The 143547-nt window shown below is 44.4% G+C and overlaps 6 protein-coding genes and 1 long non-coding RNA gene across 10 annotated transcripts in view; 4 read left to right on the plus strand and 3 right to left on the minus strand.

The window, feature by feature from the left end:
- Positions 1 to 8736: 8736 nt before the first annotated feature.
- Positions 8737 to 52176, plus strand: LOC120052045 (C3 and PZP-like alpha-2-macroglobulin domain-containing protein 8). The gene is made up of 42 exons (XM_038998908.1): positions 8737 to 8750; positions 9559 to 9710; positions 10538 to 10560; positions 11055 to 11220; positions 11427 to 11479; positions 12026 to 12043; positions 12699 to 12753; positions 12854 to 12967; positions 15210 to 15294; positions 15416 to 15524; positions 15657 to 15884; positions 16029 to 16199; positions 16567 to 16695; positions 18360 to 18535; positions 18753 to 18948; positions 20510 to 20659; positions 20765 to 20926; positions 21018 to 21160; positions 21392 to 21454; positions 22255 to 22486; positions 23274 to 23427; positions 24180 to 24319; positions 24450 to 24501; positions 24657 to 24955; positions 26333 to 26558; positions 26914 to 27090; positions 27306 to 27387; positions 33697 to 33853; positions 34008 to 34082; positions 35608 to 35773; positions 35935 to 36021; positions 36148 to 36284; positions 36505 to 36660; positions 39843 to 39905; positions 44248 to 44501; positions 44717 to 44804; positions 46811 to 46885; positions 46998 to 47103; positions 47322 to 47432; positions 48205 to 48417; positions 49473 to 49547; positions 51962 to 52176. Exons 1-42 carry the CDS (start codon positions 8737 to 8739, stop codon positions 52174 to 52176), a joined length of 5547 nt encoding a protein of 1848 aa, XP_038854836.1.
- A 2935-nt stretch (positions 52177 to 55111) lies between these two features.
- On the plus strand, positions 55112 to 59221 carry odf3l2b (outer dense fiber of sperm tails 3-like 2b). Its single transcript, XM_038998686.1, has 4 exons — positions 55112 to 55160; positions 57568 to 57678; positions 58219 to 58335; positions 58737 to 59221. Exons 1-4 carry the CDS (start codon positions 55112 to 55114, stop codon positions 59219 to 59221), a joined length of 762 nt encoding a protein of 253 aa, XP_038854614.1.
- Positions 59222 to 59404: 183 nt separating this feature from the next.
- On the minus strand, positions 59405 to 61219 carry cks2 (CDC28 protein kinase regulatory subunit 2). The gene is made up of 3 exons (XM_038998687.1): positions 61002 to 61219; positions 60422 to 60549; positions 59405 to 60008 (listed from the first exon to the last, which is right to left on the minus strand). Exons 1-3 carry the CDS (start codon positions 61058 to 61060, stop codon positions 59965 to 59967), a joined length of 231 nt encoding a protein of 76 aa, XP_038854615.1. The 5' UTR covers positions 61061 to 61219; the 3' UTR covers positions 59405 to 59964.
- An 898-nt stretch (positions 61220 to 62117) lies between these two features.
- On the minus strand, positions 62118 to 65050 carry LOC120051801. The gene is made up of 6 exons (XR_005477324.1): positions 64888 to 65050; positions 64076 to 64136; positions 63089 to 63133; positions 62940 to 63001; positions 62786 to 62818; positions 62118 to 62488 (listed from the first exon to the last, which is right to left on the minus strand). It is a non-coding gene; the product is annotated as an uncharacterized LOC120051801 (long non-coding RNA).
- A 12912-nt stretch (positions 65051 to 77962) lies between these two features.
- shc2 (SHC (Src homology 2 domain containing) transforming protein 2) lies at positions 77963 to 107104 on the plus strand. Of its 4 annotated transcripts, XM_038999364.1 has the most exons (15): positions 77963 to 78117; positions 82104 to 82203; positions 85941 to 86195; positions 95120 to 95190; positions 97204 to 97264; positions 97352 to 97471; positions 100107 to 100160; positions 100349 to 100400; positions 100618 to 100744; positions 101910 to 102087; positions 102492 to 102585; positions 103928 to 104098; positions 104281 to 104579; positions 105150 to 105318; positions 105536 to 107104. In XM_038999364.1, the coding sequence occupies exons 3-15, from the start codon at positions 85965 to 85967 to the stop codon at positions 105556 to 105558; spliced, it is 1650 nt and encodes a 549-aa protein (XP_038855292.1). In that variant the 5' UTR covers positions 77963 to 78117; positions 82104 to 82203; positions 85941 to 85964; the 3' UTR covers positions 105559 to 107104. The 4 variants fall into 4 exon arrangements, with proteins under 4 accessions (XP_038855292.1, XP_038855289.1, XP_038855291.1 ...); XM_038999361.1 differs by lacking the exon at positions 82104 to 82203 and having other exon boundaries at positions 85415 to 86195; XM_038999363.1 differs by lacking the exon at positions 82104 to 82203.
- Positions 107105 to 110238: 3134 nt separating this feature from the next.
- Positions 110239 to 120816, minus strand: ankrd24 (ankyrin repeat domain 24). The gene is made up of 16 exons (XM_038998909.1): positions 120730 to 120816; positions 120300 to 120366; positions 119688 to 119758; positions 119428 to 119534; positions 118752 to 118800; positions 117408 to 117494; positions 117177 to 117245; positions 116782 to 116895; positions 116518 to 116650; positions 115865 to 116043; positions 113944 to 114107; positions 113260 to 113488; positions 112681 to 112903; positions 111232 to 111542; positions 110725 to 110958; positions 110239 to 110436 (listed from the first exon to the last, which is right to left on the minus strand). Exons 1-16 carry the CDS (start codon positions 120814 to 120816, stop codon positions 110239 to 110241), a joined length of 2322 nt encoding a protein of 773 aa, XP_038854837.1.
- A 20448-nt stretch (positions 120817 to 141264) lies between these two features.
- The window catches only part of shdb (Src homology 2 domain containing transforming protein D, b), an 18343-nt gene continuing 16060 nt past the window's right edge, over positions 141265 to 143547 (plus strand). The window contains exons 1-2 of the mRNA XM_038998688.1: positions 141265 to 141450; positions 142360 to 142741. Coding sequence (XP_038854616.1) covers positions 142406 to 142741 — 336 coding nt within the window. The 5' untranslated portion in view covers positions 141265 to 141450; positions 142360 to 142405. The remainder of the gene's footprint in view (positions 141451 to 142359; positions 142742 to 143547) is intronic.

Consider the following 143547-nt stretch of genomic DNA (forward strand, 5'->3'; position numbering starts at 1 on the left):
ATACAGGTGTGTGAACAGGTGATCAGAATTCAGGTGATTGGGATCTGGAGAGTAGGCTGAGTTCAGGGGATCTATGTGTTTGAGAGTGTGAGCTGGAAAGTGAGCTGCGTTCAGGGGATCTAAGTGTTTGAGAGTGTGAGTTGGAAGCAGACGTTACATAAGGCTGTAACGTAACAAAATGTGGAAAAAGTCAAGGGGTATAAATACTTTCCGAATGCACTGTATGTATGTGAATGGTGTGTATGGACAGTTAAGACAGCATGTGTATAGAAAAGTTGTGTATAGCAGTAGTTATATAGGATGATCCATGACTAGAATACGGTATATAGATATAAAGTGGGTAAAACAGTAAACATTATTAAAGGGAACAGTGTTCAATGACTCCATAGGAATTAATTTAATTCTACAGTATTTCAATTACAGTGGGGCAAAAAAGTATTTAGTCAGCCACCAATTGTGCAAGTTCTCCCACTTAAAAAGATGAGAGAGGCCTGTAATTTTCATCATAGGTACACTTCAACTATGACAGACAAAATGAGGAAAAAAATCCAGAAAATCACATTGTAGGATTTTTTATGAATTTATTTGCAAATTATGGTGGAAAATAAGTATTTAGTCAATAACAAAAGTTTATCTCAATACTTTGTTATATACCCTTTGTTGGCAATGACAGAGGTCAAACGTTTTCTGTAAGTCTTCACAAGGTTTTCACACACTGTTGCTGGTATTTTGGCCCATTCCTCCATGCAGATCTCCTCTAGAGCAGTGATGTTTTGGGGCTGTTGCTGGGCAACACGGACTTTCAACTCCCTCCAAAGATTTTCTATGGGGTTGAGATCTGGAGACTGGCTAGCCCACTCCAGGACCTTGAAATGCTTCTTACGAAGCCACTCCTTCGTTGCCCGGGCGGTGTGTTTGGGATTATTGTCATGCTGAAAGACCCAGCCACGTTTCATCTTCAATGCCCTTGCTGATGGAAGGAGGTTTTCACTCAAAATCTCACGATACATGGCCCCATTCATTCTTTCCTTTACACGGATCAGTCGTCCTGGTCCCTTTGCAGAAAAACAGCCCCAAAGCATGATGTTTCCACCCCCATGCTTCACAGTAGGTATGGTGTTCTTTGGATGCAACTCAGCATTCTTTGTCCTCCAAACACAACGAGTTGAGTTTTTACCAAAAAGTTCTATTTTGGTTTCATCTGACCATATGACATTCTCCCAATCTTCTTCTGGATCATCCAAATGCTCTCTAGCAAACTTCAGACGGGCCTGGACATGTACTGGCTTAAGCAGGGGGACACGTCTGGCACTGCAGGATTTGAGTCCCTGGCGGCGTAGTGTGTTACTGATGGTAGGCTTTGTTACTTTGGTCCCAGCTCTCTGCAGGTCATTCACTAGGTCCCCCCGTGTGGTTCTGGGATTTTTGCTCACCGTTCTTGTGATCATTTTGACCCCACGGGGTGAGATCTTGCGTGGAGCCCCAGATCGAGGGAGATTATCAGTGGTCTTGTATGTCTTCCATTTCCTAATAATTGCTCCCACAGGTGATTTCTTCAAACCAAGCTGCTTACCTATTGCAGATTCAGTCTTCCCAGCCTGGTGCAGGTCTACAATTTTGTTTCTAGTGTCCTTTGACAGCTCTTTGGTCTTGGCCATAGTGGAGTTTGGAGTGTGACTGTTTGAGGTTGACTTTTATACTGATAACAAGTTCAAACAGGTGCCATTAATACAGGTAACGAGTGGAGGACAGAGGAGCCTCTTAAAGAAGAAGTTACAGGTCTGTGAGAGCCAGAAATCTTGCTTGTTTGTAGGTGACCAAATACTTATTTTCCACCATAATTTGCAAATAAATTCATAAAAAATCCTACAATGTGATTTTCTGGATTTTTTTTTCTCATTTTGTCTGTCATAGTTGAAGTGTACCTATGATGAAAATTACAGGCCTCTCTCATCTTTTTAAGTGGGAGAACTTGCACAATTGGTGGCTGACTAAATACTTTTTTGCCCCACTGTAAATGTTTCAAGGACAAAATTACATGTATATAAGTTTTTTTGTTGTTGCCGTGGGACAGTAACATTAGTACTTTTACTTTAAGGTAAATGTTTTAATGTATTTTTTTATGTTATGTTTACCTAACATAATATAATTTAAGATTGTATTATGGTGTCTGTAATAGAATAAACATGGCAAAAACAAATGTAGACATTAAAAATGACTTTGCTTATAAAATATTTTTTACGCTGGGGAAGTGCTGTGATGGAGCTGTGTTGGCTTCAAAATAGAGCCCCCTGTCAGTCATCTAGTGTATATATAAAATCATTGGGTGTGGGAGAGCCATTGACTTTACACTACCACTCAGAGGGGGCTACGTAGTGTAGATGTCACCCACAGTACTTCCGGAGGTACAGTGCATTCGGAAAGTGTTCAGACCCCTTGACTTTTCCACATTTTGTTACATTACAGGCGTATTCTAAAATGTATTAAATCGTTTTTTTCCTCATCAATCTACACACAATACCCCATAATGACAAAGCAAAAACAGGTTTTTAGACATTTAAGCAAATGTATTTAAATATATTTTTAATGAAATTTCATATAACCTGAAATTTGACATTTACATAAGTATTCAGATCCTTTACTCAGTACTTTGTTGAAGCACATTTGGCAGTGATTACAACCTCAAATCTTCTTGGGTATGACTACAATCTTAGCAAATCAAATTGTATTTGTCACCTTACAGTGAATTGCTTACTTACAAGCCCTTAGCCAACAATGCAGTTTTAAGAAAATACCCCAAAAAATATAATCAAAAAAAGGTAAGAGATAAGAATAACAAATTATTAAAGAGCAGCAGTAAATAACAATAGCGGGGCTATATACAGGGGGTACCGGTACAGAGTCAATGTGTGGGGGCACCGGTGTCGAGGTAATTGGAGGTAGGGATGCAAATAGTCTGGGTAGCCATTTGATTAGCTGTTCAGGAGTCTTATGGCTTGGGGGTAGAAGCTGTTCAGAAGCCTCTTGGACCGAGACTTGGCGCTCCTGTACCACTTGCCGTTTGGTAGCAGAGAGAACAGTCTATGACTAGGGTGGCTGGAGTCTTTGACAATTTTTAGGGCCTTCCTCTGACACCGCCTAGTATAGAGGTCCTGGATGGCAGGCAGCTTGGCCCCAGTGATGTACTGGGCCGTACGCACTACCCTCTGTAGTGCCTTGCGGTCGGAGGCCTAGCAGTTGCCATACCAGGCAGTGATGCAACCCGTGAGGATGCTCTCGATGGTGCAGCTGTAAAACCTTTTGAGGATCTGAGTACCCATGCCAAATCTTTTCATTCTCCTGAGGGGGAATAGGTTTTGTTGTGCCCTCTTCACGACTGTCTTGGTGTGCTTGGACCATGTTAGTTTGTTGGTGATGTGGACGCCAAGGAACTTGAAGCTCTCAACCTGTTCCACTACAGCCCTGTCGGTGAGAATGGGGGCGTGCTCGGTCCTCCTTTTTCTGTAGTCCACAATCATCTCCTTTGACCTTGATCACGTTGAGGGAGAGGTTGTTGTCCATCCACCACACGGTCAGGTCTCTGACCTCCCTATAGGCTATCTCATCGTTGTTGGTGATCAGGCCTACCACTGTTGTATCATCAGCAAACTTAATGATGGTGTTGGAGTCGTGCCTGGCCATGCAGTCATGAGTGAACAGGGAGTACAGAAGGGGACTGAGTGTAACTTTAGTCCGTTCCCTCGCCCCGACCCGGGTGCGAACCAGGGACCCTCTGCACACATCAACAACAGTCACCCACGAAGCATCGTTACCCATCGCTCCACAAAAGCCACGGCCCTTGCAGAGCAAGGGGAACCACTACTTCAAGGTCTCAAAGCGAGTGACGTCACCGATTGAAATGCTATTAGCGCGCACCACTGCAAACTAGCTAGCCATTTCACATCGGTTACATGAGCATGCATCCCTGAGGGGCCTCCGTGTTGAGGATCAGCGTGGCGGATGTGTTGTTACCTACCCTTACCACCTGGGGGCGGCCCATCAGGAAGTCCAGGATCCAGTTGCAGAGGGAAGTGTTTAGTCCCAGGGTCCTTAGCTTAGTGATGAGCTTTGAGGGCACTATGGTGTTGAATGCTGAGCTGTAGTCAATTAATAGCATTCTCACATAGGTGTTCCTTTTGTCCAGGTGTGAAAGGGCAGTGTGGAGTGCAATAGAGATTGCATTATCTGTGGATCTGTTGGGGGCGGTATGCAAATTTTAGTGGGTCTAGAGTTTCCGGGATGATGGTGTTGATGTGAGCCATGAACAGCCTTTCAAAGCATTTCAAGGCTACAGACGTGAGTGCTACGGGTGGTTAGTCATTTAGACAGGTTACCTTATGGTTCTTGGGCACAGGGATATGGTGATCTGCTTGAAACATGTTGGTATTACAGACTCAGACAGGGAGAGGTTGAAAATGTCAGTGAAGACACTTGCTAGTTGGTCAGTGCATGCTCGGAGTACACGTCCTGGTAATCTGTCTGGCCCTGCGACCTTGTGAATGTTGACCTGTTTTAAGGTCTTACTCACATCGGCTGCGGAGAGCGTGATCACACAGTCGTCCAGAACAGCTGATGCTCTCATGCATGTTTCAGTGTTACTTGCCTCGAAGCGAGCATAGAAGTTATTTAGCTCGCCTGGTAGGCTCGTGTTACTGGGCAGCTTTCGTCTGTGCTTCCCTTTGTAGTCTGTTATAGTGTGCAAGCCCTGCCACTTCCGACGAGCGTTGGAGCCGGTGTAGTACGATTTGATCTTAGTCTTGTATTGATGCTTTGCCTGTTTGATGATTTGTCAGAGGGCATAGCGGGATTTCTTATGAGCTTCCGTGTTAGAGTCCCGCTCCTTGAAAGTGGCAGCTCTACCCTTTAGCTCAGTGCAAATGTTGCCTGTAATCCATGGCTTCTGTTTGGGGTATGTATGTACAGTCACTATGGGGACAACGTCCTCAATGCACTTATTGATAAAGCCAGTGACTGATGTAGTGTACTCCTCAATGCCATCGGAAGATTCCCGGAACATATTCCAGTCTGTGCTAGTAAAACAGTCCTGTAGTTTAGCATCTGCTTCATCTGACCACTTTTTTATAGACTGAGTCACTGGTGCTTCCTGCTTTAAGTTTAGCATGTAAGCAGGAATCAGGAGGATAGAATTATGGTCAGATTTGCCAAATGGAGGGCAAGGGAGAGCTTTGTACGCGTCTCTGTGTGTGGAGTAAAGGTAGTGGAGAATTTTTTTTCTCCCTGGTTGCACATTTAACATGCTGATAGAAATGAGGTAAAACTGATTTAAGTTTCCCTGCATTAAAGTCCCCGGCCACTAGGAGCACCGCCTCTGGGTGAGCGTTTTCCTGTTTGCTTATGGGTGTATACAGCTCATTGAGTGTGGTTTTAGTGCCAGCATCGGTCTGTGGTGGTATGTAGACAGCTGTCACGTCCTGACCATAGTTCTTATGTGTTTTGCTTGTTTTAGTGTTGGTCAGGACGTGAGCTGGGTGGGCATTCTATGTTGTGTGTCTAGTTTGTCTGTTTCTGTGTTCGGCCTAATATGGTTCTCAATCAGAGGCAGCTGTCAATCGTTGTCCCTGATTGAGAATCATATATAGGTGGCTGGTTTTGTGTTGGTATTTTGTGGGTGGTTATTTCCTGTCTTTGTGTTTTGTCTGCACCAGAAAGGACTGTATCGGTTTGCCACATTTGTTATTTTGTTTTGTAAGTGTTCACGTTTATTTGTCGTAATTAAACATGTTGAGCACTGGCTACGCTGCGTGTTGGTCCGATCCCTGCTACATTCTCTCTTCTCGTGAGGAGAGGGAAGGCTGCCGTTACAGAACCACCCACCAAACTCGGACCAAGCAGCGTAGTAACGGGCAGCAGCGGCAGCAGCAGCAGCAGCGGGACCAGGAGAAATGGACATGGGAGGACGAGCTGGACGGAAAAGGACCCTGGGCAGAGCCAGAGGAATATCGCTGCCCCAAAGCAGAGCTGGAGGCAGCAAAAGCGGAGAAGCGGCCGTCAGAACCGCCCGTCTGTCCCGAGCCGTTAGAGCCGTCCGTCAGTCAGGAGCCGCTAGAGCCTTCCTTCTCGTGAAGAGAGGGAAGGCTGCCGTTACAACAGCTACGAAAAATACAGATGAAAACTCTCTAGGCGGATAGTGTGGTCTACAGTTTATCATGAGATACTCTACCTCAGGCGAACAAAACCTTGAGACTTCTTTAGATATAGTGCACCAGCTGTATGCATAGGCCCCCGCCCCGTGTCTTACCAAAGGCTGCTGTTCCATCCTGCCGGTAGAGTGTATAAACCGCCAGCTGTATGTTGTTAATGTCTTCGTTCAGCCACGACTTGGTGAAACATAACAAATTACAGTTTTTAATGTCCCGTTGGTAGGATATACGTGCTTTCAGTTCGTCCCATTTATTTTCCAGCGATTGAACGTTAGCTAGCAGGATGGAAGACAAAGGCAGATTAGCCACTCGTCGCCTGATCCTCACAAGGCACCCTGATCTTTTTCCGCAAAATCTCAGTTTTCTTCTCCAGCCAATGACGGGGATCTGGACCTGGTCGGGTGTCTGTAATATATCCCTCCCATCCGACTCATTGAAGAAAAACTCATTGTCTAATCTGAGGTGAGTAATCTCAGTTCTGATGTCCAGAAGCTCTTTTCGGTTTTAAGAGATTGTAGCAGCAACAATATGTACAAAAAAAGATACGAACAACGCGAAAAAACTAACAAAATACCATCCCCTCTGGCGCCATCACTGCCTCACACCTGTATTTAGGGAGTTTCTCCCATTCTTGTCTGCAGATCCTCTCAAGCTCTGTCAGGTTGCATGGGGAGCGTTGCTGCACAGCTATTTTCAGGTCTCTCCAGTGATGTTCGATCAGGTTCAAGTCTGGGCTCTGGCTGGGCCACTCAAGAACATTCAGAGACTTGTCCCGAAGCCACTCCTGTGTTGTCTTGGCTGTGTGCTTAGGGTCGTTGTCCTGTTGGAAGGTGAACCTTCGCCCCAGTCTGAGGACCTGAGCGCTCTGGAGCAGATTTTCATCAAGGATCCCTCTGTTCTTTGCTCCGTTCATCTTTCCCTCGATCCTGACTAGTCTCTCAGTCCCTGCTGCTGAAAAACATCCCCACAGCATGATGCTGCCACCACCATGCTTCACCGTAGGGATGGTGCCCGGTGTCTTCGAGACATGACGCTTGGTATTCAGGCCAAAGAGTTCAATCTTGGTTTCATCAGACCAGAGAATCTTGTTTCCCATGGTCTGAGAGTCTTTGGGTGCCTTTTGGCAACTCCAAGCGGGCTGTCATGTGCCTTTTTCTGAGGAGTGGCTATCGTCTGGCCACTCTAGCATAAAGGCCTGATTGGTGGAGTGCTGCAGAGATGGTTGTCCTTATGGAAGGTTCTCCCATCTCCACAGAGGGTCTCTGGAGCTCTGTCAGAGTGACCATCGGGTGCTTGGTCACCTCCCTGACCATTATTGCTTAGTTTGGCCGGACGGCCAGCTCTAGGAAGAGTCTTGGTGGTTCCAAACTTCTTCCATTTCAGAATGATGGAGGCCACTGTGTTCTTGGGGACCTTCAATGCTGCTGAAAGGTTTTGCTACCTTTGCTCAGATCTGTGCCATCAAAACAATCCTGTCTCGGAGCTCTACGGACAATTCCTTCAACCTCGTGGCTTGGTTTTTGCTCTGACATGCACTGTCAACTATGGGACCTTATATAGACAGGTGTGCACCTTTCCAAATCATGTCCAATCAATTTAATTTACCACAGGTGGACTCCAATCCAGTTGTAGAAACATCTCAAGGATGGTTAATGGAAACAGGATGCACCTGAGCTCAATTTTGAGTCTCATAGCAAAGGGTCTGAATTCTTATGTAAGGTATTTCTGTTTTTTATTTGTATTAAATTAGCAAACATTTCTAAAAACCTTTTTTTGTTTTGTCATTATGGGGTATTGTGTGTAGATTGATGAGGGAAACATTTATTAAGGCTGTAAACGTAACAAAATGTGGAAAAAGTCAAGGGGTCTGAATACTTTCCAAATGCACTGTACTGTGGGAGACATCTCTTAAATAGAGATTTGAATCTAGATCCGTCTCTTTACACTACACAAGTATCTCTCCTGGACCTAGTTTGTGCTGTCAAAGTGATGTAGTGTGAAGAGGCCCTAAGGATGCTATCTGTCGGGCTGCTGTCAACAGTATTCCAGAGACTAACTGTGGAGAAGTCTGCTGTGTTAATAATTTCAAAGGGTTACAAGCTGTGCTGCCAAATGCTCCAGAGTCGAGCCCAGCCCACCACACCATTGAGATCGCTATGGGACTAATACCAGCTTTACTAACAAAAGAACGTCAGTCCTCAAGCACTTGAGACTGAGCTCTTTGGAGGCATGCAGAAACCACTGTGACGTTCAATGCATCATTAAAATAAGCATGGTCCTCAGCACCTGACGCAAGCTTATCAAAAAGCTGGTTGAACTTGCTGCAGATCAAACGCTGAGAGTCAATTTTCTCCTATTATCTTTCTATTCCCAAAGCCCCATTTTCCAAGGGAATTTCTCATGACTCTGTGTGACTTAGATTGCCTCTGGCCCCCAAGCACTGTAATGTTAACCACCTGATCTGATACTAAGACATGTAATTGGGTTGGTGGATTCAATGCTCATTCTAATTTGGTTGATCTTGAGAAAGTTTAAAATGGGAGCTCCCAGGTCTGGAAAAAAAACTATCACACCTGAATGACACAGATTACTTTTTGATAATGTTATCACATTTTTGTTCATTTTAACTTGTGAAAAAAGTGAAATAAGCATGTAATAATGCACTAGTAATAGTCATGTAATAGTGTGATTAAAGTTCCATATGGAACCTTAGTATGCCTCCAAACTAAGGTCGGTGAACTTCTGGAACTCTTTAAAATGCAACTGCCAGTGAACCCCTTGCGCCGCTCTCATTTATGGTGGTCCTTTGCCAACCAGTGGCAAAAATGTAATTGAACTTTCAGAATGTTTATGTGCTTCTGCGGATGACCTTTGGCCTCCGACCCTTCTGACAGCCGTCTTCCCTCGACTAAATGTCAGAGTTGACTGTTTTTAATCTTGGTCATTATGTTTAAAAAACAACTAGGTTACATCAGAAGTGGTGCCAGACCACCCAACGAGAACACTAGAGCAGAGCTCTTTTGGCTGACAGGTACTGTGTCCCTGCTATCCTCGCAATTAAACCTGATCTCACTTTGCAAATCCCTTGAGGACTCTGTGTGTGCGTGTGTGTATATAGATACTGCCTTGTGTAACATCATAAACAGCCATATTTGGAGGCCAGGAGGAGGGTGAAGTTGGGGCCGCTGGTGTGTTGATATTGGGTGTTGCTGCTTGCTCGAAGCATACTGGAATAAGAATGATCTACCTATCAGAAAATGAAAAAAAAACAGCAAACACCAAATTTGTGAACCCCCGGCTGAAAGTTTCTATGATGCACTGTCTGTTGACCAACACCCCTCTCATTCCTGGACACTAGGGGTTACCTAATCGCTGCTCCTTCAGTGTTCCGCGCTGGTGTGGAGGAGGCCTTGAGTGTCACAATCTTCAACGCTGTGGAGGAGACGCACGTCCAAGTCCAGCTCTCTGTGAAGGGTGAGACAGTGGCGTACAGCCATGGCACAGTGCTAGGTGAGGACTCCCCCCCCACACACACACAAGCTAACATAGGAGCACACACCACCATTTCTTATACTGAGAGTGCACACACTTACAGGGGAACACACAGCATGAGGCTGATTGACCTGTCAGGTGGAGTGTATACTTCTGACCTCACAGGGCCCTTAACGGATGTCGCTTTTGTTAGGGGGTTTATTGTTAAGCCTGGCTTGTCTAACCAGGCTATTGTGTATCTATGTGGGATTTGTTTGACAGCAGTACAAATAGATGGGACTTCAGCACTTCATTGAAAGAGCCTGCAGCTGTATCTCCTGCAGAGAGTGCATCACTCCAGTTCCACTGGTTTTTCTTTACTCTGGCAATTGATTGATATCCTTGATTGGGTTGTCACTAGTTACGACAGTCATAAAGTCAAAATTGGCTTCATCGTAAAAATTCATGATTTTTCTTTTTTAGGGTTAGGCATAAGGTATGCAGTGTGGTTATGGTTTGGTTTAAAATCAGTTTTTATTTATAGAAATTTTAGAAATAGGCTGGGTTTAGCCATAATTATGACTCTGTGGCTGTGGTAACTAGTGACGACCCCTTGATTGGCCTGAAATTCAACAGAACTGTTTATTGTGATGTATCAAAGGTTTAACCAGGCAGTATATAACTAAGGTTCTTGATTACTGTAAACTGCAAGGATGGAAACCAGTATACATTGTGGCACTCAAGGCCCGGTGTTGACACAAGTTAATGTTCCTTGATCGAACCACACAATCACAAGAACTCAAATCATTTTGATCAGAATATTTTGCCTTGTTTTGTGTGATTTTATTCATTTTTTTCCATTTCAGACAAAGGCACAATCAAATTGAAGGTGAGAGCGACGTCATTGTGTCATTGTGTTTGTTAATTGTTTTTTATCTTTGTTGTGTAGTGTTGTGAATAAAAACATAATTGTTGTTTCAAGTGTGTAAAATGGTTGTGGCTCCAGCTGCACAGTAGTGAGATCCCAGTCAGTTTGTCCATATTCCACAGATGACATGCAAAACAACACTAACATAATTTGTATGTGAACATCTGCCTTTTTGCACATTCATTTGGAATAAGGTAATAGCCTCAAATATAATATGCAACAGCTGTTGACGTGCATGTAAGGGTCTGCAGGCCCCAAAGGCTGGAATGGATCAATCCAACATTCACGACTTGATTCCTCCACTCCCTCTAACCCCCACCCCTGTCTTTATCAAATATGGTCTCGTATTGTCCACTGTGGTTGCTAGGCACTTTAGCAAGGGCTTTGCCACTGGTCTGTGTGGTGTTGTGTTAGGCACCGCATCCTGAAGATATATGTGCCCTTCCTGGTTTCAGGTTCCTCGTGGTCTGAGAGGTCAGGCCCATCTGAAGGTGTGGGGGAATCGCCACATCACTGAGGGGGGATATATCTTCCACAACTACACCACTGTCACTGTGGACAGCAAGGGCACAGCCGTCTTCATCCAGACGGATAAGCCAGTCTACAAGCCCAAACACAAAGGTCTCAGCCTTCCAGGCCCTTCCAGTAGCAGCCATTGTCCCACTCATAAACCTCTACTGTAGATATATTTATTCATAGTGTGTTGTAAGAAGCCAGTCTTAATAGCAGCCCAGGAGAAAAGCTAATGACATGACATGGATTGTTTATTGCACTCTACATTAGAAATGCATTGAAATGGGTAATAATCTGTGCCTCTCTCAATCCAGTGCTCATCAACGTGTACTCTGTCACTCCGGATCTGAGGCCGGTCAATGACAAGGTAATGCACCCAGTCTCTCACATCAAAGCCAAGACATCACACCCACTTACAGGAAATGAATGGGATATGAAATATGAGAATCAGGTGTGTTGACCTAATGTTTATCAGTGGGCCTTGATTCCAAGCAGCTCCTTTGATGTGTTATGGCTTTAAATGAAGGGTGGCATCAAGCTAGTTTTCACACACCTATTTTTCCAACATTCTGTCAGAGAGTAGTGAAGTGGGGGAAACCTGGCCTGAGCCTGAATGCACACTAAATGTACAGTAACCTATTTACCGCCACAAAGCTTGCCATTCCTGCTAGAATTTTTAGAAATGTCTCCAAATATATAGTTGCCGCTGTGTAGACAGTGTGTTTATTGATGGCTGGAGCTATAAAGGTCTGCTGCTGGCAAAGGCTAACGCTCACACTCACAGATGGATGATTGTTGGAGAGGGGGGAGGAGGTGGAGATATTTTGCCATGTGGCTGTGCAGTTTGCAGTTTGTCTAATGTGTGTGCTGTCCTTGACAATTTTTTTTACTCTTCTTCTTCTCCTGGTTGCAGATTGAGGCCTACGTTTTGGTAAGTGGAGGGAGGGACCACCCGGACCTAGAGGGAGGGCCATGGGACACTGGGGGTTTAGTCTCCCAACCCCAGGCAGGAGATTACAGGGCAGGGAAGGGCTCACTTTGATAACAGGCCTGGGCTTTGAGCTCCAGCCTGGCACCTACATCTTGCCCAGCTAATGCTGCACACTTCCTCTCTCTCTCTCTGTCCCTCTCACATCCTCTTGTGCTCTGTCTGCGGTATCTTTTCAGGGCAAATATGCTGCTTTGTGTTAAGATGTCCGAGGGAGCTCTGGAAACAGGCTCAGCTCAGTGACTAAGAAACTGTGTAGTTGTTTGTGTTATTCTGTCACCTGCAGCCTGCAGTCCCTTGGCCCTCTTGGTCAGGGAAGTGTCTGTGCGAGTGGTTGCAATTAACTGATTGACAGCCGTTAGTGTTAGTCTTTCCCCTTGAGTCAGAGCCAGGTCAGTGTATGTAAGAAGTAGCTTACTGTAGGATTTCATCACGCAGGGGTTACCCCCAATATATTTATTAGCATAACCCTTACATAACTTTACTCATGAGTACTTATGTAAGTTCACAGCTTTCACGTAGGGAGAAACAGAGTAATGCATATTTTGATGAAAGTAGAATCTCTCGATCAACTGTGTATTCATACTCTGGGTTGCAGGACCCAAGAGGATCTCGGATGGTCCAGTGGAAAGGGCTTAAACCCCTCTGCTGTGGTGAGAAACTCCCTATGCTATCATTATCATCATCTACTGTGTAGTGACTGCTGTAGGTCATGTGGCGTTGATCTTTTTTGACCCCTGCTTCTCTCCTCAGGGGTCGTCAACATGAGTTTCCCTCTCTCAGACCAGCCCATGTTTGGAGAGTGGTTCATCTTTGTAGAGATGCAGGGGCACACCTACAACAAGTCCTTTGAAGTGCAGAAGTATGGTGAGTTGCTACTTGCTACCTGAAAGTGACCATTTATCAAATCAAACAACATTTTATTTGTCGCATGCGCCGAATACAACAGGTCTAGACTTTACCGTGAAATGCTTAATTACGAGCTCTTTCCCAACAATGCAGAGTTTAAAAGAAATAAAATGTAAAAAATTCCGCAAATAACAAGAAAAAAAAGGAAATAGTAATACAATAAAATAACAATAGCGAGGCTATATACAAGGAGTACCGGTACTGAGTCAATGTGCAGAGGTACGAGGTAGTTGAGGTAATATGTTAATGTAGGTAGGGCTAAAAGTGACTAGGCAATTAGGTAGCAGCAGCAACAGCGTGTGTGACTATATGTGAGTGTGTGTGTGTGTGGCGTCAATATGCATGTGTGTGTGTGTGTGTTTTGTGTGTGTGAGCGTATGTAGTGTGTGTGTGTTGGAGTGTCAGTGTAGTATGTGTGTGCATAGAGCCAGTGCAAGAATAGGGGGTCAATGCACATAGTCCGGGTAGCCATTTGATTAACTGTTGTGCCCTCTTCACGACTGTGTTGGTGTGTTTGAACCATGATAGGTCCTTAGTGATGTGGACACCGAGAAACTTGAAGCTCTCAACCCGCTCCACTACAGCCCTGTCGATGTGAATGGGGGCATGCTCGGCCCTTGGTTTCCTGTAGTCCACGATCATCTCCTTTGTCTTGCTGACGTTGAGGAAGAGGTTGTTGTCCTGGCACCACACTGCCAGGTCTCTGACCTCCTCCCTGTAGGCTGTCTCATTGTTGTCGGTGATTAGGCCAACCACCGTTGTGTCATTGGCAAACTTAATGATGGTGTTGGAGTTGTGCGCGACAACAAAGTCATGGGGAAACAGGGAGTACAGGAAGGGACTAAGTACGCACCCCTGAGGGGCCCCCGTGTTAAGGGTCAGCGTGGTGTATGTTGTTGCCTACCCTCGCCACCGGCCCGTCAGGAAGTCCAGGATCCAGTTGCAGAAGGTTTTTAATCCCAGGGTCTTTAATTTAGTGATGAGCTTGGAGGGAGCTATGGTGTTGAACACTGAGCTGTAGTCAATGAACAGCATTCTCACATAGGTGTTCCTTTTGTAGAGGTAGGAAAGTAGAGTGCAATAGAGATTGCGTCATCTGTGGGTCTGTTGGGGTGTTATGCGAATTGGAGTGGGTCCAAGGTGTCTTGGATGATGGTGTCGATCTGAGCCATGACCAGCCTTTTAAAGCATTTCATGGTTAGAGATGTGAGTGCTATGGGGCGATAGTCATTTAGACAGGTTACCTTAGTGTTCTTGGGCACAGGGACTATGGTGGTCTCCTTGAAACATGTAGGTATTACAGACTGGGTCAGGGGCAGGTTGAAAATGTCGGTGAAGACACTTGCCAGCTGGTCAGCGCATGTTCTGAGTACGCGTCTTGGTAATCCGTCTGCCGCCCTGCGGCCTTGTGAATGTTAACCTGTTTAAAGGTCTTAGTTACATCGGCTACGGAGAGCATGATCACACAGCCGTCCGGAACAGCTGGTGCTCTCAAGCATATTTCTGTTTTGCTTTCCTCGAAGTGAGCATAGAAGGTATACTACATGACCAAAAGTATGTGGACACCTGCTCATCGAAAATCTCATTCCAAAATCATGGGCATTAATATGGAGTTGGACCCCCTTTGCTGCTATAACAGCCTCAACTCTTCTGGGAAGGCTTTCCACTAGATGTTGGAACATTGCTGCGGGGACTTGGTTCCATTCAGCCACGATGCATTAGTGAGGTCGGGCACAGATTTTGGGCAGTTAGGCCTGGCTCGCAGTCAGCGGTCCAATTCCTCCCAAAGGTGTTCGATGGGGTTGAGGTCAGGGCTCTGTGCATGCGAGTCAAGTTCTTCCACACTGATCTCGACAAACCATTTCTGTACGGACCTTGCTCATGCTGAACAAGAAAGGGCCTTCCCCAAACTGCTACCACAAAGTTGGAAGCACAGAATTGTCTAGAATATCATTGTATGCTGCAGCGTTAAAAAGATTCCCCTTCACTGGAACTAAGGGGCCTAGCCCAAACCATGGACCAACTCCATACTAATGCCCAGGATTTTGGAATGAGATGTTCAACGAGCAGGTGTCCACATACTTCTGGTCATGTAGTGTACGTTCAAAGACCCTTCTGTTTGAGGTGGCATTTATAGGTTTGAACTGGGACTGTATAGCCATGTTGTGGACCCCTCTACCTCTTCCTCTACTCCACACAGTGATGCCCAAGTTTGAGCTGGTGATAGACCCTCCACGGTACATCCGGGACCTGAACACGTGTGAACAGGCCACCGTGATGGCCAGGTGAGTGACTAACTCACAGCATTCACCTCATCCTAATGTGATGCCCTAACACATACTGTTCTAGAGAGGCAAAGTAGCAGCTCTACTCCTGTTTGAACACAAATGACTTTTCTCTCTTTAGGTATACCTTTGGGAAGCCTGTGACCGGGAAGATGACACTGAACATGACTGTGAATGGAGTTGGGTACTACCGACATGAGGTGGGCCATCCTGTGGTCAAGACCATGGAGGTGAGTCAAACCAGCTGTAGTGTTGAAGAATCTAAAACAGGAAAATGGAATCACATTCAAATCTGCTGAGTTTTCCCTTTTTAGGATTAATTTAAGATATTTAAGTCTGTCTGTTTCATCCACTATTATTAGATCAAAGGCTCAGTGTCCTTCAGCCTGTGTGTCAAAGACATGATGCCCCTGGATGTGGCTGATCACTTCCGGGGCACGGTGAGCATGTGGGTGTCAGTGACCAGCGTGGACGGAGGGCGGCAGACCATGTTCGATGATTCCACCCCAGTTCACAAGCAGCGTATCGACATCAAATACTCAAAGGACACTCGTAAACAGTTCAAGCCTGGTCTGCCATACAAGGGAAAGGTAAGAGACAGCCAAAGGTATTCATACCACTGACTTCACATGGCCTCTATCAAGGGAAGCTGGACTGTACAAGACTTGGGTTCACTTATGTGTCTCCATGCGAGAGACCTGACTGTCTGTACACCCTGTCCTTCTGTCCACCAGGTAGAGGTAACCTATCCTGATGGTAGCCCAGCGGATGGGGTGCGGGTGCGTGTGAAGGCGGAGCTGACCCCTAAGGACAACGTGTACACCAGCGAGCTGACGTCCAGGGACGGCCAGGCAACATTCGAGATCCCCTCCATCCCCACTGCTGCCCAATACGTCTGGCTGGAGGTCAGTAGGCCTTGGAGATGGAGAGTTTGAGGGAGAGAGAGGTGTAAATGAACACGGTTAGGGCTTAGTTAGCTTCTCATAATTTTTTATTGATTTATTTAACCTTTATTTAACTAGGCAAGTCAGAGCTTTTCATAAAACCGAGCCAGCTAGCTAGAGAGTTGGTTATGATTTGCGAGAACAGAGAAATGTGAAATGAAATGTCCATTAAAATGTTTGTAAACGGGTGCTAGTCAACAAAGTTGAACAATTTATCAGATAAGCTTAGTGGGCTGAGGCTGTTAGGCGCTATCAGGATTTTGCTTGATGTCATAGTCTAGAGAGTGGAGTGTATTGCTGGGTTAAATCCTGTGGTGTTGTGCCCCAGACCAAGGTGACAGCTATAGATGGCCGTCCGGCTGGAGACCAGTACCTCCCCAGCTACCTGTCCATCAGCAGCTGGTACTCCCCCAGCAAGTGTCACATCCAGATCCAGAGCCTCAGTGCTCCTCTGAAGGTAGGCACTCCCCTCACTCTACTATCATTACTTTACTATCCACTTTACTCCACTTTACTATCATTACTTTATTATCCACTTTACTTTACTAGCATTACTTTACTATCCACTTTACTCCACTTTACTATCGTTACTTTACTATCCACTTTACTCCACTTTACTATCATTACTTTACTATCGTTACTTTACTCCACTTTACTCCACTCTACTATCATTACTTTACTATCGTTACTTTACTCCACTTTACTATCATTACTTTACTATCGTTACTTTACTCCACTTTACTCCACTCTACTATCATTACTGTACTATTCACTTGAATCCACTCTACTATCATTACATTACTATCGTTACTTTACTCCACTTTACTATCATTACTTTACTATCGTTACTTTACTCCACTTTACTCCACTCTACTATCATTACTGTACTATCCACTTGAATCCACTCTACTATCATTACATTACTATCCACTCTACTATCATTACGTTACTATCCACTCTGCTGTCATTACGTTACTATCTACTTTACTAGCATTACTTTACTATCCACTGCATTACATTACTATCCACTTTACTCCACTTTACTATCAATACTTTACTATCCACTTTACTATCCACTTTACTATCATTACTTTACCATCTACTTTACTCCACTTTACTATCATTACTTTACTATCTACTTTACTCCACTTTACTATCATTACTTTACTATCTACTTTACTCCACTTTACTATCATTACTTTACTATCTACTTTACTCCACTTTACTATCATTACTTTACTATCTACTTTACTCCACTTTACTATCATTACTTTACTATCTACTTTACTCCACTTTACTATCATTACTTTACTATCCACTTCACTCCACTTTACTATCATTACTTTACTATCCACTTTACTCCACTTTACTATCATCACTTTACCATCTACTTTACTCCACTTTACTATCATTACTTTACTATCCACTTTACTCCATTTTACTATCATTACTTTACTATCCACTTTACTCCACTTTACTATCCACTTTACTCCATTTTACTATCATTACTTTACTATCTACTTTACTCCATTTTACTATCATTACTTTACTCCACTTTACTATCATTACTTTACTATCTACTTTATTCCACTTTACTATCATTACTTTACTATCATTACTTTACTCCACTTTACTATCATTACTTTACTATCCACTTTACTCCACTTTACCGTCATTACTTTACTATCTACTTTACTCCACTTTACTATCATTACTTTACTATCATTACTTTACTCCACTTTACTATCATTACTTTACTATCATTACTTTACTCCACTTTACTATCATTACTTTACTATCATTACTTTACTCCACTTTACTATCATTACTTTACTATCCACTTTACTCCACTTTACCGTCATTACTTTACTATCTACTTTACTCCACTTTACTATCATTACTTTACTCCACTTTACTATCATTACTTTACTATTTACTTTACTACACTTTACTAAACTTTACTAGCATTACACATAATCAGGGCTCCAACACCACCATTGAAACATGGGACACATATCATATATGGATTGTATGTTAAGAGTAATAACAGAGTACTACTTATACTATTATAATCATTATGATGTACATATATTAAAGGTTTATTCTGAATGTTGTGTTTAGATCGGTGAGGAAGCTGAGGTCACTCTGAAGTCCACCTGTCCCTGTAACTTCACCCTCCACTATGAGATTGCCTCCAGAGGGAACATCATCCAGTCTGGCCAGCAGCAGTCCAACGCTACAGCCCAAAGAAGCAAGAGGGCAGCGGTCACCTTCGACAAGAACGTCCACACAACCCAGCAGCCCAGTGGCTCTGGTCAGTACTAGAGTCCCAGATGAGAAGTCTATTTTGTTCCATAATGAAGAGCGGAGTATTTTGACTAATTGACACAATGTTTGTACCAAATGTTCCAATACATTCTGCTAAGAATACATAGAGGATAGTTTGTCTAACTCTGTAGATATATGGCTCTGAATCCCCCCTCGGTCTCTTCTCTCCCTCTTCTTCCCCTCTTTCTCTTCCCACGCCCCTCCAGATCCGGCGGCCTCCTCCCCACAGGACGAGACAGACAGCTGTATGTTGGTGCTGCATTTCCCCGTGACCCACGCCATGGCGCCCCTCAGCCGCCTCCTGGTCTACTACGTGAGGGAGAATGGAGAGGGCGTCACTGACAGTCTACAGATCCCTGTACAGCCCAGCTTTGAGAACCAGGTACCGTAACAATACCTCCATCTCTCTCTGAGTCCTTGCATCCCTCACTGTGCACTGTACATAGTCCTCCCTGTTACACACAGTCCTCCCTGTTACACACAGTCCTGCCTGTACACACAGTCCTGCCTGTACACACAGTCCTGCCTGTACACACAGTCCTGCCTGTACACACAGTCCTGTCTGTACACACAGTCCTCCCTGTACACACAGTCCTCCCTGTACACACAGTCCTGCCTGTACACACAGTCCTGCCTGTACACACAGTCCTGCCTGTACATAGTCCTCCCTGTACATAGTCCTGCCTGTACATAGTCCTGCCTGTACACACAGTCCTGCCTGTACACACAGTCCTGCCTGTACACACAGTCCTGCCTGTACACACAGTCCTGCCTGTACACACAGTCCTGCCTGTACACACAGTCCTGCCTGTACACATAGTCCTCCCTGTACATAGTCCTGCCTGTACATAGTCCTGCCTGTACACACAGTCCTGCCTGTACACACAGTCCTGCCTGTACACACAGTCCTGCCTGTACACACAGTCCTGCCTGTACACACAGTCTTGCCTGTACACACAGTCCTGCCTGTACATAGTCCTCCCTGTACACACAGTCCTCCCTCTACACACAGTCCTCCCTCTACACACAGTCCTCCCTGTACACACAGTCCTACCTGTACACCCAGTCTCTGTCAGAATGATAGGTCGGTCTATCATGGTTGCCAGTCTGCCTAACCCTAACCCCAACTCATGCCAGGCAACAAAGGAGTTGGCTAAACAGATACACACAGGCAACCAGACCACGTTCACTTTGGGATGACAGAGACGTTGCCCACTGTTCTTGTGCGGGTTTCCAGTTGACTTGAGTACCATAGTTGACTGAAGTCCCATGCTATACTACAGTGGGATCCCCAGTGCCAGTGAGTCCCTGTAAACAACCAGCTGTGTTGGACCATGAGCTCCCCAGTAGCTGGCTGCATTAGGTGGGGTGTGTTAAGTCCTTCCCTGGAGTTTTTACTGTAACATGGTATGCAATCAGTGAGGTAGGGGGAGGTGTGTGTGTGGCTACCTGCATAGACATGATGAGACAGAGACTGTGTGTGTGTGTGTGTGTGTGTGTGTGTGTGTGTGTGTGTGTGTGTGTGTGTGTGTGTGTGTGTGTGTGTGTGTGTGTGTGTGTGTGTGTGTGTGTGTGTGTGTGTGTGTGTGTGTGCGTGCGTGTGTGGCGATGAGTGGGGTCATGACAGGCAGGATGATGAGGGGTTAGATTTGGAGACCAGTGGAACACATTACCAGGGCTAATTTGGGCTAGTGAGTGAAAACCGGTTTGGGGTGTGAAAGTTTAGGGCTGTCATTCTCTGTCTTCAAGCCCTGCATTTAACTGTTGACTCCTGACCATAAATATATCACGGCTTCAGCTATGGTTCTCACAGGAGCACTCACAGTTCAGTTGAAAGTCTCTGTGGATGATGTCTCCAATCAAACAAGGCATTTCACTGTACTTGTGCATGTGACATTAAAACGTGATCTGTATATTTATTTTGTATCACCTATTTTCTATAGGTGTCTGTCTCTCTGTCCACCAATGAGTCGATGCCAGGTGACCCTATCAGTCTACGTGTCACTGGTGAGAAGGGCTCCTGCGTTTGTGTCGCCACCGTGGACAAGAGCCTCTATCTCCTCAAGCCAGACTTCCAGCTCAGTCCAGACAAGGTCTGTCTCCCTCCATCTTACCTTGTTTCTAATCTATAGTACAACTCATCTATATTCGGACAGGAAATGAATGGAAGCCATCCATGTCCACTGTTCTTTCTGTAGGTGTTTAAAGAACTGGCAGACTTTGACGTGTCCGATGCCTTCGGAGTCCCCAAAGACGATGGGCACTTCTGGTGGCCGGGGCTGTCGTCTAGCCGACGGAGGCGTTCTTCAGTGTTCCCATGGCACTGGGACATCACTAAAGATGCCCGCTTCGCCTTCACGGTAAGGGCAATACTCCGTCACCAATCAATCACCTGATGTGGCATAAGATCTTCAGTGTAGATCACTTTTACAATGTGTGTCTGTGTAACAGGAGACTGGCCTGGTGGTGATGACTGACATGGTGAGCCTGAACCACAGACAGATTGGAGGGATGTACACGGACGAGGCCGTTCCTGCCTTCCAGCCTCACACATCCACGCTGGTGGCAGCCATGCACTCTCGCACCATGCCCAGGTAGCTACAGGTTTCTGCCCCCTGGAGCTAGCCACTGTGCCCCACTAGTATCTGAAGTAGAAACGGGACCTATATCTTTAATCCTCCAGATAAACATTATACACATGGTGTGCCTTAACACATGTCAGCAAGGGTTTAGAGACAATCCATTTTCCAATTACGGGTTATTGCATCCAGGTCCATAATGAAAGGCCTTTATTGATGTCAGGTTGTGTTGTGTTTTGGTTGCAGAGCAGAGAAGCGCAGACGGACATTCTTCCCGGAGACGTGGGTGTGGCACTGCGTCAATGTCAGGTACTGGAATAGCTACATCATCTCTGTGTGTGCACGTGCGCACACGTCTGTATTTGAGTGAGTGGGTGGGGATGGTCTCAGCTGCATCAGATTGTGGGGATTTGGTGGCGTTCCAGATCTGTAAACTTGGAAGATGGAGGAGTGGGTGGGGAAGGAGGGGTAAAGGAGTACATATTTGAGAGGGGATATTTCACCACTCGTTGACTGTCCAGTATTTTCTCCCAGTGGGTGTGAATGTGGCTCATTTAAGCAGGGTTGTTTTGGAACACGCACCAGCTTTCTCAACAGCTCCTTCCATTCATTTCCAGCCAATATAAATTAACTGGCCATATGTTTCCATATGCTTGATTCCTTTGGGCAGAGTTGTGTTCTGCCTAATGTCCTATTCAATCCAACGCTTTGATTTCCCTTATTGAGTGTATCAAAGTAGTTTTTGGGTGACTTTCATCAAAAGGAAGGGCATTAGTAATTTCCGAGGACGTTTATTATGCTCTGTGAAAGCTGGCCAAAACCAACGTCAGTATGAGTAGCCAACAATGATCTCATCCATCTATACTGAACACCTAACTGCCTGTTTTTAAACCTATGTATTGCTATGGGCAGAATATTACTTAGTTACAGCTGTTGCCCTAATAAGACACATACTGTATTAGATCAATCCCATTAGTGCCATAATGTTCTTGTTCCAAACATTGGTCAGAAACACTGTTTGCTATGGGGTCATGCTTAGAGAAAATTGCTTTGTTGGAATCGTGCATTATCGTCTGTGTTTCAGTTTTTCCCAAAATCTGTTTTGACAGTGATGTCACCGGGGAAGCTGAGTTGCGATTGGACGTTCCAGACTCCATTACCACCTGGGTGACGGAGGCCATTGGCTTGTCAGAGGAGAAGGGGCTGGGCCTTTCCAAGAGGGTGGAGCTTCGTACTTTCAAGCCCTTCTTCGTAGACTTCACCCTCCCCTACAGTGTGATACAGGGGGAGCAGACCAAAGTACCGCTGACCGTTTACAACTACTTGTCTAGCTGCGCAGAGGTGAGGGGCTGAGGAAAGGGGTGGACAGGTGGAGCAATTCTAAACCATGACCATCAAATATAAATATTTACGCTTGGAGCAGAGCAATCCAGTCCTAATATGACCATAAGTGTGTCCATCCTCCATCATGATGTTGGCAGATGAGCCTGTTAAAGGGCTGTGCGTGCTGCGCTTTAATGTCATGTTAGGTGATTATGTAGGCCAATGGAGCCCTCGCTTTGATGCCTGCCTGAACATGTGATTCTTATATTTCCTGGAAAGTTATTTACGACTTGTGGCGTGTGGATAAAGAACAGTGAAACGATCTGACTGCATTACCGAGTCCTTTGCGAAATTTGGACAATGACTGGAACTTAATCCTTCAGGGAGCCTGAGAGCAATGAGTCAGTCTACATGGAAAATGTGCAATGTGATTAGAAAATTCCACAAAATCCTTTAAGAGCTTTGAGGAGGTCACACTGCATGAAAGAACGGATATGCAGATATGATGCAATCATGTCCTGTCAGAAAAAATCCATCTCTGTTGTGTTAACACAGGACCTTCATGTGTGTGTGTGTGTCTCTGTGTCTCTGTGTCTCTCTCTCTCTCTCTCTCTCTCTCTCTCTCTCTCTCTCTCTCTCTCTCTCTCTCTCTCTCTCTCTCTCTCTCTCTCTCTCTCTCTCTGTCTCTCTCTCTCTCTCTCTCTCTCTCTGTCTGTCTGTCTGTCTGTCTGTCTGTCTGTCTGTCTGTCTGTCTGTCTGTCTGTCTGTCTGTCTGTCTGTCTGTCTGTCTGTCTGTCTTCCTCAGGTCCATGTCAAAGTGACCGTTCCCAAAGGCATCAAGTTTGTAGGCCACCCCGGAAAGCATCACCTCACCAGGAAGAAGTGTGTGGCTCCTGGAGAAGCCACACCCACATCCATAGTGTTGTCCTTCACTGAGCTGGGTGCTGCCAACATTACAGGTTATTCCATCTAGTCAATTACTGGGGAACCCCCTGGGAAGAGTTCCAAGTTCTCTCATAGTTATTAAAGTTCCTGAAATCCTCAAAGTTTGCTGATGTTTTAGGCGTCTTGCTAATAGCTCTTGAAGTTTGGATTTGATTTCTAGGATATTGCAGGTTGGTATGGTACACTGCACTGTTGTTCCATGTGAAGGAGTAACACCTGCCTTTTGGCTCTCCTATCCAGTCGTCCGTAAGTCCATGAGGCCTTTAAAGTCTGTACTGTATGTCCAAGACGTTCCATGCTGCTGAAAGACCTGATGCGTATGTGATCTGGTCATCCAGCGATACAAACAGTCCCTTCAAAAGTACATCTGGGAACAAAGCAGGCCACCAGCAGGGGAGCAGCCAGGGCCTTGCACTGACACTCAGTGGCATGTTGATGAGTTTTCAGGTCACTGGCAATAAATGGGCCCCCCACGGCTCTGTCCCCTGGCCCCTAGTCTTTCCCTCTCACTAGACACACACAAAGAGAACACATTGGCTCACAGCCACGACTCCAATGTGCTTCTCTGTAAAGGGAACTACATGTTCTTTGACAAACATGTTTTGTGTTGTTGTGCAACGTGGGATTGTGTTGTTGATAGATGTAAGGTGTGTTTGGTGGTTTTATATGTACTTTAAAAAACATTTTCTTAGTGGGAACTTACAAGGGAAAAAAACAATGCTGATATATGGTGAGGTGAAGTGTCTTTCTATTTTTCCTGCCATAGCGCGAGCTATTGCATATAGTGAACCGGGCTGCTGCTCAGATGGACTCCAGTCAACGAAAACAAGCAAAAACACAGATGACCTAGAGGATCGGAGGACCCCCACTGGCCTTGACTATGTCCGGAGGAGTGTCCTGGTGGAGGTATGAGAAATGGGAGAGAGACTGCCTGGGGAGAGAGCTGAGATGGGGAGCAGATGCTCGCTGTACCTTGTGCTGTCATTAGTAGAGTGATGTCAGCTCTAACATGTTTCTCTCTTTCTCCCTCCTACAGCCAGAGGGCCTGCCCAGACATTACACCTACAGTGTCTTCTTCTGCCCCAACGGTCAGTATAGACTTATATGTTGTACTATAGTACTACACAGGTCTCAGAGCAAATACATTTTGACTGTTACCCAATACCAATCTGCCTCTATACAGTCTGATTTATTTTCCTCACTGGGCCACAATTTCATGTAAATCTGACATTTCCATTTTCAGAGCGGATCCACATCTCTACACCCAACAAGTATGAATACCAGTACGTGAAGAAGCCGGCCAAGATGACCCACTTTGAGGTGGCAGTGAAGACCCACAACGACGCCCACTTTGCCCTTTCACCCAGCCCCCATGACAGTGCTGAGATGCTGGAGATTGTACTGGGGGGCAGACAGAACACTGGCTCCTGGATCTCCCTGGGCAAGATGGGCGAGCCAGTGGTCAGCGCCCCCACTCCGGGCATCCTCTCCTGGGATGAGTTCCGCAGCTTCTGGGTCAGCTGGAATGGTGGTGGGGTGCAGGTGAGAGTAGGGTGATGGTCAAACCTAGTTCTCGTTTGGGTATTGGAGCATCTATTCTATATAATGAGTTCTGGGATTTGTGTCCTCTTATGAAGCCTATACAGATCCACCATGTCATCTTCAATATAGAACCCCAGTCAGTCAGGGCATGAGGTAGAGTTTAGTAATGAGTTGGGGTAGTGACTGAGAGTTAAACAGGGAGCATTAGACTGGGCAGGCACAGGGGCTGTGTAGTCAAGAGGACTGGCGCCACTTTTAATGACATGCCTGTGAGGTCACGCTTAACTGGCTGATGTCAGCGAGGACACTCAGTGATCCGTGGCGTCCGCATGGCGCTGCCTGGCACACAGGTCTGAACCCTGCATTAGCCTCGCACCATTCATCAAAGGGAGCAATTAAAAGCCTGCTCTAGAACCCTGTATGGCCCAATAAGATTCATGTATTTTTCTAGTGACCGATTGCATTTTGGTTTGATGAGCCATGTTCATCTCTGCATGGTCTTTGGTTTAATGTGATTAAAAAATGCTTAGCAATACCCAGGGGGCAATCTGTTCATTTGCATGTGGAGTGGATGTTGGAAAAATGTGATGAAGACTGCTCTTGCCAACTCTTGGTAATGGACTTTATGTGTGCCTCGGATTTGTACATGCAAAATCAAACCAAACAGATTTTTAAGTAGAATCTTATTGGGTTCTAGTATTTTACTATTGACCGGGACTAGTCACAGGGACTTCCTCTGTACAGCATGAGCGAACACCTTTTTCGACCATTTTCTCATTAGATCAGTGAGAAATTCAGGACCACATTTATATTGTATCAGGCTTTTATTGGAACCTTGCAAAACCCAAGGCACATTTTTTTTTTTTTTAATATTGTATTTTACTTTTTTTTATACAATAAACAAAAAACATACATAGAAAAAAACTATCGACAACTTAACATATACATGGAAGAATCAAATGCTTTATTTTTGAAATATTGAACATAATCTGTCTACAGACAGAAACAACATAACACAATGTGAAGCCATATGGGGCAGTCTTACAAGCATTGGAAACAACATTGGGTGTGGATACGGTGGGAACGTGAGTCTGAGCAAGTGTGATGTCATTCATGTTTGTTGAAATGTATGTATGTATGTAAAATGTTAAGCCCTGCACATTGTTTTAACTACTATAAATGAGAATAACAAAGTGCTGGGTCTATTTCTCTAACCAGCACTCGAGTCACAGATCTCAAATCACATACTCTACTCCTGATCCTAATCGTAACCGTTAGGTCAATGAAAGACATCTGACCCTGTATCAGTGGTTAGGGACAACTTCACCCATTTACTCTAGTCAAAAACCTCTAATCTCTCATATCAATCATTGATAGGTCGGACATGGCTTGCAGCCGTCCAATGAGTCGGTGATCCTGCAGTGGTCCAGCCCACTCCCTGGGCAGGTGCGTCACATTGGTTTCTCCACGGGCTGGGGCTCGGTGGGTGAGTTTAAGATCTGGAGGAAGGAGGACTCTGATGAGAACCACAACGAGGCCTTCACCCTGGGCGTTCCTCACAACGTGGTGCCTGGCTCTGAGACTGCCACTGCATCCATGATAGGTGAGGAGGGACACCATTTATTTCTCATCCATTTCTCTTCCACTTCCTTTTCATAGCTCAATCATTTTCATTATCTGAATGTCTGCTGCTACTCTTCAGCCATGCACTCTGAAAACATCCTGTTCACTTTGACATACAGTACCTTGTCCATGTGGTTAATTATAGTAAGCATCGCCAATTTCTCTCTAAATTACATTTGATGATATGTTCATAGTCTATTGTAATCCTGTTGATCCTGCAGCTAATTTATTTTAAGACCAATTCTCTTTTTAAAAAGAGATTGTAACTCAATAAAACTATGTTTATGTGAGGCAGTGTTGCTGATCTGTTTCTGCGCTGTGCTTTCTGATTTCAGGGGACGTGATGGGCCCCACCCTCAACAACCTGGACAAGCTGCTACGGCTGCCCTTTGGCTGTGGGGAGCAGAACATGATTCACTTCGCCCCCAATGTCTTTGTCCTCAAGTACCTGCAGAAGACAAGTCAGCTCAGCCCTGAGGTGGAGGCCGAGGCCAAAGACTACCTGCTGCAAGGTAAACCACCAATGGTTCAAGGGCTTTGAGACCTGTCTTGAGATTTTCCTGCGAGTTATGTATCAGATCTCAAGTGGCCCCTATTGAAGATCACTATACAAAATCAATCCCTTACTATCCACTTAGATCTAAATCCACAGTGTAGACGTTCTCTGATATTCACCTGGTCTAGATAGCTTCCACCCACTGATCCCCTCTCCCCTGTACCTTCCCAGGGTACCAGAGACAACTGACCTATAAGCGCCAGGATGGATCTTATAGTGCCTTTGGAGAGAGGGACTTCTCTGGGAGCATGTGGTAAGTCCTCTACTCTTCGCTTAGAATTACATCCCTCAGTAAGTCATCTGCTGTTCCCTTAAGTTTACATCCCACGTCAGTTAACTCTGTATGGTACATAGATTAAAACTGCATATTGCATCTCAACTTACCCTGGCCTGCGTGTTATTGGCAGAAACAATGAAGCTCTTATCAGTAACTTTGAATACATATGGTCAACATTCATACCCTCATAACCCTGTGTTTAATTCGGCTGACTTAGGCTCGCTGAGTGTTTATTTAATGTTTACACATCCCTGGGGGCAGGCAAGAGGCCACAACCATGTCATAATATTTGGAATAGTGAATACGGAGCGTATGAGAGGCTCCAATGTTCCGCTTGCATATTCGGGCCCCTTGCATACCTTCAGGGTGATTTATTAGTTGATGTGGGTATTATGATATTTAATAGAGCTCAGACTGTGAAACAGTAGGTTAAATATACCCAGGAGAATCATACACAAACTCGTAATTGGTTCCCCCAGGCAGCCATGGGGCTCCAGTGAGTTATTTGCTGTTAAAGCGGGTTAATGCACACGGTACAGAATGGCCCCTGGTTGTTTTGGCCCCATGGGCAAGGCACCACCTCTGTATGTAGACTACATTACACTCCCTCCGTCCTCACACTTACACTACCACTGGAGACAGAGGAGCTTGCTAGGCTCCAGGCCACTTAAAGGGCAATTCCGCCACTTCTCAACCTGATATTCATTATCTCCAGCATCATACCATTGTCTACATATGTGAAAACGGAGCGTTTCAATGATCTGTGGTTAAAAAAATCACAGAGTAGGAGTAAAAGTATATTTTTTAAACCTGCAATGCGTTTCTAGCCAGTGGGAAAGTATTTTCTTGCTCCCCACATCACTGCGAATCTCATAGTGTTTGAAAAGGACTATTTGTGAAATGTTTCAACTTTGGATGGTGGCAGGTAGCCTAGTGATTAGGAGCATTGGGCAAGTAACCAAAAGCTCTCTGGTTTGAATCCCCCAGTCAACTAGGTGAAAAATCTGTCTGTGCCAGTGCTTAATTTGAGTCGGATCCTGCCAAAACAGCATCCGGCACCTCTCAGTTTTGGACTGTTTAGTTCCAGAACCTATTTGCCAGGATCCGGTACCTCCCGTGGCATGAAACGTGATTTTCGCTGTTTGCAATGTAAAAATTGGAATAAAAGTGGTCAGAGTTAATTTGAGTTGCCTCCTCTGTAATTCTCCTGCCCCCTAAAAAACTTTGCCTATTGTGAAAATTTAGATTTTCAGCCCGCACCTGATATTTTAAGAATTGATTTCTGATTGGGCCTGCCCGGGTTTATGATTTGCACAACATTGTAGCCTAGAGACCAACTCGTGGCAGGTGCTGTGGTGCGAGAGACAAGCGTGTCTGTACCCTATCTCTCACAGGCTCCTGCTTAAACAAAAATACTTATCTGTCTTCCAAATAGGCCTATTAAGCGAACGGCATTGTTTTTACAAACTAAAACTAAAACGAGAGAGATAGGCTTTTGGCACGAGAGCATTGGCCATCGCCGGTGAGTGAGCTGTGCATCATTGTGTGTCAGTGAAACTGGAAGCTTTTTAGGACTTTAATTTCCTCCTCATATTGTACAATATGTGTCTCTTCCACACATCTAGGCCTAGGCTACTGATGGATTCAAGACAAGGTCGTTTTTATTGATATCAGATTCTCAGTTTGTCAGTGTCAAAGTAGCCTGACATTTCAATCATTTGTGCGGTATTAAAAAAGATTCTGCTAAAGTCTCCAGTCATGTAAAATGACATAGAATTGCATGAAATGCGTTTATAAAAGGCACAAATTTTCCTGGACCCTAGGCTACAAAAGAAGTCTCTACTCTACTGATCTAGTCTAGACCACTACGTAAATGCGATGATGTGCATACAATACTTCATTATAAAGGTGATTTTCCGGTACCTCAGAGCTCCCCAGGTCACCCCCGTCTCTTATTCCGGCAACTCACAATTTACAAATTAAGCACTGCTGCCCTTGAGGAAGGCACTTAACCCTAATTGCTCCTGTAAGTTGCTCTGGATAAGAGCATCTGCTAAATGACTAAAATGTAAATTTTATTTTATATAGCCCTTCGTACATCAGCTAATATCTCGAAGTGCTGTACAGAAACCCAGCCTAAAACCCCAAACAGCTAGTAATGCAGGTGTAGAAGCACGGTGGCTAGGAAAAACTCCCTAGAAAGGCCAAAACCTAGGAAGAAACCTAGAGAGGAACCAGGCTATGAGGGGTGGCCAGTCCTCTTCTGGCTGTGCCGGGTGGAGATTATAACAGAACTATGCCAAGATGTTCAAAAATGTTCATAAGTGACAAGCATGGTCAAATAATAATCATGAATAATTTTCAGTTGGCTTTTCATAGCCGATCATTAAGAGTTGAAAAACAACAGGTCTGGGACAGGTGGCGGTTCCATAACCGCAGGCAGAACAGTTGAAACTGGAATAGCAGCAAGGCCAGGCGGACTGGGGACAGCAAGGAGTCACCACGCCCGGTAGTCCCGACGTATGGTCCTAGGGCTCAGGTCCTCCGAGAGAAAGAAAGAGAGAGGGAGAAAATTAGAGAGAGCCAAGATTTTCAAAATGTTCATAAATGACAAGCATGGTCAAATAATAATCAGGAATAAATCTCAGTTGGCTTTTCATAGCCGATCATTAAGAGTTGAAAACAGCAGGTCTGGGACAGGTAGGGGTTCCGTAACCGCAGGCAGAACAGTTGAAACTGGAATAGCAGCAAGGCCAGGCGGACTGGGGACAGCAAGGAGTCATCATGCCCGGTAGTCCTGACGTATGGTCCTAGGGCTCAGGTTCTCAGAGAGAGAGAAAGAAAGAGAGAACGAGAGAATTAGAGAGAGCATACTTAAATTCACACAGGACACTGGATAAGACAGGAGAAGTACTCCAGGTATAACCAACTGACCCTAGCCCCCCGACACAAACTACTGCAGCATAAATACTGGCTAATGTCATCGTATATAACTTTTTTTCCCACATATGTATACACTGTTATTGTGCTGGAGGTAATGAAAATGAGGTTGAAAAGTGGTGGAATTGCCCTTTAATGGAAAATGTTTTGTGCCTTTCGACATGCCCTACAAACTGGAACTGGGGCATGTGTTTGGTATTTTATTAGGATCCCTATTAACTGTTGCAAAAGCAGCAGCTACTCTTCCTGAGGTCCACACAAAACATGAAACATGACATAATACAGAACATTAATACACAAGAACAGCTCAAGGAAAGAACTACACCAATTTAAAAAAGTATACAAAATAAAGCAATTTAATTACTGCTCCGGTGTAATTAGTGATAACATTAAACTTTTACATAAAACCCCTTCAAACCTCTGTATGCAGGAAGAGGATATTAAGACGAAATGAAGTGTAACGGCCATAATAGTGTAAGCATTGGTTTTGGAGCCACGGGCCACATGGCAGGACCCAGATGTTAAACTTGATGTAAACCTGTAGCAACATACACTGTTTTAATCCATCAGCTTGGTGTTTATATGTCAGAACAACCCACCTTTTGTTTGGGCTCCAGAGTTAATCATTAGCACAGGTCATTTATGGGTAGGTTGACAGTGCTTTTAATGCAGTGTTAATTTATTCCAGCTTGTAAAAATGTATCTGAGCGGAAATTGCAGGGCGTAATGAAAAGATTGTACATAATGAAACAGGCTCCGTCCGCTAATGCCTGGTCTGGGTGATGCCAAGGCTTTTAGCCCTACTCTGCTCTGCTCTGGGCTCTGTGTATGTCCCTGTGGGTTGAATACTGGGACACAGAGCTAAGGATGAGGATGGGCTGGTTTTCATCACTACCCCCTGCCTGCCTCTCATGCAGATTCAGATGCTGTGTGTGTGTGTGTGTGTGTGTGTGTGTGTGTGTGTGTGTGTGTGTGTGTGTGTGTGTGTGTGTGTGTGTGTGTGTGTGTGTGTGTGTGTGTGTGTGTGTGTGTGTGTGTGTGTGTGTGTGTGTGTGTGTGTGTGTGTGTGTGCATGTGCGTGTGTGTGATTCTGTTTGTGACTGCTTGTGTCTCTGTGTGTTTAGTGGAGTGGTGTTGGGATATGTCAAGATGTCTTTGCAGGGTTGGGGGTGGGGGTGCTGTGGTGGGCCTTGGACCGGACCTGGCAGCCCCTCTTCCGGCATCGCTCGCATACCAGCCTCCGTCTGGATCCAATGAGAGCCACATGCTGGTGTAATCTGCAGAACCCCTGCCACCACCACCACTGCCCCTTCAACCCTTCAATCCCTGTAGCCTACTTAATATCCTGGTCTGGGGTAAATATGTAGCCTGATGGAAGCTCCATACTCTGGGCCTGTTAGTGGTGCCTGGTTAGATACACACGGGACATGTTGAGGCTGGCATGAAGTGGAACAGATAGCAGAGATTGAGAGAACTAATATAACTAACTAATACTGTGTTGTGTTAAACAATCGATTTCTACTCCAATGCCAAACAGGCATGGTGAGGAACGAGGGTGAATATAGCAGGAATATGGTGTTTGTATCAAGTCAGATCTTAGATAACTGGATGCTTGATTGATAGATGTTTACATGTTGAAATGGAGAATGGTTGTTATCGCTATGTGCTTGGACATGGTAACCCCTTCTCTTCCCTCTCACATACACTGCTATTAAAGCCCTGGTGTGTGTGTGTGTGTCCATATCGTTTTACCACAAACAGAGCACTCTATCATTCATTCAAACTAAAACTGACTGCAGCAACAACTGGAAGAGAACCAGGGCCATCTGCTTCCTTTAAGACTTTGAGCAACCGGAACTATACATTTGTATCTATCTTTACTTTGAAGATTTAAAATCTTCTGTTTGGACTTCTTTAGAAAGCCTCTGTCTATTTGGACTCCAAATTACCAACTTTTTGCAAGTACTTCTCAAACAATAAATCCATTATAAAACCTGCATCAAAATAACCAGTAGCCAGGGAATTTATTATGTTGTGGCGTTGTTAACATGGGACTTACTTGTCAGGAAGTCTTGGTCGTTCCTTTAGGTAATTATAAAAAACCTTGGTTCCAACTTCTATTGACGTTCCAGGATCCAGCTCCAATGTGCTGTTCTGAATGACCTCTGTGTGCTATCCATAACAGCATGTCAACAACTTCCTCAAAGTCCAGTAAGGGAGTGGAATCCCGCAGGGAGGGAGGGAGTGACTTTAGCCAGCCAGAGTGGAGGAAGCAGCCCAGTCTCTGGCCTTTACTCGCCCACTAAATCATCTTTACTCTACCCAGCAACTCTCTCTGGGGCCTGGCAGTTAAAGCTGGTGACACAATATTACTTAACATTATAAAAATTCTTGCTGCCTCTGGGGAGACATAACTTCCAGGGCACAGCAAGAGAAGATTTAATACCGTGGTTTATGGGAGAGATTTTTTTCTTACTCTCTCTTGGCTTTTTCCTTGAGTTACGGCCCAAATGTATGTTTGGGGGGAAAAAACATGGTTTATTTATTTATTTCCCCATTTTTTATGGTAAGCAGCTTGTCTCATCATTTGGCTGCTCTGGGGAGGATGCTGTAATGGAATGCCGGTCTGTAATTAAAGAGCATTGGCCAGAGTGTGCAGGTTTCACTAAGGGCAGTTGTTTATGTATGACCGTGTGTTTATTAGCCTAGACGGGTCCCTCACCATTGGCCTCTCTGTGGATCTGGGGTTTGATTCCCGCTGTGATGTTTTCGGGATATTCCAGCATGCAGAAACATACTTGATTTGGCTTTGTGAAAGTCCTCGTTCTTGACACTGAAAAGCTGCTGGATCCTGTGGCGACTATTTGCGTTTTACCCACTCCTCCTCCATTTTCCTCTCTTCCATCTTCATCTGCTCTCCCTTGCTCTGTACCACCCACTCCTCCTCCATCTTCCATCTTCATCTGCTCTCCCTTGCTCTGTACCACCCACTCCTCCTCCATCTTCCTCTCTTCCATCTTCATCTGCTCTCCCTCGCTCTGTACCACCCCTCCATCCCTCTCTCTGTCAGTCTGTTTTTGCCTGACAGGATTTTTATGTAGTTTGATTTTCTCACCATGACGTAGCATGTAACAGCTGCCATCTCACTCAACCTTGTTTCTGTTTAGAGATTTAAAATGTGTGACTGGTTGGGGAAAATTCCACCCCATTCAAATGGTTTATGTGAACTCTGATGTGAAGTTTGATAAGTATTTTTGAACGATATGTCAGCACATGCTTGAAAGAGACCCAATCCCTCCCTCCCTCCCTCCCTTCCTCCCTCCTCTCTTTCTCACTCCCCTCCAGGCTGACAGCGTTTGTGTTGAAATCCTTTGCTCAGTCTCGTGGGTTCATCTTCATTGACCCAGAGGAGCTGCGTGCTGCCAAGGCCTGGCTCATCAACCACCAGAGAGAGGAGGGCTCCTTCCCCGCCATGGGACGCATCCTCAACAAAGACCTGCAGGTGCGTGCGTAGGTGTATCTGTGTTGTGTAACAGGAGACTGGCCTGTGGTGACCCATAGTGACCCAGAACCATAGACAGTGTGGAGGGATGTACACGGACGAGGTATGTGTGTTTTCATAGGCACCATTAACCAGTGTTATTCTCCATCTAAAGGGAGGAATTCATGGAAAGATCTCGTTGACAGCGTACGTGGTTGCAGCCCTCCTGGAGACAGGAATAACTACAGAGGTAAGAGGAACAGTGGGTGGGACCATGATCTTTCCTACCAATCAGCCTCACCTCCTGAACAGCATTATTTAGCACAGTGAATCCTAACCTGACATTTATATGTGGATGTAAATTGGACTTTCAGTGAATCTTTCCAGGTTAGACCTAATAACAGAATGTGTGTGTATGTGTGTGTGTCAGAGAAGGCTAGTGGGAGGAGCTATAGGCAGACGGGCTGATTGTAATGGCAGGAATGGAATCAATGGAACGGAGTCAAACATATGGTTTCCATATGTTCGATACGTTTGATGCTATTCCATTCCAGCCATTACGATGAACCCGTCCTTCTATAGCTCCTCCCAGCAGCCTCCTCTGGTGTGTGTGTGTGTGTGCGTGCGTTACTGTGTGTTTGCCGGTACATTCCCATCAGCACAAAAGATGGATGTTCTGGCACGGCGCACCCTCATATTTGTTATGCTCCAGTGGCGGTAATCTAATATCTAATCCCTGGCTGACTGCATCAAGATATTTATGAGGAGGACATGCAGAGACAATGATGCCTGTGGAAGGTAGTACACCTCGGCCACATTCCTGTCATTGCGTATCTCGCCATGCTCTTACCCTGGTGCTGAACCCTAGACAACGTGCTCACCGGCCAGTTAAACCCTCTGTAATGTTCTTTGAAGCAACACCTTTGAACACACTGGCAGTGACACTGACATTTTGTCATGGTCGCTCTAGTAAAAAGATATCTTTGGCTATTGAAAGGTAGCAGTGTCCTTTATTTTAAGTGCGGTAGGCCCTTTATCTGCCAAAGTCATTGTTGCAAAAGAATGTTGCTGTTTATGTGTACAGGGAGTGAGTCCATGTAATGTTTATGCTTTGTCCTACTTTGAGCGTGTTGCCAATACCAATGTTAAACCCCAGATTGTTATTGTGTCAGCTCTCAATTCATTCATGCACAGCTCTTCACAAAGTATTCACAAAGTATTTCTTCACTCTGGCTCCCTTCCATCCATCTCCCTCCCCCTTCACAAAACCCCCCTTTTCTCTTCCTGTCTTCCTATATTTCCCTATCTATCCTGAAGGGCTCTCCGGAGAATCAGGCCTTTTAAAACTGATACCAACTATAAAAGGATACTTGACATCAAAGCAAAACTCCTTCCTCCTTACAAATTCAGTTAATTAAAAGATGACTAGGCAGACTAAAGTGAGTGGCTGTTGAAGTCTCATCTGAGTGCGCTCAGGAAAACGGGGCACATCTGGAAAAGATGAAAGTGCTCCTACCTTTAATGGCTCAGAGAATGTTTATTTGCCTTTTGATAAGCAGCACATCTGAGTTGAGGAGTATTAGTTGGAACAGTACAGATCTTGAACATTCAGCAAAGATCAAATATGCCTGACTTAAGCGAAAGATGAATACGGATGGAGGGAAGGCGTTGTGGAGAGAGTTGTATCCATTTCTCGTACAAAGGTTTTGTCTGTGTGTGCAATGTGTTAGCGCACGTGTGTGTGTATTTATATAAATATGTGTACTCTTCCCCAGGAGGAGAAGATTGCTGTGGCCAAGGCAAAGGGTTTCCTGGAGAGTAACACATACACAGCTGATGACCCGTACACCACAGCCCTGTCTTCCTACGCCCTGGCTCTGTTACGAAGCCCCTACGCTTCCCTCGCCCTCCGACGCCTCAACCACATGGCCATCACACAAGGTACTCAGCTGTAAGGAACTGATCTCATATCAGTTTGGTTGCCTACCAATTCATATTAAACACTAAACTAACATGACAGCTCCACTGTTCTTTCTCACACTGTTCCTTACACTTTCCTTTCTCTCCATCACTCACTGTTCTTTCTTCTCTGTTTCAATCAGATGGCTTCACCCACTGGAGTCTGACGAGCAGCAGGGTGACCGATGAGGACACCTTCATGGGCTTTAGTGACGGTCTTTCTCAGTCAGGTAGACACACACACTGTCTCGCCTCCTGTGGCCACAGCTAGACTATCCTCTATGACTTTTACTATTAGTGTGAATGTCTGGTGGCTGTCTAGTGTTTGCATACTAATAGTCTCCTCCATGTCCCAGTGGTGTCAGCGGAGGTGGAGATGACAGCATACGGCCTGCTGACCTACACCCTACTGGGTGACGTGGCCTCCGCCCTGCCTGTGGTCAAGTGGCTCTCCCAGCAGAGGAACGCCCTCGGGGGCTTCTCCTCCACACAGGTACCCCTCACAAGCCTCTCCGCCTCTTTATCCAAATCATTCTCCAAAATGTGGTTGTATTCTTCCTTTATATTACCAGTTTAGCCTCACTGACATTTCAAATCTCTTTTAGAAGAGATAACTAGCTCAGCAAAGTATATTTGAAACAACTGGTAGCTGTTCATCTGGTCAGACTGTGTCCAAAGCATCCTAATAACTGTGTGTCTCTCCTCTTTTCTAGGACACGTGTGTAGCTCTTCAGGCGTTGTCTGAGTACGCTATCTTGTCATATGTGGGAGGAGTCAACCTGACCATCTCTCTGGCCTCTACCAACCTGGACTTCCAGGAGAGCTTTGAACTGCACCACGACAACCAAAAGATGCTGCAGAGCGCCTCGGTAAGGAGTAGTGTCACGTCGCCCTTAGACTCTCATAATGGTTAAGGTTAGGATTGGAGGAAAGTAATCTGATCCTAGATCTGTGCCTAAGGGCATTCAATGATGGATATCTTAAATAACATCCACTAAGTCAATGCAGTTGAGGATAACTAGAAAACTTTATCTAAGCAATGGAATGTGTTTCCCAGTGAATGAACCAGTGAGTGTTTTTCCTTCTCATCCCCACAGTAGCTCAGGTAAGGGCTTGAACTTTTGTTCCCTCTGCCAGGTATGTAATTATCTGCCCTAATTAGCTGTGTCAGTTTAATTGGGGGTAATTTAGCTATGCTGGTTAGTGGCCAGGCTATTTGACTGCTGCTGCTTACATCAACAGCATTCAAATTAAAATCACATTTTATTTGTCACATGCGCCGAATACAACAGGTAGACATTACCGTGAATGCTTACTTACAAGCCCTTAACCAACAATGCAGTTTTAAGAAAATAGAGCTAGGAAAATATTTACTAATATATATATAAAAAAGTAACACAATAAAATAACAATAATGAGACTATATCAGTGGAGGCTCCTCAGAGGAGGAAGGGAAGGACCATCCTCAGTGAATTTCATTTAAAAAATTGTAAAACATTCAAAAAGTATCATTTTTAGATAAAATTATACTAAATATCTTCACGTCACCAAATAATTGATTAAAACACACTATTTTGCAATGAAGGGCTACAGTAGCCTCAATAGCACTCTGTAGGGTAGCACCATGGTGTAGCCAGAGGACAGCTAGCTTCCGTCCTTCTCTTGGTACATTGACTTCAATACAAAACCTAGGAGGCTCTTGGTTCTCACCCCCATCCATAGACTTACATAGTAATTATGACAACTTCCGGAGGACGTCCTGCAACCTATCAGAGCTCTTGCAGCATGAACTGACATGTTGTTCACCCAATCAAATGATCAGAGAATTAATCTAGTTCTGAAAGCATAAGCTACAGCTGGCTAGCACTGCGGTGCATAAAATGTGGTGAGTAGTTGACTCAAAGAGAGAGAAAGACAATAGTTGAACAGTTTTCAACAAATTATTTTCTTTGAAAAAGAAGAAGCCGGAGAGAGAGATTTCGTCTTGTCTTTTCACTTTCAGTTTCACTTACTTGCAAATGCTGCTAACGTTAGTTAGTTTAGCCTACTGAAACACCCTGCTCAAACAGAGGGATGCTATGTTAGCTAGTTGGCTATGACTATCCAACACAACACTGGAACCCTTCCATGTCAAGGTAAGCTTTTGGTTTTATTAATTTATTGCCACCGGGGCCTGCCGGTGTAACTGCTAAACTGCTTACTGACTGTACACTGTAACGTTACTGCATGATTGGAGCAGTTTCTAACACATTAGTGCTATTAGCTATGTTGGCTAGGACGTTACTTTAGCTAATATGAGGACAACGATGTGGGCTGTGTGTAGCGGTTATGACATGGTTTGGCTTGGAAATGTTTTTTCGCCTGGTTGCCTGGTCACATACAGCTGATGCAACCAACATGGCTGCAATGAAAGTGAACTGTGTTTACGCATGATCAGGGGGGTATTCATTCCGCTGATTCTGTTGAAAAACGTTTCTTAAATGGAAGCAAATGAAACAGGGATAAAAATACCTGAATTTGTCCAATAGAAACTCTCGTTTGCAACTGTTGACTAATGATTTCACCCTAGATATTGAATGTGTCACTGTCTGTCCATGTGTCACTGTCTGTCACCTACATTTTTTCTCTCGACTTGTGTGCACCTACATTGTAAACTTTCATTCATAGGCTAGGTTGTAGCAACCTCATGATGGGTATAGGGACATTTTTGGTATCATGTAATAGCCTAAACCTATCAATGTTACATTGAACTGGGTGAATGGAATATGAATGACAGTTATCCAATATGCTGTAATAGAAGTAAGGCCATGCTCATGGAATTTTTTCTGTCCTTGTTCAGCGGTCTTATGGCTTGCAGGTAGAAACTGTTAAGTAGTCTTTTGGACCTAGACTTGGGGCTCCGGTACCGCTTGCAGTGCGGTAGCAGAGAGAACAGTTTATGACTTGGGTGACTGGAGTCTTTGACAATGTTTTGGGCTTTCCTCTAAAACCACCTAGTGTATAGGTTCTGGAAAGCAGGATGTTTGGTCCCAGTGATGTACTGGACCATACGCACTACCCTCTGTAGCGCCTTACGGTCGGAGACCGGGCAGTTGCCATACCAGGCGGTGATGCAACCGGTCAGGATGCTCTCGATGGTGCAGCTGTAGAACTTTTTGAGGATCTGGGGACCCATGCCAAGTCTTTTCAGTCTCCTGAGGGGGAAAAGGCATTGTCGTGCCCTCTTCACGACTGTCTTGGTGTGTTTGGACCATGATAGTTTGTTGGTGATGTGGACACCAAGGTACTTGAAACTCTCGACCTGCTCCACTACAGCCCCGTCAATGTGAATGGGGGCGTGTTCGGACCTACTTTTCCTGTAGTCCACGATCATCTCCTTTGTCTTGCTCACATTGAGGGAGAGGTTGTTGTCCTGTCACCACACTGCCAGGTCTCTGACCTCCTCCATATAGGCTGTCTCATCGTTGTCGGTGATCAGGCCTACCACCGTTGTGTCGTCAGCAAACTTAATGATGGTGTTGGAGTCGTGCTTGGCCATGCAGTCGTGGGTGAACAGGGAATACAGGAGGGGACTAAGCACTCACGCTAGGTATTACAGACTCGGTCAGGGAGAGGTTGAAAATGTCAGTGAATACACTTGGCCTCGCAGCCTTGTGAATGTTGACCTGCTTAAAGGTCTTGCTCACATCAGCTAGGGAGAATGTGATCACACAGTCGTCCAGAACAGCTGGTGCTATCATGCATGCGTCAGTGTTGCTTGCCTCGAAATGAGCATAAAAGGCATTTAGCCCATCTGGTAAGCTTGCGTCACTGGGCAGCTCGCGGCTGGGTTTACCTTTGTTGTCCGTAATAGTTTGCAAGCCCTGACACATCCGACGAGCGTCAGAGCCGGTGTAGTAGGATTCAATTTTAGTCCTGTTTTGACGCTTTGCCTGTTTGAAGGTTTGTCTCTCTAACCCCCTCTCTCTCACTTCCCACCCACCCCTTTTCTCTCTCAACCCTATTCTCCCTTTCTTCCTCTTTCTCTCTCCCTCCCCTCCTCTCTCTGCAGATTCCCAGTATTCCCACAGGGCTGTTTGTCAGTGCTAAAGGCGAGGGCTGCTGTCTCATGCAGGTACGTTACTTCTGATCTCCCCCTTCTATAATTTTATCTTTCACTCACACTGAGAATCCTCCAGAGGGGAAAAGCCAGTGCATTCCCATGACTCATTGCTCTAATGCCCAAATTCCTGACTGTAAATCGGAATGATCTTGTAAAACGTAGGGAATTGTTCAGCAGGGACTGTTCGTTCCCCAATTACACTGGATAGGATGCTGTTTTTCCTGTACCTTGTCACTAAAACAGAAAGCTATTTGAGGCCAGGGTGCATAAACAACTACTGGGGGAGTTTCTCTGTTCAGCTTCCTGCTCTAGATAGAACACAGCGTTCCTCCTCTCCTCACTTTGCCTTTGCTGCATGTTTAGAAGAGCCTGTCAACCTTAACCCTCGTCACATGACAGGTGATCATTATACTGGTCTCAAATGGGTTCTGTGATCCTTCAGATAACACTAACAGTTATTGGATCCTTTGAAAAAAGACAGAAATCTTATAAGCATAATTCTGCAGTGTAATACATGCAGCAGGTAGCCTAGCGATTAGAGCGTTAGGCCAGTAACTGAAAGGTCGCTAGTTCGAATCCCTGAGTCGACAAGGTGAAAATCTGTTAATGTGCCCTTGAGCAAGGAACTTAACCCTAATTCCTACAGGGTTGCCATTGATAATGGCAGACTGTGGTCGTGACCCCACTCCCCAAGGGTGTCTCAGGGAGAGTTGGGATATGCAAAAAAAAACATTTCCAACTCACACATGCGTATTAATACACACTTGTACATGTGTAAAATAGGACAGGTACAAGTGCCTACCAAATTATTTTACATTTTATTTTTTACATATATACACTGGGGTAGTTTGTTATATCTGGAGTACTTCTCCTGTCTTATCCGGTGTCCTGTGTGAATTTAAGTATGCTCTCTCTAATTCTCTCTTTCTTTCTCTCTCTCGGAGGACCTGAGCCCTAAGACCATGCCTCAGGACTACCTGGCATGATGACTCCTTGCTGTCCCCAGTCCACCTGGCCGTGCTGCTGCTCCAGTTTCAACTGTTCTGCCTGCGGCTATGGAACCCTGACCTGTTCACCGGACGTGCTACCTGTCCCAGACCTGCTGTTTTCTACTCTCTAGAGACAGCAGGAGCGGTAGAGATACTCTTAATGATCGGCTATGAAAAGCCAACTGACATTTACTCCTGAGGTGCTGACTTCCTGCACCCTCGACAACTACTGTGATTATTATTATTTGACCATGCTGGTCATTTATGAACGTTTGAACATCTTGGCCATGTTCTGTTATAATCTCCACCCGGCACAGCCAGAAGAAGACTGGCCACCCCTCATAGCCTGGTCCCTCTCTAGGTTTCTTCCTAGGTTTTGGCCTTTCTAGGGAGTTTTTCCTAGCCACCGTGCTTCTACACCTGCATTGCTTGCTGTTTGGGGTTTTAGGTTGGGTTTCTGTACAGCACTTTGAGATATCAGCTGATGTAAGAAGGGCTATATAAATACATTTAATTTGATTTGATGGGTATAGCCCCAGTATCCTATGACGGTGCCACCTTTCCAACAAGTCAGTTCATCAAATTTCTGCCCTGCTAGAGCTGCCCCGGTCAACTGTACTGTAAGTGCTGTTATTGTGAAGTGGAAACATCTAGGAGCATCAACGGCTCAGCCGCGAAGTGATAGGCCACACAAGCTCACAGAACGGGACCACAGAGTGCTAAAGCACGTAGCACGGAAAAATTGTCTGACCCTCACTACCGAGTTCCAAACTGCCTCTGGAAGCAAAGTCAGCACAATAACTGTTTGTCGGGAGCTTCATGAAATGGGTTTCCATGGCCGAGCAGCCGCACACAAGCCTAAGATCACCATGCGCAATGCCAAGCGTCAGCTGGAGTGGTATAAAGCACGCCGCCATTGGACTCTGGAGCAGTGGAAACGCATTGTCTGGAGTGATGAATCACGCTTCACCATCTGTCAGTCCGACGGACGAACCTGGGTTTGGCGGATGCCAGGAGAACTTTACCTGCCCTTTGCATAGTGCCAACGGTAAAGTTTGGTGGAGAAGGAATAATGGTTTGGGTCTGTTTTTTATGGTCCGGTCTAAGCCCCTTAGTTTCAGTGAAGGGAAATCTTAACGCTACAGCTAACAATGACATTCTAGATGATTCTGGGCATCCAACTTTGTGGCAAAAGTTTGGGGAAGACCCTTTCTGTTTCAGCATGACAATCAAATCAAAGTGTATTTGTCACGTGCGCCGAATACAACAGGTGTAGTGAAATGCTTACTTACAGGCCCTAACCAACAGTGCAATTTTTAAGCAAAAAGTAGGTATTAGGTGAACAATAGATAAGTAAAGAAATAAAAAAACAACAGTAAAAAGACAGTGAAAAATAACAGTAGCAAGGCTATATACAGTAGCGAGGCTATAACAGTAGCGAGGCTATATACAGGCACCGGTTAGTCAGGCTAATTGAGGTAGTATGTACATGAATGTATAGTTAAAGTGACTATGCATATATGATAAACAGAGAGTAGCAGCAGCATAAAAGAGGGGTTGGGGGAGACACAATGCAAAAAGTCCAGGTAGCCATTTGAATACCTGTTCAGGAGTCTTATGGCTTGGGGGTAAAAGCTGTTGAGAAGCCTTTTGGTCCTAGACTTGGCGCTCCGGTACCGCTTGCCATGCGGTAGTAGAGTGATCAATCTATGACTGGGGTGGCTGGGGTCTCTGACAATTTTTAGGGCCTTCCTCTGACACCGCCTGGTGTAGAGGTCCTGGATGGCAGGCAGCTTAGCCCCAGTGATGTACTGGCCTTGCGGTTGGAGGCCGAGCAGTTGCCGTACCAGGCAGTGATGCAACCAGTCAGGATGCTCCCCCGATGTTGCAGCTGTAGAACCTTTTGAGGATCTGAGGACCCATTTAGTTTCCTGAGGGGGAATAGGCTTTGTCGTGCCCTCATCACGACTGTCTTGGTGTATTTGGACCATTCTAGTTTGTTGGTGATGTGGACACCAAGGAACTTGAAGCTCTCAACCTGCTCCAATGCCCCCGTGCACAAAGCGAGGACATTACATAAATGGTTTGTCAAGATCGGTGTGGAGGAACTTGACTAGCCTGCGCAGAGCCCTGACCTCAACCCCATTGAACACCTTTGGGATGAATTGGAAAGCCGAAAGCGAGCCAGGCCTAATCGCCCAACATCAGTGCCTGACCTCACTAATGCTCTGATGGCTGAATGGAAGCATGTCCCTGCAGCAATGTTCCAATATTTAGTGGAATGCCTTCCCAGAAGAGTGGAGACTGTTATAGCAGCAAAGGGGGGACCAACTCCATATTAATGCCCATGATTTTAGAATGAGATTTTCGATGAGCAGGTGTCCAGATACTTTTGGTCATGTAGTGTACTACCTTACCCCGTTCAAAGGCACTTCAATCTTTTGTCTTGTCCATTCACTCTCTGAATTGCACACATACACAATCCATGAGAGGAACCTAGAGATGAACCATGCTCTGAGGAGTGACCAGTCCTTTTCTGGCTGTGCCGGTGGAGATTATAAGAGTACATGGCCATTAAGGCTAGATCGTTCTTCAAGATGTTCAAATGTTCATAGATGACCAGCAGGGTCAAATAATAATCACAGTGGTGATAGAGGGTGCAACAGGGCAGCACCTCAGGAGTAAATGTCAGTTGGCTTTTTCATAGCCAAACATTGAGGTCGAGACAATAGGTGAAAGAGAGAGAGAGAGAGAGAGTCGAAACAGCAGGTCCGGGATAAGGTAGCAGGTCTGGTGAACAGGTCAGGGTTCCATAGCCACAGGCAAAACAGCAGAAAGTGGATCAGCAGCACGACCAGGTGGACTGGGGACAGCGACAGCCAGAAGTCGTTAGGCCAGGTAGTCCTAAAGCATGGTCCTAGGGCTCAGGTTCTCTGGGAGGGGAGAGAGGGAGAAATGGGAGAATTAGAGGGATCAGCCTATCTCTGTCCCCCTTCTCACTCCACACATTCCTGCAAACCTCCCTCCCTCTACACATACACCACTTTTCCAGCTTTCACACCTCTATCCCTCCATCCACACCTCTCCCTCCCTCAGCACATCCCTCTCTCCCTCTCTCTAGTCTGCCACTGCCTGAGGCTTGGAGCACCTGGGCTGTAATGAGATGACAAGATAGGCATGATTAAAGAGAGTGTGTGTGTGTGTACATGCATACGTATGTGCAGGAGCTCGTGCTTGCGTGTGTGTGTACTAGCTTCCACACTCAATGGGTTTGCTCTGCAACATAGGTTCTCTGCACTTTCTATTACCTCCGGAATCAGGAATAAATTCTGTCTCTCCAAGCTCTGCTTGTGTTCTCGCCTCAGATTGATGTATCCTACAACGTGCCTGACCCCGTGGCCAAGCCAGCCTTCCAGCTTAAGGTGGACCTGAAGGAGCCCAGGCAGGAGCGCCACCCGCCAGCCCCGCCTTCCCTCCGCCACCCCAGCCCTCGCTCGCGATCCCGTTCCGACAACCGCTCGGAGCTGAGCCGCAAACGCCGGGCTGCCACCGACGATGAAGACCCCGCAGCCCACCAAGACGACCTAGACTACCGTATCACCCTGGAAGCCTGCGCCAGGTACTGCAGAGACTGCAGCAGCCTTTTAACCTAACTAGCATTTAGCCTGGTGTATGGCCTAGTTCTGCTAGCATTTAGCCTGGTAGTTGGCCTAGATCTGCTAGCATCTAGCCTGGTAGTTGGTCTATTTCTGCTAGCGTTTAGCCTGGTGGTTGGCCTAGTTCTACTCGCATTTAGCTTAGCATCTAACTCGCTTAGCATTTTTCTCTCTTCAGGTGGCTCCACACAGGTTCTTCCAACATGGCTGTCTTGGAGGTCACTCTGCTGTCAGGTTTCCGTGCCGATGTGGAAAGTTTGGAGAGGGTAGGACATAAACATACACTCACATTACAATGTCATACAGACAGACGGCATGTAGCCTAGCGGTTAGAGCGTTGGGCCAGTAACCGAAAGGTCACTGGTGCGAATTCCGACAGTCTGTAGATGTGCCCTTGAGCAAGGTACTTAACAAAAATTTGCCGTATTACTATGGCTGACCCTGTAAAACAACACATTTCACTGTGTATGTGACAATACAACAAAACATCCCGTCCCCCCCAAAAAAAGACAAAGACAGACACGGCTCACAGCTGAAGGCCATTTCAGACGTGTGGTGTGGAATTGATCAGTCCTCTTCTGTTTTGCTCAGTCTCCTATGCTGCTCATGCTTCTTCCTCTGTCTCAGAGAGGTGTTTGTGGACGTGTGTTTATTAACAGAGGAAGACATTGAGTGGCTCTGCCATTGTGCTGCTACTCTTGGCAGATATAGACAAAACATTTGCGCCACTGTACTGAGTACTCTGCTCTGCTTCTCTTGTAAACACAGGGGTCATGCTGAATGTTGCTGGGAATCGTGCACTGTGTGTGTGTGTGTGTGTGTGTGTGTGTGTGTGTGTGTGTGTGTGTGTGTGTGTGTGTGTGTGTGTTTATATAGCAGTGGGGTAATCACTATTGAGAGGGTATTTTTACTGCAGTGTCGGGATGAGGGCCAGCTCTGGCCCAGTGATGTTACTGTTTCTATGGGGCTCCACAAGGAGCCAGCACAAACCCTCACAGACCCTCTCTGGGGCTATTAACCAGCCATCAGGGAAGGGCTGGGCCACTGGGGGTTGCCATTGTTGATTCCAACTACCCCACTCTGAGAGCCAGGGGAGAGGGACCCAGGGACGCATGGCAGACATCTTAGAGAGGGTGGTGAGAGGTTAGTTGAAGTCACCTCCCCAGGCCCTCTTCAAAACACTTGTCTCCCTCATTACTGCAGAGTTATGGGCCCCAAAATCAAACTATCCACCTTCGTAAAGACCTACCTACCTGGGGGAACAGATTTACACCCACTCACACACACACACTATCTCCCTGAGACTTGAGGGAGTCGGTGCTGACCTGTATATTGAAGTGGCTTACAAGCTCCGTTTACAGAGCCAGCCCTGCTGTACGACTGCCTGGCTGCCCTGACCAGCAGCATTCCTCACATCACGAGACGGAGCCTTGCTTATGCAGTCATGTCTTGTTGTTTTCATAGATGGTACTTGGAATCCTTACACCACATACTTTGGCCTCTATTGCTCGTTTTATCCATAAAATGAGCTGAATGGAGCAAAATGCCAGTCACACTATGCTACCTACTTTATGTTACTTTAAGTGCTCAGAGAAAGTGAATGGAATACATTTCAAGTTGTTACTATAATTATAGTTATTGTCAAGGGAGAAAACAACACAGCCAACACACAGCCTACTTATACACACACACTATCAAGCTCTCTCTCCCGCTGTGTGTGTGTGTGTGTGTGTGTGTGTGTGTGTGTGTGTGTGTGTGTGTGTGTGTGTGTGTGTGTGTGTGTGTGTGTGTGTGTGTGTGTGTGTGTGTGTGTCTGTGTCTGTGTCTGTGTCTGTGTGTGTGTGTGTGTCCCAGTGGCGCCAGCTCAGGCTGAGCACCTCATAAACTTAATCTGTCCGTAGGACTGCCACCTTTTAGAGAGCCCTGTGGGAGGAATTACCCCCCCCCCACCATACTTCCCACAACACCTATCCCCTTAGGCAGTAAACAGCAACTCCCTCATAGACAGTCGACACTGGTACTGTTATTGGAAGCTGGCTCTCTCCCTTTGGCTTGTAAACAGGCTTGACCTACCTACAACTGGACTGAAAGGTCACCAGAATTCTCACTGGCCATCAGTGAGATAACAGAAAAGCTTAGCATTGAGTCGGACTCTGGGTCTTGTCCCTGGTTCTGTACTATAAATATATACTAGTATAAGGGTGTTTGTTGAAAGAGGTATTTTACCTTAATGTTTGATTGAGTAGTTCATCCCCATTTTCCTATCATAAAGCTGCTGCTGGACAAGAGGGTTGGTCTGAAGAGGTACGAAGTGGATGGAAGGAAGGTCCTCTTCTACTTTGATGAGGTGAGTTAGCCATACCGGTATATCACCATTGTAATCTGTGGTGTACTGTACTGTGATCAGTTCTAACTGTTTGACATGTTTGCCCTGTCTCTGTGCTTGTCCCACAACGCAGATATCCAGTCAGTGTATGACATGTGTGGCCTTCCAGGCTGTCAGGGAGTACATAATGGGCAAGACAGCGCCTGTTCCGGTCAAGGTGTACGACTACTATGAACCAGGTGTGCCTCTGACGTGATGAATATTTTTAACAGCACCTCACTTTGCGAGCAGGAAAACCCTTCTCCGTCTTCACGATGATTAACTGACAGCCTTCTCTCAGAGGAAATTGGAATTCTCTGGTCTGTGGTTTAAAATGCAAGTACAGAGTTGTTTTGTGGAGAGACGTGTCCACTACTCCTACAAAGCTGTGTGTTTCTGTCTCTCTCTCGCTCTACAGCATTTGAGGCCACCCGCTTTTACAATGTGAGCGAGAGCAGTCCCCTGGCCCGCAAGCTGTGTGACGGCACCACGTGCAACGAGGTGGAGAGCTCAACCAATCAGTGGATAGGTAAGAGTTACAACACTCTACTGTATGTCCATTAACAGAACTACCACATTCTATTTGTGTTAGTCCCCATTTAGCCCAGCTAATGAAACAGTGAGAGAGAGAGCGAGTGAAGGTGTGACTTGTGTCTGATGGGGCTCCTCTGTAAACCTCCATTTCCTGTCCCTTGACTTTCTAAGAGCGTGTGTGTCGTGCCTAAACTGTTATTGGCACGGGCCGATGTTGGGAAGAGAAGAAACAGAAAAGCAGGCCCACACAGGAATGCCCACTGGCTCTGGTTGTCATCGTACCGAGCCGAGTGTTTCCGTTTCAGAGACACATACACATACACACACTCATTAGCGGGGACCGATGTTGCTACAACAAATGGCAAAGTTGCCCCTGTCACCGTGGTGACGGGTGGATGACCCTGTTTGTGTTGATGCTGTGTTTTGCCGGCTTGGCTGAGAGAGAGAGAAGCTGAGGGCCTGGGACCCCCGTGCAGCTGGAACCAAGGCCATGCCCAGACCCTGGGGAACAGCACTCATCAACACACACATACTCACCTAACACTTTCCCTCCTATGAAAGATGTCATCTCTTTATTTGCCTGACCCATGTTTGGAATATATTTTTTTGTCCTGTGTATTTTACTATGAAGTAATATTATAATGTTTGAATTCCACTACTAAAGTCACACAATGTCGATACACATTGTTAGAAAAAAGCAAAAGTTTAAGACCCCAAAGTTGAAAAATATATAATTTCTCCTGTCCGGTGTTTTTCCTTTGACCCAGGCTTTGTCCAGGGGAACCAATGTAACAAGGTGTTTGGCTGTTTGGAGGAGGAGCAGTTTGAGCGTTGCACCTGCTACAGGGACTGTGGCTACGACGGAGAGCTGGTGTGTGGCTCAGACGGACATCTCTACCAGAACCAGTGTCAGATGGAGGTCTTCGCCTGCCGCAACGGGACCCGCATAGAACAAGTGCCCATGTCCCATTGTCCTCAGAGTAAGACTACTCTACTAGGGATGGGCTCCATTCCATTTGAAATTCAGTTAATGAGTTGAAAAAACCTCAATGACAGTAATGGCCAATTAATAAATGAATGAGTTTGATGTCAATTCATCCTCTGAATGATTGAAATGAAAGCTGCTACAGCTGTGCCACCACACCCACTGGCTGCTCCTAACACTAGCATGCCAGACTCTGAACCCTCCCAGTGTCTCTGCCAGCCAGGGTCACATGTGGCTCTGATTTATCGGTCAGCTACCACACATTGAAGAGCTAAAAACACGATATACTTCATAGTCAAACATTACATCCACCAAAAAAAATTCTCCAAAATGTTTTGATTATGAGAAACACCCTTTGAGGAATTGAAGAGAGGACGTGCTGGGAAGAGGGTGCAGGGTAGCCCAACATTCACGTGCACATACTCTCTCACACACGCACACACATGCGCACGCACACAAACAAGTAGGAGAAGAAAGAGTGAGGTGTGTGTGTGTGTGTGTGTGTGTGTGTGTGTGTGTGTGTGTGTGTGTGTGTGTGTGTGTGTGTGTGTGTGTGTGTGTGTGTGTGTGTGTGTGTGTGTGTGTGTGTGTGTGTGTGTGTGTGTGTGTGTGTGTGTGTGTGTGTGTGACTGTGGTAACAGCTGTTCAGGTGCAGGCTGATTGCTGGATGAAGTCTGCCCAGCGCTACTATATTACAGGGAACCCCAAATGACAGAGTGCTTTTGTCCAGGCCTTTGAAAACCCTGTCACATTCCCTTCTGATGCACAAACCAACAACAAAGGAGCCTTCTTGTTGTGGAATGGATTGGGAAAAAGCACATACCAAAACCTGTGTGGGAAAACTAGGCTGCCTGCGCCAAGTTTACAGTAGATTATCAAAGGACCGGATCCATATTTAGACCTTCCTCTCATTGTTTGTGTATGTCTGGTTAGGAAATAAGCACCCACATTGGAAATACGGGAAAAGATATCATGCTTTTACCCTAACCGTACAGTACGTGGTCTGTGTAACATTGGCTTGTTGTGATTGTGTTGTGTCTGTTCACACAGTGGAATCCACCACGGAGGACAGAGAGAACGCAACAGGCGAGGAACCTGAGCAAACTCCTGTGCCTATACACACAGGTAAATACAGTGCATGGTAAAACACACACCTCTCTTTTCCCCTCTATACCCCCGCTCTAACACCTATCTTCCCATCTCTCATTGGACGCCAGCTGTTCCCGGCTGCAGGAGTGTGTATGTGAGGAGTGTGTATGTATGTGTGTGTGTGTGTGTGTGTGTGTGTGTGTGTGTGTGTGTGTGTGTGTGTGTGTGTGTGTGAGTGCCAGTCAAAGGCAAGGGCTGGAGAGTTCACCTCTGAGTGAAGCTGGCGTTGACGTGCAGGCATGTGAGGAGGTTCATGCACTGCTCTGCTCCGTTCCCACTCTGAGACACTGTATACAAGTCTGACAGATGAAGACCAGACCTCTAGTGCCCACTGTAAATATGTCTATCTGCATACATCCATGGATCTGTATTGTATGAGGGATTGGAGATTACTCCAGCTCAGACTACACACATGCAACACTCTGAGAACATCCACATACAGACTGCCTCCAATAGTTTGCTATAACCTATACCCACTGTAAGGTTCACCACCATGCATTGGCTTCTTCTTGCTTGTCTGGATATATACAAATAAGTATAAAGAGTTTGATCGCAGTTGTAAATGAGAACTTGTTCTCAACTGGCCTACCTGGTTAAATAAAGATGAAATAAAAAATACATTTAAAAATCAGTGTTGTAGGCCTCCCGGGTGGCGCAGTGGTCTAGGGCACTGCATCGCAGCGCTAGCTGCGCCACCAGAGACTCTGGGTTCGCGCCCAGGCTCTGTCGCAGCCGGCCGCGACCGGGAGGTCCGTGGGGCGGCGCACAATTGGCCTAGCGTCGTCCGGGTTAGGGAGGGTTTGGCCGGTAGGGATATCCTTGTCTCATCGCGCTCCAGCGACTCCTGTGGCGGGCCGGGCGCAGTGCGCGCTAACCGAGGGGGCCAGGTGCACGGTGTTTCCTCCGACACATTGGTGCGGCTGGCTTCCGGGTTGGAGGCGCGCTGTGTTAAGAAGCAGTGCGGCTTGGTTGGGTTGTGTTTCGGAGGACGCATGGCTTTCGACCTTCGTCTCTCACGAGCCCGTACGGGAGTTGTAGCGATGAGACAAGATAGTAATTACTAGCAATTGGACACCATGAAAATTGGGGAGAAAAAGGGGTAAAATAAAAAAATAAAAAATCAGTGTTGTAGAAGAGTTGGAGGTGTAGATGAAAGAGTCACTGCCCTCCCTGTCTCCATGTCTGATCAGTCTGTCTGCCTGCAGTGTGCTGGGGGCTGTTGGGACTTGCCCCAGCCGTCTGCAGTAGCGTAGAGGAGAGGAGGAAGTAGAGCACTGACGCCTCAGCAGATCACGTCGACAGGCTACTGTCACATTCTGATGAACAGGAGGATAGGCTTTCCTTAGGGGGGATAGTTTTTCTTGAAGGGGATATTTGTTGCTCCACCACAGGGTTCACTTAGATGTCATGATTAAATAACTTGCTGTTACAGAACTCCCGGTAAGATGTATCACTCTTTATGTTGGTTTGTAGCAGGAGTCGTGGCTGTGGTAGGGTAGGCTCACGTCGATGCGTGTGTACTTCCGTGCGTGTGTGTATTTGATGTGGCCTATGCCTGCGCTGACTTGTTCCCTGCCTGCAGCTCACAGTAGCTGTAATGGAGTTCCACAAAGGTCAAAGGTCTCCTCAGTACAAACACTGATGCTTCACAGTGGAAAAGACCTCACCACAGGAATGCCATTAAAACTGGACTGCGGTACACACATACAGAAAACATGTATCATACCAGATTATTACACTCAATGAACAGCTGTGTAATTCTGAGCTAATAAATGTTGTTGAGCTGAGCTCCACTGAGCATTAGGTTAGGTAGATTGTGATGGATGTGATTTTGTGTGCCAAGAATCAAGAATCTGACAGCATTCTCAACAGCTTTAGTAAAAACATTGAGGCTTTGGAATCAGTTTCTCTGTGGACATGTCCCTTAGTGGTGAAATGGCATCAGAGCTGAGGGCATGATTAATTCAACAAAACACACTTGTTTTGATGAAAATAAATGGAGTGTATTGTGTGTATTAATCTGCAATGTATGATTTCCAAAAGGAGCAGTGTGCATGCAGTGCTTTACATGAGGCTGAACATTAGGACATAGTGACCCCTACTGGTCACCTTGTACAATTAACTATTTTGGTAGATACTCTCAGTGGAAACATATTGTTATGCCCCTTGACTTTTCAGCCAATGTTCTCATAAAAATAATTGTGAACAATTGTCTCATCTTATTTCTAAGGATATTTCTCACCATCCCACCTGCCCTCTTCCTCTCTCGCGTGTCTCTCTGTCCCTCCCACTCACTCTCCATCTTTCTCTGTCACTCACTCTCCATCTCTCTCTGTCACTCTCTCTCTCTCTGTCACTCTCTCTCTCTGTCCCTCTTTCTTGTGCTGTAGGTGAGGAAGAGCAGGGTTCTATGGCTGAGGTGTCCTACTACTCCTATGAGTATGACCCAGAGCCCTTCCCTGCAGAGGGAGAGGACCATTTGGAGCTGGAGGCAGGGGAGCAGGGGGGAGAGCAGGAGAGTCCATCAGATATCCAGTTACCTACACTGGACACAAAGGACCCCCCTGAGCGATGGTACGGCCCTCTGACCTCTCTGTCTCTATGAACAACAACACTGAGTTTGAACCACAGGAGGTTGCTGAGGGAAGAGTGGCTAATAATAATGTTCAGAACGGTGCTAATGAAATGGCATCAATCACCTGTTTGTTGTATTTGATACTATTCCATTGATTCCGCCCCAATCGTTACCACGAGCCCATCCTCCCCAATTAAGTTGCCACCAACCTCCTGTGGTTTGAACCATTAACACTGTGGTAATGTGGATAGGGCTTGAAATTAACTCAACTGTGACTTTGTAACCTCAAACCTGTGTCAGTTTATATCCACTCTAATAACAAAGTGTATTCAGATACCTCTACATCAAAGATAGCATATCTGTACCTATCTATCCGATTGCAATGAAGAACCTTATCAAAGATCTTATTCAGTGTCCTGTTCTCTACTCCTCCACAGAAACTGCCCCTGACGGCATCACCAGCCAGATCTCCAAATTGTACATTGTTTGTGAATATGTTAGTGAGTGGAGAGAGAAGGAAGAGTGGGGACTGCAGCCTGAAAGGAAGCAAAGTGTGTGTGTGTGTGTGTGTGTGTGTGTGTGTGTGTGTGTGTGTGTGTGTGTGTGTGTGTGTGTGTGTGTGTGTGTGTGTGTGTGTGTGTGTGTGTGTGTGTGTGTGTGTGTGTGTTACTAAGCTAGTCCCCCTCTAGCCCTCTTTGTTTTTCTCTCTTGTATAACTCCTATTCACCAGTGGACACCATAGCGTCTTTGATATTCACTGTAGTGCCTTATTGTTTTTCTGTAATCTCTAGATTGAATAATCAAGTATTTATGTTTGTAATTACACCTGAGTTAAAACAAATGTTTTGTTGTTTTTTCTATCTGTGGTATTTATTTGTAGCTAGTGCTTTTGTTTTATTTGTTCCAATGCAGCCCCCTATTGCCTTCTTGTCCTGTCACCTACACCAATGTCTTAATTTAATTCATCAAAAATAACAAGATGTGATGCACCTATTATTCTTATTCGGAGGAAGCCTTAGCTCAAACACTGAGGTGTACAGTTGATATCTTTATATACTTATTTGGTGTTTAACCTGCTAAAGATCGAGACTGCATTTCTGCAGCCTTAAACTGGAGGATAAGATAAGCTCAATTATTCTAGATATTTTACCAAGCTAGCAATATCTCCACATAATAAGTCATATTTAGGTATAGCTGTCACCTTACTGTTTAACACACAGGGATTTGATTGTACAGTGCATAAGCTATTTTGTTTTGTTAAATTTTGACTCTTGATAGCCTAAAACAAGAATAAAGGTTTGGAATTACTGTACATTTACCATATTTAAACCAGTGTAACCCCATATCCATTTCCAATACAATTGCTTTTGAAAAATAATAAACTTTGTATACAATCCATGTCTCTGTTTGCAGTTAACTTTTCATGCTACTATCTCTCCCCGGGTAGCAGTAACTCTATTCCCTATATGTATAGCCTATATGTTACATAGGAAACGAGAAGCAGACCTGGTGATTAAGGAGTTGTGTTGGTCCATTTCCTTTGCAACTGTAGTTTAGCCTGAGGAGAATTTCCTGTCATCCTGTAAGCAATGAGCTGTGCTATTGTCAAACACTGTGGCCCTTCAAAATGCCCTCTGTGACTGTGACCCCTGGCATGGCTGTGTGCAGCGGGGCTAACATGTGTGTTTGTCCCTGTTAACAACTCACTCAGGTTACCTAAACAGCAGCCAGGAGAGAGTTAGAGCCTGTAAATGTTTAATGTTTGTTTTCGGCAGACCATGGTTAAGGCACTTGTCAACATTGTCAGTTACCGTATAGCTTCTGGCAACTTTCAGTGTGTTCTTCTGCTGCTGTTTTAAAATGACTACGTTCCAAACGGCCCATGGATATGTCGTTTCAATGTAGAGGTTATTGAGAGGGCAATGAGTCCTATGATCAAACTACAGGAGTGGTGGTGGAAAACTGTCAGATAACGTGTCTTACATGTCTTATGATATGCATAGTCTTTCTCGCTTTCAGTGTATTATCATATACTGCACTATGTCAAGAAAGAGAATATTTGTTCACTCCATGGCTTTGCTGGTCTCTGTAAGGGACACTGTTAGTTCTGATATACAGTGTGAATGGGATCTGTACAGTATGAGTGGAAGATCTGTTGTATGATTGTGGAAGGTACTGTAGGGACAGAGAGAGAACACTCGCTTCGCTGACCGAGCGATGCGGGAGACCTGGTTGCTGAGACTGAATATCCTGGAATGTCTCCCTGGCAACTGCATGCATGGTTGAAGTGTGATATTCTGCCTCCACGCTGCGATGAACAGAGAGTGAAAAGAGAAAGGAGGGAGAGGGGATCTTGGTTTCATGGATTGCTCTGTGGAGATATTGTTACATTAGAGTGAATCCAAGTAATGACATGGTTTCTAAGCACCAGCGGATTGAGCTCCTCTAGCTGAGCTGCTATTTAACTGGCTGAGATGATGGACTAGTTGGACACAGTTGGTGTGAGATCAAACATTTGGTCCTTTAAAGGGCCTTTCTAACCAAGAGGCTAAATGTTTATGGCATTTATGGGTCTTTGATGGTAGTGGTTCTTATTTTGGAGTGTGTAACTGCGCAGGCTGTTAAGGTATGCATGACTGAATAGGCGAACTCCAAACTGAATTTCACTCAGGACTTGGGAGATGATGGATGGATAAAGGAGGGTCATGCAGCTGAGTGGAGAGCTTGCATCCATCTGACACAGAAGATCACCTCTACCACACGGAGGAGAGAGGAACCTGCTGGCTATGATTCATTGCTGGAGCCTGTTTGTGTCCACATTTACAGTAGTATGCTTCCTACCTGTGTTTTTGTACATACTGTATTGTCAAATTCCCTCTTATTATTGATTGAATTGAGCAGTTTGTGTAATGATTTGGAGGATGTTTTTGTAGGACGACTTGTAGGACTATACATTTATTTGACCATGGGGGAGGAGGTGAAAAAGCGCCCCATCATTGCTGGCAGAGAGAAAGGTGAGCTTCCTGAATGGAACAACCTTTGCGGTACTTATTCAATACAGATAGATCACTCATCTATTCTGAATTGAGTAAATGTAACATGTAAACGTAACATGTCTAGCTAATAATTGAATGCATTATCCTGTCAGAGAGGGAACACTGACTGGAAGAGTTGATTATTTCTCAGAGCTTGGACTTGCCAGAACTCGCAGTAGTAGCTTTGCTTGTGCAGTGTGCACAGGCATCTGAAAATGTGAATGCTGATGTAATGTCAAATCAAAATGACAAATGACATGCACCGAATACATCTGGTGTAGACTTTACCATGAAATGCTTACTAACGAGCCATTTCCCAACAATGCAGTTAAAAAGTAAAAAAAAAAAGGCTAAATAAGGCAAAAGTACCACAATAAAATAACGTGAAAGTGTGTGTGTTGGAGTGTCAGTGTAGTGTGTGTTGGTGGAGTGTCAGTGTAATGTGTTGGTAGAGTGTGCATAGAGCTAGTGCAAGAGAGTTGGCGCAACAACAAAAAATGTAACTTTCCAAAAAAGTCATTTCCCAGGTTGTATCTTAGTGTACTCTCTGCCACACTGTCTCTGGCTGTGAAAGTCAGCTGTTTGGATGACCTAGCATGTCTAATTTGCACCAGCCAGATGTACAGTGGGGCAAAAAAGTATTTAGTCAGCCACCAATTGTGCAAGTTCTCCCACTTAAAAAGATGAGAGAGGCCTGTAATTTTCATCATAGGTACACTTCAACTATGACAGACAAAATGAGAAGAAAAAAAATCCAGAAAATCACATTGTAGGATTTTTAATGAATTTATTTGCAAATTATGGTGGAAAATAAGTATTTGGTCAATAACAAAAGTTTCTCAATACTTTGTTATATACCCTTTGTTGGCAATGACAGAGGTCAAACGTTTTCTGTAAGTCTTCACAAGGTTTTCACACACTGTTGCTGGTATTTTGGCCCATTCCTCCATGCAGATCTCCTCTAGAGCAGTGATGTTTTGGGGCTGTTGCTGGGCAACATGGACTTTCAACTCCCTCCAAAGATTTTCTATGGGGTTGAGATCTGTAGACTGGCTAGGCCACTCCAGGACCTTGAAATGCTTCTTACGAAGCCACTCCTTCGTTGCCCGGGCGGTGTGTTTGGGAACATTGTCATGCTGAAAGACCCAGCCACGTTTCATCTTCAATGCCCTTGCTGATGGAAGGAGGTTTTCACTCAAAATCTCACGATACATGGCCCCATTCATTCTGTCCTTTACACGGATCAGTCGTCCTGGTCCCTTTGCAGAAAAACAGCCCCAAAGCATGATGTTTCCACCCCCATGCTTCACAGTAGGTATGGTGTTCTTTGGATGCAACTCAGCATTCTTTGTCCTCCAAACACGACGAGTTGAGTTTTTACCAAAAAGTTCTATTTTGGTTTCATCTGACCATATGACATTCTCCCAATCTTCTTCTGGATCATCCAAATGCTCTCTAGCAAACTTCAGACGGGCCTGGACATGTACTGGCTTAAGCAGGGGGACACGTCTGGCACTGCAGGATTTGAGTCCCTGGCGGCGTAGTGTGTTACTGATGGTAGGCTTTGTTACTTTGGTCCCAGCTCTCTGCAGGTCATTCACTAGGTCCCCCTGTGTGGTTCTGGGATTTTTGCTCACCGTTCTTGTGATCATTTTGACCACACGGGGTGAGATCTTGCGTGGAGCCCCAGATCGAGGGAGATTATCAGTGGTCTTGTATGTCTTCCATTTCCTAATAATTGCTCCCACAGGTAATTTCTTCAAACCAAGCTACTTACCTATTGCAGATTCAGTCTTCCCAGCCTGGTGCAGGTCTACAATTTTGTTTCTGGTGTCCTTTGACAGCTCTTTGGTCTTGGCCATAGTGGAGTTTGGAGTGTGACTGTTTGAGGTTGTGGACAGGTGTCTTTTATACTGATAACAAGTTCAAACAGGTGCCATTAATACAGGTAACGAGTGGAGGACAGAGGAGCCTCTTAAAGAAGTTACAGGTCTGTGAGAGCCAGAAATCTTGCTTGTTTGTAGGTGACCAAATACTTATTTTCCACCATAATTTGCAAATAAATTCATTAAAAATCCTACAATGTGATTTTCTGGATTTTTTTTCTTCTCATTTTGTCTGTCATAGTTGAAGTGTACCTATGATGAAAATTACAGGCCTCTCTCATCTTTTTAAGTGGGAGAACTTGCACAATTGGTGGCTGACTAAATACTTTTTTGCCCCACTGTAAATATGTCGTTTATATCCTCAGGCACGTCTTTATGAACCTTTTCAGCTTATTCATCACTACACCATAATGTATATAATGTAATGTGTGAAGTAGACCAAATAATTTCATGCGCACACACAGGTCCTCAACCTATTGTGTAAAATATCTACCCCACAGGGCCTGGACCGGGGCGTTACGCTCTGCCACCAACTATTGGTTTCATCGGCCATGACTTCACCAAGCCAACCAACCCTGCTTACTCCTTCCACGGCAGAATGAGCAACAACTGTGAGTGCTACAGCAGTCACTAAAGAGCACCCAAGATTTGAACATGACACACTACTATAATAGTCAATGGAAAAGTACCTCAACTATTATTAGTTGATCATGAAAGGGAATATTGAATGTTGTAATGTAACTGTAAAGCCACTGGGGGGAAACAACACCACAAATACCTGTCACTAGTTGTAAACCCTGTTACTACAGTACAGTATACAACTTATCAGCCAAATGTGACACTGTCCTTAGGATACTGGCAAACTTACTTCAGTAGGGAAAGGGGGATACCTAGTCAGTTGTACAAATGAATGCATTCAACTGAAATGTGTCTTCCGTATTTAACCCAACCGATCTGAATCAGAGAGGTGCGGGGGGCTGCCATAATCGACATCCACGTCTTTGGCGCCCGGGGAACAGTGGGTTAACTGCCTTGCTCAGATTTTGACCTCGTCAGCTCTGGGATTCGATCTATCAGTTACTGGCCCAACGCTCTAACCAGTATTGTATGTCAGTTATTTATTTGATAGTTTCTCTTGTTTGGTTGTGCAGTGTACGGTGTTGACTCCAGTCCTGGGCCTCAGTATTACATTGATGCAAAAATCACCCGTTTCGGCAGGGATGGCAACCCCGCATACTCCATGTTGGGCAGAGTGAGAGGATCATCAAGTAAGTACCCACCAACTTCAGGTAAATACACTTTCAATTCAGAGCTGATCATGTTTTAATGTTCCTATAAAGTCATTAAAATATAACTGTGTTTTTATTTGTCAAATACCAAAAGCTCATTACTAGATGTGAAAATGTTGATTTTCTTAAGAGATGTTAATTACATAAGGACCTTGTTGCGTGTGGCAGTTTGTAAGCCACTTTCAGCAGTATGGCAACAAGATACAGCTGGATGTGACAGCTCAAGCCTTGCCTTCTGCTGTCAGCCGTTGCAACTGAATTTCATGAACACTCCACAAATATGCATACACTCTAAATTGACAATGAATCTACTGCATTCCACTTATGAATCTTGCTTGTTCACATAAAGCCAAAGCTAAATACAGCTTTCTCACTAGCAGGGCTTTTCCAGACTCCTGGACCTGGGGCATACAGCCCTGAGAATGCTCCTCCATGCAACACCCAGCGCAGACCCCCATCCTACACTATGGGCTCCCGCACTCGCTACCGTACCATCGACTCAGTGCCTGCCCCCAACAAGTACCGTCTCCCTGCTCTCATGGGCCCCCAGGTTCCCACCAAGCCAGCCAGTGCCAGCTACACCATGTCAAGGCACTGCAAATTAGGGGGTCCCTCAGAAGACCTGTCCAAGACCCCAGGCCCTGGTAGATACAACAGTACAGATCCAAGTGTCTACCTGCCCAGGCAACCAGCTTTCTCCATGCTAGGTCGCCATGGCTTTCCCAACGATGCCACTCTGAAGCCTGGCCCTGGAACTCATAATCCTGAGAAGGTGACTGTCCACAAGCCCCGGGCTCCTGCCTTCTCTCTGGGCATCAGACACTCTGAGTTTGTCACCCCACTGGTGGTCAATGTAGCTGACTGAAAAGCACTTCTCACAACTATGTTCCTCTGTCATATGGGACTAGGTTGGATTCATCTGCAAAACAAAGAACTTAAGATGACAATAGAGAACCATTTCTACTGCTGTGCTGGCTTAATATTAAATATGAAATGAAAGACATTTAGATACAGAACATATACAAACTTCCACACAGAAAGTAAAGAAATATATTTTATTTACGTTCTGTCCAGCAACAACAGTGTTGTTTAGAATTAACAGAAATGTGACTATTCAGTCCAAATGTATACTGTCTGATACAAATATATATATATACATACATAGAGGAAAGCAGACAAAATAAAAACATTTTCAGAACATGCAAAATTATTTATTTTGAATAAAATATTCCACATTCAAGAAAGAAAACTCAATTTGACCACGGTTCATTAATACAACATATTGACAAGTAAGTAAACATCAATAAAAGTGTAGCAAGTGTTATTCAAGCTCTGTAAAGTCTAATGAATGAGAAATTCCATATCCATATTGTTGCCATGTACCAATAAAAGCAAAACTGCTTATCATCTGGTAGTGGGGGCCGAGCCTTCCAACACTCAGTCTGCCTCTATCATACCTCCAACATTTTGGGGAGGGAGTTAAAAAAACAACTTAAAGGGTCTATTCTATACACCAAAACACATGGAGAGATGTACATCTTGTTTAGTAAACAAAGACCATACAATTCAACTAAGGTGGCTTTCAGGGACGTGGAAGATGATTTCCACTCAATCCTTTGGAAGAGGTCTTCGGAAAAGCAATATATGCGGCTCTAGAAGTAAAACAAAAAGTAGCTAATTCAGTACTGACTTCAAGCTAGTAGAGATCGCTATTATTTTCAAACATGCAGATGGCATAACAATGGCCTTACATCTGTAGGGATATGATCAGGACAACATTGAAGATTGGGGAAAAGAGGTCATTGGTGTGGGGCAAAGTCATGTAATAGGAAATACAATATATGGCCTAGAATAGAAAACTAGCTAGTACATTTAAATTATGTATGAAAGAGGATGTCAGAAAAGCAGGAATTCCTGATGTATCTTCTCAAAACCAGTCATGAGAAGACTTGAGACATAAGTAAAAGCTTTAGAAAATATGTTTCTTGTATGAAACATCAGTCCTTGGTAACTAACGTTATATGTTAAGTGAGACTGGATTGCTAACTTTCGGTCAATACCTCACCTGGCTTGTGGATCATGTAGTGGATCCAGCCCTGGCTCTGCTGCACCCCCAGACCCCTCCATTCATCTTCTGTCATCAAGTGAGAGGTGGGCACCAGCTTTGATAACTGTTTCGGGAGCATAACATGCCTGTGTAGGAAAGGGACATTGAATTCACCCAATTAACGTAGCTATCTAGTCAACTTCACTAACTAGAAAGTACTTTACTCGTAGATGTAACGTTAGCTAGCTAGCACCAGTAGGCCATATAACTTTGAACATGTTGTGGCAACACCAGCTGATAGTATTAACTTACGTTAGCGGTCGTTAACCAAGTCACATGATACAGTTCGCTAGCCCACTAAACAAATGAATCATGCAGCCTTCAGTTGCCAGCCAATAAATATAATAACAGTATCAATATTATTTTGCCAAATACAGTATTATGGCTAAAGCTAACGTTGGCTAGTTAACCAACCAGGGGAGTTGGGTGAACTTGCTTTCCGTAGCAAAGCAAGTTAACCAACGTTAGCTAGTAAGCAAGCATGTTAACAGTATTACAGTACAGTAGTAGCTAACGTTACAACTTCAACCTAATTTACCTGTACTCAAATGCTTCATCTGTGTACTTGTCAGAGTAGTAAATTTGTTTCTTCGACATGTTTAATCGAACAGAAGTATATAACACAATATTCTGGATAAGTTTTCGTATTCTCAGATAGCTGTACGTTTTGATAAGCGAAAGCTGGCTAGATTTTTATAAACACAAAGCAAATTGTCATCTGCAGTGTGTCGGCAAATTTTAAACTCAAACCGTCCCTCTCTTAGCCGGGATTGGTGAGGCCGCGCGTGGGCAAAACAAACTAAATGCGTGGCGCCCCGCCCCCACCTTCTGACTTTGACAGCTGTACACATGGTGAGTTATTTCTACAATATTAGACTTTAGATTTTTCCATTGGTTTGCTCGTCGAGTTAATGTCAATGACCATTTGTCGTGCTTCTTTCGTCCTACAATCATGAATATTCGTTATTCGTTCTCAAATGCCTGAATGTAATAAAAAATAGTATATAGCCCTAATCTAAGGGATTCGTCGTGCAATGTAATTATGTGTTTATGCACAAAAGTCCACATCTGTAATTTTAGTCACGTCCGAATCTGCCATGGAAGTATTTTTTTGCATGGCAGGAGAGCAACAATTCCAGCTAGAATAACCTACTGTTATTTCTGCAACTTGTGCAATTTGGGGCCGGGGTCAATGTGGGTTTGGCCCCGCCCACGTTAGACCCCGCCCACTTTTTGGCCATCATGTTTGACAGTCACACACTGAATACAAACACACATTTGCGCAAGGCACACGTTCAAAACAAACGTATTTCATTTTTGAAGATCGTAAGAAATATTATATAAAGTGGTACCAGCAGATGTGTTATAACACTTTTTGCTTCATGCTATATTTGAGACAAGCTTCTGATATTGTTGCAGTGAACAACAGATGTATGTCATGTACTGTTAAAATCGTGTTAATAAATATTATAACTTTGTAATTATATTATTTCATTGAGCATATATATACAGTTACTACCTATCCTGATTTATAATGCTATTTACTTTCCTCATGAGAATGGAGACAGACTATACCATATAGACATATTGACAAGCTGAATGTGCTTTGTACATTAAGTTATACCAGCTCCAGTAAAGAGATCAGAGACTTGGGTGACTTTACGTCATCTTTACTAAACAACACAATTAACAATTGAAACAATTAACACAGCAGACAAAACCAAGGTTTGACCACTCCTCAAAAATGGCTTCTCTCCTGCTCCTCAAGAGGCAGACAGTCATTTTCTTGTTGTCAACTGCCTCCACATAGAACATCTCATAATTTCTCTGTAACATGAATGGTTCCTTGAGGAGAATATTTTCCTCTTCATCCAGGCCATCATACAACCGTAGTTCTTTAAGGATTGTAATGCGGTCTTCCCCGTCCATCCCAATTACACTAGGGAGGGAAACAGTGCCTTTAAATGTTTGGAGTTCGCACCACCTTGTTGCCTCTAGGGTGTCCCTTAGAAGAACAGCTGCTTCCTTGAAGAAAAAGGAAGAATAAATATTAAGAGTAGTGCCTCATTGGGTGATCAAGTCAAATTACACCCCACTTTCACAATACCACCATGCAAACAAAAGCCACTATTACTAAAGTGGTTTTCAGTGATATCTATAACTACTCAACAAGTCGTCACAACTTATATCTTGCCATGCATCAATCAACTATGCCACTCATCATATGAGAGGGGTGGGTTTAAGTCTTTAAACATTGTTTTAAGACTATACCACTCATCATATGACACCTCCTACCTGTAGTGTGTTTTGTTTTCGCCATACCTTTTTCGATCTTTCAACCTCTCTTCTTCAGACCTTAGTGAGTGAATGACATACATTCAATATGAAAATATATATATTCAGATCAGTCTGGCTACAGTGAAACAAGAGATTTTAAGGATGCAAATGAAAGTTTTTATAAATGTTCAATACTTACGGCATGGGAAAGTCCTGCAAGAGAACTAGGCACCACCATCGCCTAATTTGCTGCATGTTTTCCTTTGAAAAAGAAAATCACACAATCGGATGGGTATCCCAAAGAACATTATATCCACTTGTGATGAGAATTTCATAATTTATACATACCTTAGTGAAATCACACTGTGCTTCCATTGCAATGTACAGGGCGTACTGTAAGTTAAGAAAGAATAGATTGTTAAGTTTGATAGTTATGATAACAATAATGATAATAGTAAATAATAATAATACCACTCCCCCCCAGGAATATATTTCAGGATGTAGAAGACATCCCCCCCAAAAAGTCACAGCATGTCACATCAGCATCCAGTTCTGCAGGAGTTTGATGTATGAATTGTGTATGTAGTGTAAAAACTGTAGGAAATAGGTCCCAAAAAGTGTCAAGAATAATAAACAAGAAAAAGTATGAGCAATAATAATGTGCTTTGCATGCTGCAAGCACAGAAGTAACTGTAACGGCTGTCGTCCTCTTCTTCCTCTGAAGAGGTGTAGCAAGGATCGGACCAATACGCAGCGTGGTAGGTGTCCATGTTTTAATAGGGAAAACTGAACATGAACACAAATACAATAAACATGACCAAACCGAAACAGTCCCGTGTGGCACAAACACTGACACAGGAAACAATCACCCACAAAATACCCAAAGAACATGGCTGCCTAAATATGGTTCCCAATCAGAGACAACGATAAACACCTGCCTCTAATTGAGAACCAATCTAGGCAACCATAGACTTACATAAACACCTAGAATGAACACAACCCCATAAATCTACAAAAAAAACCTAGACAGTATAAACACCCTAGACGAGACAAAAACACACAAACCACCCTCGTCACACCCTGACTTAACCAAAATATTTAAAGAAAACAAAGAATACTCAGGTCAGGGCGTGACAGTAACAATAACTTTTCATATGTTATAACAGAAAATAGGACTAATATACACTGAATAGCCAGCATATTACCATCAAAACGAACACCCCACAGTTGTTTGAGAAACTTTGCTTTGGTAGGCCCTGTGGTGTGAACAAGGTACAATTTTCAATACAGGAATGACAATCAAATGGTACAGAATTATTTAAAGGAATATCCAACCTGAACATCATCCACACCAAAAGTCCTCCAAGGTCCAGGGAACAAGATCCGAGCAATGTTTCTGTGAACACAGTGTATGTGAAAGTAAAGAAAAAGTACAATTTAACAGCTTTTTATACTCCAGCATGCATAACAGTTTTGAACACAGTTGGAACTGAATTAGCCCAAGTATTTTTCACAACATGTATGAGTGTTGCTGGACCAGAAAATGTATTTTTCAAATGCAAACACACCATTTCTCACATCATTGCACTCACATGCCAAAAATCTTTCATTGGACACTGTTTCAAAGCAATGTGTCGGCTTTCTTCGTAAATATGTTTTGAAGTTTTTCTTATTTAACTTAAGTTTGCAGTGTGGACAAGTTACAATGACTTTTCTTGACTTGCCATGTATGTTGGGACCAGGTGATTTCATTATTGTATATACTATGTGTAGGCCATGTAGACTCGCTATGTGTAACTAAGGGAATGGCATTAACGATACGCATTTAGAGCCAACCAAACACAATGCATTGAAGAAACACAGAAAATCAATGATCAAATCGATTACATAACTTTACTGTAAACCTAGGCTTACTGCTCAAGTAGGCAAATTTGTCCAAATAAGATTCCCTCATTGTGAGCAATTAGCTAGCCCACATGCAAAAGGCTGCTAATTAATGCTATGCTAACATCGGTGCGGTAGTTGGTCATATAAAAATAACGCTATGCTAACATCGGTGCGGTAGTTGGTCATATAAAAATATACCACTGCACTGGTATAACATGAATATTACAAAGTACATTATGCATGATGACAGTCTCACTTACTTCCATGGTTTATATTTTTATCCATATAGGTTAGGTTCGATTAAGATTCGCTTTCGTTGACGTTGATACCTTCGACATTTACCTTAACTTGGGTGACCTTGAAGGAGACCGGAAGGGTTCGGGTTAAGTGCGTTTGACTCCACCCACATTGAGCCCGGTCCGCCGTTTGACTCAGCTCACATTGAGCCCGGCCCCGAACTGCACACTGCAGTCAGGAGCTTCTCAACTCCTCTGATAAAGCTAGTCCCGTGCGAAACGACATCCCTGTGTTTTGAGAGCAATGTCTGAGTTTGACAGGTGTTTGAGCAAGAAAACAATAACTGATTCGATAAATTGAACGAAGTGCTGCGCATAGCCTATATAGGAAAGGCCTACATGTAACCTATCAACTTTCACAGTGATTGCTTTTATTTATATGTTGTGTGTGTATGAATTGAATATTGCCAAATGCATCAGTAAAAAAAATTGTGCCTATTTAATGTAACCCCTGCTGTTAATAGATGGCAAAGCTGCATACAACTGGCCTAAACTTTTGGAAATTATAAGTTAACTTTCTCATCCATAGTGCACTGTTTAGCTCACATCTGAAGGTTGGTGGGCATAGACCTCTACTGCGGATCGCTAAAATATCCTAATGATTATGATCACACTTCCACAATTCAAATATTATGGCGACACAATCAGGGCTGGCCCTGGACGTTCTGCCGCCCTAGGAGAGACAAAAATCTGTGCCCCCCTGCCATCCTCCTATTGTAGTGGGCCACCTAAAAACTTTCGTTGCTGTCACGGCCGTTTAAAGAAGAGGACCAAGGTGCAGCGTGGTGAGCGTACATACTTTTAATAGTAGATGTTGCCAACAAAACAATAAACAATACCAAAACAAACCGTGAAGCTTAAGGCAATGTGCCATCAAACAAAGTTAACTTCCCACAAAGACAGGTGGAAAAAAGGGATAACTAAGTATGGTTCTCAATCAGAGACAACGATAGACAGCTGCCACTGATTGAGAACCACACCCGGCCAAACACAAAGAAATAGAAAACATAGAAATAAAGAAACTACAATGCCCACCCTAGTCACACCCTGGCCTAACCAAAATAGAGAATAAAAGCCTCTCTATGGCCAGGGCGTGACATTTGCCCCTCATTGCTTGGGAAATTCCCCTCATTATCCTGATGTGGCCCAGCCTGCACTAACATATCCTGTAAAGATCCATTCATATATCTTGGCCACTCACCGGGATCTTTTATGTTTTTTGTCTGGGAGTCGGATTTAGCAGCAGCACCACCACTGTCATCTGGGACAGGGAGCGACGAATCTGAGTCTGGGTCCAAGATAGTAGGGTATTCCCCAGCATTGTTTGGAGGTGTGGCTAGGCCTGGTGCGACCACCTGTTCTTGTCCAGCCAGAGAGCTGTCATCATCGGTGGAAGTGCATGGCTCGGACTCCTCTGGTTTGCCCTCTTCGCTGCTAGAATCAGCGAACGGGGGCTTGTTGTTCTGGCGAATGAATGGCCTGTCCTTGTAGGCTTACCATTCTCCACACCGGCTGATGGACATTGCTCCACGTGGATACATTTGACCAGCGAATTTCTTTGGTTTAGAGATTGTGCCTCTTTTCTCATAGTTTTTTTTATATTCGCTTCCTGAGTTTTTGTCTCTTAGACATGGTAGCAAATTGTTTCAAATCTCTATAGATTACTTATAGCTAACATGATATCCACCAGTACTAGCTAGCTAACGTTAACAGGCTAGGTTAGGCTACTGCCTTAATCACTAATCGTCTTTGTCACACACAAACATAATATTTTTTTACAATAATTTAAATGGCAGATTCATTTTTATTAATGTTTCACAATTGGATAATCCCATATAAACACACACATCACCATAGCTACCAAGGATAGTGGGAGTGAACTTCGGGAGAAGTGGGAATGGGGTAGGGGTAGGAACTGCAGCAACGCTATGAGCTGGTGGCTGGGGTGCCGCGGGCGGTGTAGTAGCCGATCATTGGCGCTGGAGGGTGGCAGCCAATTGTCAAAATGCCGACCCAAATTCAAGTGCCGCCATAGGCCATCTAATCAAATCAAACTTTATTTGACACATGCACCGAATACAACAAGTGTAGACTTTACTGTGAAATGCTTACTTACAAGCCCTTAACCAACAGTGCAGTTCAAGAAGAAGAAAATATTTACCAAGTAGGCTAAAATAAAACGTAATAATAAAAAGTAACACAATAAGAATAAGAATAACAAGGCTATATACAGGGGGCACCGGTACTGAGTCAGTGTGCAGGGGTACAGGCTAATTGAGGTAATCTGTACATGTAAGTGTACGAAGTGACTATGCATAGGTAACAAACAAACAGCGTGTAGCAGCAGTGTACAAGGGGGGGTAAATGTAAATTGTCCGGTGGCGATTTTTATGAATTGTTCAGCAGTCTAATGGCTTGGGGGTAGAAGCTTTTGAGGAGCCTTTTGGTCCTAGACTTGGTGCTCCGGTACCACTTGCAGTGCGGTAGCAGAGAAAACAGTCTATAACTTGGGTAACTGGAGTCTCTGACAATTTTATGGGATTTCCTCTGACACCGCCTATTATATAGGTCCTGGATGGCAGGAAGCTTGGCCCCAGTGATGTAGTGGGCCGTTCGCACTACCCTCTGTAGCGCCTTACGGTCAGATGCCGAGCAGTTGCCATACCAGGCGGTGATGCAACCGGTCAGGACGCTCTCGATGGTGCAGCTGTAGAATCTTGCCTAATTGGATGGCCAGCCCTGGACACTATATCAAATATGGTTTGGTATAGTTTAGAAACTTGGGAACCAAGCTCGAGTTATCAGTGTATCCCTGTTATTGCCTGGACTTGTTGAAAAAAATCCAGGATTCCATCATAGCTATCAATATATATATATATATATATATATATATATAAAATTTATCCAATCCCGAATCGTCCTCTGGAATAACAGACATTCTGGGTTAATAATTACACAATTAAAAAAATATATATATTTCACCTTTATTTAACCAGGTAGGCTAGTTGAGAACTGTCACGATCGTCTTGAGGATAATGAGTGGACCAAGGCGCAGCGTGTGAAAAATACATTCTCTTTATTAGAGACGAGTGAAACACGAAACGAACACTTACCACAAAACTAAACAAAAGTGAAGCTATAAACGTAAGTGCAAATACAAAAGCTACAAACGTTCTACATAGACAATTACCCACAAAACCCAAATGCCTATGGCTGCCTTAAATATGGCTCTCAATCAGAGACAATGAACCACAGCTGCCTCTAATTGAGAACCAATCTAGGCAGCCATAGACATACAAACACCTAGACAAGACACTGACCCATTAAACGTACAAAACCCCTAGACAATCCAAAAAACACATACATTCCCCATGTCACACCCTGACCTAACTAAAATAATAAAGAAAACAAAGATAACTAAGGCCAGGGCGTGACAAGAACAAGTTCTCATTTACAACTGCGACCTGGCCAAGATAAAGCAAAGCAGTTTGACACATACAACAACACAGAGTTACACATGGAATAAACAAACATACAACAAATAATACAGTAGAAAAAGTCTATATACATTGTGTGCAAATGAGGTAAGATAAGAGTGGTAAGGCAATAAAATAGGCCATAGTGGCGAGGTAATTACGATATAGCAATTAAATACTGGAGTGATAGATGTGCAGAAGATGAATGTGCAAGTAGAGATACTGGGGTGCAAAAGAGCAAAATAAATAAATAAATACAGTATGGGAATGAGGTAGTTGGATGGGCTATTTACAGATGGGCTATGTACAGGTGCAATGATCTTTGAGCTGCTCTGACAGCTGGTGCTTGAAGTTAGTGAGGGAGATGAGAGTCTCCAGCTTCAGCGATTTTTGCAGTTCGTTCCAGTCATTGGCAGCAGAGAACTGGAAGGAAAGGCGGCCAAAGTAGGAAAGGCGGCCAAAGTAGGAATTGGCTTTGTGGGTGATCAGTGAAATATACCTGCTGGAGCGTGTGCTGTGGGTGGGTGCTGCTATGGTGACCAGTTAACTGAGATAAGGTGGGGCTTTACCGAGCAAAGACTTGTAGTTGACCTGGAGCCAGTGGGTTTGGCGATGAGTATGAAGCGAGGGCCAGCGAACGAGAGTGTACAGGTCGCAGTGGTGGGTAGTATATGGGGCTTTGGTGACAAAAACGGATGGCACTGTGATAGAATGCATCCAATTTGTTGAGTAGAGTGTTGGAGGCTATTTTGTAAATTACATCGCCGAAGTCGAGGATCGGTAGGATAGTCAGTTTTACGAGGTCATGTTTGTAAGCATGAGTGAAGGATGCTTTGTTGCGAAACAGGAAGCCGATTCTAGATTTAATTTTGGATTGGAGATGCTTAATGTGGGTCTGGAAGGAGAGTTTACAGTCTAACCAGACACCTAGGTATTTGTAGTTGTCCACATATTCTAGGTCAGAACCACCCAGAGTAGTGATGCTGGACGGGCGGGCGGGTGCGGGCTGCGATCGGTTGAAGAGCATGCATTTAGTTTTACTTGCATTTAAGAGCAGTTGGAGGCCACGGAAGGAGAGTTGTATGGCATTGAAGCTCATCTGGAGGTTAGTTAGCACAGTGTCCTAAGAAGGGCCAGAAGGATACAGAATGGTGTCGTCTGCGTAGAGGTGGATCAGAGAATCACCAGGTGCAAGAGCGACTTCATTGATGTATTCAGAGAAAAGAGTCGGCCCGAGAATTGAACCCTGTGGCACCTCCATAGAGACTGCCAGAGGTCCGGACAACAGGCCCTCCGATTTGACACACTGAACTCTATCAGAGAAGTAGTTGGTGAACCAGGCGAGGCAATCATTTGAGAAACCAAGGTTGTTGAGTCTGCCGATAAGAATGTGGTGATTGACAGAGTCGAAAGCCTTGGCCAGGTCGAATGAGACGGCTGCACAGTATTGTCTCTTATCGATGGCAGTTATGATATCGTTTAGGACCTTGAGCGTGGCTGAGGTGCACCCATGACCAGCTCGGAAGCCAGATTGCATAGCGGAGAAGATACAGTGGGATTTGAAATGGTTGGTGATCTGTTTGTTACCTTGCTTTCGCAGACCTTAGAAAGGCAGGATAGGATAGATATAGGTCTATAGCAGTTTGGGTCTAGAGTGTCAACCCCCTTTGAAGAGGGGGATGAACGCGGCAGCTTTCCAATCTTTGGGGATCTCAGACGATACGAAAGAGAGGTTGAACAGGCTAGTAATAGGGGTTGCAACAATTTCTGCAGATAATTTTAGAAAGAGAGGGTCGAGATTGTCTAGCCCGGCTGATTTGTAGGGGTCCAGATTTTTCAACTCTTTCAGAACATCAGCAATCTGGATTTGGGTGAAGGAGAAATGGGGTAGGCTTGGGCGAGTTGCTGTGGGGGTTACAGGGCAGTTGACCGGGGTAGGGGTAGCCAGGTGGAAAGCATGGCCAGCCATAGAAAAATGCTTATTGAAATTCTCAATTTTCGTGGATTTATCGGTGGTGACAGTGTTTCCTAGCCTCAGTGCAGTGGGCAGCTGGGAGGAGGTGTTCTTATTCTCCATGGACTTTACAGTGTCCCAGAACTTTTTTGAGTTTGTGCTACAGGATGCAAATTTCTGTTTGAAAAAGTTAGCCTTAGCTTTCCTAACTGCTTGTGTATATTGGTTCCTAACGTCCCTGAAAAGTTGCATATCACAGGGGCTAGTTGATGCTCATGCAGTACGCCACAGGATGTTTTTGTGCTGGTCAAGTGCAGTCAGATCTGGAGTAAACCAAGGGCTATATCTGTTCCCGGTTCAATTTTTTTTGAATGGGGCATACTTATTTAAGATGGTGATGAAGGAACTTTTAAAGAATAACCAAGCAACCTCTACTGACGGGATGAGGTCAATATCCTTCCAGGATACCCGGGTCAGGTCGATTAGAAAGGCCTGCTCGCTGAAGAGTTTTAGGGAGTGTTTGACAGTGATGAGGGGTGGTCGTTTGACCGCAGACCCATTACGGATGCAGGCAATGAGGCAGTGATCGCTGAGATCTTGGTTGATGACAGCAGAGGTGTATTTGGAGGGCAAGTTGGTTAGGATTATATCTATGAGGGTGACCGTGTTTACGGATTTGGGCTTGTACCTGGTAGGTTAATTGATCATTTGTGTGAGATTGAGGGCATCAAGCTTAGATTGTAGGATGGCCAGGGTGTTAAGCATGTCCCAGTTTAGGTCACCTAGCAGCACAAGCTCTGAAGATAGATGGGGGACAATCAATTCCCATATGGTGTCCAAGGCACAGCTGGGGGCAGAGGGAGGTCTATAGCAAGCGGCAATGGTGAGAGACTTGTTTCTGGAAAGGTGAATTTTTAGAAGTAGAAGCTCGAATTGTTTGGGCACAGACCTGGATAGTATGACAGAACTCTGCAGGCTATCTCTGCAGTAGATTGCCACTCGGCCCCCTTTGGCAGTTCCATCTTGTCGGAAAATGTTATAGTTAGGGATGGAAATTTCAGGGTTTTTGGGGGTCTTCCTAAGCCAGGATTCAGACACAGCTAGGACATCCGGGTTGGCAGAGTGTGCTAAGGCAGTGAATAAAACAAACTTGGGGAGGAGGCTTCTAATGTTAACATTCATGAAACCAAGGCTTTTACGGTTACAGAAGTCAACAAATGAGAGCGCCTGGGGAATGGGAGTGGAGCTAGGCACTGCTGGGCCTGGATTAACCTCTACATCACCAGAGGAACAGAGGAGGAGTAGGATAAGGGTACGGCTAAAGGCTATAAGAACTGGTCGTTTAGTACGTTCGGAACAGAAAGTTAAAGGAGCAGGTTTCTGGGCGCGATAGAATAGATTCAAGGCATAATGTACAGACAAAGGTATGGTAGGATGTGAATACAGTGGAGGTAAACCTAGGCATTGAGTGATGATGAGAGAGATATTGTCTCTAGAAACATCATTTAAACCAGGTGATGTCACCGCATGTGTGGGAGGTGGAACTGAAGGGTTAGCTAAGGCATATTGAGCAGGGCTAGATGCTCTACAGTGAAATAAGACAATAATCACTAACCAGAACAGCAATGGACAAGGCATATTGACATTAAGGAGAGGCATGAGTAGCCGAATGATCATATGGGTCCAGTGAGTAGTTAAGCTGGCTGGAGACACGGCTATTCAGGCAGCTAGCGGGCCGGAGCTGGCAAGCTAGCAGAAGGGCCTTAGAAGTACGTCGCGACGGAAAAAGTCTGTTGTAGCCTCCTCGTGCAGTTCCGTTTGCAGACCAGCCGTGATGGATTAGTAGGGTTCCGTGTAGTAAAGGTGCCCAGTACAATTGGCAAAATAGGTATAGTGGCCCAAGAAATTGTCCGATGGACCTATTCAGCTAACAGTCCGATATGCTCTAGACAGCTAGCGGGCCGCGGCTAGCAGGCTAGCAGATGGGTATTCAGGGGACGTCGCGACAGAGGGGCCTGTTGCAAAAAGAACCCTCGGGCAGATTTCGTTGGTAGTCCAGTCGTGATGGATTAGCAGGGCTTCGTGTAGTGAAAGGGGTCTAGGCCAATTGGCAAAATAGGTATTGTAGCCCAAGTAGTGGCTGATGGACCTCTTCAGCTAGCCGGGAGATGGGCCTAGCATGGGCTAGCTCCAGGCTAATTGGTGCTTGCTTCGGGACAGAGACGTTAGCCAGGAGTAGCAACTCGGATTGCAGCTAAGCTAGCTGTGATGATCCAGGTGAAAAGGTTCAGAGCTTGCGGTAGGAATCCAGGGATATGGAGAGAAAATAAGTCCGGTATGCTCTGGTTTGAATCGCGTTGTGCAAACTGGGCTAGAGGTTAGCTGATGACCTCTAACAGTGGTTAGCTGACTATTAGCTAGTTGCTAGTTAGCTGGCTAGCTTCTGTTGGGGATACCGGTTTGAAAGTAGAAAATAGCAGATCCATACCACATTGGGTGTGGCGGGTTGCAGGAGAGTATATTGAAGTTGAGGTTTAGGAAAAATATTTAAAAGATATGCAAAGAAAAAAGATATAAAGGATATATACACGGGGCACGGGACAAAGACGTCTGACTGCTACGCCATCTTGGATTCTAGATTCACAATCAACTTTCTCCAGTAATACTAGTGTCACGCCCTGATCTGTTTCACCTGTTCCTGTGATTGTCTCCACCCCCTCCAAGTGTTGCTTATTTTCCCCAGTGTATTTATCCCTGTGTTTCCTGTCTCTCTGTGCCAATTCGTCTTGTATGTTTAGTCAAGTCAACCAGCATGTTTTTCCCGTACTCCTTTTGCTTTTCTCCTTTTTCTATTCCTCACGGTTTTGACCCTTGCCTGTTTCTGGAGTCTTTACCCGCCTGCCTGACCATTCTGCCTGCCTTGACCACGAGCCTGTCTGCCACTCTGTACCTCCTGGACTCTGATCTGGTTTGACATTTTCCCTGTCCACGACCATTCTCTTGCCTACCCCTTTGGATTATTTAACATTGTAAGACTCCAACCATCTGCCTCCTGTGTCTGCATCTGGGTCTCGCCTTGTGCCTTGATAACTAGTCCAGTGAATAAGTTCAAAGACCCCTGCCCAGTCAGGCCCTAAGTTTCCTGCCCTGCTAGACCCTCAGCCTCCTGACCTGGGGGACTCTCCGTTTTCTGACCCGGGGTGCCTGCTGTCTCCAGTTATGGAGGGCCGCCCGCCGCCTGCAATGTTAGACCCTCCGGTCCTCGCACCTGGGGAACCACCTGACCTCGTCTCTGGGGCCCAGCCGGGCCCTGCCTCCAGATCCCTGACGAGCCTCACCCGGGGGTCCCCACCTGCTCCACCATTTCAGCAGTGGTGAAAGAGTCACCAACCTCCGCAGCGGCCAATGAGCTGCCAAAGACAGTTGTGGCCATCGTGCCATATTCCTCCGCAGTAGGTGTTCCATCTGCCCCTCTACCCTGCCTGTCCTGCTAGATAGGACTAAGTGCTTAAGGACAAAGTCACCCATTCAGGCCTTTTCCGATGTGTAGGTTTCTATAAGAAATCCAGGGATGGCTGCAAAAAAAGGCCATGTCTATGCACGTGACTTTCCCCAAAGTCCCGTTTGGGTGATTTCTTTCTCCCCTTCTTAGTTGTCTATCACAGCCTCCTGATTTCAGCCAATCTGTGTGCCCGAATGGACATTTGGACTCTGGCTCCTCCCACTCTAGCTCAGAGTGGTTATCGTCTTTAGCCGATGAAGACGCAAAGTTTGGCTAGAGAACTACTTTTCAGTGTTTTTTCTAGAAGTGTTTGTGCGTGCATCTGCAATAACCATAAAGATCACTTCTACACGTGTGTGTGTGTGTGTGTGTGTGTGTGTGTGTGTGTGTGTGTGTGTGTGTGTGTGTGTGTGTGTGTGTGTGTGTGTGTGTGTGTGTGTGTGTGTGTGTGTGTGTGTGTGTGTGTGTGTGTGTGCTAATGTCTGGTGGTGAACTAGAGAATAAAACCCTGGATATGGACACATCTGTTCCTGCCGGACCGCTTGTAGTGGGTCAGAACAAGGTAGAGTCAGCTTAAGTCACTAGCGGATGAGGGCATCTTCAGCGTTTTTACAAATGGCTCAAGTAAAAATGTAAGTCACCCAGTAAAATATTACTTGAGTAAAAGTATCTACTTTAAAATGTACTTATGTACAGTGGTGGAAAAAGTACTCAATTGTCATACTTGAGTCAAAGTAACAAGTATATAAATCAAATTCCTTATATTTATCAAATCTGACGGCACAATTTTCTTGTTTTTATTTTATTTAAAAACAGACAGGCACGCTCCAACACTCAGACATAATTTACAAATGCAGTATTTGTGTTTACTGAGTCCACCAGATCAGAGGCAGTAGGGATGACAACGCATTATATTGATATGTGCATGAATTGGGCCATATTTCTGTCCTGCCTGAGCATTCAAAATGTAACGAGTACTTTTGGGTGTCAGGGAAAATGTATGGGAGTAAAAATAACTGTTTTGAACTGTAGTGAAGTAAAAGTTGTCAAAAATCTAAATAGTAAAGTAAAGTACAGATACCCCCAAAAACTACTTTATTAGTACTTTAAAGTCCTGGACTTCCTGACGGGCCGCCCCCAGGTGGTAAGGGTAGGTAACAACACATCTGCCACATTGATCCTCAACACAGGGGCCCCTTAGGGGTGCATGCATTTTAAGTTTCCTCCCAATATTACACTTTATATACATCACAGAAGACTGAAATATAACAAAATGAAACGGGGATGGACCTACCCTGTTTAGTACAATAGAAACGTTCAGTCTTGCAACTCTTTGGACTAATGATTACACCCCAGATCAGCTAGATGCAGGCAAGAGTGTGCAAGGCAGTATTGAATGTGTCACTGTCTGTCACGTTGATTACTCCAATTTACCTTTCGACCTGGGCAAATTCAAGTATCATGTAGTAGCCTAAACCTATCGATGTTACATTGAGCTGGGTGAATGGAATATGAACGACAGTCATCCAATGTGCTTTAATTGAAATAAGGCCATACTCATTAAAAAAAACGTCCTTCTAATAGTAAACAGCACCGACCGCCACTGGTCTGAATACTTATGTAAATAAGGTATTTGTTTTTCATTTGTAATAAATTTGCTAAAACTTCTAAAAACCTGTTTTCACATTGTCATTATGGTGTATTGTGTGTAGATTGAAGAATAAAATAAGGCTGTACCGTAACAAAATGTGGAAAAAGTCAAAGGGTCTGAATACTTTCCGAATGCACTGTATATCTACATTTAAAATAAAAAAATCTCAATAAGCTTTGTTGTACAATTAAAGGTCAAATACATTGCATTTAAAACAGTCAGCAATAATCTAATGAATTCAGAGCTTGGTAAATTATACCTAGGCTGAATATAAGCCTTCCACAACCATAAGACCCACTAATAATTTAATTATTTTATCAAAATAGTTGTACCTGCTTTTTTGTTGTTGCAATAATCACTGATCTGGCTTTCAGGTCAGTCTAAAAAAATTCCCTTTTGTTACAAATTTAACCAGAACCATGCATAATGCACATTCACTAATACTGTAGCAGGCATTATAGAAAATCAACACAGGTCTCATAAACAATCTCTCAAGCACAAGCCCACGTGCTAGTAAGTAGCCAGCTAATATATATATTTCAAAATTTAGCCAACTTAGATTTAGGTATAATCACATGCTCTGAATTCAGCTAACAAGGCAAAACAGTTGAATTGTTATGAACACAACCTTCTGTCCGTCTCCAACTGTTTGAACAGCATGCTAGCCTGTCCACTTTGTTCACATGTTGAAATCAAGTGGCCTACCAGAATGAGAACGAGTTGCCAATTCCTTATATAACGGTTTTATGCTTATTGCACATTTATAAAACACAGACTAAACAGCTAGTATAACAATATTTTTGGGACAAAAATACTACTAGCGATACGTGGTACCGTAATGCGCGCTCAACAAACTGAGCATTAATTTTCCAGAATCAATGTTCATTGGTACATCTGTTTTAGTAGTGTCTACTCTGCTCAAAATTTGAGAAGTTGGATCATAAACAGGGTATGGGTCGAAAGGTTAACTTCTCCTCTATTACAGTAAAATGTTGTGTTTAGTGTGTTTCGGTGTCCATATGACCAATTCTGTTGGACCAAACCTAAAATGCAAATAGCGATTAATTAATTGAATTAGTTCAATATATCGCCCAGCCGTCATATGGAGCCAGGGATTTACACAGCTAGTGCTCAACCTGGGCTCCAAAATGCAATTGAAGAGTTCAGAGATTGTGCTGGGGTTTGCCTGCCGCTGTCTAGGCCACAGATTGGCTGACAAGGTCACAAGACACAGGTCAGGAGAGAGTTCCCTCAAGCAACAAAGTTTGCCAGAAGCAGATGTGTGAAAGTTGGGTGTCTGTAAACAATGGAAAGCCCATCCCCCAGCACCTCTCCTCTCTGCAGAGTGAAAAGGTGTCCCAGAGTTTGTGGGTTAGACCAGGCTGAGAGAAAATGTCCAGGAGCACTGTAAGGGTTTTCCACATTGACTATGTAAGGAATCCTAGTTTTTCCACTGATATCACCAATCACACTCTTCAATACAGTCAACAGTGTGTTTGTTTTGAGTTGCTAAATAACACTGTTAAATGTCAATGGTTTTTGGTCTACCACATTGTTCCTGTGACATTTGAGAGTTAGAGAGAGAGACCTGATAAACACATATTCTACTGTAATCTTACTTCTGCACTCCATCACTTATGCAATAAAATGTACTTTAGACAGTATACATGCACATTGTCTTATTTAGAACTGTAATGTAACAACTGTTTTAAACCTCTCTAAATTGTTTACATCTATTGATTTTCTGACTTCCAGTTGTTCCCACGGGCCCCATGTATGATAGTTTTCCTTGTGAAATTAGTTACATGGAAACAGCATTCCCAGAGAGTGTGTTTTTGCTAGTTGTAATCACATCTCTGGGCTCTGTAATGGTTGCTAATGAGATGTAGTGCATGCACAGCTTGACTTATTCTCCTGATGATTGCAGTGGCACAGCACACTGAAAACCAGGAGAACATTAGCTCCTTGTATTGTAGTGCAAACAAATTAGTTGCATTGCCAAACACACTAAGTATTACAGATACAGATGTATTCAATTTGATCAGAAAAGGTTTTTCACTGTGTCTGGTGTGTATTAAAAAGTCTACACACACTTTTTGTATTCTCACAGAAGACTGGTTTCTGGTCAATATGCAATAGCCTACATTTCTATAAATAAGCCTGTATGGTCTGAAATGTTGCTAACTTTTTTGATAGATTTAAATTATTCTGGCTATATATTGTGGCACCTGTTTTCACTCTCCTCCAACTCAAAGTAGCAGTAGGCCTAGATAGTATGCATTACCTCTGATACTGTACAACATGGTCTGAGGCTACTCTCTCTATATCAGTCACATCCTACATATTGTTGACATCTGGTTTATCAGTAACTTCTCAATTCTCCTATGCCACAAACAAGCAAGTGATGTGATTGGTTGTTTAGGAGGTGGTGTGTGTGTATAAGACGTGTGGTAACTGTAGCTTGTTGCCATTTCTGGAGCAGAAGGGTCTTATTCTCACAATGCTGGTACGCTCTCTCGCGTACTCTGAACTTCCTTATTGTTTTAGTTTGCTGGGTTACTGTTTCAAGTCAGGGCACCTTCACTCCGCTCTCCAAGTGTCTGTGATATAGGTGAGTCTATTGCTTCCCTCAGAAGGACTTATGTTTACAGCATGTACAGTGTATTGTATTTGTTTGCTCTTTTAAAAATGTCAGCGCACACACACTTCAAATCTCATGCATTTGTAATTTTTGTCACCACAAGCAATTTTATGATGCACTGAAACTTTTCAACTTCCACTGCTGCAAAAAGTTGACTTAGTCCTGCTTGCAAATGAACCAAGCTATTTCTTGACATTTGTATGTGACCTTTTGCGTTGTAATCAAATGTTCCCTGTGTTGCCTTTTCAATTAGTGTCAGATTTGAACTATTTTGAACTATGCCTCCATGTCATCAGCAGTAACAAAACAATGTCCTCTGATGAACTACTGCTGACTGAGGTAATATAGTGTGGGGAAAAACAACATTTGTGTATTTCATTTCAAAGTCTGGGTTGTTGGAGGAAGTCGCCAGGTTAATTTCGTGTCTTTATTAAATTTGAGCTCAAATGACCTTAGTGTATTACAGTATGAGGAGCTAGCCATGGAGTTATGCTCTGCCTTAATGAGTGGGTGGCATGCTTTAGTTGGTTGATTGCCCTCTACTTAGATAATGGGTGATTCAGTTAATTATTTGGTCATTCATGTTAACACCCTTACAGAAAAAACATGTGGAAATGAGTTCATGTAAAAATTCACATGCGAAAACAAGTGTTTTTGTAACACTTCACATGTGACCCCATTTTCACATGTGTAGTTTAAGGTTATCACGTTACCACATTAACTTCACATAAGATCACATGTAATCATATGAAAACGTGTTTTTGGAGCACTTCACGTGATCACATGTAAAATTCATGAGTTTTCTTCGTAAGGGCATGCTCTCCTATCACGGTTGGATACAAAGCCTAACCTTAAACCGTTAGCTGTCGCTCACCATCTTAAATAAGCATGCCCCATTCAGAAAATGTAGAACAAAGAACAGATATAGCCCTTGGTTCACCCCAGACTTGACTGCCCTTGACCAGCACAAAAACATCCTGTGGCGTTCTGCATTAGCATCGAATAGCCCCCGCGATATGCAACTTTTCAGGGAAGTCAGGAACCAATATACACAGTCAGTTAGGAAAGCTAAGGCTAGCTTTTGCAAACAGAATTTTGCATCCTCTAGCACTAATTCCCAAAAGTTTTGGGACACTGTAAAGTCCATGGAGAATAAGAGCACCTCCTCCCAGCTGCCCACTGCACTGAGGCTAGGAAACACTGTCACCACCGAATCTACTATATCTATTATAATCTACCAAATCTACTATAATCGATCATTTCAATAAGCATTTTTCTACGGCTGGCCATGCTTTCCACCTGGCTACCCTTACCCCGGCCAACAGCTCTGCACCCCCTGCAGCAACTTACCCAAGCCCCCCCTGCTTCTCCTTCACCCAAATCCAGACAGCTGATGTTCTGAAAGAGCTGCAAAATCTGGATCCCTACAAATCAGCTGGGCTAGACAATCTGGACCCTCTCTTTCTGAAATTATCCGCCGAAATTGTTGCAACACCTATTACTAGCCTGTTCAAACTCTCTTTCGTATCGTCTGAGATCCCCAAAGATTGGAAAGCTGCCATGGTCATCCCCCTCTTCAAAGTTAACAAACAGAATACCGACCATTTCAAATCCCACCGTATCTTCTCCACTATGGTTTCCGAGCTGGTCATGGGTGCACCTCAGCCACGCTCAAGGTCCTAAACGATATCATAACCACCATTGATAAAAGACAGTACTGTGCAGCCGTCTTCATCGACCTGGCCAAGGCTTTCGACTCTGTCAATCACCGCATTCTTATCGGCAGACTCAACAGCCTTGGTTTCTCAAATGACTGCCTCGCCTCGTTCACCAATTACTTCTCAGATAGAGTTCAGTGTGTCAAATCGGAGGGCCTGTTGTCCGGACCTCTGGAAGTCTCTATGGGAGTGCCACAGGGTTCAATTCTCGGGCCGACTCTTTTCTCTGTATATATCAATGATGTTGCTCTTGCTGCGGGTGATTCTCTGATCCACCTCTACGCAGACAACACCATTCTGTATACATCTGGCCCTTCTTTGGACACTGTGTTAACAAACCTCCAAACAAGCTTCAATGCCATACAGCACTCCTTCCGTGGCCTCCAACTGCTTTTAAATGCTAGTAAAACTAAATGCATGCTCTTCAACCGATTTCTGCCCGCACCCGCCCGCCTGCCTAGCGTCACTGCTCTGGAAGGTTCTGACTTAGAATATGTGGACAACTACAAATGCCTAGGTGTCTGGTTAGACTATAAACTCTCCTTCCAGACTCACATTAAGCATCTCCAATCCAAAATTAAATCTATAATCGGCTTCCTCTTTCGCAACAAAGCCTCCTTCACTCATGCTTACAAACATACCCTCGTAAAACTGACTCTCCTATCGGTCCTTGACTTCGGCGATGTCATTTACAAAATAGCCTCCAACCACTCTACTCAACAAACTGGATGCAGTCTATCACAGTGCCATCGATTTTGTCACCAAAGCCCCATATACTACCCACCACTGCGACCTGTATGCTCTCGTTGGCTGGCCCTCGCTACATATTCGTCGCCAAACCCACTGGCTCCAGGTCATCTATAAGTCTTTGCTTGGTAAAGCTCCGCCTTATCTCAGCTCACTGGTCACCATAGCAACACCCACCCGTAGCACGCGCTCCAGCAGGTATATTTCACTGGTCATCCCCAAAGCCAACACTTACTTCAGCCGCCTTTCCTTCCAGTTCTCTGCTACCAATGACTGGAACGAATTGCAAATATCACTGAAGCTGGAGATATCTCCCTCTCTAAGCATCAGCTGTCAGAGCAGCTTACTGATCACTGTACCTGTACACAGCCAATCTGTAAATAGCCCACCCAACTACCTCATCTCCATATTGTTATTTATCTTCTTGGTCTTTTGCACCCCAGTATCTCTACTTGCACATCATCATCTGCACATCTATCACTCCAGTGTTAATGCTCAATTGTAATTATTTCACCTCTATGCCTCTATTTATTACCTTACCTCCCTACTCTTCTACATTTGCACACACTGTACATATATTTTTTCTATTGTGTTATTGACTGTACGTTTGTTTATGTGTAACTCCGTGTTGTTGTTTTTGTCGCACTGCTTTGCTTTATCTTGGCCAGGTCGCAGTTGTAATTGAGAACTTAACTACCTGGTTAAATAAAGGTGAATTTTCTAAATTCTTTTTAAACATTAGCTGTTGTTTATGTGCTGTAGAATGTGGAATAATGGTCACTGTGGAATAACTGTATGAATTCATTAGGTCTCACTAGGGCTGTGCACAGTGTGCAACACTGGGACGTTAAACGGGTGTCCTGACTCTCTGAGGTCATTAAAGATCCCATGGCACTTGTCGTAAGAGTAGGGGTGTTAACCCCGGTGTCCTGGCTAAATTCCCAATCTGGCCCTCAACCATCACGGTCACCTAATAATCCCCAGTTTACAATTGGCTCATTCATCCCCCTCCTCTCCCCTGTAACTATTCCCCAGGCCGTTGCTGCAAATGAGAACGTGTTCTCAGTCAACTTACCTGGTAAAATAATGGATAAATAAAAAATAAAAATAAATAAACAGTGTGTTGTGAGTCTGTTGGCCATTACAATTATAATTGAAAAAGCCTGCTAAACCCCCTAGAGTTGATGTCCGTGCACCCATATACAATAATTAACATAATAAAACAATCCCCATAAAAATCTGTCAGTTTAAGCTAGAGTTATTTATTGGATGTGTCTCAATATACAGCATCTGCCGATGTCGCACTTCCGCATCTGCGGTGAAAGGTGTCAGAGCTAGAGCGATATTTGTCAGACCATGAGACATCCCGAAAATTGGTCTTCTCACAGAATTGTCTGTAGCGTTCGAACAGTTTGGCCCACAACTATTATGACCCCTCTATTGAAAGAGAACACGATGGTGTTCTCTGTTTTGCTCCATGTCCCCCACAAGCGTCTTGGAACTCTGAAATCGGTACAGCCGATCTGCCAACTTCTGTCTGAGGCGTCCGAAAAGTTTGGACTACACACTAATATTACCCATCTGTGGAAAGGTGAGACTCTCACAAACACATACATGTCAGTTGTTTTGCTCTAGGATGCCCACAGACTTGTCTGAAGGTCCCCGGTACCAGTTAAATTTTTTTGGGGGAAGTACAGTATATATGGAGACAGTTTAGTGCCTTAAATGTTCCACACAGCTTAGTAGACTCTAATGTGTTAATTCTTCAGTTTTTACATTCTTCATTATTGAAATAACTTTGTACTTATCTTTATCAGTTAAACAAGATTATTTGCTTCTTTATGTCACACCTTGATCTGTGTCACCTGTCTTTGTGATTGTCTCCACCCCCCTCCAGGTGTCGCCCATCTTCCCCATTATCCCCTGTGTATTTATACCTGTGTTCTCTGTTTGTCTGTTGCCAGTTCATCTTGTTTGTTCAAGCCAACCAGCGTTTTGTGTCTCAGCTCCTGCTTTTTCCAGTTTCTCTTTTCTTGCCCTCCTGGTTTTGACCCTTGCCTGTCCTGACTCCAAGCCCGCCCGCATGCCTGACCACTCTGCCTGACCCTGAGCCTGCCTGCCGACCTGTACCTTTCCCACCATCTGGACTACCGACCTCTGCCTTACTCTGAGCCTGCCTGCCTGCCGCCCGGTACTGTTGCCCCACCTCTGGTTTCTGACCCCTGCCTGCCTTGTCATGTCTTTTGCCTGCCCCTGTTTGGGATATTAAACTATTGTTTATTTGACGTGGTCTGCATCTGGGTCTTACCTTCATACCTGATACTTTGTGTCTCTCATCCATTATTTTGGACAGTTTAGAGCTGAGTAGTGCTGTGTGTTCCAGAGTAGAATGGTTTCAGATTTAAATTATTATATCCTAAGTCCACTTCCTGTGTGTCTGATAATATGACATTGGGTTTGATTATCTGCTGTGTGACGAAACATGTTCTTCTGCTGTGACCAAAGATTTTTCCCCAAAAGATGAGCAGAACAAATCCCGGCTTAACCCACTTTGTCAGGGTTTTTGTAGACGACTCTCCCCCTCCCATGGTAACCTGAAATTGAGAGAATATGAGGGGACTAGAGTGGGGAGCTAAAAGGTCTGGTCTCCTCCTGCAGGCTCCTTTAGAAGATGGCGGATAGCTCTTGGGAGAGGGGTGGGGAAGGGGGGGACATGGGGAGAGAGAGGTCACATGTGCTGGGAGTAATTCTGAGTATTGCTGCAATGCTAGCATTGTTAGATTTTGCCTGTTTTTAGGACATGGAATCAATATGTGTGCATTTGCAAATTGGATGTTGTACTTCACCATTTGGATGAGTCTGTGGCAAAATTTACCCATCACCACTCATATAATAAATCTGAATGAATTGTTTACAATTTTAGCTAGTTAGAAGAAGTGAATTTCTGTACCTTCATTTCTACTCAGATGTTTTCACATCTTCTCAGCTATTGTTGACCTTTAGTTGCAGTTAAGTAACCACTTGCTGAATTATTGTAGCCTTTAGTTGTTATAGAACAACCTTACCATAAGGGGGTAAACACCTACACACAGAACATATTTTTTATACCTTTATTTAACTAGGCAAGTCAGTTAAGAACAAATCCTTATTTACAATGACAGCCTAGGAACAGTGGGTTAACTGCCTTGTTCAGGGACAGATTTTTACCTTGTCAGCTCGGGGATTCGATCTTGCAACCTTTCGGTTACTGGCCCAACGCTCTAACCACTAAGCTACCTGCCGCCCCAAATATACCAACCACACAATGGAAAAGAGTACTTCGTGTTATTTGTTTACTGTGACAGTTTCAAGGCAAGAAAAGATTGTCAAAGAGTTTATGATGCTCTCAGTCATCATCATCCCACTATGGAACCAGAAGTGTAGAGAGCAGAGAGATAACTTACTCTTTATGCACACTGGACTCTACCCACACACTCACATATACTTATACTGATACACACACACACTGCATATGCCCACACACACATAACATGTGCACACATGCTTACTGACCACACACACACACACACACACACACACACACACACACACACACACACACACACACACACACACACACACACACACACACACACACACACACACACACACACACACACACACACACACACACACACACACACACACACACACACACACACACACACTTTCACACTCACCACATACGCTGCTGCAACTGCTCCACATATGCTGCTGCTACAGCTCAGTCTTATCTATCCTGTTGCCTTGTTATTTTACCCCTACCTATATGCACATAGCTACCTCAATTACTTTGGTACCCCTGCACATCAACTCGATATTGGTACTCCCTCTATATAGACATGTCATTTTTACTTGTGATTTTTATTCGTTCACTATGTATTTATTCCCTCTGTTACTATTTCTGTTTAATTAAAAAAAAAATTGTCTTTAACTCTGGATTTTTGGAAAAGAATTTGCAAGTAACTATTTCACTGGTAGTCTACACTTGTTGTTCACAAAGCATGTGGCAAATAAAATTACATTTTGATTTGAGATAAGACTTCAGGTATAGTGGGCGTTTTTCTTTACAACCACTGATAATTCATTGCATTTTGTCAAAGTCACAGATGTTTTGTATTATTTTACTGGCAGCACAATTCAGTCCCATAAATGTGATGTTAATGTGGTTAAAGTATTATTATGTGGCTAAGAGATTATTGACTCTTTTCACTAAATCATGAATTGATGGTCTTTGTTAAAAATTGCATTCATGTATGTTTTGCTTTTGCAGCCATTGCCTAAGGTATGTCTTATGATGGGAAAATCTCTATCTTTCTGTCATTCCCACATGTGGGGACATTATAATGTTGGTTTCTATGCGCTGCATGTAGATACTGATTGTGTGTGCGCATGCGTGTGTGTGTGTGTGTGTGTGTTAGGAGGGAGGCTCAGGCAGATATGTGTTAGCTAATGCTGTCTGAGAGCAGCTGGGCAGGGCTAATAAACGAACAATAACACAATGACATCACCCAGAGAGAGAGAGAGAGAGAGAGTGAGTGGGGGTGCGTGCAAGCGAGCCAAAGCAAGGGAGAAGCTCAGATGCAGAGAGGCAGGAGAGAGAGAGAGAGACTGTGTGTGAGTGGGAGAGCACTGGACAGTACTCACTCAACATTGACAGGGGATACAGCTCTTTCCAGAAGATTTTGCAGATTTTTTCCCCCCCTCTCTTCCATTGCACCTCTCCCCCTCCCCCCTTTCCCCTTCCCCTCATCCTCTGTCAGCCCCTCTCAGCCTCTGCTTCAGGCTGCTCCTCCGGGCATGCTACTTAAGCCAAAGTATGGCCGCTTTCGCAACGCCTCTGTGACCTCCTCCTCCGACGACCTGATGCAGAGCTTAGCCATGAGCGGCAAAGTTGTGGCCACCCCTGTGGTCCTCTCCTCCGCCCCCAGCCTGCTGCTGCCCCCCCTGCCTCCTCTGGAGTCCATCCCCGGGTCCTCCTCCGCAGCCCCGGCCCTAGCCGACTCCCCCTGCCTGGACGGGGAGCAGGACGCCACCACCACTTTCTGCATGCTCATCCCCAGGATGCCTCAGTGGAAGTTCTCCAACACTCTGCTGAGCAGGAGCCCCTCCAACTCCAGCTCCAGCTCCAGCTCAAGCTCATGCAAGGACTCCGGCAAGACTGCGGCCCCCTCATCGCAGGGCTCGCACGGCCCCAGTGGCCCTTCGGCCCCCAGTGGTCCCGTGGCAAGTCTGGCTGCTGTTTTGAACTCCTGTGACCCTGTGTGTGTCACCCCCTGTTCCCTACAGGCTATCAGCAGGCAGAGATCTGCAATGCGCTCAGCCAGTCCAGGGGGCCACGGAGCAGGGGCTGCAGAGGGCACAGGGAGCCCTGGGGGCCACAACGGCTTCAGGACAGGGATGAACCGCAGGACCAGGGTGGAGGGCATGTGGCTGGGAGGGGAGGACTTCAACCAGAAGGGCAGCTTCATCCACAAGCCCTCCCAGGGATGGCTGCACCCAGACAAGAATATCACAGGCCCTGGGGCCTCCTACATTGTCAGGGTGAGTCACCATGCATGCAGTCCCTCTACAGCTCTCTGCATTACCCACATATTGTTTTCATTCTGTGTATATTAAAGCACTTCTGCATTGCATTTTTTTAAGGGTCGTCTTCCGTGCTGTTAAATACTGTATCTGTCAGGGATAATTTGACAGCTTGTTGATGCTTTCCACCCAGAATTCCTGTTATCTTGTTTACAAACAAACCTGTAGAATAGTGAATAATTTAAATCCCTTTTGGAGTAAAGCTTTAATAAGACAACACTGTCAGAAAGATATCCTGTTTGCAGATGACGTTGGGATGTCTCATTCCTTGGAAATAATATCAGAATGTTAAGATGATAAACCACCCTAAGTGTGTCTCTTGGATACAATGGCATTAGGATGCCGGGCAGTGTGTTATGCAGCCAATGTGTCGAGGCTGAGGAGTTAGATGGCTCTCTCTGCTTTATGTGGTGTGATGTAGTCGGCTGGGGAGACTGCGTCAGCCTTCAGGCTTTCGGGTGGGTGGATGTCAGTTGAGTGAAATAAAGAGAATGGAATCGTAAACTGAACAACAAATATTGCATGTGGTGAATGAGTGATACGTGGAGTGAGTCAGAATCTATATTAATAGAATGTGCATAACAAAGCACAATCATTTAAGGAGGTTTATCTCTAGTTTCAATGAAGTGTGTGTGTGGGAGGGGCATGTTTTGTGATTAGCCTGATTGTTTGCGCCTAAGTGAAGGATTGGATGTCATGTTACTTCAGACAGACAGACATACATTACATCGTCGTAATCAGTGACAACGGTTATTTCCTTGTTACAAATCCTGATGGTAGTGGATATTATGGAATGTGTTATCGCACATTGGGTTAAAATACACCTGAAATAACAAATGATAGTATTGTTGATAAAAAGCTTTTCCTGATCTCCCAACACAGAAGCAAAAAAGCAAATATACAAAGATTTAGATATCATTTCCTGGTCTAAGCTGGTGACTTTGGCTCACAAAGGGTTACATCTGAGGCAGAGTGTTTGACGTCAATGTCAATGATCTCCCCCTCCTTTACTCCCCCCAGCCTCAATAAAACGACATGGCTCTTTATTAGCCCAGTCTAGGCCCAAGCACGCTTTGTAATTACATTACACACAGGCACCATTCATTCCTATATTCAATTACATTTAATCACAGTCATTTGCATCACATGTACTGGGGTAGAACTAGCGTGACATAGCAGGGTATTCTAGTAGCAGACAGTAGAGAGAGAACACTCAGCCAGGGGTTTCCCTCAGCTCTAATCCTGCTTTCCTCACATGCCTAACATAGTCCGCAGCTAAGCATGCTACAAGGAGACAAAATACCTAAGAGCATTATAGGAAATATTTCATTACTGTTACGCCCTGCACCAGTTTTCATTAGCAGTTTGCTGTAGCCTACCATTATAATAATAGTTAAATGGCCCCTGCAGCCAGCCAGGCAGATAAGATGGCAGTATATATATATATTACTGTCTGTATGACAGCAGATTTCTGCTGCGCTCTGCTTTTCTCTCTGCCATCTTTATATCTTTGTATCTTTATTTTATTTTTATTTAACCTTTATTTAACTAGGCAAGTCAGTTAAGAACAAATTCTTATTTACAATCACGGTCTACCAAAAGGCAAAATGCATCCTGCGGGGACGGAGGCATTAAGAACAAATTCTTATTTACAATCACGGTCTACCAAAAGGCAAAATGCATCCTGCGGGGACGGAGTGTCACGTTCCTGACCTGTTTTCTGTTGTTTTGTATTTGTTTAGTTGGTCAGGGCGTGAGTTGGGGTGGGCATTCTATGTTATGTGTTTCTATGTTTAGGTTCATTGGTAATTAGCCTTATATGGTTCTCAATCAGGGACAGGTGTTTGACGTTTCCTCTGATTGAGAACCATATAAAGGTAGGCTGTTCACACTGTTTGTTTGTGGGTGATTGTCTTCCGTGTCTGTGTCTGTGCACTGTTTCGTTTGTTCGTTCGTTTGTGTAGTCTAGTCTAGTCTGTACTTGTTCATGCGTTCTTCGTGTTTATGTAAGTTCTCTAGTTCAGGTCTGTCTACATCATTTATTTGTTTTGTAGTTTATTCAAGTGTTTTTCGTGTTTAGTTTTCGTCTTGTTTAATAAATATCATGTCGTATAACAACGCTGCGCTTTGGTCCAATCCCTACTCCTCCTCTTCTTCCGCAGAGGAGGAGGACAACCGTTACAGAATCACCCACCAACCAAGGATCAAGCAGCGTGAGAGGAACCAGCAACAGCGGCCTAAAAACCAGGACTCGTGGACTTGGGAGGAAATATTGGACGGAAAGGGACCCTGGGCTCAACCAGGAGAATATCGCCGCCCCAAAGCTGAGCTGGAGGCAGCGAAAGCAGAGAGGCGGCGTTTTGAGGAGCTAGCTCGGAAGCAGGAGAAGGATCTGGGCTACACTACGTGGGAGGAGATCGACAGGTGGGCGATCGACCCAGGGCGAGTGCCGGAGCCCGCCTGGGATTCTCTGGCGCAGTGCGAGGAGGGATACCGGCGAATGGAGGCAGCACGAAGACGCGGTAGGAAACCCGAAAGTAAACCTCAAAAATGTATTGGGGGGGGGCTAAAAGGGAGAGTGGCGAAGTCAGGTAGGAGACCTGCGCCTACTCCCTGTACTTACCGTGGAGAGCGAGAGTACGGGCAGACACCGTGTTACGCAGTAGAGCGCATGGTGTCTCCTGTACGTGTGCATAGCCCGGTGCGGTACATACCAGCTCCTCGTATCGGCCGGGCCAGATTGAGCATTGAGCCAAGTGCCATGAAGCCGGCTCTACACATCTGGCCACCAGTGCGTCTCCTCGGGCCGGCTTACATGGCACCAGCCTTACGCATGGTGTCCCCGGTTCGCCTACATAGCCCGGTGCGGGTTATTCCACCTCCCCGCACTGGTCGGGCGACGGGGAGCATACAACCAGGTAAGGTTGGGCAGGCTCAGTGCTCAAGGGAGCCAGTACGCCTGCACGGTCCGGTATTTCCGGCGCCACCTCCCCGCTCCAGGCCAGTACCACCAGTGCCTACACCATGCACCAGGTTTCCAGTGCGTCTCCAGAGCCCTGTTCCTCCTCCACACACTCTCCCTGTGGTGCGTGTCTCCAGTCCAGTGCCTCCAGTTCCGGCACCACGCATCAAGCCTCCTGTGCGTCTCCAGAGCCCTGTACGCACTGTTCCTTCTCCCCGTACTCGCCCTGATGTGCGTGCCCTCAGCCCGGTACCACCAGTGCCGGTACCACGCACCAGGCCTATAGTACGCCTTGAGAGTCCAGTGTGCCCTGTTGTTGTTCCCCGCACTAGCCTGATGGTGCGTGTCCTTAGCCCGGTACCTCCAGTTCCGGTACCACGCACCAGGCCTACAGTGCGTCTCAGCCGGCCAGAGTCTGCCGTCTGCCCAGCAGCACCTGAACTGCCCGTCTGCCCAGCGGCGCCTGAACTGCCCGTCTGCCCAACGGCGCCTGAACTGCCCGTCTGCCCAACGCCGTCTGAACTGTCCGTCTGCCAAGCGCCGCATGAACTGCCCGTCTGTACTGAGCCTTCAAAGCCGCCCGTCTGTACTGAGCCTGCAAAGCCGCCCGTCTGCCATGAGCCTTCAGAGCCGTCCGCCAGACAGGAGCCGCTAGAGCCTTCCGCCAGACAGGAGCCGCTAGAGCCTTCCGCCAGACAGGAGCAGCCAAAGCCTTCCGCCAGACAGGAGCAGCCAGAGCCTTCCGCTAGACAGGATCAGCCAGAGCCTTCCGCCAGACAGGAGCAGCCAGAGCCGCCAGCCAGCCATGAGCAGCCAGAGCCGCCAGCCAGCCATGAGCAGCCAGAGCCGCCAGCCAGCCATGAGCAGCCAGAGCCGCCAGCCAGCCATGAGCAGCCAGAGCCGCCAGCCAGCCATGAGCAGCCAGAGCCGCCAGCCAGCCAGGAGCTGCCAGAGCCGCCAGCCAGCCAGGAGCTGCCAGAGCCGCCAGCCAGTCATGAGCTGCCCTCCAGTCATGAGCTTCCCTCCAGTCATGAGCTGCCCTTCAGTCATGAGCTGCCCTCCAGTCATGAGCTGCCCTCCAGTCATGAGCTGCCCTACAGTCATGAGCTGCCCTACAGTCATGAGCTGCACTACAGTCATGAGCTGCACTACAGTCATGAGCTGCCCTATAGTCCGGGGCTGCCCTATAGTCCGGAGCTGCCCTATAGTCCGGAGCTGCCCTATAGTCCGGAGCTGCCCTATAGTCCGGAGCTGCCCTATAGTCCGGAGCTGCCACTCAGTCCGGAGCTGACACTCAGTCCGGAGCTGCCACTCAGTCCGGAGCTGCCACTCAGTCCGGAGCTGCCAGTAGTCCAGAGTTGCCCCTCTGTCCTGCGCTACCCCTCTGTCCTGAGCTACCCCTCTGTCCTGAGCTACCCCTCTGTCCTGAGCTACCTCTCTGTCCTGAGCTACCTCTCTGTCCTGAGCTACCCCTCTGTCCTGAGCTACCTCTCTGTCCTGAGCTACCTCTCTGTCCTGAGCTACCTCTATGTCCTGAGTTATCTAGGGGGGACCGGTGTTAAGGTTCCTAGACCAGAGTCGGGGGCGAGGATCGCCACTCGGAGGACGCTAAGGAGGGGGACAAAGACAATGGTGGAGTGGTGTCCTCGTCCTGCGCCGGAGCCACCACCGCGGACAGATGCCCACCCAGACCCTCCCCTTGAGTTTTAGGGGTGCGCCCGGAGTTCGCACCTTGGGGGGGGGGGGTTCTGTCACGTTCCTGACCTGTTTTCTGTTGTTTTGTATTTGTTTAGTTGGTCAGGGCGTGAGTTGGGGTGGGCATTCTATGTTATGTGTTTCTATGTTTAGGTTCATTGGTAATTAGCCTTATATGGTTCTCAATCAGGGACAGGTGTTTGACGTTTCCTCTGATTGAGAACCATATAAAGGTAGGCTGTTCACACTGTTTGTTTGTGGGTGATTGTCTTCCGTGTCTGTGTCTGTGCACCACACGGGACTGTTTCGTTTGTTCGTTCGTTTGTGTAGTCTAGTCTAGTCTGTACTTGTTCGTGCGTTCTTCGTGTATATGTAAGTTCGTTTGTTCAGGTCTGTTGACTTCGTTTATTATTTTGTAAATTCTCAAGTGTGTTTAGTTTTCGTCTTGTTTAATAAATATCATGTCGTATAACAACGCTGCGCTTTGGTCCAATCCCTACTCCTCCTCTTCTTCCGAAGAGGAGGAGGACAACCGTTACACGGAGGCATTAAGAACAAATTCTTATTTACAATCACGGTCTACCAAAAGGCAAAATGCATCCTGCGGGGACGGAGGCAGGAATTAAAAATAAATGAAATAATAATATAGGACAAAACACACATCACGACAAGAGAGACAACACAACACTGCATAAAGATAGACCTAAGACAACACAGCATGGTAGCAACACAACATGGCAGCAGCACAACATTGTAGCAGCACAAAAAAGGGTACAAACATTATTGGGCACAGACAACAGCACAAAGGGAAAGAAGGTAGAGACAACAATACATCACACAAAGCAGCCACAACTGTCAGTAAGAGTGTCCATGATTGAGTCTTTGAATGAAGAGATGTGCTGCTGCCATTGTTTTTATTGTTGTTTTTTATTTTCTTACTTTACCAGTTAAAAAAAACACATTCTCATTTACAGCAACGACCTGGAGAACAGTTACAGGGGAGAGGAGGAATGAGCCAATTGGAAGCTGGGGATGATTAGGTGGCCACGAGGGACAAGTTGTTAATTTAGCCAGGACAATCACCCCTACAATAAGTGCCATGTCATCATTAGTGACCATAGAGAGTCAGGACACCCGTTTAACGTCCCATCTGAAAGACAGCACCCTACACAGGGCAATGGCCCCAATCACTGCCCTGGGGCATTGGGATATTTTTTTTTAGACCAGAGGAAAGAGTGCCTCCTACGGCCCTCCAACACCACTTCCAGCAGCATCTGGTCTCCCATCCAGGGACTGACCAGGATCAACTCTGTTTAGCGTCAGAGGCAAGCCAGCAGTGAGATGAATGCCACATTGTCTTCTCTCTTCTCTGCTGGAGGGAGACACAGGCAGACAGACAGGCAGACAGACACCATTGTGCACATTTCCTCCCAGGTACTTCCTCCCTGTCCCTGCAGCCAGCCGACCACCCCGGCAAGCTGAGGCAGAAGCTGTGGTGTGGTGGCCCTGCATCTGCGTCTTCCACAGCCATTCCACTGCAATGCAGGCCTTCTGAAACCAAACCCACACAGCTGCCATCCACCCACCCTGACCTGGAAAACTGCAACATGAGAAATACTAAGAGTTATAAAGCGAAAAGAAAAAAGACTTGCACCTTGGTTGTACTGTAAGGTAGCGACAGTGCAGTATAACTTTTCCACCTAGAAACATGAGCCCCTAGCCAGTATCTCCCTGCATCTATCTAGAGAGCCGAGCATCAACGACATAGATATTAGATCGACTTTGGCTGGAGACTTGAACAGGATGTTCTTGGATAGAGGGACCAAATTTGCCTCTGTAATATGATAGATACCCTTTGTTGACAGTCACTTCCTTCAAGGCAAGGCAACAGTGAAGATGGCATGTCTTTCAGAGGAAGAGAGCTGGCTAAGAAGGACACATTTTCAGAATTTCTCTGGAATGTTTCTTGGAAACGCTGCATCACAGGTTTCTGGAAGGGAGTATTAGAGATTATGTCGGGGGGGCAGAAGTAGAGCAAAGCGCTCGAAAGCACAGTGTATCGTCCGAGAGAGTGACAATGAAGGAATTGAGAAGAAGCTAGAGAGAAGGAGAGGGAAAAGGAGGGAGAGGAGGAGACTGTCTGACTGATGGAAGACTTCCCCTGTCTCCTAATCTGGTTAGGGTGCTTGTTTAGCTCTCAGGCAGTGGAGTTAGCCTGATTATTTCTTTCCCTGTCTCTGGCAGCAGCCAGCCACAACAACAGATCCAGACAAACTACACATACAGTAACAAGACATTGATTGAGCTTGAGTCAAATGAGGATGCATAGGTTGGCTAAGCTCGTACACCTGTGAAAGTGAAGGGGACTACAGTATACCTATCCCATACACTGAATGTACAACACATTAAGAACGTTCTTCCTAATATTGGGTTGCCTCAATTCATCATGGGCTCTACAAGGTGTTGAAAGAGTTCCACAGGGATGCTGGCCCATGTTGACTCCAGTGCTTCCCACAGTTGTGTCAAGTTAGCTGGATGTCCTTTGGGTGGTGGACCATTTTTGAGACACACAGTAAACTGTTGAGCATGAAAAACCCAGCAGTGTTGCAGTTCTTGACACAAACCAGTGCGCCTGGCACCTACTACCATACCCCGTTCAAAGGCACTTAAATATTTTGTCTTGCCCAATCACCCTCTGAATGGCACACATACACAATCCATGTCTCAAGGCTTAAATATCCTTCTTTAACCTGTCTTCTCCCCTTCATCTACACTGGTTGAAGTGGATTTAACAAGTGACATCAATAAGGGATCATAGCTTTCACCTGGAATCACCTGGCCAGTCTATGTCATTGAAAGAGCAGGTGTTGCTAATGTTTTGTACACTCAGTGTACATACAGCAGGTTGATACTGTATAGTGGAAGCACAGTCAACTTGGTGTGCTCTTTAAAAGTAGCACAGTAATGCAAATGTCTGCGTAGGTGTATCAGTCAATCAGTGAGAATTGTGTGTGTGTGTGTGTGTGTGTGTGTGTGTGTGTGTGTGTGTGTGTGTGTGTGTGTGTGTGTGTGTGTGTGTGTGTGTGTGTGTGTGTGTGTGTGTGTGTGTGTGTGTGTGTGTGTGTGTGTGTTCACTCGGCTGATTTGTTGTCTATATTGGTGATCTGTTGTCTATATTGGTGTTTGGTTTTGCGTGGGTGTGGTTGTCCCACTTAGACCTAGAGGACATGTCATAAGCGGCATGTTTTTAATTAGAAAAATCAAGATTAGCCACATCCACTCTGCCCCTGGCTCTGTCACACCTAAACACCCATGGATTTCAATTGCTAATCAAAACAAATGAAATACAACTGACAAAATGTGTCCTTTTCTGTGAGCTGTGTACCGTTGGGCCTCCGGGCATGATGCATAGACAGAAGAGGATTTTAAAGGAGATGTGGCCTATTTAAACATCATTTAAATTGGCTTCGAGCTATGATGTTTATATTACTCCGATGCTGATATGGTTCAGTAATACAGCCCATTTATTGTCCTAGTATATGTAGCATACGTATGGTGTATAATAGTCTTTTTGGTAGTAGATGGGAGTTTCAGTATGACTAATAACAGACTCCAGTGGAACCTTGGTGATGGAGTAACCTCTCCCAAAGCACTTTCCCTGGTCCCCCGTGACACACACTCTCACAAACACACACCCACACACAAAACACACACACACACACACACACACACACACACACACACACACACACACACACACACACACACACACACACACACACACACACACACACAACACACACACAGACACACACACACACACACACACTCCTTTGGGGCCTCTGAGGCTGCAGCTCCCTAATCGAATACCCATTATTACCACCTTAACCTGACCATTACCCCGTCCCTAACACTGCCTGCAAATGACTGGGCCTCAGTCATATTGACTATGTTACTATATGGGGTATTAGTACTATGGTATAGATATTTTTCATACTGTACAGTAATGTGTTAACCATTTCTGAAATACATGCCACACTGTGTGTAACCCATTGCCGTAGTGCCATGTATCAGTGAAAAGGGTGGTCATGACAGTTCCTGTCTTGTAAAGTACTGTATGTATTAACGACCCTCTAATTGGATTGAGAAAAGGAATCTAGAGAAGAATAAATCTGGGTTGGAAATCTGTCATGTAATAAAGTATGTTGTTTTTCTGTCTTTGCAGTACATGGGCTGCATTGAGGTGTTGAAGTCGATGCGATCGCTGGACTTCAACACTCGGACCCAGGTGACGAGGTAAGCGAGAGTTGAGTATGTCCTGCTTGTGATGAGTCAGTAGAACCCGATCTGAGCAGAGGGAGAAGGTAAACACAAGTCACAGTGATACCAAATCAGGTAGAGATTCACAGGCATGCCAGTCCTGCTTTCCCATGTAATGATATCACTAGAGGGAAACAGTTCCTGCAGAAGGCCCAGAATACTGTGTGACATTTTGACTGAGCCATTTATGCATGTAAATGGCACATGTGAGCTTTTGCTGTGTGTGTGACTGTTGGCACTCACATGTGTGTTTGTGTGTCTGTGTGCGCGGGGCTCCTTGCCTGAGTTGGAGCAGTGTAGTCCCTCCCTATATTTCTCTCCTCCATGATCGATTGTCAGTAATCTGAGCCCACACACACACAGGGCTTAAGTGCTGGGGGAGAGGCAGAGATGGAGTGATGGAGAGATCTATTATTGATGATGCTCGCTAATGACTGTGGAGAGCTGAGCTGCAGTGGTCCACATGGACTCTACCCTGCCTGTCTGTGGGAGACAGAGTAAAACAACAAGGAAGAAGGAAGTGGGAGAAATATAATGTTTATATGGTTTAAAGAGCAGAGATTGAAGATGGATGTATTTATGACAGTGTTATGGTAAGATCTATGATATAATGAACTTACCAGTGCTCCGTTTGAATAATTTAGTAACGAGCTCAGTTGTCATTGCTTTCAGAATGACATTTGTTTACACTATACCGTTATTGTTTTTCCTGTTTTTCCTGTTCTGCTTCTATTCGTTTTTTTCCTGTTGTGTATTTTCTGCAGTCGTTTGTTATTGGCAGCTTAACAAAAAGCCTGTCATTCCCCATGAAACAACTTCAAAGACTGCCTGGAGATTAAACCACTGATTATTTGTTGGTCCAGCATGAGTCTGGAGGTCCTCTTTGACAGGTCATGCAGTGTCATGGTTTTGAACCAATATGCTCCAATGGGACTGTACTTGGCCAGGACAGAGACTGCAGACTAACACACCAAAACACTCACGCCCAGGATCCATGCACTGCTATTCTCCCAGGCCTCAAGTTGAGTCACATGCAAATGCTGTTTTCCAAAACTCTCTTAAAAGTCCTTTACTGGAGATGAACGCTGATCCTTGACTCTAGCTGGTGCCACCACCTGTCCCCTCTGTCCCCTGACAGACGCTGTGTTCCGGCTATCTCTGCCACCACACAAGGGGACAACATCATCAGACATCCTCACTCATTAGTCCCCAAGGCTGCCCATGCTAACAGTTAGAGCAGCCTAATGGCATAGAATACACTGCAGTAGTACACCACAAAATGTGGCTCTCCCATTGCTTCTGAATCAGGAGGATAAATGGAGAGGAAAAGTAAGGCTAATCGAATAGAGCCTAATGAGCCCATAAATCCTCAGACCAAGACATCAATCATGCTGAGATGTTTTTGTTCCTTACCCAAACAGAATTTACTGGGGAGAATGTGCTTATGTGAACTCAGCTGAATAGGATATTGATATTAAGTGTTCCTCCTGTTAGCCTTGTGTAAACTGAGATTAGACATCTTCTGTCCTGCTTTGATCTGAGGGACCTCACCATGACCTTTGAAGTGAGATGGATTGGTGACCCCTGACCTCTAACCTGAGGCTGAGGGAGGGGCTACTGACCTGCTTTCTCTATAGCTTACGTAACCACTTCACCCATAGGCTGTCTATAGGTTGATGATGGAGTACAGTTAGACTTTTCAACCTTTTCCCCATGTAGCTGCTTGATGCTGAATTCCAAATTGACCCCTAGCCCATATCCTCTTTAGTAGATCTGAGTGGATTGGCTAGGTGTATTCAACATGGCAAGATGCTCTTCTAGCCTATCAAAGGGCAAGATGGAAATATTACCATGATGCTCAGAACTAGAACTCTTCAAGGGTATGGTTAAGGGGGAGATATGGGATTCAGTATGGCTGTAACTGTCTCGTCTTAGTGTGTTGTCATTGTGACCCCTTTGCCTCTCCTCTTTCCCTCTCCACCCACCCAGGGAGGCCATCAACAGACTGTGTGAAGCTGTGCCTGGGAGTAAGGGGGCCTGGAGGAAGAAGGTGGGTGAAAAAATATGTTGACGCAACACTGTAGTTAAGTGTGTGTGTGTGTGATGCTAACCCAGGCTCTGTGCTCCTGTCCTGAAGAACATTAACAAGGCCCTGCAGACCATCATGGGGAAGAGTAACCTGCGCTTCGCTGGTATGGGCATCGCTGTCAACATCTCTATAGAGGGCCTCAACCTGCTCATCCCCACGACACGACAGGTTAGGGATCCCCTCTCTTCAACTAACCACAGAACATAGCACAGGATATCACACCCAGGGCCATCAGTGGAGTATGGCAGTCGCATATCCTAGCTTAAGACCAAAAATATAAAAGCAGGCTGCAAAAAAGTAGACCAAAATTATTCCAATCCCGATTCAAATGTATTAGTTGGCTGGCTTTATGACCATGCAGAGCATCGCTCGGAGAGAAGCTACCAGTCTAGCCTGCATGCCTTTCTCTCACTTTAAAGTGGAAGTGAAACGCTCAAATCAACCTACATCATTGTTTTACATGTCGATGTTAGGTTTTCTTGTTGAATGTGCTTTTAGAACATAATATTATATGTTTTTTGAGCGCTTAGCACAAGCTTAGAGAGATGTGGCCGCAGCCATATTGAAACAACGTCATGGGAATGGTAGAGCATCCGTGTGCCTACTTTACTCATGGATTTTTTAAAACAAGAATCTGATAAAGAATGAATAAACTTAAAGTTAAAACTACCAATTTGAGATGGAAAAACAACAAAATACACACAATCATGTTAACAAGCTTTTATAAACCGGTTAAAAATCCACTTGCATACATTTTTGAGCTCATTCAGCTGTAGGCTACATTACAGTGATTTTCACATGGGCAGTGGATCTACTTTTACCCGACATTGTGTAAGCTAGCTAAATGCATGATGTCCACAAGAACAAAGTTGGTAGCTAGCATCGAATAAGCCGGAATAGTCCAGTCAAAAACCCACTTGCACATGTTTTTGTGTTCATTCGGCGAGTAAGGTCTAGCTGTGTTAAACATTACTAGTAGTTTTGACTTTGGCATCGGATCATACTGTGTTAGCTGAAGTTAAGGCCTTTTCTCACCAACTGCTTTGCGGTCTTTTCGTCCAAATCCGTCTTATTTTCATATACTGTGTTTTTATTGTTGTCAAAATGAAAGCATTCTCATTGAGGCTACTAACATGCATTGTAATCTGTGCTGCCTGTCAGCCGAACCATTCAAGGGATGTCATTGTTGACACGTTATCAAGATGGCGGCACGTAGTAGTCAGATGAGGCAATTTCCAAACGTTTTAACATAAATATGAGTTTTAGCAGTTTTAAGGGTAGCATCATGCTTCTTTATCACATTTAGTTAACAAAATCATCTTAACTTACTAAAATATTTCAGTTAATCTTTAAGAAGGCAAAGAGCAGAGACAGTGCCAGACAGTTTGCTTTGCCGGTCAGACATTTAGGCAGTGCACCAATTGATTTGAATTTGATGTCTGCATTTGACCTCGGCCTAGTAAGCCTCGTGGCCAGCTGTTTTATGCATCTGTTACTTTCACATTGATCTCGGCATTTGAAGTTGGCCTTGTTGTGACTTGACAGCGTGTGTTATGCATCTATTTCACGTTGCACGGTATGGGCCTTTCCACAAGTAAATGCATCATTTTATGATGCGGTTGACATTGTATATGCATTTCCTGTCACGCCCTGACCTTAGAGATCCTTTTAATTCTCTATTTGGTTAGGTCAGGGTGTGACTAGGGTGGGCAATCTATGTTTTCTATTTCTTTGTTGGCCGGGTATGGTTCCCAATCAGAGGCAGCTGTCTATCGTTGTCTCTGATTGGGGATCATACTTAGGCAGCCTTTTTTCCACCTGTAGTTTGTGGGATCTTGTTTTTGGTACTGTGCTGACGTTACGTTTCGCTTTGTATTTGTTGTTTTTTTGGTGTTCATTTAATAAATTAAAATGTACGCCTACCACCTTGGTCCGATCCTTCCATCTCTAAACGAATGGAACAGAAGATCCCACCACAAACGGACCAAGCAGCGTGGCCAGGAGGAGCAGACATCCTGGACACGGGAGGATATCTTGGACGGTAAGGGATCCTGGACGTGGGAGGAGATCCAGGCCGGAAAGGATCGCCTTCCATGGGGCAGACGGAGGCAGCGAGGGAGGAACAACGATGACACTAGGTTCGCGACCACGACGGAAGCCCGAGAGGCAGCCCCCATTTTTTGGGGGGGGGGGGCACACGGGGTGGTTGGCGGAGCCAGGGTTTAAACCAGAGCCAACTCCCCGTACTCACCGTCGGGAGCGTGTGACTGGGCAGGCACCATGTTTTGCGGTGATACGCACTGTGTCTCTAGACCACCGTCTGCAGTCCTGAGCCTCCAGCGACGGTCGGCAGTCCTGAGCCTCCAGCGACGGTCGGCAGTCCAGAGCCTCCAGCGACGGTCGGCAGTCCAGAGCCTCCAGCGACGGTCGGCAGTCCAGAGCCTCCAGCGACGGTCGGCCGTCCAGAGCCTCCAGCGACGGTTCCCGGTCCGGAGTCCCCGGCGACGATCTACGGTCCGGAGTCCCCGGCGACGATCTACGGTCCGGAGTCGCCGGACCGTAGGGAAAGCTAGGGAATGGCAAAGCTAGGGAATGACAAAGTGGGGTGTGGGTGGGGGGCAATCACACTTCATATCACAAACTTGGCTATGGCTAGCTCACAGCAGGGTAGTGCAACACAATAAATTGCTATCTTTTTAGCTTCCTGTTTTAGGATAGCTGATTAGTAGAAGATGTGATATTGATGTGGTGAAGGACTGATATAAAGTCTACACCTTCCTTTCTTTCTCTCTCTCTTTCACAGGTGATAGCACACCATCCCATGCAGTCTATCTCCTTTGCCTCTGGGGGAGACACGGTGAGAGTTTGTAGCATAAGTGCACTTTAGGCGTTCCCTGTTTTCCTCTGTCTGTTTGTTGAAATGGGCCGCTTGGTAGACAGCATGTCTGACTTGGCTGCTTTTGACCGTTTTCCAATCCTGTGACCATCTTATTCAATTATATCCTAATTCATCAGAATTTATTGAGGTTTTTCCCTATGTTGCAGGACACGCCCGATTATGTTGCTTATGTGGCCAAAGATCCAGTCAATCAGAGAGGTATCTTCAGTTCACCGTTCTATTTCATAAACAGAAATAATGCCTATTATACGTCCATGCAGTTTCTTCCTGGCATTAAGCATATGAGGGTTTAAAGACAATATGGTTCACTAACAGGTTAAGTTAAAGATATTGATGTTTCTAACTATTCTTTAAAATATAAGTAGTTATGCTCACAGGGGCGTTGCAGCACTCACATCCTCTGTGTTCTCTTCAGCATGCCATATCCTGGAGTGTTGTGACGGTCTAGCCCAGAATGTCATCAGTACCATCGGCCAGGCCTTTGAACTGCAGTTCAAACAGTACCTCCACAGCCCTCCCAAAGCCATCCCCACCATGGAGAGGTGAGACCAATGATGTATATATACACTAGATCAAGCCTGATGATGAGTTGGTTATTTTAATCAGCTGTGTAGTGCTAGAAAAACAAAACGTTACCCAGGACCAAGTTTGAGAAACTCTGCAATAGATGACTGATAGGAGATGCTGTGTTGAAGCCACCGTGCCTCCACCATTGTAGAAAATAGTTAGGAAGCTAAAGAAATGCATTTATTAATGTCTACATTAGTTTTTGCCACATTTATTCAATTACAGACACCTTCGTGCATACTTTTAAATTAGATTATGTGAGCTAAACATTTTTTTTTAAGTATAGAAAAACATATAAAACAATATGTATTTTTGGGCGACCTGACCAAATTCACATAGTAAGTTAGAGATCTGTCATTCTCATTGAAAGCAAGTCTAAGAAGTGGTAGATCTGTTCTATGTTCACTATTTCTATGCTTCCCATTCTTATGTTTTGTTTTTGCGTTTTTTACTTTGGTTTTGTACACCAGCTTCAAACAGCTGAAAATACAATATTTTTGGTTATGAAAAAGATATTTCACAGCGGTTTAGATGGTACAATGATTCTTTTCACCATACTTCCTTGTTTTGTCACATGAACTGAAGTTAGGCGAACTATTCGAGTTTTAACAACCAGGAAATGGCGTCGCGACTTTCTGCATAGTGCACCTTTAAAGTCAAATTTTTTGAGATGACTAATGTTACTGTCCCCACTACAACAACAAAAAATACTTAAATACACACAATGTATTCATCCTATGTGGTTAGCACACATTGGTACAGTGCAAGCACGGTGTCCTATTTAAAGCGTTGACTTGCATTTTACACTGACACACACTCAACTTGATATGAAACTCGTCCTTTTTTCTCAGGTGTTAGAAATGTGATATGCTGCGCTCAGATTTCAGCCCATCATCCTGTTTTGATCCCAAATAAATCAAAACTGTTATTTAAAGTGTAATGTGTTTCGCTGTGTCACCGGGTAGACGGAAGAACTCTACTGTACCTGTTCTGCTCTTGATTCAAATGTATCTCCTGTATCTCAACAATATAACCATTCAAACCTAGTGTTTTATGTTATCGGCTGTGGAGGATGCCTGATTCCTTTTCCTTGTCACATTTGGAAATTCAATTACCTCTATTCTAACCGTGTCACCTCAGGAACATCAGGACAGAGGACTCGGCATGGGGTGATGACGAGGACTCCTCGGAGCATGACTACTACAACAGCATCCCAGGGAAGGAGCCTCCTGTTGGAGGAGTGGTGGACTCGAGGCTGAGGCCTTGTACGGCCTTGCTGGGCCACGTCCACAGCCAACCACAGAGCAAGGCAGCGCAGGTGATTCCCCAGCCTCCAGGATTACCTACATAAACCCTTTGATCTAGTATCTGTGGACACACGACTGATGACCTTGCCTGCCTTTCCCCCATAATGTCTATAAGAGAGAGCTGTGGGCTTACAGTAGCAGTGAACTCAATAACTGTAGATGTGCCTGCTACATAGTTACAAGAGATAGACATCACAGGAGATAGAAACCAGGCCTCTGGGTTGCCTAATTGGTGAGAGGAAAGTCTTCCTTATACCCTACAGTCTATACTGAGGATTCAAACATATGGTGTCTGTAGAAGTGTATTACATAGGCAAGAGAGGAACTATTTATTAACAGGTGGTCTGAAGAGCCATAAAGAAGCACATGTCTACTATAAGTAATGCAAATGAAATTTTGTGGAATCTGTTTTTAGATGGGTTCTCCGGCCAGGAGAGACACGGCGTCCTACCCCTCAGGTCAGCTGTGCTACGAGCTTCACTGGGACACTGAGAACAACGGCAGCTCAGGTGAGACACCATGTGGCCTGATATGGTACTGCAGGACACAATACTGCAAGTCATAGGCATTATAATGGTTGGGTAAATAATAAATTTTCGTTCCCATATCATTTCATCAAAGTATATACACTACATGGCCAAAAGTATGTGCTCGTCAAACATCTCATTCCAAAATCATGGGCATTAATATGGAGTTGGTCTCCCCTTTGCTGCTATAACAGCCTCCACTCTTCTGGGAAGGCATTCCACTAGATGTTGGAACATTGCTGCGGGAACTTGCTTCCATTCAGCCACAAGAGCATTAGTGAGGTCGGTCACTGATGTTGGGCGATTAGGCCTGTCTCGCAGTCGACGTTCCAATTCATCCCAATGATGTTCGATGGGGTTGAGGTCAGGGCTCTGTGAAGGTGAGTCAAGTTCTTCCACACCGATCTCGACCAACCATTTCGTTTTGGACCTCGTTTTGTGCACGGGGACATTGTCATGCTGAAACAGGAAAGGGCCTTCCCCAAACTGTTGCCACAAAGCTGGAAGCACAGAATCGTCTAGAATGTCATTGTATGCTGTAGCATTAAGATTTCCCTTCAGTGGAACTAAGGGGCCTTGCCCGAACCATGAAAACAGCCCCAGACCATTATTTCTCCTCCACCAAACTTTACAGTTTTCAGTATGCATTGGGGTAGGTAGCGTTCTCCTGGCATCCCCTAAAACCAGATTCGTCCGTCGGAATGCCAGATAGTGAAGAGTGATTCGTCACTCCAAAAAACGTGTTTCCACTGCTCCATAGTCCAATGGCGGCGAGCTTTACACCACTCCTGTTGACGCTTGATCTTAGGCTTCCGTGCACCTGCCCGGCCATGGAAACCCCAGCACAAGAACTCCTGACGAGTGCTGACGTTGCTTCCAGAGGCAGTTTGGAACTCGGTAGTGAATGTTGCAACCAAGGACAGACGATGTTTACGCGCTATGCGCTTCAGCACTCGGCGATCCCGTTCTGTGAGCTTGTGTGGCCTATCACTTCGCGACTGAGCCGTTGTTGCACCTAGATGTTTCCACTTCACAATAACAGAACTTACAGTTGACCGGGGCAGCTCTAGCAGGGCAGAAATTTGACGAACTGACATGTTGGAAAGGTGGCATCCTATGACGGTGCCACATTGAAAGTCACTGTGCTCTTCAGTAAGACAAACATTGGCAGTAGAATGGCCTATGAAGATTGCATGGCTGTGTGCTCGATTTATACACCTGTCAGCAACGGTTGTGGCTGAAATAGCCAAATCCACTAATCTGAAGGGGTGTCCACATACTTTTGGTAATGTAGTGTGTTAGTAAACTGAGTTGTGATTGACAGGTCTGACATCAGATGGGTACCTGCGGGCAGACGGCCATCCCCCGGGAAGTAGGGACTATGAAGAGCACCTGTATGTGAACACCCAGAGTCTGGAGGGCCTGGAGCAGGGAGCAGAGGGCCATAGGGGGGCCAGGGGGCCAGACAGCCCCAAGAAAGACATATTTGACATGAGTGAGTCTCATCAACAGCTACCCATCTGCTGAACACAGCCACTGACACAATAGAGATACCGTTATTATTCAAGATGTGGGGAGTATCTGGGCAATTGGGTTGGCATGTATGGATGATGTCATTCATGTTACAGGTTCTGTGTGTGCCATGCATGTGTTTTCACTCTTCCTGGTTCTCTGCAGAACCCTTTGAGGATGCTCTGAAGATGCACGAGGCCGGTGGTAACGGTGGGATGTGCGTGTTGGAGGACCAGTGGCCCAGTCCGCCCCGGCGTCGTGCCCCTGTCGCCCCCACAGAGGAGCAGCTTCGGCGGGAGACCTGGTACCATGGCCGTATGAGCCGCCGGGACGCTGAGAAACTGCTGGTCCGAGACGGGGACTTCCTTGTACGAGACAGTGCCACCAACCCAGGCCAGTACGTCCTGACGGGCATGCACTGCGGTCTGCCCAAACACCTGCTACTGGTTGACCCAGAGGGAATGGTGAGTGATAATCGCTGAGTGATAAACAATATTGGATGGGGAAATTATGGTCTATTGGGCTGGAGAGTATACAGAAGACTCAAGGCTAATTATGTAAATAAGATATTTCTGTTTTTTATTTTTAATACATTTGCAAAGATTTCTACCAACCTGTTTTCATTTTGTCATTATGGGGTAATGTGTGTAGATTGATGAGGATTATTTAATCAATTTTAGAATAAGGCTGTAACGTAACAAAATGTGGGAAAAGTCAAGGGGTCTGAATACTTTCTGAAGGCACTTTAAATAGTTTACTGAAATGATGTGTCAGTCACCTGAAATTTGAATTTGTTTATTTAGCTACAGTCAAGCATTAGCATTGTTGTGCTAGTACAAAACATGCTAAAGAATAATAGTGGTAGCACCCCTCTTAGCAATTGCTCCAGAAAGCTGATACTTGTATAATTTTTACTTAGCTACAGCCTAGCATGAGCATTGTTGAATGCAAAACAATGGTGGTGGTAGCATCCCTGTTAACATGCATCAAGAAGTAGCCATTTAAACTCTTTGTGACCTACTAACATCTGTTAGCCCACTCCTCCTCGTCACTGCCAGGTACGAACCAAAGACATGCTGTTTGAGAGTATCAGTCACCTGATCAGCTACCACCTGAAGAACGAGCTGCCCATCGTGGCAGCCGAGAGCGAGCTGCACCTCAAACAGGTGGTCCGGAGGAAAGAGGGGACAGCGTTCTGGAATGGTAAGAGACAGAAATGACAGCCCAAAGTGATTGTGCTCAGCACTGCCTAGTTCTATTTGAATGACTGTTTTGTGATAACCTTTGTTTCAGTGTGGGCAGTTTATTGATACATTAGTGTTTTAATAAAGTTTATGTTCTAGATGTTTGTGTTCTGCTGGTCTAGTTCTTTAGTATGTGTTTGATTGATATCCTTTGAAATCCTTGCCTGTTTTACTAGGAGTCAGAGGTGTGTCCATATAACCCCCAGGGAGGAAGATCTTCACTTTGGCATATCCCCAGAATCAGAGCTTTCGCAGGGGTAGGAGGACACAGGCAACTCCCTCTGTCCAGGACCCAAGGGCATGGCTGCAGTACCTGGCTGCCTCCGACAGTGCCGACAAACTTTCCACCATCTCCACCTGAACTCTCAGTATACAGTCATTAAGCTAACCGACGCCTCAGAACAGCCCAGCCAATCACAAGGATGGAATGTGAGGTCACAGTCACATTCAGTAGTTGTTCCATAGGAAAGCATCATTTGTGAGTGCATGATGATGTTGCACCTCATACTGCTGATGTCATACGCAGTCCCAGAATGATTTGGGTTCCCTGTGTCTTTCAACGGACAAATGTGAACATTGTATATGATATGTGAGAAACTCCTGGCAGCAAAATATCACTAAATTGTTTTATCAGAATGCAGTTCTTTGCTCCTCAGACATTGGGATGCTTTAATGGACTTTTATAAACTGTTCATCTGCAGCAGTAGCACCTGCACCTTCATGATTTATTCATATGTAATCTCAGGACCTAATTCTGAAGGTGTTAAATATCTGATTGCATGAATTGAAATATGCTTCAGAGATACAGTACTAACCAGACACCAACCCTGAAAATGTGTCTGTCTCTCTGTCCCATCCATATCCACAGGAAGTCTGCATAACACAACATTGGGAATATACAGTTGGCCAAAATACATGGGTAGAACTCCGAATATCAATGTGTTCAATAATAACCACATGCTTGTCAAAGTGTTTGTATGGGACAGTCATAGCTCGTCAGTGAATACCTACCCAAGTTGTGTGTTACCATGTCTACTGTGTGAAGTTATCACACTGGTCAGAGCCTGTGCTCTCAGAAGGCAGACTATATTACTACAAATGAAGATAATCAAGACCCATAAAATAGGTCAGTGCCTTAATACTTGGTGTTTCATATCTTTCCTCCCAAATCACTTGTGCAGTATCATACATGCTATATATACCACAGCAGAAGACAGTAGTGTGTGCTGCATGTATGTATGCCCTGAGAGCAAATGGCAAATTTTCTTGCCATGCCAAATCACACTTTAATCAATGAATGGAGTGGACTGAAAGTCAAATCATCCCTTTTTATTGTGAAACTTTCTATAAGCTGCTGATGTATGGGATAGGGGGGGTGTAAATACTGTAGAACATCCCATAGTGTGTTCTGATTGGCTGTCCTCTTTTGTGTGCTTCCTATTCTATTGTACCAGTCCTCCAATCAATAATCTTCATGAGCATAGGCCCTTACTGATTTGATCACCATCCTGTGTTGTTAATGGCAACATGTTTTATCAATAGATAGGGGATCTCCTGGTATCTGCTGTGTCTTTGTCTCAGTCCAGGCACAGGGAGACAGAGGACATGGCTTTCTGGGACGTTAGTGTACTTTACAGTATGCAACTTTTCCAAATGACCCCTTTGCTTTATCAGGCCTTTCTTGTATCTACTCTTCTTTGAACTAAATACATTTTTTTCAATAAAATTTGTCAAAATTAAGGTTATTCAAGTGTGGGGTTTGTGTTAAATCCAATCCACATCATTTGGGGCGGCAGGTAGCCTAGTGGTTAAAGCTTTGGACTAGAAACCCGAAAGGTTGCAAAACAGAATCCCTGAGCTGACAAGGTAAAAATCTGTCGTTCTGCCACTGAACAAGGCAGTTAACCCACTGTTCCTAGGCCGTCATTGAAAATAAGAATTAGCTCTAAACTGACTTGCCTGGTTAAATAAATTAAAACTCTTCCTCTGTCTGGATTGATTAGGAATGTAGGCTAATGTTGGATGACGTTTTAAAGTGAGATGTACATACAGTATGGAGCGGCTCCATGAAAAGTCCAGCTGTCAGGCATTATTTGAGCACATGGCCCAATGAAGACTGGTCTTTTCCATTTAAAGGACCCATGAGCAACAACATGTGAAGTTCCTAGAAGTATGTCAAATGAAAGCTAAAAGTATATATATATTTTTTTTAATTAAGGCTATATACATTTTCCACCATTTCCCACCCTTAAAATTAGGAATAAGCAAAGACTTTGATTTCTGGTCAAACAGATGGAAAAGGGGTCTTAGAAATCATCTACAAGAAAAAGTCATAAAACGTACATTATATTTGTATATCTATTAAGCATACATCACCATGAAGAAAATGACATTCATATCCATAATTATGGATTTCTGTATAGTACTGTAACGGCTTTCTTCCTGGGGTGAAGGAGAGGACCAAAATGCAGCGCGGCTAGTGTTCAACATGTTTTAATAAAGAAGAGACAATAACATGAACACTATACAAAATAACAAATGTGAAAACCGAGACAGTCCTATCTGGTGCAGAACACAAAGACAGAAGACAGACAGAACACTTCCTTAGACAGCTCAATTATCTACACACAACAAGGGAGGAAGGGAGATCATAGATCCCTTCATTTCCCAAGGTCATTTTCTCAGTTCCAAATCACACTCATGCCCTCACCCTTTGGCACTATGTATAGATATAAAAGAGTGTATAGCAATATGGCACCCAGCTTCCCAGAGGGCAAGGAACCTAACCCTTAAGATCTGGAAGAAGTGCCAGGGGGTAGGTTGCCTGACGACTCATACTGAATGTAATTCCGCTGCTCTATCTCTACATGCAGTGCATTTGGAAAGTATTTAGACCCTTTGACTTTTTCCACATTTTGTTACGTTACAGCCTTATTCTAAAATGGATTCAATATTTTTTCCCTCATCAATCTACAGTACCCCATAATGACAAAGCGAAAAAAGGTTTTTAGAAATGTTTGCATATATATATATATATATATATATATATATATATATATATATATATATATATATATATATATATATATATATATATATATATAAAACAGAAATACCTTATTTACATAAGTATTCAGACCCTTTGCTATGAGACTTGAAATTGAGCTCAGGAGCATCCTGTTTCCATTGATCATCCTTGAGATGTTTCTACAACTTGGAGTCCACCTGTGGTAAATTAAATTGTTTGTACGTGATTTAGAAAGCCACACACCTGTCTACATAAGGTCCCACAGTTGACAGTGCATGTCAGAGCAAAAGCCAAGCCATGAGGTTGAAGGAATTGTCCATAGAGCTCAGAGACAGAATTTTGTTGAGGCACTGATCTGGGGAAGAGTACCAAAACATTTCAGCAGCATTGAAGGTCCCCAAGAACACAGTGGCCTCCATCATTCTTAAATGGAAGAAGTTTGGAACCACCAAGACTCTTCCTAGAGCTGGCCGCCCGGCCAAACAGCCATCGGGGGAGAAGAGCCTTGGTCAGGGATGTGACCAAGAACCCGATGGTCACTCTAACAGAGCTCCAGAGTTCCTCTGGGGAGATAGGAGAAACTTCCAGAAGGACAGCCATCTCTGCAGCACTCCCCCAATCAGGCCTTTATGGTAGAGTGGCCAGACTGAAGCCACTCCTCAGTAAAAGGCACATGACAGCCCGCTTGGAGTTTGCCAAAAGGCACCTAAAGACTCTGACCATAAGAAACAAGATTCTCTGGTCTGATGAAACCAAGATTTAACTCTTTGGCCTGAATGACAAGCATCACGTCTGGAAGAAATATAGCACCATCCCTGCGGTGAAGCATGGTGGTGGCAGCATCATGCTATGTGGATGTTTTTCAGTACCAGGGACTGGGAGACTAGTCAGGATCGAGGAAAAGATGAATGGAGCAAAGTACAGAGAGATCCTTGATGAAAATCTGCTCCAGAGTGCTCAGGACCTCAGATTGGGGTTGCCAAGACAACACAGGAGTGGCTTCGGGACAAGTCTCTGAATGTCCTTCAGTGGCCCAGCCAGAGCCCGGACTTGAACCCGATCAAACATCTCTAGAGACCTGAAAATAGCTGTGCAGCGATGCTCCCCATCCAACCTGACAGAGCTGGAAAGGATCTGCAGAGAATAATTGGAGAAACTCCCCAAATACAGGTGTGCCAACCTTGTAGCGTCATACCCAAGAAGACTCGAATCACTGCCAAAGATGCTTTAACAAAGTACTGAGTAAAGGGTCTGACTACTTATGTAAATGTCATGTTTCAGTTTTTATGTTTTATAAATGTGCAAAAATATCTAAAAACCTGTTTTTGCTTTGTCATTATGGGGTATTGTGTGTAGATTGATGAGGGGAAAAAATTATTTTATACATTTTAGAATAAGACTAATGTAACAAAATGTGGAAAAAGTCAAGGGGTCTGAATACTTTCTGAATGCTTTCTGAATGCACTGTACACTCAGTCTGAGACCGCCACTGTAGAAGCTGTTTCTGCTGACGTCAAAGTGAGGGGCGTTGTACAAAACAAGTCATCAGCGATTGGATTGTCTGTAACCAATCAGAGTATCAAAGCCAATTTCTATTTCCGAAACGCCGCTTTCCCACGTGTGTTCAGGCTCTGGCCCAACCCATCGGTTTTTGGGACCAATCAGAACGGTTTGAATGTGTTCGCATTCGAAAAGTCATCGGGGAGGAGATCAAATCCAGACTCCTCGTGTAGAATAAATGTTAGTTGGTGTGGTGTTTGACCAGAGTGAAGTGGATGGGAAGCCAGGCGAAGGGGGAGGGGCTAGGGGTCGATTTTGAATAAAGGACAGTGTCGCTAAATTTTACTTCTATCATTTGTGTCTCAGTCTTACCTTGCGGTCATTCTCCTTGACCAGGGCCTGGGAGTCCTGGATGTCTTTGTGGAGCTCCTGGACGTGGCTGGACTGGGCCTGCAGGTCAGCCAGCTGCTGCTGCGCTGTGGCCAGCTGAGCCTCGGCCACCTGACACTCACTCTTATTAAACAGAGCCTCACGCTGCACCTGGAACACCTGTTGGGAGGGAGTCAGGGGAGAGGGGAGAGAGGGGGGAGTGAGGAGAGATAAAGACAATGGGAGGAGGGAGAGCACGTCGATGGCCATGAAAGGAAAGGCGGCAAGGAGATACTGTATAGAACACACACATAACTAATGCTAGGAGAAAGGAAGCCCTGGTGCACATAAGTCCAATGTGTAGTCAGTAGCATGTGGCTTGTGGTTAACTCTTGAGTTAAGGTTTCAGTCTCTAACTTTGTTAAAATTCTCTGTATTTTGGTGAACAGGAACAAATACAACACACACCTCGGTGCAAGTCTTCTCGTGTTTGCGTGTGAGGTTGTTGAATTGGGCGGTGAATGCGTTGATCTCGGCCTGCAGTGAGAGGCGCTGGGACTCGTGGTCCTCCTTGGACACCAGGCCCTGTTCCACAGCCTTCTGGGACCTCAGGTCTCTCAGCTCTGTCTCCTTCACACGCAAAGCCTCCTTGGTCTCCGCTGCACTATTCTCACTAGCCTGCAGGGAGCGCTGCAGCTCCGCCTGATACACAGCAGGGACAACAAACACAACATGAGGGTGCTTTCCTAGTACTTTTACTGTAGGCTACAGTTATTGATTGTGGGTCATACATGATGACGGAGGGGTTGTTATTAGTGCCAAATGATATTGATTGCACAACCCCATGATTTTGATCTACAATTTGTAGATTATTAAATAAAAGCCTAATGTCCATTCACTTAGGACCTCAATGTAGTATGATTTGAGTCAAACAGCTCATTCTTGCTATTTGCTAGAATACCATTTGAAGCTAACCTTAACTTTGTCATGCTCCTCCCAGGGTATAAGGTCCTGTTGTGTGGCCTGTAGTTGGGCCTCCAGCCTGGCCGTCTCTGTCTGGGCGTGGCATCGCAAAGCCCTCTCCGCCTGCAGTTCCTGGGCTGTCTGGGCCAGCTGCTCCGACAGAGCTGTCAGCGCCTCTGTGTGTTGGGACAGGGGTACTGCATGTCTCAGGTGGAGGGTGTCCTGAGACCGACCCTCGCGCTCCGCACACAGACAGTCCGGCGCCTGAGCTGCTTCCTGCCTAGCCACCTCCAGTTCCTCCCTCACCCGTCTCAGGGAGCGCTCTGATATTAGAGAAGAAATATCACAGACGTAGAGAGTGCTCTTATTGGTGAGAAGTATCACCACGCAAAGCTAAGAAAGAGCTCTGATTGGACAGAACCCACTGGGCTCAGATGTTAATTCAACATCTATTCCACATTGGTTGAATGTAATTTCATTGAAATAATGTGGAAACAACGTTGATTTAACCAATGTGTGCCCAGTTGAAGTGAAAGCAAATTAATGGTTATAAACTAGTTATTTACAGCTTACCACCGTAATTAACTACAGTAAAATAATTTGTCCTTATGCCCCAAAGAGAGCAACATTTTTTGATAAGTGACAGAGAACATTATAATAGCGGAGTAGCCAGGTTTCCATCCAATTGGCGACAGATTTAATGCAAATATTTCCCACCAGAGATGTGTTTTCATCACACTGACTTGTTGCAGATAAAAGGCTGTGCGTGATAAAGAAGTGCACATTAAAATAACTTTTGCGGTTAAAGTTAAATGGGTTTCCATTGCATTTTCAACTCTACCAAGGTTTTTTTCACAAAAACCTTAAATGGCAAATGTTCCCACTCTGGTCTTGGAACAAGTGCTCTAGCCAACAGCTCGCAGATACAGTGCTGGTAGGCTAGTCTACATGATGAGATTATTATGGATAAAAGCAAGATCATTTTGGGGGGTCAAACGGCAGCCCAGCATCAATCACCATGTCACCAGAATAAGGATATGGATATTGGATATTTATTGGAAATGAGCATCAAGCTCATCACCCTGAACTTTCACCAGCCTGTGAAGTTCATCATAACTTATTTCATATGTAGCCTAATAAACTGCAATAAACCGAGTCACACAACATATCATTGCATGACTCCAAGTTTATTTCGATATGATGGTTATTATATCAATATTTATGCATAAAGGCTTTTCCGCCGATGTTTTTTGCATAATCAATTTTACAGACATAAAAAGAACCCACAATGTCGAACAAACAAATTGTCTGCAGACAATTATGAAATTGTTCCGGCATTTCCTGTTTCCAACAGCCCGGTCATTACTTTTTTCATGCATCAGGTAATTCATCTGCATGAAATGGTTGGATGGAAACCTGATTAGTAACAGGACACCAGGTTGACACCAGGAAAAAACACACCGGATGTGATGGAGGACTCTGACCCTTCCGACCTCTCTTCCTCATCTCCCTGACAGTGTGTGGGGCTGGGGGGCCGTAGTCTCTCCAGCTCCAGTAGGGCCTTGTTCAGTCTCAGGCTGGCCTCGGACCTCTCCCTGGCCAGCTGCTCACACTGCAGACGCAGGGTCACTTGCACCTCGACCATCTCCGAACAGGGAACACAGTCCCTCAGCTCCCCCTCCAGCTCCACCACACGGACATGGAGCCTACGCAACACCTCTCCGTCTGGCTCTACCACTCTCTCCCTCTCCCAGCTCTCCCCGACACTTTGCTCTCCGCCAGGGTGGCCTCCAGTTCGCTCACCCTCTCCCTGAGACTCCTCACCCTCTCACTCTCCCCTCCTCCGTCCTCCTTTTCAAACTCTTTTTCTGTCCCTTTCTTTTCCAGGGCTGCCTGTAGTTCCTAAACTTTCTTTCTCAGCTGTTTGACTGTGTCATTGTCCTCTGCGCTCTACCCCTCTCCCTCCCACAGGCCCGCTTCCTCCCTCTGTCCCTCTCCTTGTCCCCCTCTCTCTTTCAGCGCCTCCTCCAGCTCCCTCACCTTCTCTCTCAGCTGCTGCGTCTCCAGGCTCACCACCTCGCTGCTGCCCCTTGGGGTCTCTCTCTCACCCCCCATTCCCCCTGCCTGTTCCCCAGAATATACCCTCAGGTGCACCTGTTCTCTCAGCTCCTCCAGCTCAGACTGGGAGTGGGCCAGCTGCCTCTCCAGCTCAGACTGGGAGTGGGCCAGCTGCTCCTCCTTGCCACACAGCCTCTCCCTCAGCTCCTTACTGCTCTCATCCTCCGCCCCCTCCTTCCCCTTCCCCTCCTTCTCCTCCTCTGCCCCTGTCTCTCCCTCTCCTCCTCCCTCCATCGTCTCCTCACACCTGGAGGTGAAAAGAAATAAACATCAGAACTGAAGTGAAGTGAGAGGCTTACCTATGGTTGGCATATTGTGTTAGAATCTTCAATTACAATACTGTGGCTGGCAGGGTTCAAATTACATATTGCCTCTTAAATAGTGGGCTTAAAGACTGGACGAGTGTTAGGACTGGACGAGTGTTAATATGTTGAAGCCTTCTGGGGGTGTCCATGTTAATATATTACTGTAGTCCACCCCAGGGCACCTCTAAAAATTGAACTCTAACCTTAGTGAGGGATGTAAATGTGACATTTTAGTAATTTAGCAGATACTCTTATCCAGAGGGTATACAGTGGGGCTGGTGTTGTGGGTGATAATCCTTACCCCTCTCCCGCCATGCTGGAGGCCTCAGATGAAGCCTGGGCCTGGGAGTAGCGCTCCTGTAGAGCTTCAAACTCCCTCCTGAGGGAGTCATACAGAGCCCTGGGGACAAAGTCTGGGCCGGTTGTCTGCATGTCAGGGTCATCCTTCTCAAACATCTCCAGCATCTGCAAACCACACAAAATCACAGTACAGAAATAATCAGTAAGGGTTTTCTTTCTTCGCTAACAGTTGTGATGTGTATCTCATAAGTCAAGCATCCTATTTTGATGTCACAATTTTAAGTCCACATTCACAGAACTGCTTCCTCTCCTCTTCCTTCATGACAGCTTCATAGTTAGCTTCTGTGCTGTACCACCATCCCTGCTGCACCTCACACACAGTCCCAGACAAACCCTCCAATGGTAGCCTGGTTATAACCAATGATTTATATATACAGTACACTAGATGGTTGATAGGAGGCGTGGTATTGAAGCCACTGTGCCTCCATCTTGGCACGCCCTCACCATTGTAAAAAATTGTTAGGAAGCTATAGAAATGCATTTATTAATGTCTACATTAGTTTTTGCTACATTTATTCTGTTACAGACACCTTAATACAAATAAAAAAATACATTAAAACATTTCCCTGAAAGTATAATTTTTAGAGATAACTAATGTTACTGTCCCCACTACAACAAAACGTAATTTTGACCTTTAAACATTTAATTGAAATACTGTAGGATTCCATTCATGCCTATGGAGGACTGTTACGTACTGGGGAGTGTCAATATGGGCGACCAGTGGCTTCAAAGCCTCTCAATGCCCAATACATAGCATCAGCAATCCAGGGTTTAAATACACAGAATACAAATATAAACGCAACATGTCAAATGTTGGTCCCATGTTTCATGAGCTAAAATAAAAGATGTTCCATACACACAAAAAAGCTTATTTCTCTCAAATTTTGTGCACAAATTTGTTTACATCCCTGTCAGTGAGCATTTCTCCTTTACCAAGATAATCCATCCACCTGACAGGTGTGGCATATCAAGAAGCGGATTAAACAGCATGATCATTTCACAGGTGCACCTTGTGCTGGGGACAATAAAAGGCCACTCTAAAATGTGCAGTTTTGTCACACAGCACAATGCCACAGATGTCTCAAGTTTTGAGGGAGCGTGCAATTGGCATGCTGACTGTAGGAATGTCCACCAGAGCTGTTGCTCTACTATAAACCGCCTCCAATTTGGCAGTACGTCCAATGGGCCCCACATTTAACCACGCCAGCCCAGGACCTCCACATCCTGCTTCTTCACCTGTGGGATCGTCTGAGACCAGCCACACGGACAGCTGATGAAACTGAGGAGTATTTCTATCCGTAATCAAGCTCTTTTGTAGGGAAAAACTCATTCTGATTGGCTGGGCCTGGCTCGCCAGTGGGTGGGCCTGGCTCCCAAGTGGGTGGGCCAATGGCTGCGCCCCTGCCCAGTCGTGAAATCCATAGTCTAGGGCCTAATGAATGTATTAGAATTGACCGATTTCCTTATATGAACTGTAACTAAGTAAAATCGTTGAAATTGTTGCATGTTGCCTTCATATTTTTGTTCACTATACTATTCACTACACATGGGCTGTAACCCTTTGTCCTAATTCTGTCTACTTGTACAGACCATGACCCAGTTAGTGAAGAAAGCCTGCACTAAGTCTCTGTGTGATGCTATTATTCTATTTATACCTGGGTACTGCTTCATCATAGACCTATAAAGTGGTAATATGACAAACGGTCCAATCTGACGCTGTTCAGCCATCCTTGAACCAGTCCATCAACATCATCATCATCTGCTGACTGGGACTTCTCTGGTCTGGATGACCTTTTGATAACCCCATTTTTATCAATGAATCAGCTGATGGCGTGTATGTGTGTGTGTGTGTGTGTTCTTACCTGCACTTTGAGGACCAGCTCCTGGTTCTGTGAGGTCAGCTCATCCACCTGTCTGCATAGCTCAGCCACAGTGTCTGGGTCTGCAGGACCAGGAGAGGTGGAGTTCGGGGAGTCTGCCTCCTCCTCGTCCAGAGCAGAGGGAGACTCTCTGGACCGCCTGGAGAGCAGCTTCTCAGCACCTTCAAGATATACGGGGTAAATCAATGTCATATTTTGTCAAACACATTGCAAAACATCAGCCATTACCATGGCAGTAGAATTTGAGTGAAAATCATCATCTAGTTATGATGTATGACTCATTAGGGTTCTACAACCTAGTCCATACATCCATCCAACATTTGGTCCATTTAACAAATATACAAATGCCGTATCTTAATTTGATCATCCTGTTGTTGCAGGAAATGCAAGCTTGGGGTTGGGGTTTAAAAAGGCTTCCAAAGTTGGTAATTTCCTCTTTATTTCAGACATGATTTGCACAAACAAAAAATGTATTAAGCCCTACAAACAATGTCCATTAATTATAATCCACATAATAATTCACATTTCCTGTTGCTGCAGGATAATTTTTCTGCTGTAAGAAACTGGGACAAAAATTAAGATACGGCATCTGTAACAATTTGCCAGCAGTATTCCCTCTCTCCCCCCACACACACCTGGGAAGTCCAGTATGTCATCATCTGAGTCACTGGCTCCGATCACCTGACCTGCCTTCAGCTCCTCCAGCTCAGTCTGTAGCCTGTCCCGCTCTGCCTCCGCCTGTTCCAGACACTCTCTCAGCTGGGTCAGCTAGCACAGGGAGACAGTGAGTGCACAGCTATTACCAGATTTCTAACATCCTTTCAGATATATGAGAAGTTTCCAAGGAATGGGGGTTTGAGCTGTATCTCAGGCTGGGAAATGAACCGTGCATGCAGTACCTCCTCCACGGCAGTGGGTGCGCTGTTCTGCTGCTGCTCCAGACCTTTAATCTTCTGGAGCAGACGCCCCCTTTCCAGACGCAGCCTTCGGATCTCCTCAAAAACCTCCTCATTCTCTATCACAGACACACACAAGGAAATGCATATCAGTAGTATCACAGTCAAACAGCAGCACCATACTCATTAGCAGTCTCAAATTTAATACAGTAGATAGTGATTCACTATGTATTGTCTGTTACTTTAGTCATGAATACTGCTATTCAAAATTGATATCTAAAGATTAATCCTTTGAATTGAGTTGTGTTGAGTTGTATACCATAAATATAAGCCTATTTTATCTCCTGTATGCTTAGGTGCTATGCATACAGTATGCCGTGGCAGGGGAAGTAACTCACGAGGTTGGCCTGATTAGAGCGCCGTGTCTCTGGAGACTGAGCTGAGGGAGAGGCAGGGGGAGGAGAGCTCTGGGGTGCAGGAGAAGGCAGGGATGGAGAGTCCCTGAACATTGTTATTAAAGTTAGTATGATTATGATCATCACAGCCTAGCATAAGTTAGAGTTAGTAAGAATCATATAGAAAGTATTTTGTAAAAACTGTGCCATCCATCTCTGGAGTTGGCCTCGTACCTGGGGAGGGGAGCGAGGTGGAGGAGGGGCTTGCCTCTTGCGGGGGGTGGTCCCCCCTGGCAGAGGAGGGGGAGGTGGGGGCTGCCTCTGGAGACACAGACAAGCAGAAGGAACAGGGGAACAGGTGAGAAATAGCAGCAAGGACAAAAGCAAAGCCAGGCAGTACTGTAGCCCAAAATGTTGTGAAATTAGCTTTTAATGTGTGATGTTACTTCAGCTGTTGTTGTTCAAAAGATATTGTTGTAGATTGAAAATGGGATAAGAAGTTGGTGTTCCTTCTTATGTTGTAAATTCTATTATGTACAATCTAGAAATAGTTGCGTTAGGTTTTCACATGTACTGAATGTGTAGTGAGTGAAAATAAAAAGCTGAGTGGTCAGTTACCTCCTCGCCATTGCCCTCAGTGGCTATGTATACATGGGGAGAGACAAACGGCAAATCCGTTTAACCTCTGGTCCATTGAGATTCAATACACGCGCATGCACGCACACGCACATACACACTGTAGTTATAGCTAAGAAGCATACCGGCCCATAAAAATCCTCCTATATATCGTAGCACTCAGTATAACACCAAACAGCCCTACTGTAAGCTGTAAGACACAAGAGTCCTCATATATCACAGATACATCAGAGACATTTCAGGCACTGCTCTGCTTCCATTCATCTCCATTTCAAACAAAGCACACATCTGTTTTTCGTAAATCACCAAGCCTTTGTTTGAAGATAAAAGTGCAGCAAGCCTCTGTTTCAGGCTTTTACAATTACCCCCAGCTGTCCCCTTTACCTCATCCACTTCCTCACATTACAGCCATTTCCTGGGGGACCAGAGTAGGGCCATAGACCAGGCCATAGAATTACAACTGATAGAAAGGATTATGCTCCATGGATTCTGGTACAGTACATTAAATAGCATACAAAGTGTTGTAGTAGTTGCCAATGCTAATTAATTGAACATTTGAAATTGGCCCCTGGTATAACCAGCAGGGAATGTGGTCTGTTCTATCAATTATAATTATATCCACCATTCTACCAGGGCCCAGAATGGAGCCCCAGACTGGGCCTAAAGGGTAGCAGAGCAAGGTTGTGCTCAACTTAATTTCAAGTCAGTTCAGTCAAGAAATGGTTTGAAGTTCCAACTCAACAAAAATTCGAATTTAAAAGGAATTGAGCCAAACCCTGCTTCAGTCAGCAGGTGAGACATCAAGAGGTTACCATGGGTTACCTGGAAGACAGTTCTGCAGAAGCTGTGCAATGCGCTGGTTGCCGGCGGTTATGCCGTAGTGGGCTGCGTCGTGTCCGAAGGCGTCGGCCAGCTGTGGGTTAGCCCCCCCCTTAGCAACACCTCCACTGTCTCTGCACTGTCACTCTTACAGGCCAGCATCAGGGCTGACCTACAACACAAAAACCAGGACATACTTTTTTTCACCAAATCTCTATGTTTGATGCAAATGGAATGTGTCCATACCCTTTTTTGCAATTTTACTTGGTTTCGAGAAACTTACCCCACCAGGGATAGACTTCCCCATGCTCGTTCTACAGATTCAGGGGCAGACATCAAACCTGAACAAAGGCTCCAAAAACACCCAGATACATCCTTTTAGAAATGGCAACGCTCTCAGTATAGTGACGCAGGTCTTTAGATGTTGTACATATGACATTTTGTCATTCCAAACTTTATCCGCAACTTTATATTCCATTTTGTTGGACTTGAGCGATACATTTCCGTGTACGTTCTTTCTCGTTTCCCGTATCACCACAATGGGAATGAGAAAACCTGTGCGTGTTCGACCACAGAAATGTATTGGGTTTATGGAGCCTTTGTTCATGTTTCTCTGCCCCTGCAACAGCAGAAAGAGCATGAGGAAGTATATTGCTGGTGGGGTAAGTTTCTCAAAACCAAGTGAAATCGCAAAAACATTGTCTGGACACCTAACATGTCTTTACAAAAACAAAGTGAACTTGACCTTTCAGTTGTGTTCACAGTTTGTCTTGCATAAGTCAATCTAATGTTGAATTACCTGCCCTGGTTGTCCTGTATGTTGGGGTTGGCCCCTCTGTCCAACAGGAAAGCACACAGCTCCACTCTGCTCATCTGGGCTCCTAGGATCAGCGGGCTCACCCCATCCTGAGATAGACGAGACCACAGTGGCTTAACATGGTTGATTGAATCACATTATAGTGCTTGGCTGTAACAAAACCCTGCACACCCTGTAGTTCTCCAGGACCTGGCTTGGTGATTGTTGCTGTACAGAGGCAGTCTAAAGCCTACGCCACTTACCCCATCCTGGGCATCCAGACTGGCCTTACAGTCCCACAGAGTCTCAGTGCAGGACAAGCAGCCGCTCACAGCTGCAGGAAGATGGGCAGACACCATAGGTAGACAAATGGAAGGTATTTAAAAGTTGGGTTGTTTACAGTGTTACACAGATGGTGCTGTAATCAATTGCATTATAGCTAGGGCATTGCATACCTGCGTGATGCAACGCTGTCTGACCAAAGCTGTCTGTGGAATCTACAGGCAATCTCTCCTGTGGGAGTATGAGACGTATTCACCAAAAATGTATGATAACTGCATACCTTATTTTCTATGTATTATAGTAATGTTAACTATGTCTGTCTGCTGTACCTGTAATAGTCTCTTCAGGCACTCAGGCTGGCCGTTCTTGGCTGCTAGGTGAATGGCACTGAAGCCTTGAAGTTGATAAGGCCATCACCAAGCGAGAGAGGGAATGAATGAGTTAACAAAAACAAATTGCAAGAGAGCATGTTATAATTGAGATAATAAACTTTGAATATGTTGTTTTGACCAATTATAGCCACAAAGCATTACCTTGGCGATCAGTGACACTAAACATGTTAACATGTTCACTGAATGAGACTGTCGTCTCACCTGAGCCATCTGTCACGTTAATGTCTGGCCCGTGAGCCAGGATGACCTCCAGACAGTCCAGATGACCCTGAGACGCACAGAGGTGGAACCTACCAGGAAGAGAATAACACTGGTTATGAATATAACCAACAAGAAGATCATCAAAACTAATAATGACAACAAAGAAAGTAGAAAATATTTAAACTCTTTACCCTCTCTCAATGACAGTTTGAACATAAAGGGACGTTTCGTGGACACATTTAAACCTAGTCCTAGACTAACAAGCAAGTTCAATAACGATTCTCCATTGAAAGTACTTCTTAGTCCAAGACTAGGCTTAACCTGTGTCAGGGAAACTGGCCCTAAGTGTTTGGTACTTTTGGTACGCTGACTTCCCCTCTGCATCCAGTTAGGTGGGGCAGAGTCCCTTCTTCACGATCAGAGCAGCTACTTTGTCAGGTTCGTTCTGCCCTACAGCCTGCAGTAGTCTCTCATCACTCTTACTCCAGTCCTGGCTCTGAGGGGACAGACGGGTCATAACCCGGTCACAACCCGGGGCTGATCAGAGCTAACCAAATGACTGTACATGCTGTACTATACAGAGTAGACCCTGACCCCCTATCTGATTACACACTGTACAAAGGTCTGAGTGATAACTAACCATACAGTAGGTCTAGATGAGACACTACTAAATCTAATACTGCGTATCTCATCGAAGTGAAATGAAGACGGACATACAGTACCATCTGCTTGCTTTTATGGTAACATTACACACAGTGCACAAAATCACTTTCAACTGTTTTTTCCAGAAAAAGTAACCCTTTGAGAGAAAGAACAATGAAAAGACAGCTCAGGTCAAACGGAGAGGGATACCTACCACCAGTAAGCTGAAACAAGGACAGAAATAACGCTTCATCAGGCTCAGAGCTGACGAGCCATAGAGCCAAAGAGCTGTCCACTGTCTGACCAAAATACTGACACACAAACATACACTACTCAACTACCCACAGGCCTCAAACACACCGTCAGAGTTGCACACCAACTTTGCACTAAATGACAAAGCATAAATACACAGTATAACTACACAGACAACCAATAACCCACTTGCACAAAGCAGAACAGAAGAAATGTATGACAGGAGAGTCGTGATGATGATGCTACATAAACATGAAGTCTATACATCCCTGTACAAACAGAAGACCACTGCTCTAGCTCTCTGAGTCTCACAACAATGTAGCTCTTCATATGCAGTGCTTTGCTCTCTCAGCCAAAACACCCTCCCCTCTTCCTGCCCTGCTGTTAATGCTCTCAGGGACCTACATACTCTGTCTACAGTCTCAACCTGGAACGCACTGTCTCTCTCTCACACACCATCTCCCTCTTTCTGTTCCCTTCTTATTTCACACCCCAGCCAAGTACTGTCTTCTCTTCCCACTCCTCTCACAGTCTGTCCATTTGTTTCAGTCAGCTCTCTCCCTCTCTGTGCTGTCCTATTTGGGCTAGGCAATCCCTCTCTCTCTGGACCTACTGTATGTCTGCCAGGAGAAGACGAAGGCTCAGCAGAAAGAGGAGAACAGAGCTGGCTGGTACAGGGCTGGTAGTGCCAGGGTAGGGCAGGAAGGACACGCTGATAGAATAATAACATCCTGAATCATCTCTCGTCTGACCTGGATGCAGCCATTTACATAATTATAATTGATTTTCACAATAAGTGTAAAAATATAATCTATTCTTTTATTAAACTGAGATAAGGCCATAACGTTTCTTGCTATATCCTTTTGTTTGCATTATACACTGAGTGTACAAAACGACGGCCTACCAAGAGAAAAAATGCACCCTGCGAGGACAGGGGCTGGGATTAAATATACAGTTGAAGTTGGAAGTTTACACCTTAGCCAAATACATTTAAACTCCGTTTTTCACAACTCCTGACATTTAATACTAGCAAAAATTCCCTGTCTTAGGTCAGGTAGAATCACCACTATATTCTAAGAATGTCAGAATAATAGAAGAGAGGATTATTTATTTCACCTTTTATTTCTTTCATCACATTCCCAGTGGGTCAGAAGTTTACATACACTCAATTAGTATTTGGAAGCATTGCCTTTAAATTGTTTAACTTGGGTCAAACATTTTGGGAAGCCTTCCACAAGTTTCCCATAATAAGTTGGGTGAATTTTGGCCCATTCCTCCTGACAAAGCTGGTGTAACAGAGTCAGGTTTGTAGACCTCCTTGCCCGCACAAGCTTTTTCAGTTCTGCCCACAAATGTTCTATAGGATTGAGGTCAGGGCCTTGTGATGGCCACTCCAATACCGTGACTTTGTCCTTAAGCCATTTTGCCACAACTTTGGAAGTATGCTTGGGGTCATTGTTCATTTGGAAGACCCATTTGCGACCAAGCTTTAACTTCCTGACTGATGTCTTGAGATGTTGCTTCAATATATCCACATAATTTTCCATCCTCATGATGCCATCTATTTTGTGAAGTGCACCAGTCCCTCCTGCAGCAAAGCACCCCCACAACATGATGCTGCCACCCCCGTGCTTCACGGTTGGGATGGTGTTCTTCGGTTTGCATGCCTCCCCCTTTTTCCTCCAAACATAACGATGGTCATTATGGTCAAACAGTTCTATTTTTGTTTCATCAGACCAGAGGACATTTCTCCAAAAAGTACGATATTTGTCCCCATGTGCAGTTGCAAACCGTAGTCTGGCTTTTTTTAACGGCAGTTTTGGAGTAGTGGCTTCTTCCTTGCTGAGCAGCCTTTCAGGTTATGTCGATATAGGACTCGTTTTACTGTGGATATAGATAATTTTGTACCGGTTTCCTCCAGCATCTTCACAAGGTCCTTTGCTGTTGTTCTGGGATTGATTTGCACTTTTCGCACCAAAGTACGTTCATCTCTAGGAGACAGTTTATACTTGCGTACTACTGTTTGTACAGATGAACGTGGTACCTTCAGGCATTTGGAAATTGCTCCCAAGGATGAACCAGACTTGTGGAGGTCTACAATTTTTTTTCTGAGGTCTTGGCTGATTTCTTTTCATTTTACCATGATGTTAAGCAAAGAGGCACTGAGTTTGAAGGTAGGCCTTGAAATACATCCACAGGTACACCTCCAATTGACTCAAATGATGTCAATTAGCCTATCAGAAGTAGAGGTCGACCCGATTATGATTTTTCAACGCCGATACCGATTATTGGAGGACCGAAAAAGCCGATACCGATTAATCGGACGATTTTTTAAATTTATTTGTAATAATGACAATTACAACAATACTGAATGAACACTTATTTTAACTTAATATAATACATCAATAAAATCAATTTAGCCTCAAATAAATAATGAAACATGTTCAATTTGGTTTAAATAATGCAAAAAAAAGTGTTGGAGAAGAAAGTAAAAGTGCAATATGTGCCATGTAAGAAAGCTAACGTTTAAGTTCCTTGCTCAGAACATGAGAACATATTGTAACGACCCTGGGTTTATAAGCGCGGAAATCGACTCTGCCGCACGAGCATGCTTTTGCGGCACAGTCGATAGCGCGCCGGACTTCGGGCTAGAAGGCCGAGGGTTCGAGACCTGCTCCCTGTGTTTCATTACATTGGTGTCAGTAGTGATCGGACCTTGCATCCACGACAGTGCGTGTGCTTGGCCGGTGAGCGCGTTCCTGTAAGACGTAGAGTCGGAAGCTAGCGCGAGGACGCACTCTTTGAAAGGAGGGAGTAGTGTAACGACCCTGGGTTTATAAGCGCGGAAATCGACTCTGCCACACGAGCATGCTTTTGCGGCACAGTCGATAGCACGCCGGACTTCGGGCTAGAAGGTCAAGGGTTCGAGACCTGCTCCCTGTGTTTCATTACAATATGAAAGCTGGTGGTTCCTTTTAACATGAGTCTTCAATATTCCCAGGTAAGAAGTTTTAGGAATGTAGTTATTATAGGAATTATAGGACTATTTCTCTCTATACCATTTGTATTTCATTAACCTTTGACTATTGGATGTTCTTATAGGCACTTTAGTATTGCCAGTGTAACAGTATAGTTTCTGTCCCTCTCCTCGCTCCTACCTGGGCTCGAACCAGGAACACAATGACTACAGCCACCCTCGAAGCAGCGTTACCCATCGCTCCACAAAAGCCGCTATCAAATCATAGACTTAGTTATAACATGATAACACACAGAAATACGAGCCTTAGGTCATTAATATGGCCGAATCAGGAAACTATCATCTCGAAAACAAGACGTTTATTCTTTCAGTGAAATACGGAACCGTTCCGTATTTTATCTAACGGGAGGCATTCATAAGTCTAAATATTCCTGTTACGTTGCACAACCTTCAATGTTATGTCATAATTACGTAAAACTCTGGCAAATTAGGCGGCCCAAACTGGTGCATATACACTGACTCTGCGTGCAATGAACGCAGGAAAAGTGACACAATTTCACCTGGTTAATATTGCCTGCTAACCTGGATTTCTTTTAGCTAAATATGCAGGTTTAAAAATATGTACTTCTGTGTATTGATTTTAAGAAAGGCATTGATGTTTATGGTTAGGTACACATTGGAGCAACGATACGCAACGCATAGATTATATGCAACGCAGGACACGCTAGATAAACTAGTAATGTCATCAACCATGTGTAGTTAACTAGTGATTATGATTGATTGATTGATTGTTTTTTATAAAATAAGTTTAATGCTAGTTAGCAATTTACCTTGGCTTGCTGCATTCGCGTAACAGGAAGTCTCCTCGTGGAGTGCAATGAGAGGCAGGTGGTTAGAGCGTTGGACTAGTTAACTGTAAGGTTGCAAGATTGAATCTCCCGAGCTGACAAGGTAAAAATCTGTCGTTCTGCCCCTGAACGAGGCAGTTAACCCACCGTTCCTAGGCCGTCATTGAAAATAAGAATGTGTTCTTAACTGACTTGCCTAGTTAAATAAAGATTAAATAAAGGTGTAAAAAAAAAAAAAAAATCCACCAAATCGGTGTCCAAAAATACCGATTTCCGATTGTTATGAAAACTTGAAATCGGCCCTAATTAATCGGCAATTCCGATTAATCGGTCGACCTCTAATCAGAAGCTTCTAAGGCCATGACATCATTTTCTGGAAATTTCCAAGCTGTTTAAAGGCACAGTCAACTTAGTGTATGTAAACTTTTGACCCACTGGAATTGTGATACAGTGAATTATAAGTGAAATAATCTGTCTGTAAACAATTGTTGGAAAAAGTACTTGTGTCATGCACAAAGTAGATGTCCTAACCAACTTGCCAAAACTATAGTTTGTCAACAAGACATTTGTGGAGTGGTTGAAAAACACGTTTTAATGACTCCAATCTAAGTGTATGTAAACTTCCGACTTCAACTGTAAAAATGTAGGACAAAACAAACATCACGACAAGAGAGACACCACAACACTACATAGAGACCTAAGACAATAACACAGCATGGCAGCAACACAATCAATGTAGATGAAGGGGAGGAGACAGGCTAAAGACTGATTTTTAAGCCTTGTGACAATTGAGACATGGATTGTGAATATGTGCCATTTAGGGGGTGAATGGGCAAGACAAAAGGTTTAAGTGTCTTTGAAGTAGTAGGTGCCAGGCGCACCGGTTTGTGTCAACAACTACAACGCTGCTGGGTTTTTGTGTAGCAAGAATGGTCCATGACCCAAAGGACATCCAGTCAACTTGACACAACTGTGGGAAGCATTGTAGTCAAGATGGGCCATTATCCCTGTGGAATGCTTTCAACACCTTGAAGAGTCTATGCCCCAATAAATTGAGGCTGTTCTGAGGGTGAGGGGGTCTTAATGTTTTGTACAGTGTACATCGTTGTATCAAATGGTTAAGTTAGTAGAAAATAGGACAAGGTATACCAACATTAATAACCAGTAAAGTAGGCTGGTCCTATTCCCTATAGTGTGATTATGTGTGTCGTGTGTGTGTGACCAACATTGTGAGAAAAATTAAGATGGATGATAAGCTACACTCTTAGAAAAAAAGTTGCTATCTAAAATCAAAAGAGGTTATTTGGCTGTTCCCATAGCTCGGATCCAGGTAGAACTAATTTGGGTTCCATGTAGAACCCTTTCCACAGACCCTCTGTGGAAAGATCTCTCACTAAAACAGGTCAAGGCACACAGGAGTTACATTTCTACTCAGAGCTTACAGTAGAGCTAACTGTACTATAATCTATAGCATAGCCACACACAGCTATCGCAACCAGCTTCAGTTGCGTAGACATTTAAGACATTAGTATATACACAACATTTGTACAGAATTCTTGTCTTGGGATTGATTACTTTATTTTCACTCTCACATGTGTGTGTGTGTTTAAAACCACCTGCATAATGAGATGGTGACGACAGCAGGAAATTAAGGATTCTTGTGTGTGTTTGTGTGTGAGTGTGTATGGGCTGAATAATTAAAGGCTACCTGAGAGCTCTGGTTACAGCAGATTGGCCTGCTCCCCTGCTGCTCAGTGATACTGACCCCCCCCCCCACACACACACACTGTCTGTCAGCACTGGGACCTACACACAATTAGCCACCTGAGAAGAGCCTAGCACCACCCATAGCAGTCAATACCAGGTTCAAAGAAAGTTTGGATAAGAAGTTTTACTGCACATGAATACACCTACAAACTCTAAATGTAATCTGACTCAGTGTATTGTAGATATCAGTGCATGGTTGGATGGTTTTGTAAGAGAGATTCTCCAACTTTTACCTCATTCTTCGTCAATTTTGCCTTGAGGTTCTTCATTTTGGCTTACTGCACTTTGCATCCAGAAAAGTGAAACTCTGAAAAGAAATACACCAATTATTTCACTCACCATAGCATTTCAACACGTGGGTTGCTAGCTTTTAACATGCATTCAAACAGGTGTCCCTTTGCATTACCTACAATACAACAATAACCCGGTTTGATGGAGTCTTGTGTGATAACCACAATTTATACCATGGCATTGTTAAATACTAGTTTCTGATTGGCTTAAAGGGCATTTTACAGCATGCATTATTTCCGTATAATGCACAGTATATCAGCACGGTATATCCGCTAGTGCATTGTGGAACACACCTTCCATTTTGTTCATTATTTTCCATATATAATGCATAGCCCCTCATTGATTATGCCTTACATATTTTTGTAGAATGCCATCATCGAGACAGGGCAATTCTCAGTTTCATTTATGAAGCATTTTGCCTTTTGGGAAACATAACCAATACATTTACAGTTTTTATCAGTGTTGGGGAAGCTACTCTAAAAATATAGTTTACCAAGCTACAAATTATTTCACACAAAAATAATTTACGCTTACACTAAAGCTACCCTTAATAAAAATGTATATTTTAGTTAGCTAAAGTTACTTTGAAAAAGTAGTTCACTGCATCCAAACTACTTTGGGGAAAAATTATCCTTTTTAAATCTGTAATGTCATAGACTACAAATTGCAAGACACTTTGAGGTCATATGTTAACAGAATGTGTAATTTAGCATATTAAATACAAAAATAGGCAGGTCTGACGCCAAAAAAAAGAAAGGAAATGATTGCCTACTTCATCCAGATTTTATTTTTGCATGAAAAGTAGTGCATAGTTCCAGTATCCTAGTTAGCTACACTGCTACTTGACAAAAAAAGTTATTGACTACTGGAAACACTTCTTATATTTGAATTTAGTTCAATTTAGTTCAAATCTTATATTTGAATTTAGTTCTACATGTGAACTACATGTAGTTCACACTGATTATTATTAAAGTGGTAATAAACAGGTGATGTGCATGTAGTAGGCCTACACACATTAGGCTACATACCTCTAAATTATCTTGGTATATAAATAAATACCTGATGTAGAGTGCTGGTACTTGGAAGGGGTTGCTTCGGTCCCATGAGTCGCCTGCTGATGCAAGTACACCACTGATCATGTTGGGACTTTCAAAGGCACGTGCCCTTTCTTCTAGATCCTCCAATCACCTATGCGCAAGAGGTTGGATCAGAGTTTGATGGCAGAGGTAGATGACAGATTTTGTGTCGTAGGTATTTTTTATGTAAACATTGGAATAACTCATTTATCAACTAAGGACAAATATTCCTATTTCATCTCAAATTAGAGTAGGCTAATTTCTCATTATAAATAATCTAGTTCAATGCTGGTTTATTGCGATAAACCATGTTTTACTGCATTGCAGTTTGTCTTGCGGCATATCCCAAATTGTAACTCTAACCACGTTTCCGTCCAGAGTTTTTATGCTAGTAAAGTTATACTTTATTAAAACAAAATCACGACAGCTGTGATGGAAAGAGGAAATGCCGGTACAATTTTATAAATGCAGAGAGAATTTCTTCGTTTTATTTTTTTTATTTTTTATACGACAAATAATTATAATTTAAAAAAAATACATTTAAAAAAGGGAAACATTTGTTCGTTTGACATGGTAGGATCCATTTGTGTCGGTAAAATTAGTTATGAGAGAAATGGCGGTGTAAACGCCTTTATGCTCAAATATTGATATAATAACTTTTCATACAAACTCAGCAAAAAAAGAAACCCTTTTTCAGGACCTTGTCTTTCAAAGATAATTCGTAAAAATCCAAATAACTTCACAGATCTTCATTGTAAAGGGTTTAAACACTGTTTCCCATGCTTGTTCAACGTACCATAAACAATTAATGAACATGCACCTGTGGAAGGGTCATTAAGACACTAACAGCTTATAGACGGTAGGCAATTAAGGTTACAGTTATGAAAACTTAGGACACTAAAGAGGCCTTTCTACTGACTCTGGGCATCTTTCTTTTGGTGTTTTTCAGAGTCCCTGCTCATCTGCATGAACGTGCCTTACACGGAACCCAAACCAGCTGCGCGCGTGCGCCATCGTGCATACATTTATTTTGTCCCCCCACACCAAACGCGATCACAACATGCAGGTTAAAATATCAAAACAAACTCTGAACCAGTTATATTAATTTGGGGACAGGTCGAAAAGCATTAAACATGTATGGCACTTTAGCTAGTTAGCTTGCTGTTGCTAGCTAATTTGTCCTGGGATATAAACATTGAGTTGTTATTTTACCTGAAATGCACAAGGTCCTCTACTCTGCCAATTAATCCACACATAAAACGGTCAACCGAATCGTTTCTAGTCATCTCTTCCTTCCAGGCCTTTTCCTTCTATTGACTTTATATTGCGATTGCAACTTTCATAAATTAGGTGCATTACCGCCACTGACCTCATTCGTCTTTCAGTCACCCACGTGGGAATAACCAATGAGGAGATGGCACGTGGGTACCTGCTTCAATAAACCAATGAGGAGATGGGAGAGGCAGGACTTGCAGCGCGATCTGCGTCAGAAATAGAACTGACTTCTATTTTAGCCCTTGGCCATGCAGACGCTCATTGGCGCGTGTAAGCAGTGTGCGTGCAATAATTGAATAACATAGATTTCAAAATTTATTTTGCAACGCTCGCGCACGCAACATGAGTGGTGTACTCAGCCTGTTAGGCATGCTGCAAGGATTCATGAGGACTGCAGATGTGGCCAGTGTCATGACGTTGGCCTGGGGGTAGGTTTATGACAGTCATAAATACCTCTTCCCCCCTTTTTCCTCTCTCTACTCTACTGATGTGACATTAGAAAACCCCTTGGTTAACATAGAGATTCTGGGAACATCAGAAGTTAGGGGGAAATGAACTTTATTCTGGTAATCCGACCAATTGAACATATGCGGTGGTACTTAATGTATATTATGTCAGTTCGGTTGTCATCTGGCACATTCTCATCAATGATAGAATGACATAAACTCTACAGTGGAAAGTCTACACATCAGAGTTATCGGATTCACATGGAATTGTTGTTGAATTGAAATGTTTGAATATGAAATTATTCGTGATGGGATGAAATGTGATTTTAGCTTCTAAAATGTGAGAATTGGGTTTTCATGAGTGAATTAGGCCCGACTCAGTGGCCCGCCCACGTGAAGAGACATAGGTTGTAAATTATGAAACACACCTCTTTTCTCCCTCCACTATATAAGCCATTGACAAAAATTTTACCTCCGGTTCCGAGGATGTGAGGACGACGGTCCGATGTCAGAATGGTTCAGATAATAACTACAGAACGAAGCCAACATTAGCGTGAGCTTTGGTTGCGAATGGTATGAACTTTGAACTCTTATTCACTACCGAAGTGATACGTCCTAGCCGTTGGGTTAGCAACAGCAGCTGCAAACGTAAATTAGGTTTGGACAGACATAGTATCCCGTCTACCACACAACGACGTTACTACAACGTATTCAATTTACCAGCAGAGACATTCTTCAAAGGACAAAGGACCCGGTTGGGCAACCATCTACCACCAACCTACCGAAGCGCAGCTCAGAGTAAATATTTATTGCATTTTCCTTTTCCAAATGGGCGGTAATTTAGAATGCATAGGATACTGTATTTACGATAGCATGGCTTCTCCCTTGGTTCCTCAAAGTCTTCCCGCTCTTTCACTCAAACCCAGCCCCCTTTTCTTTTGTGTAACCAGGTGTCATATCTGTTCCGCCCGCTAGGGACGTTTTCCTTTATGACGTAATTTGTAATCAAGGTATGATTCATTCTGTGTATATGTAATTCTGTGTGATTAGTTAGGTATTTAGTAAATAAATAATTAAACCCCATTTTGTATTGCTGATTCAACTTGTTAGCCAGGGTTCGTGAAGATAACCAAGAATTTACAACTTTCAGATGAGACTGAAATAAGGTGACGATTAATATTGACTGCTATTGATGTAAAATATTACTAGGTCTTTAAGAGTTTATTCGGAAGATAACAGCTCTATAAATATTATTTCGTGGTGCCCCGCCTCTCTAGTTAATTACATTTACATGATTATCTCAATCAGGTAATATTAATTACGGAGAAACGATTTTATAGAATAGCATGTCATATCACTGAATCCGGCATAGCAAAGACACGACACCAGGGAATAAATTGCAATGTCTGTACTGTGAGACGCCTACGACAGTGTTACAGGGAGACAGGACAGCTGATCATCCGCACAGTGGCAGACCACGTGTAACACCTGCACAGGATCAATACATCCGAACATCAGAACAGCGGGACAGGTACAGGAGGGCAACAACAACTGCCTGAGTTACACCAGGAACGCACAATCCCTCCATCAGTGCTCAGACTCTCCGCAATAGGCTGAGAGAGGCTGGACTGAGGGCTTGTAGGCCTGTTGTAAGGCAGGTCCTCACCAGACATCACCGGCAACAACGTCGCCTATGGGCACAAACCCACCGTTGTTGGACCAGACAGGACTGGCAAAAAGTGCTCTTCACTGATGAGTCACGGTTTTGTCTCACCAGGGATGATGGTCGGATTCGTGTTTATCGTCGAAGGAATGAGCGTTACACCGAGGCCTGTACTCTGGAGCGGGATTGATTTGGAGGTGGAGGGTCCATCATGGTCTGGGGCGTTGTGTCACAGCATCATCGGACGGAGCTTGTCGTCATTGCAGGCAATCTCAATGCTGTGCGTTACAGGGAAGACATCCTCCTCCCTCATGTGGTACCCTTCCTGCAGGCTCATCCTGACATGACACTCCAGCATGACGATGCCACCAGCCATACTGCTCGTTCTCTGCGTGATTTCCTGCAAGACAAGAATGTCAGTGTTCTGCCATGGCCAGCGAAGAGCCCGGATCTCAATCCCATTGAGTACGTCTGGGACCTGTTGGATCGGAGGGTGAGGGCTAGGGTCATTCCCCCCCAAAATGTCCGGGAACTTGCAGGTGCCTTGGTGGAAGAGTGGGGTAAAATCTCACAGCAAGAACTGGCAAATCTGGTGCAGTCCATGAGGAGGAGATGCACTGCAGTACTTAATGCAGCTGGTGGCCACACCAGATACTGACTGTTACTTTTGATTTTGACCCCCCTTTGTTCAGGGACACATTATTCCATTTCTGTTAGTCACATGTCTGTGTAACTTGTTCAGTTTATGTCTCAGGTGTTATGTTCATACAAATATTTTCAGATGTTAAGTTTGCTGAAAAGAAACGCAGTTGACAGTGAGAGGACGTTTCTTTTTTTGCTGAGTTTAGAAGTAAACTTGGAGTTACGCAATAATATGTGGTGTGTGGTCCTCCCACTACAACTCAGGAAACCATGCAGTTTATTAGGCTACAGATTAAATAAATTCTGATTAACTTCAACGGGGGTTGAAAGTGCATGGTGATGAGTTTGATGCTCCTTTCCAATAAATATTGAGGGTATTATTCTGGTGATGTCACGTTCTGACCTTTATTTCCTTTGTTTTGTCTTTATTTAGTATGGTCAGGGCGTGAGTTGGGGTGGGCAGTCTATGTTTGTATTTCTATGTTTTGCTATTTCTGTGTTTGGCCTGATATGGTTCTCAATCAGAGGCAGCTGTCAATCGTTGTCCCTGATTGGGAACCATATTTTGGTAGCCTGTTTTGTGTTGGGTTTTGTGGGTGGTTGTTTTCAGTCTTTGTGTGTCTGCACCAGATAGAACTGTTTCGGTTGTCACTTTTATTGTTTTGTATTTTGAGTGTTCACCTTTATTAAAGTAAGATGAACAATTACCCTCCGATCCTTCTAACTTATCCTCCTCAGACGAGGAAGACGACAGCCGTTACAGGTGACATGATGATCGATGCTTGACTGCCATTTGACAAATAAAAATATTGTCGTTTTATGCATAATAATCTCATCATGTAGACTAGCCTATCAGCACTGTATTGACCAGCTGTTGGCTAGAGCACTTGTTCCAAGACCAGAGTAGGCACATTTGCTATTTAAGGCAACAGTGTTTGTGACAATATTATTGGGCGAAAATGTAATGGAAACAGATTGAATTTTGCATTTTTATTTGGCACATGAACATTTACATTTTAATTTGGGGTGAACTAAGTCATCACGCACTGCTTTTCATCAGCAACAAGTCTGTGTGTGAAAATGCACATATTTTCTTCATGCGCATTTTATCATATTCGCAAGAAAATCTGTCTCCAAATGGAGGGAAACCTAGCTTCAAATCAAAGTGTATTTGTCACGTGCACTGAATACAACAAGTGTAGACCTTACAGTGAAATGCTTACTTATAGGCTCTAACCAATAGTGCAAAAAAAGGTATTAGGTGAACAATAGGTAGGTAAAGAAATAAAACCGTAAAAAGACAGGCTATATACAGTAGCGAGGCTATAAAAGTAGCGAGGCTACATACAGACACCGGTTAGTCAGGCTGATTGAGGTAGTATGTAAATGTAGAAATGGTTGAAGTGACTATGCATATATGATGAACAGAGAGTAGCAGTAGCGTAAAAGAGGGGTTGGTGGGTGGAGGGTCGGACACAATGCAGTTAGCCAATGTGCGGGGAGCACTGGTTGGTCGGCCCAATTGAGGTAGTATGTACATGAATGTATAGTTAAAGTGACTATGCGTATATCATAAATAGAGAGTAGGAGCAGCGTAAAAAGAGGGTTTGGGGGGGGGGCACACAATGCAAATAGTCCGGGTAGCCACTTGATTACCTGTTCAGGAGTCTTATGGCTTGGGGGTAAAAACTGTTGAGAAGCCTTTTTGGTCCTAGACTTGGCACTCCGGTACCGCTTGCCATGCGGTAGTAGAGAGAACAGTCTATGACTGGGGTGGCTGGAGTCTTTGACAATTTTTAGGGCCTTCCTCTGACACCGCCTGGTGTAGAGGTCCTGGATGGCAGGCAGCTTAGCCCCAGTGATGTACTGGGCCGTACACACTACCCTCTAGTGCCTTGCGGTCAGAGGCCTAGCAGTTGCCGTACCAGGCAGTGATGCAACCAGTCAGGATGCTCTCGATGTTGCAGCTGTAGAACCTTTTGAGGATCTCAGGACCCATGCCAAATCTTTTTAGTTTCCTGAGGGGGAATAGGCTTTGTCATGCCCTCTTCACGACTGTCTTGGTGTGTTTGGATCATTCTAGTTTGTTGTTGATGTGGACACCAAGGAACTTGAAGCTCTCAACCTGCTCCACTACAGCCCCGTCGATGAGAATGGGGGCGTGCTCGGTCCCCCTTTTCATGTAGTCCACAATAATCTCCTTATTCTTGGTTACGTTGAGGGATAGGTTGTTATTCTGGCACCACCCGGCCAGGTCTCTGACTTCCTCCCTATAAGTTGTCTCATCGTTGATCAGGCCTACCACTGTTGTGTCGTCTGCAAACTTAACCTATTCGGTCAAATGTTGCATTTTTGGATGACTTCGAGACATGGATAGCCTACATTATTTGATACATTCTATCTAGCCCAAGGCAAGAAGACCAAAGCAAGAAGATGTAGCAAATTATGATAAATGGGGGTGGTATTTAAGATCAGCCCTGAAGTACAGTAGTGCACTCAGGGCAAAGGTCGTCATTACCAAAGTCATAAACCACGGGCATTTCTACAATTTTTCTTCTGAAAACATTATTTTAAACCTAACTCTAACCTTAACCACTCTGTCAACCTTGTGTCTAACCCTAACCTTAAAATAAGACCACAGCAAATTTTTTCATTATATTTTACTATAGGCCAGTGTTGACTTTGTGGTTAACTCAGGACAGGAGATGGAAAAGAATGGTTTGTAAACAACAGTTGGAGACTAACAGTGAAATGCTGACATACGGGTACTTCCCAACAATGCAGAGAGAAATGAAGATAAATAATAGAAACATAGAAATATAATAACAGGAGGAATAAATACACAATGAGCAACGCAAATTAGCTTTGTAGTCTTTATTTATGGCTATATACACAGGGTAATAGTATCATTTCGATGTGCAGGGGTACGAGGTAATTGCGGTAGATACAGTTGAAGTCAGAAGTTTACACACAATACACCTTAGCCAAATACATTTAAACTCAGTTTCACAATTCCTGACATTTAATCCTAGTAAATATTCCTTGTCTTAGGTCAGGTAGGATCACCACTTTATTTTAAGAATGTGAAATGTCAGAATAATAGTAGAGAATTATTTATTTCAGCTTTTATTTCTTCCATCACATTCCCAGTGGGTGAGAAGTTTACATACACTCAATTAGTATTTGGTAGTATTGCCTTTAAATTGTTTAACTTGGGTCAAACGTTTCAGGTAGCTTTCCACAAGCTTCCCACAATAAGTTGGGTGAATTTTGGCCCATTTCTCCTCACAGAGCTGGTGTAACTGAGTCAGGTTTGTAGGCCTCCTTGCTCACACACACTTTTTCAGTTCTGCCCACAAATGTTCTATAGGATTGACGTCAGGGCCTTGTGATGGCCACTCCAATACCTTGACTTTGTTGTCCTTAAGCCCTTTTGCCACAACTTTGGAAGTATGCTTGGGGTCATTGTCCATTTGCGACCAAGCTTTAACTTCCTGACTGATGTCTTGAGATGTTGCGTCAATATATTCACATGATTTTCCTTACTCATGATGCATCTATTTTGTGAAGTGCACCAGTCCCTCCTGCAGCAAGCACTCCCACAACATGATGCTGCCACCCCCGTTCTTCACGGTTGGGATGGTGTTCTTCGGCTTGCAAGCCTCCCTCTTTTTCCTCCAAACATAACGATGGTCATTATGGCCAAACGGTTCTATTTTTGTTTCATCAGACCACAGGACATTTCTCCAAAAAGTACGATCTTTGTCCCCATGTGCAGTTGCAAACCGTAGTCTGGCTTTTTTATGGCGGTTTTGGAGCAGTGGCTTCTTCCTTACTGAGCGGCCTTTCAGGTTTTGTCAATATAGGACTCGTTTTACTGTGGATATAGATACTTTTGTACCGGTTTCCTCCAGCATCTTCACAAGGTCCTTTGCTGTTGTTCTGGGATTGATTTGTACTTTCGCACCAAAGTACGTTCATCTCTAGGAGACAGAACGCGTCTCCTTCTGAGCGGTATGACGGCTACGTGGTCCCATTGTCACAATCGTTATAAGGAGTGGACCAAGATGCAGCGTGGTATGTTTCCATCCTTTTATTAGAAAGAGAAACTTAAACAAAAAAACAATAACGCGAACAAACGAACCGTGAAGCTCAGAGTAGTGCTAACAGGCAACTATACCTAGACAAGATCCCACAAACCACAATGGGAAAATGGCTGTCTAAATATGATCCCCAATCAGAGACAACGATAAACAGCTGCCTCTGATTGGGAACCATACTAGGCCAACATAGAAATATAATTAATCTAGATAACCCACCCTTAATCACACCCCGACCTAACCAACATAGAGAATAAAAGCTCTCTATGGTCAGGGCGTGACACCCATGGTGTTTATACTTGCGTACTATTGTTTGTACAGATGAAGGTGGTACCTTCAGGCATTTGGAAATTGCTCCCAAGGATGAACCAGACTTGTGGAGGTCAACAATTCTTTTTCTGAGGTCTTGGCTGATTTATTTTGATTTTCCCATGATGTCAAGGAAAGAGGCACTGAGTTTGAAGGTAGGCCTTGAAATACATCCACAGGTACACATCCAATTGACTCAAATGATGTCAATTAGCCGATCAGAAGCTTCTAAAGCCATGACATAATTTTCTGGAATTTTCCAAGCTGTTTAAAGGCACAGTCAACTTAGTGTATGTAAACTTCTGTTCCCACAGGAATTGTGATACAGTGAATTATAAGTGAAATAATCTGTCTGTAAACAATTGTTGGAAAAATGTACTTGTGTCATGCACATAGTAGATGTCGTAACTTGCCAAAACTATAGTTTGTTAACAAGAAATTTGTGGAGTGGTTGAAAAACGGGTTTTAATGACTACAACCTAAGTGTATGTAAACTTCCGACTTCAATTGTAAGTACATAGGGATAAAGTAACTAGGCAATAGGATATATAATAAACAGTAACAGCAGCATATGTTATGAGTTAAAAGAGTTAGTGCAAAAAAGGTCAACGCAGATAGTCCCAGTAGCTATTTAGCAGTCTTATGGCTTAGGGGTAGAAGCAGTTCAGGGTCCTGTTGATTCCGAACTTGCCGTGCCGTGCGGTAGCAGAGACAATAGTTTATAACTTTAGGGCATTCCTCTGACAAGTCCTGGTACAGAGGTCCTGGATGGCAGGGAGTTCTGCCCCAGTGATGTACTGTGCTGTACGCACGACCCTCTGTAGCGCCTTGCGGTCGCATGCCAAGCAGTTGCCATACCAAGCGGTGATGCAACCAGTCAAGATGCTCTCAATGGGGCAGCTATATAACTTTTTGAGGATCTGAGATCCCATGCCAAATCTTTTCAGCCTCCTGAGGGGGAAGAGACGTTGTCGTGCCCTCTTCACAACTGTGTTGGTGTGTGTGGACCATGATAATTCCTTAGGGATGTGGACACCGATGAACTTGAAGCTCTCAACCTGCTCCACTACAGCCCTGTCGATGTGGATGGGGGCGTGCTCGGCTATCCGTTTCCTGTAGTCCACGATCAGCTCCTTTGCCTTGTTGACATTGACGGAGAGGTTGTTGTTCTGGCACTACACTGCCAGGTCTCTGACCTCCTCCCCATAGGCTGTCTTGTCATCGTCGGTGATCAGGCCTAAAACCGTTGTGTCGCTTGCAAACTTAATGATGGTGTTGGAGTTGTGCGCGTCCAAGCAGTTGTTTTGTCCAGGTGCAAAAGTGGAGTGCAATAGAGATTGTGTCATCTGTGGATCTGTTGGGGCGGTATGCGAATTGTAGTGGGTGCAGGGTGTCTGGGATGATGGTGTTGATGTCAGCCATGACTAGCCTTTCAAAGCATTTCATAGCTACAGATGTGAGTTCTACGGGGCGACTTGAACGAGCTGCAACAAACATTCAAACTGGACAGTTTTATCAAACTATCAAGCTTCATTCAAAGACTCAATCATGGACACTCTTACTGACAGTTGTGGCTGCTTTGCAGGATGTATTCTTGTCTCTACCTTCTTGCCCTTTGTGCTGTTGTCTGTGCCCAAAATGTGTGTACCCTGTTTTGTGCTGCTACCATGTTGTGCTGCTGCCATGTTGTGTTGCTACCATGTTGTTGTCATGTTGTGTTGCTACCATGCTGTGTTGTCATGTGTTGCTGCCATGCTATGTTGTTGTCTTAGGTCTCTCTTTATGTAGTGTTGTGTTGTCTCTCTTGTCCTGATGTGTGTTTTGTCCTATATTTTTATTTTATTTATTTGCATTTTTAATTCCAGCCCCCGTCCCCGCAGGAGGCCTTTTACCTTTTGTTAGGCCGTCATTGTAAATAAGAATTTGTTCTTAACTGACTTGCCTAGTTAAATAAAGGTTAGATAAAAGGGGGAAAGGGGGATACCTAGTCAGTTGTACAACTGAATGCCTTCAGCTGAAATGCGTCTTCCTCATTTAACCCAACCCCTCTTTGGCGCTCTTGGGCACAGGGACTATGGTGGGCTGCTCGAAACATGTAGGTATTGCACAGTGTAACCTAATAAAGTTAGAAAAGTCCGGAGCAGTTTAAACGAGATTTGGCTTGTATTCATGTTTCCCTGCCCCCCACATTTTTGCTGTCAAGTTTGTGCCAATTTCAGGCAATTATAACACTATAAATAGACCTACACTAATTTACAGGGAACAAAAATATTGGAACTAAAATATATATCTATCTAATTGAAACTACTGGACGTTCAGTGTGTAACCCTCCAAAGCTAACTTAATTATACCTGAAATCGGTTCTTCACAGAAGGATGGCTGTGGCTATGTGGATGGTGGAGAGCAGAGCACTGTAGGGAGAGACACAACCCCAGCAACAGCACAGACAAAACCACACCAGCCAAACAGTCAGGTCAGCTTCTCCTACACGTATCACATCATACAACTTAATCAGAGAAATGATCTAACAGGTGTCATTATGAGAATGATGGATGCATAGTGACGTCTTTATGCAGAATGTTCAAATCACCAAAAGGGGGCGATAAATGCCAAGCATTAGTATTTGCTATTTTGTCACTGGTCTTCATTGATGATTGTGTAGAAGTCTGTCCACGCACATCGATTTTCATTAAACTGGATTTGATTTCAGTCTTTGGTGGAAAAAAATGGAAGATTGTTTATGCAAACACAACATCGTATCAATAAATGTGGTCTTTTTTTGTCCTCCTCTCTCTGCAGGGGGTTCTGCCTTTCCTTCTGTTTCTTGCACTACTTCACTCTTTTGTTCCCCACTGTCCCTCCTTCCTGGCATACCAGTCTGGAAGAAGTCATTTGGGGAGTATTGCAGGGGAGGAGAGGGGGAATTGTAGCGATGGTGGTGAGGGCTGCTGCTCAGCTATGACCTCATCCTCTCTTTCTCCCGTGGAGGGAGTGAGATCATGGCTGTCGTAAAGAGGCATTAATGGTGTCTTAACTGGCCCAGACAGTACTGGATCACCCACCTAATTGCTGAAATCCAATTTGCTCCTTAACAACCCTGTGCCCAGGATAAATGGACATTTGTGGAAGTATGAAGCACACTCTGCCTAGATGACAAATGTGAAATCCATTTTAACATAAATTGTGTTTTCTCTTAGTGTGTAGACCTATTATGTGGTTTTCTTTGCAGATGTTGCATCACCATGCTTTTGCATAGGTGGGCATTTCTTGGCGAGTATGGCTGGCAGGCACCTCAATCCTCCATTTGCTTGCTCAATATGTGTGTGTCAGACTTTGCTGAGGATGACAGTTTGTGGGTGTAGGTGTTAATTATTGTGCAGAGGAAATCCTTCTTCCTCTTTTACAAATTGTCCCACCTCATTTACATAATTTTGAGTGGCATAGCCTAACTTGTTATTAAGCCATACTAATCAGCAAAAGAGTGTTGGAATGAGGAACATCTGAGAGGAAAAAATAGGAAACTTTGCAATTATGCAAAGCTTTTAGTCTCTTTTGATGAGTTTTCAATTGTTATTCAACCAGAACAAGCATTTCATTCATCTGGTCAAGTGTCTGAAATTCATAGCCGCAGGAAGTAGTTTTGGGGTATATAACTGGTCCCTAATATAGGACTAGTAAAGGCCCAGGGCACTACTTTTGTGAAAAATGTTAACTAAATGTACTTGAGTTTTTACCAGCATTTGTAACTTGAGTCTGATAATTGTCTGTACAAAACAGTTAATCGGATAATTCTTGTGGAAAATAAAAATAGTTGCTTGAGATATGTTTTCCAGTTTCTTGAAATACTTTTTTTCTATGTGAAAACTGAAATGGTCTATTAATTCCTTTTAAGTAGACACTCTTATCCCAAGCATACATATTCATACTAGTCCCCTGTGGGAATTGAACCCACAACCCTAGCATTGCAAGTGCCATGCACTACCAACTGAGCCACATCATACCATCACAAACCACTTGATGTCTCTATGTACTCAATGACCAGCCTATGTACAATATTTTTTACATTAAGTTGTTTGTAAGGATGGTATATTAATACTGCACAAAAGTGGCTGTTTTCCATGTTATTTGATCAAGATAAATATTTCCTTTGATGTGGATGTTTTGTGTCTTTACCCAAAACGTTGCACCTTTTGATGTAAATGTTCGATGACAGGGTTTTGTTCTTTCTGGAATCCATTAGAATGACAATCTCAGAGAAAGGGACAGGGCAACAACTCTTACAAAGCAGAGACACTGAAACATTTTTTTGCCCATGCTACAGAAGTCTATAATCGGTCTGCTAATACTAGTAAAGGCCCAGTACACTACTTTTGTGAAAAATATATTTTTTTCAAAAAATAATGTTATAATTCGTTTTTTTTTCTTCTTTAATTTGTAGGGCTACTACTACATAGAAAAGTGTATTTTTATGTTTTTTTTCTTCTATTTAAGCAATTACTCAGACGATATGGGATTAGTGGTCTGTGCTGAATGTTTCAATGAAAAATCGGCCGATTTTTAAATCGATAATCCGTTGGGACTCGTGGGTTGACACCCTCCCCTTTAATCGCGTGGTTTCTCTCGTAGGCTTTGCTCTCACTCGCCCATTTGCGATCAGTCGTTTCCTTCTATCGGAACTCAACTGTGCTTCTCCACCCTCGCACCGGCGCTGACTGTAGTTGTTTTACTTTCTCTATTTACAGTAACGGACAAAAGCTATCAAAATAGGAAGACCTTCCACGTTTGCCTTTATTACGATCAAAATGAAGAAACGTGGAATAAAGCGCTCGAATACTGAGTGGTAGAAGAAGCCAAGGACCGAAGGTTTGTGTCTCAGCGCAATGCACTGGCAGTAGAAAAGCAGGAATTTTGTGAAAAGCTTGTTTTAAAAGCTGCAGAATTTACATGGAAGTAAAATTATAGATTGCAGTGTATAAGTTGTAGTTTGTTTTAATTTTATCATTGTTGATGGCCAAGTAATGCACAGATCACAGAGGACTAGAACGAAAGGAAACTATGATTACAGTGGAAGGTTTTGGACCTAGATGTTTTTAGCCTATAATAAACTTTGATTAGGTATAATTGCCTTCAATGTGTGTTAAGGCGTTACCTGTATTATTGATTTCATGATAGTGGTAATGCAGTAGGCTAATACAGTCGTATTTTGTTGTAAAATATAATTGTGATGTAACATTAGTTATTTCATTTGGTGATGATTGCCTGCTGTTTTGAAGCAGGTTTCGACACAGGTCAGGAAAAAACTGTTTTATTTTTATGATATATTACTGACAGTTGTCCCTAGTGGATTCAGTATCAGTGAATTAAATCAGACTTTATTACCTGGGCTTTAAATGTAATTGCTCTTCTCGGGCAAAGTCCAGATTTATTGTTTCTCTGAGCTGACATTTATAGTAAATAAAGTCCAGCTGTCGTCAGAAATAGGTTTTTTTTTTTTTCCCCTTTGTTTTTTTACGCTGTTGCACAGTGGCCCCTGGACCAGTGGATAAATGTCCACGTGTGCACAGATAGGATTATCATAGGATTTAAGGCTATCCTAGTAGTTAGCCTGCATTATAAATGGAAGAAGTGATGTTAAAGTTTTTTACATATCTTCAGGACAGACAATGTCAATCCAATCCACTGTCTGTTGTCTAATTAGTCTGAGGTCTAGAATCAGTTCACCCAAGGGCATGTAAGTAGTTGAACCTGAATCATCATATTTTTCCCCAACAGCAACCTGCCTTTAAACCCATCAAGTGTCTGAGGGAGCAGAGGTCAAATGGCAAAGTGGCTCAAAGACTATCTGAGTTTTGGGAGCAGGAGGATGCCTCCTCAGCCACCCAAACCAGACTACACCGAGAGTGAGATTCTGAAAGCCTATCGGGCTCAGAAGAATCTAGACTTTGAGGACCCGTACGAGAACTCTGAGAACCGGGACAGAAACGACTCTGGGTCATCAGACTCTTCCCTTGTTGCCTTTGGTTCTCCTCTGAAGTCCGCCAGCCTGGATATGAAGGTTGTATCTCCCAAACACCGCCTCATCAAGGTGGACTCACAGGAGCTGGGGCGAACTAAGATCTTACTGAGTACCGTCTCCTTAGAGGAACAAGAGCCTGTAAGTCATTTTTCCTGTTCTACATTAACATTAACATTCATTACCATTACAAAGACCTCTCCGCTTATTGATTAAACCCAGAAGCAAGTGACTGGTAATGTGAGTCAGAAGTATTCAATGTTTCAATACATCACGCCATGTTTGAAGTGGCCCAAAACATGGCTGGCCTAGATGGCAAATGGAAGGAAGTGTTATTGATGGGCTGGATGGCTCATTGAGTGGGGCGTCACAGTCCCCTGAGTTTATGTCCAGCCATAAATAATAAATGGCGTTTGGTTTAGCAAGCTGAGAGAGACCCCCATGTGAACACATGGTGAAGGAAGCCATGCAGGCGCTTGGCTATTGGACAGTATGCTGCCACACTTGTGTTGCCATCAGGCCCACAGTCCCACCCTGGATGAGTACAGTATGTGTTGGCAGGAGAACACACAGGCACAGCTGCAAGGGTCAGGGATGCTCAGGATTTCATAGAGAGATAGAAAGAGAGAGGGAGAGTGAGAGTTTGCCTATGTAGAAAGGCAGCGAATGCACATTAATTCAGTTAACAAATCAGCTCACACATCATGACTAAGATAATGATTTATCATTTGAAAAGCCACAAGTGCACAGCTCCTAACAGTACATTGAAGGTCTGAGGGAAAGTAGAGTCGATACAGACTCTCTGCATGCGTGCTCTGGCTGCCCTCATTAATGTCTCAGTGTAGAATTCTGGTGTGTGAGAACATCTATACCCATTAACATTTCAGATTCATTCCTGGTCGTTCGATAACCTGTTACTGAATCAACAAGGGAACGTGTATAATTTG

Source organism: Salvelinus namaycush, chromosome 8, assembly GCF_016432855.1.
Source record: "Salvelinus namaycush isolate Seneca chromosome 8, SaNama_1.0, whole genome shotgun sequence".
NCBI classification, from domain to species: domain Eukaryota; kingdom Metazoa; phylum Chordata; class Actinopteri; order Salmoniformes; family Salmonidae; genus Salvelinus; species Salvelinus namaycush.

Bases quoted from the DNA above. Each gene is read 5' to 3' on its own strand.
- LOC120052045 (XM_038998908.1), top strand. The intron at 20,927-21,017 runs GTAAGGGCAATA...TCTGTGTAACAG, and splicing joins ATGCCCGCTTCGCCTTCACG to GAGACTGGCCTGGTGGTGAT. The intron at 47,433-48,204 runs GTAAGAGTTACA...CCTTTGACCCAG, and splicing joins CTCAACCAATCAGTGGATAG to GCTTTGTCCAGGGGAACCAA.
- odf3l2b (XM_038998686.1), top strand. From the start codon at position 55,112: ATGGGGGAGGAGGTGAAAAAGCGCCCCATCATTGCTGGCAGAGAGAAA. The intron at 57,679-58,218 runs GTGAGTGCTACA...TTGGTTGTGCAG, and splicing joins CGGCAGAATGAGCAACAACT to TGTACGGTGTTGACTCCAGT. The intron at 58,336-58,736 runs GTAAGTACCCAC...TCTCACTAGCAG, and splicing joins CAGAGTGAGAGGATCATCAA to GGCTTTTCCAGACTCCTGGA.
- cks2 (XM_038998687.1), bottom strand. From the start codon at position 61,060: ATGTCGAAGAAACAAATTTACTACTCTGACAAGTACACAGATGAAGCA. The intron at 60,550-61,001 runs GTAAATTAGGTT...TTTCCTACACAG, and splicing joins GATGAAGCATTTGAGTACAG to GCATGTTATGCTCCCGAAAC. The intron at 60,009-60,421 runs GTGAGGTATTGA...TTTTACTTCTAG, and splicing joins CTACATGATCCACAAGCCAG to AGCCGCATATATTGCTTTTC.
- shc2 (XM_038999361.1), top strand. From the start codon at position 85,452: ATGCTACTTAAGCCAAAGTATGGCCGCTTTCGCAACGCCTCTGTGACC. The intron at 97,472-100,106 runs GTTAGGGATCCC...TCTCTTTCACAG, and splicing joins TCATCCCCACGACACGACAG to GTGATAGCACACCATCCCAT. The intron at 104,099-104,280 runs GTGAGTCTCATC...GGTTCTCTGCAG, and splicing joins GAAAGACATATTTGACATGA to AACCCTTTGAGGATGCTCTG.
- ankrd24 (XM_038998909.1), bottom strand. From the start codon at position 120,816: ATGACCCGTCTGTCCCCTCAGAGCCAGGACTGGAGTAAGAGTGATGAG. The intron at 116,044-116,517 runs GTGTGTGTGGGG...TATATCTTGAAG, and splicing joins TGACATACTGGACTTCCCAG to GTGCTGAGAAGCTGCTCTCC. The intron at 113,489-113,943 runs GTAAGGATTATC...GGATGAGAGCAG, and splicing joins TCCAGCATGGCGGGAGAGGG to TAAGGAGCTGAGGGAGAGGC.